Source organism: Puma concolor, chromosome B1 (assembly GCF_028749965.1).
Source record: "Puma concolor isolate L17-30 chromosome B1, mPumCon1.1.hap2, whole genome shotgun sequence".
Classification (NCBI taxonomy): domain Eukaryota; kingdom Metazoa; phylum Chordata; class Mammalia; order Carnivora; family Felidae; genus Puma; species Puma concolor.
In genome coordinates this window covers 7,119,439-7,251,696 of record NC_141670.1, presented here as the reverse complement: position 1 = coordinate 7,251,696, position 132,258 = coordinate 7,119,439, and the positions used below count along the sequence as shown (strand labels likewise).

Sequence of the window (132,258 nt, the reverse complement as noted above, 5' to 3'; positions counted from 1 at the left end):
CCAACAAAGATGTTAATTAATGAGTTAGAGATCAAAGGCCTTTGTGTTAACATGTGTAATCCGAGTGCACAATCACCCTGGGCGTCCATTTCTTTTGTAAAGTGAGGGTATAAATCAGGGCTCTGATGATGGGCAGAATAATGGCCCCCAGAAGATGTTCATGCCTTACTTTGTGGAACTTGTGTAAATGTTTGGTTACAATGAAAGGGGAATTAAAGTTTCAGATGGAACTAAAGTTGATAATTAGATGACCTTAAAATAGGGGGATTATCCTGGATTATCCGGATGGGCCCAGTGTAATGACAAGGGTCCTTATAAGCGGAAAATGGAATGGAGGCAAAAGACAGTCAGAGGGAGATGTAACTAGGGAGGAAGGTCAGAAAGTTGCGATGTGAGAAGGACTGGATCTTCCATTGCTGGCTTGAAAGATGTAAGGAGGGAGCCAGAAGCCAACAAATGCCAGTAGTATTCAGAAGCAGAAGGCAAGGACAGATTCTCCCCTTGAACCTCCAGAAGGAATGTGGTTCTAGTCAACATCTTGATTATTAGTCCAGTGAGACCCATGTTGGACTTCTAACCCACAGAACTCTAAGATCATACGTTTTTTGTTTTAAACCACCTTGTTTATGGTAACTGAGTGTAGCATTACTATGAAACTAATATAGTTCATAAATTACAACCTTAAATTCTAACGATAAGGATGTTTTATGACTTTTCGATTTGGTCACTGAACTGCCACTGCTTGACATACATTCTTTTTTTTTTTTTTTTTCAACGTTTATTTATTTTTGGGACAGAGAGAGACAGAGCATGAACGGGGGAGGGGCAGAGAGAGAGGGGCAGAATCGGAAACAGGCTCCAGGCTCCGAGCCATCAGCCCAGAGCCTGACGCGGAGCTCGAACTCACGGACCGCGAGATCATGACCTGGCTGAAGTCGGACGCTTAACCGACTGCGCCACCCAGGCGCCGCATGCTTGACATACATTCTAAGTGGAGCCCAATGAGAACATGACTTGAATAAGTGCAAATACTAGATAAATACTAGATAAACTAGATCATACTGGCTTAGTATTAAATACTATTAATAATATTCGATACTAGATAAACAGTTAATACTAGATAATACTAGATAAACAGTTTTAAACGGTGCCTTTTTTTGATGAGGATGTTACAACTTTTTTTTAAGACTTATTTGAAAAACAGAACCAAATATAGTTTGTACAAATTAAAATTATAGGCTCTGAAAAAAGAGGACATCTATTTCTATTTCAATCATCAGTGTCGTGGACTGAGTATTCTGAAAAGCCTTCTTCTGAAGCCCTTAGAATCCTTTCTTATTGATTCTATGGTTAATTGTTCACATTTTCTTCAAGTAATTTTAGAGTTTTAATTCTATAGCTTAACTCGCCATCTAAGTGTGATTGGTTGGATTTTGTTTTGGTGTCCTGGAAGTGGTTAGCTAGCTGCTTAAACATCACTTGTTGAAGAGTGTGTCCTTTTTAAGTGATTGCAAAATACAACTTTATCTTTGTATACAATTTACCTATTACTTTGGCCATTTTTGAATTTTTAAAATTATTTTTTTAATGTTTATTAATTTGTTTTGAGAAAGAGAGAAAGCACAGGAAGGAAGGGGCAGAGACAGAGAGGGAGAGAGAATCCCAAGCAGGCTCCATGCTCAGTGCAGAGCCTGACACAGGGCTCAATCCCATGACCCTGAGACCATGACCTGAGCCAAAATCAAGAGTCAGTCACTTGACTGACTGAGCTACCCAGGCACCCCCAAATTCTTAAAATTCTGTTCCTTTGTTATCTCTTTATATTCCCACACAATTCCCATAACATTCTAATTATTTTAGTTTTCAAATACACCAAACTTGCTGGTAAGTGGTAAGTCAGTTTTACTCATTCAGTTTGAACAAAGCAAACAGTAATTAGCAAATCAACAGTAAAGTTGTAGGGTGTAAAATCAAAATACAAAAATTAGTCACGTTTCTATACACTAATAATGAACTATCTGACAGGAAAGTTAGGAAAATAATTCCATTTACAATAGCATAGAAAATAATAAAATAAATAGGCCTGAATTTACCCAAAGAAGTGAAAGACCTGTGCACTGAGATCTATGGAACATAGTGAAAGAAACTGAAGTTGCAAATAAATGGAAAGATGTTCCATGTTCATGGATTGTTCAGAATATTGTTAACACATTCATGCCACTTAGAGCCGACTATAGATTCATTGCAATCCCTATCAAAGTGCCAATGGGATTTTTCACAGAAATAGAAATAAACAACCTTAAAATTTCATGGAACCATGAAAACTTCTGCCTCTCTAATAAGCACCCCAGTGTGCTGATGTGGATGCTGGTCCAGGGACTACCTTTAGTGCCAAGAACGAGGCTTTTCTTCACAAAAAGGCCATTCAGTTGACTTGATGCACATATTTGTTAAGGAAGAAAGGTACATTCTGAGTTTTGTATGCTATGAAATTTTCCAATTAAACCATTTCACTGACTTGTACCCCCAGCAACAAGAGCTGGCGAAACGGGTAGTTGTGTCTGTTTGGGGAATTGAAAAGCACTGAAAGACACCCACTCTTTGCCAGATAAAACAAAGGACACACAGTTCAGTTTGAATTTCAGATAAATAATGAATAATTTTTTTAGTGTAACTGTGTCCTAAATATTGCAGAAGACATATATAGTATAATTTTTACGCTAAAATTATTTATTGTTCATCTAAAATCCATTTTAACTGGGCACCCTACATTTTTAGATACCAGATCTGACAATCCTATCTTTGTCCCACCCTCAAAGCCCACCTGGACACCTAAGATGCCATGGTGGGTTATGAGCATGGATAGCACTCATACAGAGAAGCATCATCAGAGGCGACTAATCAGTTTCCTCAGAACATTTATTTAGATTAGTAATGATGGACCACCCAGTTCCTTAGGCCTGCAGGCAATGTGATCCCAGCTTTCAGCCTTTTCTTAGAATAACTGAGCAACTCTGGGGAAGGAGAACAAGGATTAGGGTGGGGTGTGGGGCAGTGATGAGTGTATAGGAAGGTTACTGAGGGTGAAACTGAGGAATTTGGGGCCAGAGGGGAAGTAAAGAGTGACAGTCATGAAGGAAGACTATGGAATACTTTGGAGTATAACCTCTTGTCAGCCCTTAGCAATATTAAAACATTCATCTGTTCCTTATTAGGCAGCATTCCCACTTAAACTGGGAATTAAAAGCAAATTCTCCCATTAGCACTTGAGTGTTTCAAGCATTGGTGATTTTTATTGCAGCTTGATCCTTGCCCAGACTTTGAAAATTGTTTCTCTTTATTTTAATTACTATACACAGTTTCTACCTGGTGTCAATGCTCTGGAGATAGAGATGAGTTTATGGGACTTTTCTACCCTGAAGGAGGGTGGAATCAGAACTGCCTACTCCACTGTGAAAAACTCCAGCTCACTCATTTCCAAGCTACTCTATAGACCATTTTAATCCCATTCATCAGAGTATGCAATCCTACATTCTAATGCTCAAGAATTTTGAAAAATATGTTAAACCTTTTTATTTGTAGTTTAACAGTCTTCCTGCTTACCCCTCACCCCCTACCCAACAACTGCAAACTGCTCAGTTAATCTCAAATTCCTCAGGCTCCATAGAGTAAATACACTAAATGGTGGGATCTGTGACTCCTTCACAGTTTGGGTGGGTTATATTTGTTTTAAAAAATCAAGCAATTTAGGAGTGCCATGGTGGCTCGGTTGGTTGAGCAACCGACTCTTGATTTCGACTCAGATCATGATCCTAGGGTCGTGGGATTGAGCCCCATGTCGGGCTCTGTGTGATCGTGGAGCCTGCTTGAGATTCTCTCTCTCTCTCTCTCTCTCTCTCTCTCTCTCTCTCTCTCCCTCTCCCTCCCTCTCCCTCTCCCTCTCCCTCTCCCTCTCTCTCTCCCTCTCTCTCCCCACCCCCCACCTCCCTGTGTCTCTCTCTCAAAAAAAAAAAAATTTTGTTTAAAAATCAAGCAATTTAAATGGAAGTCTCTTAGGGAATATCTTGGGCATTTAGTGACATGCCTTGGAACAATGAAATAAATCCTGCTGTACTAAAAAAAAGAAAGAAAGAAAACAAAACAAACAGAAAAAACACCCTAGATGTGATTTGATTTTCTGTTTGCTCTTTCTCAGAACTAGTAGTTTATCTGTTAAATGATCACGATGCTTGGGGAAACAAAACATGTTGTTGTCTAGGAGCTTAAGGGTTTCAAGTGAAATGTTGGGCATGTTGCAATTAAATTATACTTTTTCTTACCAAACATTTTATTAGCAATTGGGTGGTGGTCTTCTGGCAAAAGCTGTTAGAGAAAGCTCGTTGAGTTCCTAGAAAACTTAAGATACATAGTGCTCTGCTGCACAGGAGCCCATGGAGATTAGGAAGCCAAGAGTCTTGTCTGAGGTTTCCGCTTTGAGCTGTGACTGCCTTCTCTGACCCGTCTCCAGGCTGGGCTATCCACAGCATTTCCCTGTACTCCTAAGTCAGGGTGGCAGTCCTTAGGAACCTGGATCTGAAGCCCAGCATGGCCACGTAGCTCTACAATCTTTTTCTCCATTTTCCCATCTGTGAAACGAGCATAGTGTCTACCACATAGAGTCTTTGGAAGGAAAAAAGAAAAAGTTAAATCATAGAAAGCACTTAGAACACTGCCTTCCATACGGTAGGTTTTCTGTCATACTTAGCTAGAATTATTCATCTCATTCTTTGTTTATTATGTTTTTTCCCTCACCTGTTTGCTCCGCCAATGATTTTGGGTGGTTTTCAATAAAATCACAGATGTGAGGGACTAAGAAACAGTTCAGATAGAAACAGGGTGAGGGTTTTTTTTCCCAGTCAGGGATCCTGGGAAGAGCTCATATGATTTTAACTAGAAGCATTCTCGGGAGACTGAAATTAGATCCAGGTAAGCATGGGAAGAACAACATGATTCTCATTTACCCCTCAAATCCATCTGTCTACAAAGTACAATAAATATTTTTGAAACTTCCTATTTCTTTAAAAATTATTTATTCTTGAGAGAGGGCGGGGGAGGGAGAAAGAGAGAGAGTGCAAACAGGGGAGGGACAGAGAGAGAGGGAGACACAGAATCTGAAGCAGACTCCAGGCTCCGAGCTGTCAGCACAGAGCCCGACGTGGGTCTCCAACCCATGAACCGTGAGATCGTGACCTGAGCCAAAGTCAGGCGCTTTACCAACTGAGCCACCCAGGTGCCCCTGAAACTTCCTATTTCTTTTAATACTTACTGTAAGAAAATGATGGCTTTTAATAGAGTTCCTAAATAATGAGTTGGCATATAAAAATACTTTCATTCAGTCTGAGAAGCTCATGAAACCATGGGAGAAATCTAAGCCTTTCTTTTTCTTTAGTGTTTTGACTAAATATGATGGGTGCATATGTGTTTACGACAAACTGGCACAGCTGTTGGAGGTAAAGTTAACAATTACATTTTTTCCTCCCTTGTTGCTTTTTTTTGAATCTTGACCAAAGAACTATGGTTTAGAGATTGTTTTGGACTGCTTCACATAATATGGACATTGTGCTAATGGTTTCTATTAACTGAGTCATGAACCTGTAGCAAGTACTTGGGGTTGTCAACTTACTATATTTATTGATGTTAAATTGTATACATTGTTAGAATTTAAAATACCCATTTCTAATTTATTTTTAGTATTTTACTTTAGGTGGTCAGTTTTTTTAAGTTTATTTATTTATTTTGAGAGAGAGAGAGAGTGCAGAAGGAGAAGAGAGAGAGGGAGGGAGAATCCCAAGCAGGCTCTGCACTGTCAACCTGACGGAGGGCTCGATCCCATGAACCGTGAGATCGTGACCTGAGGCGAAACCAAGAGTTGGACACTCAACTGATTTGAGCCACCCAGGAGCCCCATGGTGGTCAGTTTTGAATCACATTAAGTGTTAGTTTTATGGGAAAAGGAAACTAGATGTGTCTTACTCAGTTTTATGTTTAAATCTCTCAATTCCATTAGCATGCAATCTGAACCTGTTATTTTTCGTATTATTAGAGATTTCCAATTCTTTTACGAAATGCTATGTATTCTGCCAAAACAGCTACAACTTTTCGCTGTCTTGGAAACTCAGAATTGTCAAAAGTGGAAAAAGTCTGGCAGCCACAAGATTCCATTGCTTGTCCTTTCTTGAGAGCAGGAACTGTGACTGGCTGAGTTTGGCCAAGCCTCCTGGATTGAGGGGCAGAGTCTGCTGTGCTGAGCCCGGCTACACCGACAGGTTGCTTCACCCCCACAGCCTCATGGCCCCTATTCTTCATCTCATACTATTTCCCAAATTGTGTGCCCCTTCTGGGTTTAATGAGCATAAGAATTTAAAAGAATATACTCTCCGGGGCGCCGGGCTGGCTCGGTTGAGCATTCGCCTTTGGCTCAGGTCATGATCTCATGGTTCATGAGTTCAAGCTCCACATGGGACTCTCTGCTGTCAGCGCAGAGCCTGATTCAGATCCTCAGTCCCCCTCTCTCCCTCCCCCTCCACCGCTTGTGTGTGCCCGCGTGTGCTCTCTCTCTCTCTCTCTCTCTCACACACACACACACACACACACACACACACACAAATAAAAATAAACAATAAAAAAAATAAGTGTTTCTTCTGTGATAAACTGTGTCATATTTAAAAGCTTTTAAAATTGTTTAGGTTTTCTTGAAAATTTAATAAAATGACAGAGTACCAATTAAATATAACTTAAAAGGAACAGATTGGTTTGAATTATTCAAATCCAATAGGGCCTACGTTAGCCAAAGCTGTTCTTTATTGAATCCTTGTTTGGTTTCGAGTGCATTTGATTTGTAAGGGAAAGAAAGAGATTATAATAACCAAACAGAAATGAAGTATTCATTTCAAAATGCCATTTCTAGAGATTGCTATAAAAAACCAGCTTGTCTTTTCAACCTTTGACATTTATCTCTAGTCTCGCCTTAAACATAACTAGTACTCACATGATACATATGAAGTTCCTCAGTTATAAAGAATATCGTCACAATTATGAATAATCAAACCATTTATACTCATAAGAAAAAAATTCCAGAATGTTCTAGGTACCTTATTATTGAAATATTAGTATCTGATAGTTTGCTATCTCAGGAAATTTCAATGTGACTGAACTAAACCAAACTTGATTTAAACCAAAAAAAAGATTGTGGGCACCTGAGTGGCCCAGTCAGTTGAACATCCGCCTCTCGATTTTGGCTCAGGTCATGATCTCATGGTTCATGGGTTCAAGCCCTGCGTCAGGCTCTGTGCTGACAGTCAGAGCCTGGAGCCTGCTTCGGATTCTGTGTCTCCCTCTCTCTCTGCCCCTCCCCCACTCGTGCTGTGTCTCCTCTCAAAAATAAATAGACATTTAAAAAATCTTAATTATAATATCATGGCAAACGTTTTTAATCCTATATTTTCCAAGCATTGGCTTTATTAAATATGCACAAACCAGCTATTCCCAAATCATATTACATGTAGAAGTAGGGTTAGAGATTGAATCTTTCCAAAATTCACATGTCAAGGTGCTTACCTCCGATACTTTAGAACGCAACTTTATTTGGAAATAGGGTCATTGCAGCTGTAAGTACTTAACAGAGGTCACAGGGTGGGTGTCTATTCCAGTATGACCAGCATATGTCTAAAGAGAAGACGTTTGCACATAGACACACACACACACACACACACACACACACACACACACACACACAAGAATGCCTGATGATGGGAAGGCAAAGATGGGGTGATGCTTCCCCAAGCCAAGAACACCAGAGATGCCAGCAGACCTCCCAGAGCTGAGAGAGATACCTAGAACACATTTTCCCTCACGGCCTCAGAAGGAAGCGTCCCTGCAGGCACCTTGATCTTGGACTTCTAGTCTCCGGAACTGGAAGGCAGTACAGTTCTGTTGCTGAGGTCACTGAGTGTGTGGTACTCTGTTACAGCAGCCTTAGCAAGTGACGACAACTTGTAACTTGGTGGTAACAGGTGTTTCTTAGGGAAATTAAAAAAAGACATTCTAGAGTCACTGCTTCTTTTCTGAAACTTCTTTCTTGGCCTTCAGCACACTCTAGTTTTCTTTTTTCTCAGTAAACTAATTCTCCTCTTTCTCTCCCTGACCCTCCCACAGGGCAGTGCCTCAGAATTTAGTCTCTACTGACTCTGAAGGAATCTGTCAGTGCCCTGTCTTTAAGTTAAGTGCTGTTTCCCAAATGTGTATCTCAACGCTGACCTCACCGCAATTGCAATCCTGAGTACCTGTTGACCCACCTGATTTTCCCAGTTGTGTGTCATTACACATCTGGAGCTAAACTCACCTGACACAGGGTTGCCCATCTGCAGGCCAGTTTTGTCCACGTCATCTCCATCCCCCTGGAGGATGCATTGCTCTGGCCAACGGACCTGAGAGTCAGCCTCGACAGTTCTTCCGGTCACTTCCAATCACTTGGAAAACGTCGCTCCTCGAGCTCCAGAATATATTATAAATCTAGTCCATTTCCACCCCCATTGCACTGTCGCCAGCTTCTGTTGTCTCTCTGAATCAGTTCCATTTCACCACCCTCAGTCTGTTCCTCACCCTGAGGCAAGAGTGGTCTTCTTGGAGCACAGTTGGGCGAGTCCCGTGCCGCCGAAATCCACCCCCACATTTCCCGTGACCGTCAGAATAATATGCAGAGCTCTGACTATGTTCTGTGAAGCCTGATTTCACTTTTCCCCTGCTGAGCTCTCTGTTTCCCACTCAGCCCCTCACCATCTCTATTCCAGCCGCATCAGCTTCTTTTCAGTCTTTATTTTTATTTTTTTTTTTTATTTTTTTTTTAACGTTTTTATTTATTTTTGGGACAGAGACAGAGCATGAACGGGGGAGGGGCAGAGAGAGAGGGAGACACAGAATCGGAAACAGGCTCCAGGCTCCGAGCCGTCAGCCCAGAGCCCGACGCGGGGCTCGAACTCACGGACCGCGAGATCGTGACCTGGCTGAAGTCGGACGCCTAACCGACTGCGCCACCCAGGCGCCCCTCTTTTCAGTCTTTAAACATGGAAGCACCCCAGGACCACTCATGTTCTTCCCCAGACACTTGCGCAGCTCAACCCCTGTCCTGCAGGGCTCACTCACAACAGCTTTTCAGAACCCCTTTCCTGCCAGGGGCTGTAAAGTCACACCCCTCCACTCTTGTCAGCTCAAATTGTGTATGCGTGTGTGTGTATGTGCATGTTGTGTATACGTATATACATATGTATGTGTACATGTGTGTATATGTGTGTGTATATGTGTATATGTATATTATAGGCTTAGTTGGTCATTAGCTTAATGTCTTTCTCTCCCACAAGAATGTAAGAAAGTTCCACATAAGTAGAAAATTGGTATTGTTTGGGGCGCCTGGGTGGCTCAGTCGGTTAAGCATCCAACTTCAACTCAGGTCATGAACTTAGGGTTCATGAGTTCAAGCCCAGTGTCAGGTTCTGTGCTGACAGCTCAGAGCCTGGAACCTGCTTCAGATTCTGTGTCTCCCTCTCTCTCTGCCCCTCCCCTGCTCGTGCTCTGTCTCTCTCTCTCTCTCTCTCTCTCTCAAAAATAAATAAACATTAAAAAAATTTTTGTGATGAAAAAAATAAATTTTAAAAAGAAAATTGTTATTGTTTGCTGCTGAATTTTCTCAGGAGCCAAAAACCTACTTTAAACCTGAGAGATTTAAGATTTGTTTTTTCATGTCAAATAAACAAGCACACAAAAAAACAAAGAAAGATACACAACAGAGCCTGTATGTGGCTGGCAAATCCTAAAATATTTACTATCTGACCTTTTACAGAAACAGTTTTCCAAACTTGGCACCTATTAAGCATTCAACAATAATTTATTATCATAGTAATTTTATTATACATATTTAATATATATAAGAATATATCAGAAACTTTGAGAAGTCCCGAATTAGTTCTAATCTTCTAATGGCTGATTTTTATTGTGACTCTCTCAAGAGCTGGATTTTGCTGTCCTCTGGCTCTCAAATGTGTATCACAGCGTATTTATTTACATCTTTTAGAGCAGTGACATTTGTCAGAAAATAACTCAAGAAATGCTGTTTAAAACATTAAACAGTGTTGAACAGTAGACTGAATGTGATCGACCATGAAGACAGTTCTCCAGAACTCTCGGCACCTAGAAAGAAACTAGCTCCTGGGCTGAGGGGTCCCGGCATATCCCACTCAGCTTTCGGGAGGAGTATCACTCTGAGAAGAACGTTTGGTGTTGCTGATGAAGTCCTTTCTGCCACCGAGTGTATGATCCTTACGGGATCAGAGAATGTGCTCTTTGTGTGCAGGCCAAGCCTGGTAGGAAGTAACCCTATGATTCTGTCTCCAGTGGTCATTGTTTCCTCTCTGGCCAGGCACTAAGAAACTCCCTTTTCTGGCTTGGTCCACATTCCTAATGTGTCACTTTTCAGCCTCCTTGTTCTGCATCAAGTCAGTGACGGCCTTCTCTGGGTCATTAGTGAAGTGCAATAGGCAAGTTTTCATGGGTCATCTATTGTAACAGTAAAACCCAAAAATTATGGCCGCTTGTCTGCTCAGCCCATACCATCCATTGACTCAGCAATTTTTAACAACCCACAGTGTGGCAATCTGCATAGACAAGCGGCAAATAAAACACAGTTCCTGTCCTCAGGATGGTCATAATCTGGAGCAAAGGGAAGACATTTAAAAAACAACAGCAGTAGTGGTTCACAAGCTGCGTGACGAGGTATCCCCGTGCTCCCCAGCCGGTTCCAAGGGTACCATGAAATATTTAAGCAATTCAGTGGAAAGGCAGAAGCTGAGTGTTTGTTGGACACTGCAAGAATGGCTAGTTCAAAGTGCTTCATAGTGTCAACATCAGACCTGGCCAAGGTTCCTTTCAGTGACAGACCTGCTCAATGTGGAGCAGGAAATCTGTGTCCGAGATTTGAAGAGGCTGTTCAGTGCCCAGTAGGCACACATATACATTTAGTCATCAAGGTGGTTATTTAAAAGTTACGTTGAGGTGCCTGGGCACCTCAGTCAGTTAAGCATCCGACTCCACTCAGGTCGTGATCTCACATTTCATGGAACCGAGCCCTGCGTCAGGCTCTGCGCTGACAGTGTGGAGTTTTCTGGGGATTCTCTCTCTCCCTCTCTCTGCCCCTCCCTGGAAAAGGTAGCTCATTGCATTGTTATTGCCAGTTGTTCTAATATTTCACCAAAGTTGTACTTTGTGAAATCTCTCCTTACCTGAGATGCCCTGTCCCACACCCCCAGGCACCAACACTGACACACAAACGCGCACAAACCTTCACACCCCTAGAAGACACCCCCTTATCCAAATGAATTTTGAGTCTCTTCTTTGGTCCCCCCCCCCCCAAAATTTCTGTCTTCTGAGTGGCTTGATGGCAGGTCTGGCCGAGAAGAAAACGTGATCATAAAACGGATTCACTATGAAGAGGAAAGATTTATAGGCCCTCTTATCCCCCCAGGTTACTCAGAGTTTAGAATAGGAGTCCTGTCAACACAACCGAATTTCTAATCTGCAGTCGTGTATTCTCTGTGGAGAAGACTAGGCTGAGAAAATGAGTTCATTTCAGTCAGAGATTTTCCAGTTTGCTCCCACATGGGATTGAGTCTGCCCTTGAGATTGTGTCCTTTCAGCCAACACAGGTTGCTTTTCTTTTGTACATTCCCTTATTATTTCAGGGGAGCTCCTAAAACTTACTCCTTTCATTCTCTTCCCACAGGTGTCATATAGGCAGCTTAGGAATACAGTGTCTCCAGATGATTCACGAGGGAGCTGACAAATTTTGGCTTGTGATTCTTTTAATTCTAAAACTTTTCCTCAATGTGTAGGAACATATTTCTCCAGTGTAACTTTAGTTGTGGAAAGCCATGTCCTAAATTTTCGTTCCTGGCACCTTGCAGATAGAGCTCTTTGAACTCATAAAAAAAATAACGTAACTGTTTCAGGGATTGGAAGGCTAGTTCTAGGATGAAACTGGGAAGGAACTAGATGCCCCGGGGTCTCCACTGCCCCTCCACTTTCTTTTCTCACCACCCACCCACCCCCCAACACCCAGGATGGGTGAGCATTGCCCTCATGATAAATGCGACAACTCCTCTAAGGGCTTTTTATATGCAAATTTATGTGATCCTCCTAACAAGTAATGAAGTAAATGCCATCATTGTCCTTATTTTTCCAGAATAGGATACTGAGGCACCAAAGGGTCATATAACCTACCCACGTCACACAACTGGTAGGAATGGAGCTGAGATTTGAGTGCGGGCAGACTTCAGTATGGTCCAGAGCCCAGGTATCACCGTGCACCAGTTCAGTGCTCTAAAGCTGTGTGATGTGAGTCACTAGCCACATGTGGCTGTTTAAGATTTACTGACATAAAAAGTCATCTTCTCAGTCACTGGCCACTTTTCAAATGCTCTATAACCACATGTGGCTAGTGGACAATGCAGAAATAGAGAATTCCCATCATCATCGGAAGTTCTGGTGGATACTGCTGGCTCTAGAGTGTAGACTCAAGGCTTTCTGATTTAATTCACTGATGTTCTTTAATATTTTACTGATATTCTTTAAGACTCTTTCCAACGCTTATGAAATAATGGAGTAGCTAACTACCAGCATCAGATATACAAGCATATTAGTGAAGGATAATTGCCCATCATTATTACCCCTTCCAGAAAACATATTTGAATTTTAATGAAATTTTAGTATGTTCTCTCTGAAATGACTGATGATCACTTCCTACTCTGCTGGTGCATCTGGCTAGAACTGTGAGTGGGATCCAGTTGTGATGCTACGTCCCTGCTCACACATTTCAAATGATGCCTCAACTGGGTCTAACCGAGACAAAGAGCATAGGCTGTTCCTGTGAGTCCTTCTGAATCGAAGGAGAAGAGACACTCTGAAGTTTCATTAATGTTCCAGTCAGTACACTGTTGACATCATATACTGGCTTCAGTAATGGCTTATTGCATTTTTCTATGGCTAATAATTTCAAATGATATTTTGTATGTGTTTCCAGGTGTGAAACCAAGCGTTACTGTGTGCATAGGCATGTATATGCCTGTGTAATAGGCATTTTAAGTAATAATAAAGAGCTGAAAAGAAACCTTTGAATTCTTTATGTGATCTAAAGACCAGAAAGAACAGAGAACTGAGGCTTTGAGAAAAACCGTTTATCAGAGAAGCTAACCATCCTTCACACCATTAATAAAATAAAATTCTAGATTCCTTTGTCATCTCACTGCCTCCCCCTTGGTATTGTTACTTATTTTAATCGGTGATGTCGTTAGAAAGGATTGTCTAATGCTAATGAAATGTGTGTATTTCAGCTTCATTATCAGTCATGGTGAAACTTTCTTTTAATTTTTTTCTCTGACTTGCTTATTTAATTTCAGTTTGCATAGGAGTAAACAGACATATTTGTTAAACAAATAAAGCTTTGACTATCAGAAAGTAATGGTAATTATAATATAAACTATAACTTTTCGCATATAGTTTCTCCTGAAATGTCAAAGAAATCTTTGTTTTCCCATATATTCTTTTTTTTAAATTTTTAAAAAATTAATTATTTGTTTTGAGAGAGAGAGGCAGAGAGAATCCCAAGTAGGCTCCATGGTGTCAGCACAGACCCCAGTGAGGAGCTTGAACTCCCAGGAGCTGTAAGATCATGCCCCACCCCCACCCCCCCGCCGTATATATTCTTTCAATATTGAATGTATTTTGTGGCATTTTATTCATTTTAAACTAGTAAACTCTGTCTCATATAATAATATACTAACATGACTGTCTGACTACACATGATGGTTTCTTTCCCCTCCAGTGTTTTAGTAACAAGAGAAACTGCTCGTGGCTGGGTTCCGTTGGGTTTCGTCCTGTGTGTCCCACATGCTGTTTGTACTCGATCTCATTCAGTCCTTAACACGAGCCCAGAAGTTAAATTGTTTATTTTGCTCATTTATTGAAGAAGAATTTTAAGGCAAATGAAGGTTAAATAGTTCAGAGTCATGTGACTGATAAGCAAGGGAACCACAGTTTAAATTAAGTATGCCTGACTCCAGAATCTTCCCTCATAGACACAGGGTGTTAGGAGACTGAAGTGTGGCATCCTGTCCACACAGACAGGGAGGAAGGTGGCTTTTGTATGCAACACATTTATGGTCTGTGGACAACTGATATCCACGTGGATAATAGAAACAAAAATCCTAATGAATATTAAGAGGGATAACCCACCTTCCTCTGATTGTCCATAGGCTTTATGGTCAAGAAAAGTCTTCAGAGCCTGGATGGCTCAGTCAGTTATGTGTCTGACACTTGATCTTGGCTCAGATCATGGTCTCAAGGTTTGTGAGTTTGAGCTCCATGTCAGGCTATGCACTGTCAGTGAGGGGCCTGCTTGGGGTTCTCTTTCTCCCTTTCTCTCTGTTTGTGCTCTCTCTCTCTCAAAATAAATAAACGTTAAAAAATGTAAGGGCTGCATGGATGGCTTACCCATGGATGGCTTGGGCTCAGGTCATTTTCTCACGGTTTGTGAGTTTGAGCCCCATGTGGGGCTCTGTGCTAACAGCTCAGAGCCTGGAGCCCGCTTCAGATTCTGTGTCTCCCTCTCTCTCTGCCCCTCCCCCATTCACGCTCTGTCTCTCTCTGTCTCTCAGAAATGAATAAACATTTAAAAAAATTTTTTAATGTATAAAAAAACAGAAATGAAAGCCTTGAAAATTATTTGTGGGGTAATTGTTTCCGTCTTTGTGGAACTCATGTCATGTAACATTCCTGGTCCCTTGCCCTTTAGTTTGTTAGCCATAAAGTAGAAATCATCCAGAATTGTTACTATGGTGGGAATTATTCCAGCCAGAAGATGGAATTATCTGATGTTGAAATCTGGAAAGAACTATCAGGGCCCGCTGAATTCTCAGCTCCTCTGAGCAGACAGCCTACTGGCTGGGAGCACTTGTCCTGTGCCACTCCACCAGCGCTGTCTGGCCAGGCTGGGGAGGCCAGCCTCAGTTCCCTATTGCCTTGGCTGGTGCAGTGTGCCTAATTCCCGGGGGCAGTGCCAGCAAGATCACATGGTTAGGACACCTTCCTCCCCATCACTCAGGGAGGTCTCTATCAGTAATGAGATGGTATTTGTACAGAATCAGGTGGTGTGAGGAAGGTTGATAATCCACTTGAGATAATCAAACACTACCTGCCTGCTATTTCGTATCCTTACTATTTTACATATTTAAATTTCTTAACTTTATCATTCTTTTTTAAATAATTGTTTAAATATTTATTTTTGAGAGAGAAAGAGAGAGAGAGAGACGGGGACGAGGGAGGGGCAGAGAGAGAGGGAGACACAGAATCCGAAGAAGGCTCCAGGCTCTGAGCTGTCAGCACAGAGCCGGACGCAGGGGTCAAACTCACGAACCATGAGATCATGACCTGAGCTGAAGTCGGATGCTTAACCAACTGAGCCACCCAGGCGCCCCTATCTTTATCATTCTTAAGAAATGTTCTATAAATAGCTTTAGGGTATGAGATTCCTCTATCATGAAGTTTGGTCTTATAGCTCCTGAGAGGCTTGCATGTACATCGAGAAGAAGTTCCCCAGGAAGGAGTACATGTGGATTTAGGACATTTATTTCCAGTCAAGGGAGATAAACAAGCCAGGTTAAATAGGGAGCTACAAAACTCATCCCTGTGTTCTGGAGTTCGAAGGGCTTACAGTTTGTTCGCACTAAGGAGATTTTGCTTTGGGAGCCGGTGTTGCGTAGGGATAAAATATCCACCACTTTCTACAACACTTTTTCTCATCATTGCATTCACCAATGGTATCATCTGTGGAGGTGCACCCTCCGTCTCTGCACACCCCTTTCAGAAGAACACACTGTTTCTTCCCCGGGATCATGCCAGGCCTTGCTGCACAGAAAGAGATTGGGTATCATTAAATCAGCATCAGATTAAACCACCATCAAATTATCGTGTTGCACATAAAGCAATACATTTACAGAGGACGGCTTGAGGATAGAAGAGATGATATTACCTATAGGAAAAGCCCAGGCCCTTTGGCAAAAGCGTAGTATCCTTTGGCGGGAGGAGGGCTTCGAGTGCAGGGCTATACATATCCTGGTGTGGGTAGGCTGATTTCTAGAAGCTTGAGAGAGTTGTCCTCGTAGGGGGCAGTGCATTTTGAGATGGATCCATTTGTTGGTGTCACCATGACTAGGGAGGCATCCTTGGTATTTAGTGGGTCAAGTACAAGGTAATTGGATTTCCCACCTCATGAATTGTCCTGCCCCAAATGCCAATAATATCTTCACTAAAAGTATGATTTCAGAGGAAGTATGCATCTCTCAATCTCCACATCTGTGCTGACCACCCCATCCAGGCTTACAACATCCCTGTCCTCTGGAATGTGTTCTCACCTCCAGCACCTTTTATAGAGAGTTTACCAGTCCTACAGCATCCACCTTCCCTAATTCCCCCACTGCAGAGCTATGGAAGAAACACATTTTCTACGTTGCTCAGTGCCCCTTATCTGTAGATACATGAAGAGAATTTCTCTCGAAAGCTGAAATGTATTTTTCCTTAAATATATGTTTTCCTAATTCAGTTGGCCACTGAGAAGTATGTGACTAAGTACGTGCTTCAAGAGAGTAACTTCCTTTAGTCTTAGATCCTTCCTGTAGCCTTTCAGGCACAACTAGGGTTCCTTCTTTCCCCTGTGCACCTGGTGGATGTTACATAAAAGACACACCGTTCATGTTCATTAATAGTCACTAGTCCCTGAACCATCCTGTCAACCCACATGTTGTCTTTACCAACCTGTAACATATTAACCTTAACTGGCTCCTTTGCTGCCTCACTTCTACCTCTTAACTAAGAGTTTGACCTCCTTTTTGGTTTCTCCATTCTGAAGAAAGATAATAGCCAAATAAACCAACACAACTGAATTTTCAGAACCTGTGTGAGACAGGTGTACCTTTGCCACAGGATCCTGTCTGGTGCCAGCTCGTGACACATCCTGTCCTCAGGCTGGGGAGTTGGGCAAAATCTTGTAGTGCTGTGCCTGCTTTGCCTGTTCTGGAGGGTGAAGTGTCTGTCTTTCAGGGAGAGAACCTAAGTTCCCACCAGGTAGCTGTGCGAGGCACTGGCTTGGCTGCCTCATCTATACTGAGCAAAGGCTTGTGCTCAGCTGTGCATCGGTCCTATAGATGGCTACTAGTCTCTCCCACGATAAATTTATTCGTGTGCTTAATGTCACCTGTGGGGACATTTTCAGGTTTTCTAAAGAAGCTAAAGTCTAGAGTTCTTGGAATGGGGAAGGCCACAGTGAGAAGCAGTAGGGTAGTCTTGGCACCCATTATGCTGGAAAGTTCAACTTCCTGACATAGTGTGTGGTGTAGGGTAGTACCGGTCTCTCTTCTTGGCAGGTGCCTCTTGCTTGAATTGAAAGGATCAGAGCAATTCATCCTCCCAGTGATGTGCCCTCCACTAAATATGAAGCTTAATTTCAGAAAGTGTCATCTGAACAGGAAACCAAAGAGTTATAGTCTCCCTTCCAACAATGACTGACATACATTTGTTGCTAGGCACTACTTCAAGTCAAGAAGATAATAGTAAATTACCTGGTTCATAAAGAAGGGAATTTCTCCCTAGATATCGACACTTATTTTCACTTATTGGAACAATAGGGCAATAGAGGAGAATGATCTAGTAGATTTCAGAATTTACATGATATTAATATGTTCAGATGGTTATGTCACATGTAGTGGGAGAAGAGATACATGTTTAATAATTGCTGTTGAGTAAAGAAAATGTAGATATGGTATTCATATGGTATCACAACATAAATTTCCATGGATGAAATGGGGAAAACTCAGAATTGCACTAAAAGAAAAGACCACAGAATGGCACATACTTCTAACCTCAAAAAGGACATGATTTTCTCAGCATGAGAACACATTGAGTCATTAGCTGTTCTCTTTCTTCTGGTGATGGGGGACAGGGTTTCAATGGGGTGGGCTCTTCCTGTAACGTTATCCATTAAGAAATAGATGGGTAGTTTTCTTTTCTGTAGGTAAAATAGAGTTCAAGCTTTCTTCTGCTCCTGTCCAACGTGCTGGTTAAATATTATGTTATTCTCCAGAGTCAGTATAAGAAGAATTCTATAATTTTCTTAATTCTCAGGGGGCTAATGAATCAATTTAACAGTTATGCCATTCTAACCTCTTTATGTCCCTACTCTCAAGAATATGTGTGTGTGTGTGTGTGTGTGTGTAATTTACATACATATATATAAAATACATATATATTCTTTTCTAGGATGTCATGGACTCTTTTTCAGAGTCATATGAAGATATGCTCAAGCAGTGATTATTTAACATTCATTGGACTGTAGGTTGATAAACCCAACATTTTCTTGTTTGGATTATGTAGTTTCTTTGGAGAAATTTCCTTCATGAAGACAGTGACTTTTTTAATTTGATTTTTTTGGTAAATGCCATCAATAAAATTCTTCATGACCTCAGTACTCAATTCTCCTCAAAAGAAAATTTGTGAGTAAAAGTTATTTAGTATTCACTGAATTTCTAAGATTATGAGATCTATTTTAGACACCCAATAGATTCCAGATCCTCAAGAGTCACAGTGGGGATCAAAATTAGGATTTTGAAGAATGTGATATTATTAAACTGCTCAAACAGTTTGGCAATTAACCATCGGTACCAAGAGGCAACATCTAGCCAACTAACAAAGAAATTCCTTTTCTTTGACCAAAAGAGGGTTCTAGGCCTTATTTCATAATGTGGCTAAGAACAGCTCAACTGCAAAAGTAAAGTATCGTGACCTTCCCATGCAACTTCAGTATCCTGTATTCACAAGAGACCTGGCCATTTGAAAATTACTCCCTCCTCTGCAGACTTACGGAATCTTTGTCTCATCCGTCCGCTTGGCATAAGTGATTTGGGAGACACAAGGAGAGGTGATCTGCAGGAAGAACATGTCCTCAAAGGCATACCTCTGAAGGATTCTTGTCATGTTTGTGGGGAGGCTGACTCTGCCCCCGACTCCACCCCCAACTCTGCCCCCAACTCCAAATACCCTCCTATCCTTCACCTTTTCTTTTTTCAAATTGTGGTAAGAACCCTAACGGCCTACCCTCTTAAATTTGTAAGTGCACAATGCAGTGTTGTTATGACAGGCGCAGTGGTGTACCGTTTGTCTCCAGAACTTATTAATCTTGTATCACTGAAACTTTGCACCCACTGAAAGCAACTCCATGCTTCTCCCTTCCCCTGGTTTCTGGCAACCACTGTTCTACTCTCTATTTCTAGAAGCTGGACTATTTTAGATACCTCATATAAGTGGAATCATGCAGTATTTGTCTTCTTTGCTTTATTTCCCTTAGCACGGTGTCCTCCAGGCTTATCACTGAGATTAGTGTTGAAGTAGGGTCTGTTGTGCGCCCTCTCAACCAGACCCACATCTATTATCATTGGCCCCGATGGTTTCTGTCTGTAAATTCCGAGTCCCTCACACCTTCAGTGATGCACTTTCCTCACCACTTTTGCTAAATTTGTCTTACACTTTAGAATTCTACCTTAAGGAGCGCAGATCTTGGTGCCTCGAGTAAGAACTTGCTTTGGGAAGACTCCAGAGGGGCCTTATTCAAATTAAAGATGGAGGCACAAAAGATGGAAGAATTTGGGACAGTACAAGTTCTCAAGTCCAAGGAAGATCATGACCTAGAGAATCCCCATAGAGCTAGAGTAGGCTTATTTACCATTAGATCACAGCAAGTGTAAGATGGAAAAGTTACGAATTTTGATTTCCTGATTCCTTATGATTGTTTTCTATACATTTTCTCTATTTTCACACAGTTGCTGGTGGTTTCTCAGGCTTAATTCATTGTGTTTACCTCAAAAGAGGATTCTCCCAAGATTAGAAAAGAGGGAAGCTGCTATTATTAACTCAAAACTCCTTCTGCAGTGGAACCGGGAAGAGAGACACTGAGGGCAGGACATTGAAATGGTGAAACAAAGGAAAAGTTTGTCAAGGGACTTTTCAGACTTGCAGGCTGCTGAGAACCCATAGATGAGCCCACTCTGGGTGCATAAATTGTGAACCCCCATGTGATTTAGATACCAGTAATTTCTGTTACCCATGTATAACATCTGATTGTCTTGCCTTCCTTGTTCTTAAAATGCCGTCCTACAAACTTAGTGTTTGTGCCAACTTTCACTTGCGCATAATTCCATTCAATGCCTGGCACATTTTCTAGTATAAACCAGTGCTCTCGTACAGAAGCCTTCTTGCAGTTCCTTGGGCGCACTATGTGTTCTTCTACATCAGGGACATTGCACTGGCTTCTTTCTTTACCAGAGGTGTTGACTGCTTAACTAACACTTCTCTTTCTGCTTTGGGCATGCCTCAAGGAAGTCTCTGACATTGCAAACAAGACAATGACCACATGTTATAGGCACTTGTAATACTCTGTTCCTCTCTATTGTCCTTATTAATGTTTATAATTATATATTAATCTGTGTAATCATTTGACAAATATCTGTCTTTTATATCATGGGAAGACACTTTCCTTTGTTTCCCACTATATCCTGTATTTTTGAAATGCACAGTGTTTGTATAGTAAGAGGTGCTCAATAAATATTTGTTACCATTGAATGCAATAAGGTATTCTTTGACCCCACACATATTTTCACTCTCCTATTCCTTCTAACACCTGTTGCCTGCGGTCTATTTTTTTTGACTCTGTAGTATCTATGACTGCCTTGCTTTTGGATGTACTATTGTATTTGTGGGTCTCCAGTCTTGTCATTACTTTCTTACCTTCTCTAAATGTTAGGCCTAGATTTCCTAGAATCCTGTTTTCCCATAAGTTATTTCTTGCCTCTGGTCTAGGACAGGCTTTTTCTCAATTTGCTTCCCGCCCTTGCCATATCCCTTTTTCCACTAGAATGGAGGGTTTTGGCTAAACTCTACTTCAAGGAGATCTATCTCTCATTAACCTTTTTTAAAAAAAGATCCAGCTCATAACATAGGCTATGACTTTGGGAGGAGACAGTGATTTATGCTGAACTGAATTTGGCTCAGGTAGGGGAGAGCAAGCATGAGCAAAACCTGTTCACTTATCAACCACGCAGGCGTAATTCTCTGGTGCCAAATGCTTTCTGCTATCTGAGAACTTATAGCCATTTATCAAATTTTAAGGAACACAGATCAGGAAAATCTAAAGACTACCATTAATAGTCCAATAATAGTGCCACAACATTTATCCCATTTGACACGCCTACCTCAGACACTGAAGGAAAGAATTTGGAGGTAAGTAAAATAAGATGTTTCACAGACATTATGTCTTCCAAAAGAGGAAACATAGGAATCTCGTTAGGCTCCTCAGTATTTAGTTAGGAGATTTTGAGGTAAAAAGCCTGACAGAAATCAGGGTTACTATTTTATAGGCTATCCAAACCTGTAGATTGATGGAAACAACACTGACCCAGGTTAAAGATGGTTCTAGGTGCCATGTTGCTACCGCCTGTGTGACCTCAGTAAAATCATATTCTTTATGTGGAAACAGATTCTGTTATCTGTAAAATTAAAGAATTAGCCATTAAATTGCCTTCTGATTTTAATCCATGATCACTGTGAGATTTTACATTAGATGTCACTACAAGTGTGTCTCCCTCAAGCTGTGTCTTCTTCTGAGAGAATTGAGAACCAAATGAGAGTTACATAAACTCCCTCATTTGGAGAGAGCTGTATGTCAGGTGAATCCCAACATATCCACAGAGTAGGTGAAGGTCAAACAAATGAGTATCGTTGATTATAAAGAATCTTAGAGATGAACCAACAGATAAAGAGAGTTATCCATACCTGATCTGTGTTCAATGACCACAGACATAATTTTGAGAGTTGTGGACATCCTGTCATTAACAGTAGGCAAAGGAATTTTATCAGTTCTTACAAGGATCTGGTTGAACCAGACTGAAGATGACCACATTCCCCCTTTTCCTTTGATTCTACATTTTAATATTCAAACTTCTGAATCATGGGTTCTAAGGATATAATTCATATTCTTCAAATGCTTTCTTCATATTTTGCCTTATGCTTAAAATTTTGCCATTGATGTTTTATTCCACTGTTTATGCTTTTTCCAAATTCCTCTGCTCCCTGTTTTTGTTTTTTCTGTTTGTTTGTTTGTTTTTAATAACTTGGTGCAGTCCTTTTTTTTGTGGAGCTCTGTCTTAGGGACCTAACTTCTCCAATAGGCTCCACATCACTTCCATTCACTGACCAAGTTGAAACCAGTAGTCATTTGTACTCTCCTTTATGGAGATTGGGACCCTGGTAAAGGCTACTTGATTTGTTCGCTAAGGCTTAAGTCACATGTCATAGCTTCTCCTCCTCTGTCTTTATTTGAGCTGCACGTTCTAACCATGAACCTCTTGGATCCCATTTTCTGTTGATGGAAATCGTCATTCCACTTTGTAGTGTTGGCTTCATCAGTTCTAAAGGAGATGATCATGATGGGCTTCTGAATTCCTAAGGCTGTGCATTAGGGTCTGAGTTAAAATGGCCACAATATAATGGAGCATCCCAGTAGACCTCCTAAGATACCAACAGTTATTCACCATCTTACCTTTTGGTATTATAGTCACAAAGAGGAGAAGAACAGAAAGAAGAGAATGGAGTCTCATGGCAGAATGCCCGGTAGAAAGGTGAATGATCAGGGATAGTGGAACACAGGGCCTTTTATTTACTTCTGGGGGACTAAGGTTCCTTGTGGTCAGTGAAGCTTAACAAGTAAGAAAATAAAATAGCTTCCGTTGGAATATTTCCAAACCCTGGAGTCTCTAAATTTGGTGACAAATTAACCTAATGGTAGGAAACCAGATGGTTAACCCTCTACTTTTTCTATGGGCTTTCAAACTCCCCAGAGGTCGGTGCCTCCGGCCAATTGTCTTTTGAAGGGGGCCAAAAGGAAGGTCACATGAGTATAAAGTCTTTATTACCAGAAGTAGTCTGACTTGCAAGGGAACTCGTCTACAGTACACTCTTTTCCACAATAAGGATAAGAGAATTGCCTAAGGATCATTTAAAAATAAAAAAGAAGGGGGTACTTGGGTGGCTCAGTTGGTTGAGCCTCTGACTCTTGACTTCAGCTCAGGTCATGATCTCATGGTTTGTGGGTTTAATTCCTGTGTTGGGCTCTGTGCTGACAGTGTGGAGCCTGCTTGGGATTCTCCTCTCTCTGCCCCTATTCTACTCTCTCTCCCTCTCTTGCTTTCTCTCTCTGTCTCTCTCTCTGTCTCTCTCTGTCTCTGTCTCTGTCTCTCTCTCTCTCTCTCTCTCTCTCTCTCTGTCTCTCTCAAAATAGATTAATAAAAAGAAGAAGCTGTATTTTTAACTTATTCCTGAAAGGAGAGACTAGTGTCACATATGTAAGATATTCTTAATAGTATCTGGAAGGTAAGTAGGCTTAGATCGCACTGAAAACTAACATTTTCTCCTCTATTATTAATCCCTTGTATAACAGCTCCATGTGACAAGGATGGTGAGATCAGAAGAGTTAAAAATCAAACATAAAGATCACACTATTTCTTTGATAACCATTTATTGTCAAAAGATTATATGTGTACAGTTTCCAGTGACCTCCTAACCTCTCATCCTGCCCCACCATATAGAAACAAAATACTGAAAATATGAGAACATGACTTTGGCTAAGAATCAAATGACCTAAAACCAAATCATCTAAAGCTAATTTACCTGCCGATCAATGGCTTAATGATACATGTGTGTGAATTCATTTATGTTTTCATTTGTAAACTTTCATATGTGAGATCAGCTTTTTTGAGAAATATTTTATTTACTTTTATGTCTTCTATTTTGGCTACTTTTGATCATTTTCATGTTTGTTGTGAATGTGTTATTTATTTTTAATAATTGACATTTAACATGCCTCATTTGAAGATGTACAGTGAGTTGATTCAATGCATTTGTATGTTGCGATATGATTGCCACTATAGTGTTAGATAATACTTCCATCAGGTAACACAATTATCATCTTTCTTGTGGTGAGAACAGTTAATATCTAGTCTCTTAGTAACTTTGAAGTTCGTAATACAGTATAACTGACTATAATCACTAACCTGTGCTTTAAATCTCCAAAACATACTTACTAGTTGTTAAGTTTGTACCGTTAAATAACATCTCCTCACTTACCCCAGCCTTCAGCCCCTGGTAACCACCATTGTAGTCTCTGTTTTTATGAGTTCAGCTTATTCATTCATTCATTCATTCATTCATTCATTCATTTGTCATAGACTCTAAGTCTAAAGTTTTCTTTTGGCCAGTAAAAGAGCAGATGCAGGATTAAAGCAAAAGATGGGTAATGTCCGGGAAAAGACAAGAGCCCCGAATAAGGGTCCTTGCCCCATATTTATTCAGATCAGAAGGCTTACACATGTGATAGGTGTGTACAAAGAGATAAAGAAACTAAGAATATTAGTTTGGGGATGTGAGGGAAAAGGGGGGTTTTGAAGATATACAGTGTTTGGGGTTTGGGTCAATATAAAACAAAATCTGGGCACCAGACAGATGGGTAGATGGTTGTTAACAGTAGACAGGAGGTGCCATGTCTGTTTAACTTAGCTAGCCTAGGGTATGAGACAGATAGGGGAATAACCTCAGGGTTAACAAGGCACCTTTTCTTTTGTTAACCATCTCTGCTCTGGGCTGCTTCGCTTGCAGCACAGGGTCCATAGTCCAATTCACCCATTTACCTAACCTGGCCCTATCCTCCTGTGAAAGGAGCTTTTCTGCCATAGTACTGAATTGAGGATGCTTCCACCCTGAACATCTAATCTTGTTTATTTCATATACCTATGTATTGGGCACCTTTGCTCCATTTCTATTTCAGGTCTTTGCCTCTCCCTATCTATTTTGGGGTGCCTTTGCATCTCCCTGTTCCTGACACTTTTGTGCCTCCCTATTCTTGGGCTGTCTTTGCACCCCCTTATACTTGGAGTGCCAATCTGGTTTACCCAAACTCATGTGTGAGCATTTTATGACTTTGCATTTCTTTATGCCTTGTTAACCCATTGGTGGAAACCCAGGGTATTCCTAAGTTTATCCCCTTATTTATTTATTTATTTATATTTTTTCATTTTTTTAATGTTGATTTATTTTTGAGAGAGAAAGAGACAGAGCATGAGCAGGGGAAGGGCAGAGAGAGAGGGAGACACAGAATCTGAAACAGGCTGCAGGCTCTGAGCTATCAGCACAGAGCCTGACATGGGGCTCGGACTCACAGATCGTGAGATTACTACCTGAGCTGAAAGTCAGACGCTTAACTGACTGAGCCACCCAGATGCCTCTCTCTCTCTTTTTTTTTAGTCTTTATTTATTTTTGAGAAAGAAAGAGAGAGAGAGAGTTCAAGCAGGGAAGAGATAGCGAGAGTGGGAGACAGAGAATCCCAGGCAGGTTCCACCCTGCCAGTGCAGAGCCCGTCACAGAGCTCAATCTCATGAACCACGAGATTGTGCCCTGAGCCAAAATCAAGAATCAAAGACTCTACTAAGCCACCCAGTCACCCCACAAATGGCAGGGTTTTCATTTTTCTCATGACTGAATAATATTCCATGTATGTGTATTATACATACAATGTATATATGTCACATTTTCTTTATCTGTTTACTGCTGATGGACATGTAGGTTACTTCTGTATCTTGGCTGTTATGAAAAATGCTGCAATAAACATGGGAGTGGAGATGTCTCTTCATTTCCTTTGGATATACACCCAGAAGTGGGATTACTGGATCATATGTTGTTTCTATTTTTAATTTTTTGAGGAACCTCCACAGTTTCCATAGCAGCTGAACCGTTTTGCATTCTGCCAGCAGTGCACAAGCGCTCTCCTTTTTCTCCACATCTTGGCCAATGCTAGTTATCTCTTGTTTGTTTATTTATTTATTTTGAGAGAGAGAGAGAGAGAGAGAGGACATGAGCAGGGGAGGGACATAGAGGGAGAGAGAATCCCAAGCAGGCTCTGTGCCATCAGCATGGTGCCCCATGTGCAGCTCTAACTGATGAACCATGAGATTATGACCTGAGCCAAAAATCCAGAGATGGACGCTTAAACTACTGAGCCACCCAGATGCCCCTCTTGTCTTCTTGATGACAGCCATTGCCACAGATGATATCTCATTGTGGTTTTGATTTGCATTTCCTGATGATTAGTGATGCTGAGAATCTTTTCAGGTACCTGCTGGCCATTTATATGTCTTCTTTGGAAAAATATCTGTTCAGTTCTTATATTCATGTTTTCAATTCAATTGCTTATTTTTTTGTTATTGAGTTGAATGAGTTCTTTACATATATTTATATGGATGCTTATTAACCCCTTATCTGACGGATGGTTTGCAAATATTTCCCCCCATTCTGTAGGTTGCCTTTTCATTTTGTTGATTATTTCTTTTGCTGTGAAGAGCTTTGTAGTTTTATGTGGTTCCACTCATTGATTTTTGCTTTTGTTGCTTGTACTTTTGGCGTCACATCCAAAAAAGTCACTGCCAAGACAAACGTCAAGGAGCTTTCGCCTGTTTTCTTTCAGGAATTTCACAGCGTCTCATATTGTTTTAAGTCTTTGATCCATTTTGAGTTAATTTTTGAGTGGGAAGATAGATATCTAATTTCATTGTTCTCCATGTGGCTGTCCAGTTTTCCCAACACTATTTGTTGAAGAGACTATCATTTCCCCCTTGAGTGTTCTTGGCTTCCTTCTCAAATATTGGTTGACTTTATATGCAGAGGTTTATTTCTGGACTCTCTATTCTCTTCCATTGGGTCTCTGTGTCTATTTTTTTAAAAATATGTTTTAATGTTTATTTATTTTTGAGGGGGGGAGAGAGAATGAGGTGGGGGGGATGAGAGAGAGGAGGACAGAGGATCTGAACCAGGCTCTGCACTGACAGCAGAAAGCGTGATGTGGGGCTCAAACTCATAAACCATGAGATCATGACCTGAGCTGAAGTTGGGCGCTTAACTGACTAAGCCACCCAGGCGCCCCTCTGTGTCTATTTTTTATGCCAAAAGTTTTCAATTTTTTTTGGTTTTGATGCTGTTGTAAATAGAATCATTTCCTTTTTCAGATAATTTTTTGTTGGTGCATGGAAATGCTACTGACTTTTTTATGTTGACTTTTTATCCTCCAACTTTACTGAATTTGTTAAATAGAACAGTTTTTTGGCAGAGTCTTCAGGATTTTCTGTATATATAATCATGTCATCTGCAAATAGAAATAATTTTACTTGTTCCTTTCCAATTCTGACTGCCTTTTATTTTTTTCTTGCCTGATTGCTGTGGCTAGGGCTTCCAGTACTATGTTGAATATGAGTGGAGAAAGTGGACACCCTTGTCTTGTTCCTGATCTTATGGGGGAAGCTTGCAACCTTTCATCATTGCATATGAGGTTGGCTGTGGGTATGTCATATATTGCCTTTATTATGTTGAGGTACTTTCTCTCTATACCTAATTTGTTAAGAGTTTGGTTTTTTTTTTTTTGTCATGAATGGATATAAAATTTTGACAAATACTTTTTCATCTATTGAGATGATCATATGATTTTTACCTTTCATTCATCTATTAACTTGTGGTATTACATCTATTAGTTTGCATGTCATGAACCATGCCTGCATCCCAGGGAAAGATCCCATGTGACCATGATGGATGATCCTTTTAATGTTCTGCTGAATTCAATTTGCTAGTATTTATTAAAAATGTTTGCATCTATCTTCATCAGGAATATTGTCCTAGAGTCTTCTTTTGTTGTAGTGTTCATTTCTGGCTTTGATATCAGTAATGCTGAGTTTGGGAATATTCCCTCCTCTTCAATTTTTTGGAAGAGAATAGGAAGGATTATCATTAATTCACCTTTAAATGTTTGGTAAAAGTCACCGGTAAAGTCAACTGGTTATGGGTTTTCTTCATTTGATTACTGATCCAATGTCCTTACTAGTAATTACTTTGTTAAGATTTTATATTTCTTCCTGATTCAGTCTTGGTAGGTTATATGTTTCTAAGAATTCATTTGTTTCTTCTATGTTGTCCAATTTTTTTAGATTATAGTTGTCATAGTAGCCTCTATGATTCTTTTTATTTCTGTTTCCAGTTGTAATGTCTTCTCTTTAATTTATAATTTTGTTGATGGGTTCTCTCTCTTTTTCCCTCATTTAGTCTTGCTAAAGCTTTGTCAGTTCTGTTTATCTTTTCAAAGAAGCAACCCTCAGTTTGGTTAATCTTTTCTATTATTTTCCTGTTCTCTGTTTTATTTGTCTGTGGTCTAACCTTTATTGTTTCCTTCCTTCTGCTAACTTTGGGCTTAGTTTGTTGTTCTTTTTTTAGTTCCTCAAGGCATGAAGTTAGATTGTTATGTGAGTTCTTTCTTGTTTATTGCTATGAAATTCCTTCTGAGAAGGAATGTGTGCTTTTGCCACATTCCATAAGTTTTCTTGTGTTGTGTTTCCATTTTGTTTTTATCAAGATATTTTTTTATTTTCCTTTTAATTTCTTCTTTGATCCTTGACTTTTCAGGACAGTATTGTTTAGTTGTTCTGTATTTATCAGTTTTCCTCCTATTACTGATTTCTTGTTTTATACCATTATGGTCAGAGAAGGTAGTTGGTATGTTTTCAGTCTTCTTGAACTTGCCAGTTCTTACTTGTTTTGTGGCCTAAAAAATGGTATGCCAGTAAATGTTCCATGTGCACCCGAGAAGAATGTGTATTCTGCTATTATCAGATAGAATGTTCTGTATATGTCTGTTAGGTCCAAGTGGTCTATAATATTGTTCAAATCCACCATTTCCATATTGATTCTCTGTGTGGATGATCTATCCATTGTTAAGAGTGGGATATCAAAGCTCCAAAGCTATTGTCTTGCTGTTTATTTCTCCTTTTAGTTCGATTAGTTCTTGCTATATGTATTTTGGTGCTTTGATATGGAGTGCTTAAATATTTATAATTTTTATATCTTTTTGACAAACTGACCCATTTATAATTATATAATGACTTTCTTTGTCTTTTTAAACCATTTTTAGTTTAAAGTCTATTATACATTATTAACCGTTTGACTAACCAAAAGAAATCTGAAGAGGATTTTCACTTTTACCAAAAAAAGGCATTCATGTACTAATGTAGGTCTTTCATAAAAGGAAAGTACTATAATGTGACTTTTTAACATTTTTTTAACGTTTATTTATTTTCGAGACAGAGACAGAGCATGAATGGGGAGGGTCAGAGAGAGAAGGAGACACAGAATCTGAAACAGGCTCCAGGCTCTGAGCTGTCAGCACAGAGCCCAATGTGGGGCTCGAACTCACGGACCACGAGATCATGACCTGAGCCAAAGTCGGACGCTTAACCGACTGAGCCACCCAGGTACCCCTGTAATGTGGTTTTTGGCAAAAAGGGGGCTATTCTTTACTTTATGCCACTTTAGCTTATGAAAGCTTTTATAGGAATGCTCTCTTTTTAGATAGTGGGGGGAAACCTGTAACTTATTTAAAATAGACAAATTTCTTGAAATACCTAAACTACCAAGCTTACATAAGAAGTCATAGTTAACACGAGCAGTCCTATATTTATTAAAGAAATCTAATGTGCAATTTAAATCATTTCAGCAAAGAAATTCAAGACCAGATGGTGTCATTGATAAGTGTATTCTTTCAAGCATTGAAAGAATAAATAATACCAATTTTGCAAAAATTGGATGAGAGAAAACTTACCGACTAATTTTGTTTTCTTTTGTTTTATTTTTTGAGGCCATGGTATATTAATCCCAGACAAGACAGAGTCTTTTCAAGAAAATAAAATTTAAAATAGAATACTATCTCTCATGAATTCAAGTGTTATTTATAAAATTTTAGCAAATTTAACCCATTAGCGTATCAAGAGGATAATATAACCAAATGGGGTATTTTCTAGGAATACAAGATTGGTACAACATTCAAAAATTAATATATTTCCACATATCAGTAGACAGAAAAGAGAAAATGTTTGATCGTCTCCACATATACAGTTGACAGCACTAACAGTTGACAATATCAACATCCACTTATGATTAAAACCTCAACAAAATAGTAAATAAATAGGGATTTACCAACCTGTTAACAATGTCTATGAAAAACTTAAAGCAACAATCCTATGTCTGGAGGTCTTATATAGTGTAATAAGGTAAGAAAAATAACTTTATACAGATTAGAAACAAAGAAATAAACTATCTTATTCACAGGTGATGGTGTGTCACTTTCTATGTAGAAAATCTCAAAGCACACCGAAGAGCTACTAGAATAATTAGCGGGTTTAGTAAATTTGCAGGAAACAGTATATAAGTCACTTGTGTTTACTTATGCAAGCAATGGACAGCTGAAAACTGAAACAAAACAAAACACCTCCAAAATTTACAATAGTTTCAACAAACATGAAATAATTAGGGATAAATCTAAAACTATGTATGCAAGATTTGTATCCTGAAAACTACAAAAGATTAAAGTGAGGAATTCTATATGACCTAAATGAATGGTAGGGCATACAGTGTTCATGGAATAGAAGACCGTTTATGGCCAAGATTTCAATTCTCCCCAAATTGATCTATATATACAATATATGCCAACCAAACTCCCAGCATGATCTTACTTTTTTAAGAAATTGATAAGCTGAATATAAAATTTTTTACTGAAATGAAAATGTATACAGTGGCCAAATCTTTGAAAAAGAAAAGGAATATTGGAAGACTTATACTACTTTTAAAACTTACTATATATCTATAATATCAAGATAGTATAGCTTTTATTTTAATTTTTTTTATGTTTATTTTGAGAAAAATAGAGAGACAGACCATGAGCAGGGGAGGGGCAGAGAGACAGGGAGACACAGAATCTGAAGCAGGCTTCAGGCTCTGAGCTGTCAGCACAGAGCCTGACATGGGGATCAAACTCACCAGCCATGAGATCATGACCTGAACTGAATTCAGACACTCACCCAACTGAGCCTCCCAGGTGCCCCGCGATAGTATAGTTTGATGTCAGGATAGACATATAGGTAATAGGACAGAACAGAGTACAGACATAGATCCACAAAAATACAGTCAATTGAAATTTGACAGTGATACTGCTATAGTCTGAATGTTTGTATTCCCCCCCCCCCAACTCATATGTTGAAATCCTAAGGATGCTAAGTGATAATGATGTGGGAAACAAAGGCAAACAAAAAACAATTACATTTCCTTACTGCTTACAGCCTATTGATAAGTCATGAAATAGGCTTCCTCTGGGAGCTCAGTGGCCTTGATGTTGACACTAAGGGCAAAAGGCAGTCTTAGCTTAACATTATCCTTAACACACACATGGGGGTCCACTTTAAACATAGAGAAATTCCTTTGGAAACTTCCTTTATCTCTACTTCCTGAAGATATATGTTACGAAACATCCTCCAGAGTATATGGACCAATGATAGACATCTGAAGGGTCTCATGACTGAGGGTTTACTAACCAGTAATAAATGACCTTTTCCTAACCATAGCTACCCCCCAAAGGGTTCTGGATACCTTATTTCCCAAATTGCTTAGAAGCTTGTGCTGTCCCTAACTCCCTCCCAACTTGAAAGTATACAATCTGTCACCCTTCACAACCCCAGTGCGGCTCTTTCTGTCCATGGGTCCCATTGTTACAGAACCTGGTCTGAATCACCTGGCGGAAGAACCAAGTGGCACCGGAGATCATGGAAGGCAGGAGGTTTATTTCACCCCGGCGGGCTCAGAGGCGATTGCTCTCCAGAGGTCTGAGCCCTGAGCTTAAACAGAGGGGACAATTTATAGTCTGTTATTTCCGCATTAGTAATTTGGTGCATGTGGCAAGCAGGGCAGGAAGAAGAACCCAGAACGAGGGCGGGGGGGGGGGGGGGGGGTCAGTCTTCGGGCGGGGACTGGAATTCCCCTATCAGTCCTGTTGGCCATCTCATAACAATTTTTCCTTATCATCATCCCCATGCTTCTTTAAGAAAGCCACCTTTTTTCACTGAAGACATCTCAAGAATTCTTTCTTGGCTTTTGGCTCCGGACCCCAACATTTCCGCATCAATGATATTAGGAGGTGGGACCTTTGGAGGGTGGTTAGGTCACAAGGCAGGGGCTCGTAGGGGATGAGTGCCATCTCAAGAATCCCCAGAGAGCCTTCTTCCCCCTTCCGTGTGTCAGGATACAGCCAGACGTCAGCAGTCTGCAGTCTGGAGAGGGGAATCACACCAGACCTTGACCATGCTGGCAAATCCATCTTGCATTTCTAGTCTCCTGAACTGTGAGAAATAAACCCCTGTCATTTGTAAGCCAGAATGGCTGTGGTATTTTGTTGCAGCAGCCCAAGCAGATTGGGACAGCAAACGGATACCAAGAAATGGAGGTGCTGCCGTGACACACGCCTGACCGCGTGGAATCGGCTTCAGAACTGGTAACGGGCTGCAGGAGTTTTGAAAACATCCACACTGCCAGGAACAGGGCCTTTAAAAGTGATGCAGATGGAAGGTCAGAAAACAAAGTGGAAGCGTGAGCCTCAGCCTTCTTAGAGGTTACCAAGGAGCCCTGCACCGAAGGGTAGCAGAGACCCACCGCCAAGGCCATCTTTGAGGTCTCCACCGGAAATGAGAAGCGTGTCATCAGACAGTGAAGGAAAGGCCATCCGTGGCAAAGGATGTGGCAGGGTCGTGTTCATGTTCCAGGGTTTTGCAGAGGGCAGTGATGAGGTTTTTGGGTGATAGCGGGGTTTGTGGGGTGCAGAGTCAATGGCCAAGAAAGAATTCTCGAAGACATCTTTGGTGCAAAAAGGTGATTTTATGAAAGCACAGGCACAGGACTCGTGGGCAGAAAGAGCTGCCCGGGACCATGAGGAGAGACTAGTTATATACTATGGAGTCTGGGTGGTAAAGCCCAGGGGAAGTTTCCAGGGAGATTTTCACATGCTAAAGAAGACTCCCAGAATACTGGCGGCCTAGCTATTGTCAAACTAGGGTTGTTTGCCCTGGAGCAAATCATTAGCATTAAGACACAGGGAGCTCCTGGAGAAGCGTTTTTCTCTGGTTTTTCTCTGCCTGCCTCAAGTATTTGTCAGTGGGCTGCAAGGTGTAAGGAAATTTAGTTCTGTCTGCCATATCCTTCTGCCTTTGTTCCCACATTGAAACAGGGTGCTGTCGAAAAAACAAACAAACAAAAAAAACCACCAGACACCGAATAGAAGCGAGACAAGGCCGTGCCAAACCTGATCTCCTGATCTTAAGGAGAAGAGTACAGAGAATGGCCCCGAACAAAGGTAGCAGTGAGCTTATATGGATTTTAGCAAGTGAGAATACATCATTATTTAGTTAACCAATTACAATTTACAACACTTCATGGTAGCCAATTACATTGTGACATAGAGACGTTAGTTTTGGCAGGAACCTATCAATTTAAAGTTCTTTGTCCTAAGAGGGTTTAAAATGACCAATCATAGACACCTAAGATACTGTGGGGCAGTGAGTTCATGACTCTTTACATGTTGGTCTTGCCTAGGCTAGATCTTGGTAGACCGGGTGGGGGAGCATTTGCCACCTAAGTTATCTATTTAGCAAACAGGCGAAGTTACAGAAGCGAGATTGGGCAGTTAGTAATTTCTGATAACCCTAAAAGGGAACTACATAACCTTTTATCTCAATTATTCATGAAAGGTGAGTTTAAACCGAACTCATATACAATAACCTTTCTGATATCTTATAAGTTGACCTATTACAACATCACTATGGTGGGGTGATGTTGGGGCTCCAAGAATCAGAGTCTGTAGGTTTCTGGAGATTAGGCTGTTGATAAGATTGCCTTTTCCTTGTGGTCTACCAAGATATTTGTAAATATATGGAGACCCAGGTCCTGCAGGACTCTGATCTCTGTGAGTTAACCATTTGTTTTTCCCCTTTCCTTTGTTCTTGGGCAGCCAGGAGAGCCTGAGGAGTATCACACACTTCCCACCTGGTGGGGAGAGGGCTGTGTCTGTGGCAGGTCAGCTTGCTTTACTCTCCCTCCTCAGGGAACACTTAGGAGTCATGAAATTGGATATCTGGCTGAGGAAATACCTAAGCAAAGTGTTGAAGGGGTGGCCTGGTTTCTCGTCACTGCTGCTATTAAATGCAAAAAGAGAAATGACTCAAAGACAGAATTGTTAATCAGAGAGGAAGCACAATCTAAACGTTTAGAAACTCTCAGCCTACCCCATTGAAAGGAGAGAGCAAAGGCCGGTTCGGGAGAGAACACATGGGTGTGGCCAGACCAGAGAAGATTAGGAAGGATGGGCCACCTCAGCAAAAGCTACCAGCTATTCCTCAAGACGTGGGTGATTAGTCAGCATCTCCGCAGAAGGCAGGACACCGTCCTATGGAAAATTCACTCCTGAAGGCATTTCGGAGATCACAGCACTGAGCTCCCATCTCTGGCCCAGAGTGCACAGGCCTGGGGGGTGGCATGATTTCTAAGGAGCCATCTGGTGCCTGCTGCCACCTCACATTGGAGGCTCTGCTTCCTGTCCTCAAGCTCCTGGCTCCTCAGCAGCCCCAGGTGCCCCACAGGCCTCAGTGTGGTGGGCACTGTGCCTCGCCAAGCTGTGGGAGCATGGCTGCCTCCACCTAGATTTCAGAGATGCCCTGGAGAGCTGCGGGCAGAAAATGACTGTGAGTGTGGGGCCACCACAGGGATCCCCCAATAGGGTGATGCTTAGTGGAGCCATGGGGGGCATGGCTGTCCCCAAGACTCCAGACTGGTAGAGCAAGCAGTGTGCATTATAGCCCACGGGGCCGGTAGGCATGTGACACCAATGCATGAGAGCCCTTGCACGGGCTGTGCCTGGAGGAGGCACGAAAGTGGGGACACCCAGAGACGTGGGGGCAGGGATGCTTGGAGCCCTAGAGGCCCAAACCCTGCCCTAGTGTGTCTGGAAGGTGGGACCTCCTGTGCCCCAGTGGGTCTGAAGGGTAGAGTGTGGAGCCAAGATTTTTCTCAGCTTGACCCCACCGTGTTGTGCCAGGTGCTGAGAATCCCCACCCCTTTCCCTAGGGCAGTGTGCTGACATGTCAGGAGCTGGGCACAGCTCCACTACTCTCCCTCCCTCCCTGAAGGAGAGGTCTCAGAGTTAATTCACCTTTTACTAAGGCCACATTGTCCAACCAGCTGGTGAGCTCCATGTGCTGGGGGGGGGGGGGGGGGCGGGAGGGGGCACCCAGGGGATCATCGGTGTGAGCACTCAGGCTGGTTGCTGGGGCTCATGAATGGGTGAGCTCCATGTGCTGGGGGGGGGGGGGGCGGGAGGGGGCACCCAGGGGATCATCAGTGTGAGCACTCAGGCTGGTTGCTGGGGCTCATGAATGGGTGAGCTCCATGTGCTGGGGGGGGGGGGGGGCCGGAGGGGGCACCCAGGGGATCATCGGTGTGAGCACTCAGGCTGGTTGCTGGGACTCATGAATGGGCTGGAGAGTGTGATCTGCAGGCTGGTTATTGAGATCCAAGTGTTGGTGGCTGTGAGTCCTGCAACTTCTCCTTGTCCTCATGTGCCCCTGGGTGATGTGTAGATCCCCTCAGCATGCTGGGTGGGTCGAGACATAAACGGACCTGTCAGGCAGTGCCCCAAAGCACTGGGAAGCTGTTGCCCCCTGGACTACCTCCCCTACGAGAGAAAACAGAGGCTGAGGGCATCTCTCTCCATGCTGAGCTCTGCCACCTTGGAGCAGGGGTGACAGGTGACAGGTAAAGCAGAACTCTCCTTACCCTTTTCCATATGGCTGTTGTCACATTTTGTACAACAGTGGCATGCTACAATGTCTCATTGGGGCTCCAGAGCTCTCAGAAAGGTATTTTCATCCATGGCTGATGTTTCAATCAGTGTTTCTGTCGAAAGACAAGATCTGGGACCTCTTGCTCTGCTGTCGTACTTCCTGAACTATTTATAATGATCCCTTATAGTTCAATATTCCTAGTCCAGTATTTAGAGCCTGAACGTACTTGGAAACATGCAACATACACACACCCTCTGTCTCATGGAAGTTAGTCAACATATTGACTTGCTAAGCCAGGTGGGGCATGTTCAACAATCAGAAAGGTTTAGACAGGATGTGGAGGCCTGGTGTAAGTTTAATATCAGAAGAATGTTTCGATTAAAATGATTTAAAACATACCAAGAGACAGAAGATGTTATTACTGTACACGACTAATTAAAAGATACTTATAGGGAGATACTCATGACTTAGGAGATTATTCTTTCATCAGCAAGAGAGAACTAGGTGAAAGGTGGGCCGAATATATCAGTCTGTCCAGCAGCTTTCTGGAGCCGGCCTCCAGGTTTCTTTCCTCAGGACTACAGAGTCTGATCATCTCGCATTGATGGCAGTTGTGATGCGGCCAAAGCCTATTGTTCTTACAAGGTTGTGAACTCTTTCCCGTGTATCTGTAAGGGTTTTATCTTTCTCTCGTAATCCTCCTCCCCCCAAAACTATGACTCCATCTCATTAAGATTCCATCTCATTGGGGCGCCTGGGTGGCGCAGTCGGTTAAGCGTCCGACTTCAGCCAGGTCACGATCTCGCGGTCCGTGAGTTCGAGCCCCGCGTCGGGCTCTGGGCTGATGGCTCGGAGCCTGGAGCCTGTTTCCGATTCTGTGTCTCCCTCTCTCTCTGCCCCTCCCCCATTCATGCTCTGTCTCTCTCTGTCCCAAAAATAAATAAACGTTGAAAAAAAAAAAAAAAAAAAGATTCCATCTCATTAAGTCTCTCGGGTTTTTTCCTTAGTTGTATGAGATGTAATGGTTCTAGGATAAATCAGGGTAACAGGTAGTTTGGGTCGTCTCTAGAATGCCACTTCCGAAGTGTAAATAACGGGTGCCATACTGTTTTAAGTGAATTAAGTCAGATTAAGGGTGTCTTCTAATCTCTTAGGCTGTGGAACACTCACAGGAAATTAGTCTAGTTGAGGAACAAATATTGTGCACCCTATTTGGTGGAGTCTAGGTATGGATAAGTAACATAGGATTATATTGACTTGGCTGAGAGGCTGTTTATCATATCACCCCCCAAAAAGGCCTAGTCTTTGTAAAATAAATGCAACTCAGGTGTGGTGCTTATCCAGTTCATCCCTGAATGGTGGAGAGGAGGGAAGGAGGAAGAGAGAAAGAGAATCAGGGTCTGTCCCTGTTTACACAGTGAACAGATAACCTGTGTTATGTCTCCAATGTTTTAAGGTCAAGTTGGCCATAACGTGAGTCAAGACTATACCAAATGATTGTGGAAAACGTCCACACTCCACCAATGAAAAAACAAAACCAAAGAAGACTTCATAAATACTGCATTAAAGAAGAAAGAAGGGGGGTCCTACTACCAAACCATATCTATTTAGTTATCAAAATTTTCTACATGAGTGAAAAGGAAAACTCCTCCTGAGAATCTGCTTTGAGTTATGTAATTGGGCTGACGTCTTCCGACACTCGGGACAGGAAGGTGAGACCTCATGACACTCGAGATGAAGACGAATTTATAGTCAGAAGGTATGCAGCATCAGGGGGTGCCTGGGTGACTCAGTCAGTTCAGCGTCCGACTTCAGCTCAGGTGATGCTCTCACAGCTCTTGAGTTCGAGTCCCTCATTGGGCTGTGTGCTGACAGCTCAGAGCCTGGAGTCTGCTTCAGATTCTGTGTCTCCCTCTCTCTTTACTCCTCCCCCATTCATGCCCTGTCTTTCTCTCAAAAAATAAACATTTAAAAAAAATTTTTTTTAAGTTATGCAGTATTAGAATGTCTATTTAGAAAGGGATACTGACAGCACACTCTCAAAAGAGGTCACTATATTTTTACAATAAAATGTTTAGGGGGGCGCCTGGGTGGCGCAGTCGGTTAAGCGTCCGACTTCAGCCAGGTCACGATCTCGCGGTCCGTGAGTTCGAGCCCCGTGTCAGGCTCTGGGCTGATGGCTCAGAGCCTGGAGCCTGTTTCCGATTCTGTGTCTCCCTCTCTCTCTGCTCCTCCCCCGTTCATGCTCTGTCTCTCTCTGTCCCAAAAATAAATAAACGTTGAAAAAAAAAAAATTTAAAAAAAAAAAAATGTTTAGGTCCTATGAAAAGGAGTTATTTATCTTAAGGAGTAATAGCTGGAGACTCTAAATGATCATGATGTTTCTTGACAGGAGGGAAGCATAAATGTCTCTTTGTTGGTTGAGGTTTTACCTTTTAGTGTACATAATACACATTTTTGTTGATCTTCAAGCTCTCATTCTCTCTCCTTTCTTGTTTTCATATCCTTCCAATTATCTGCCATATAGTGAAAATCTTTGTGTATTATCCCAAAATGATTTTCTCCTGCCCCATTCCAATTTTCCACCTTTGCCCAAGCCACAGCTCTTCCCACCCCTGTTATTTGCTGTATTTCCTCTGTATTTTGCCTGTGCATTTTCTTTGTAGTCTCTGTGTGTCTAATTACATTTTGTATAACTGTATCTTCAGGTTTTGTTAACCTTTTGGTCTTTTGTGACAAATTCAAAAAACATTTTTGTTACATAAATGGGCTTTCTCACTTAAAATCTTAAAAAAAATTTTTATGTTTATTTTTGAGAGAGAGAGAGAGAGCATGAGCAGGGGAGGGGCAGAGAGAGAGAGAGACAGAGAATCTGAAGCAGGCTCCAGGTTCTGAGCTGTCAGCACAGAGCCCGATGCGGGGCTTGAACCCACGAACCATGAGATCATGACCTGAGCAGAAGTTGGGCGTTCAACCAACTGAGCCACCCAGGCACCCTGGCTTTCTCACTTTTAAAGAGATTGTGTGAATCTGAAGATGAGTCACAAAGAAGTAGTATCTGGAGATTTGAAACCCATATTTATTTGTTTTTATTGACAAGGGATAATAGGAATTGGTAATAAAGCTGGAAGCGTTTATGTATATTCCCGTGTTTTAGATGCAGAAACTTTCCTTCTGATGCTTTCCCTAGTTTCATTTCAACTTATGCTTGAGGGGTGCTTGATAATCTGAATAGATAAGTGGGGTTGGAATTGGAACCAGAATCCACCAAGACCTACAGCACTTCCATCTTCCTTTACAGGCCCCAGTCTGATCCTCTGTGATTTTGCAGATGTCTCTTCTGCAAATGCCAGACAGATTTAGACAATGGTTTTCAGCAGAAGCCATTCCACTTCTTACTGCAGAAGAAGAGAGGCAGTGCAATAATTAGTTCACGAGTGGAGCGTAAGACCCTGAGCCCTGTCACGTGTGAGGGTGGACGTATTCTGGCGGGACCAGTTCTGTGTGCAGAAGAGAAGCTGGACAGAGGACCTATTCAGTTGTCCCATCACCTTCACTGTCCTTTTCTACCCAACAGCCCAAATGTTAACAACCCCCTCCCCCCTTCTCTCATAAATTCCTGGCATTGCTAATTTTTGCTTCAGTAAGAACTTTGGTAAATGTCAAACTGGAACAAGGGGGTGGACAAAAATACATGTCAACATAAAATTGTGAGGAGGCAAAAATTAAGCAAGAGAGTTTATATGGGATCAGAGAATTGCAGTTTGGGGTACACAGATTTGAGTGGCAACTCAGAGAGTGTCCTACTAGGAAGCAAAAGTTCTTAAAGCAAAAAGGTTTTTTTTTTGTTTTAATTTTTTTAATGTTTGTTTATTTTGAGAGAGAGAGAGCATAAGAGAGTGCACAAGTGGGGTAGGGGCAGAGAGAAAGGGAGACAGAGAATCTGAAGCAGGCTCTGCACTGTCAGCACAGAGTTCGATGTGGGGCTCAAACCCACACACTGTGAGATCATGACCTGAGCCAAAATCAAGAGTCAGACGCCCCACTGACTGAGCCACCCGGGTGCACCTAGAGCAAAAAGGTTCTCAAAGCAAAGAGGGAATGCATTATATACGTCGTTCACGAAGAATTTTCTATCGGTGTTGGCAGCAGCAAAGCTGATCTTGACTGAATATGGCTGGTTGCTAAGGCCATCACTAAGCAAAATCTCGTTCTGTAGCCAGGTGTTCGGGCTGAGTCCGTGGAATATTTGCGATTGGCCCAGATCAAAAGTTTATGGCTCCACAGGTGAGGGCGTGCATGCTGCCCACCTCTTAAAGGGCCTCCCGGCTCCATTTTAAAACCCCTTAACATAAGTGACCCCATTTCATTTCCCTTTCACATATATGTTCTAAACACACTGATTCCTTCGTTGTTGCTCCTTTATATGGATCTTCGACAAATATTTGCTGAGCATCTTCCGGTCACCAGATATTTTTCTTTGCACTAGCAACAGAACAGTGACAATGGAAGAAATGTTTCTTATTCTTACAGGACTTAACTTCAGTGAATAAAATCTGACCATGCAAAATTAGGTTGCTAAGCTAATTTAGGAAAGCGGTGTTTAGAACAAAATAATACAGTAACTGACCAGATATCGTCTGGAGGATGCAGTTAATGGAACGGACGGAGAGAGGCTTTCTGAGGATGTTGCATTTGAACTGAGGTCTGAATGATGGGTGTGAAGAAGCCAAGCACGTATTCGTGTGAGGGCATGTTAAGCATACAGAATAGCTAGGTCCCTTCCTTAGTGTATTGGAAAAACAGAAAGACCTGTGTAGGTGGAGCACTATGGAAAAAAAAAAAAAAAAAGGTTTGGTAAGAAATGAGATGAGATAAGACAGACTGAAGATCATGTGTGGTTCACAGGCCAGAGTAAGCTTGCAGGTTCCTGGACCTGATGCAACAGCTGCCTTAAGAATCTGTATGCGCATTCTCCTTTTAAAATGTTGTTTTTTACTTGGGGCACCTGTGTGGCTCAGTTGGTTAAGTGTCCGACTTCAGCTCAGATTATGATCTCACAGTGTGTGAGTTCAAGCCCCTCGTCGGGCTCTGTGCTGATAGCTCAGAGCCTGGAACCTGCTCTGGATTCTGTCTCCCTTTGTCTCTGCTCCTCCCCCACTAACACTCTGTCCCTGTCTCTCTCAAAAATAAATAAACATTAAAAAGAATTTCAAATGTTGTTTTTTTACCATTCCCATCTCCTTCTTTCTCCTATCTGTTTAGCTCGGGGGTGAGGTGAAGTTTCAGGAAAACAGATCGTGTGGATCTGTGGTGGTACTCGTCTATTCTACACACACCAGTTGACTCTAAAAAGCTGAAAATTTGTCATCATGTCCAGGCCATTCTTTTCTCCAGATGACTCACATTAGAGCCAAGTTAATTTAATAGGAAACTCTCTAATGGTAGAGCTGATGACCTGGCAGTACAACCCTCAAAATCACTGTCCAGTAGAAAAGCCACCTAAGGAAGAGGTAGGAGAAGACAGTTAATAGCTCCAATTGGTTTCACCTCTGTATTGAGAATTTGCATAGTGTCAAGGATTTCCCACCCATGATGTAACTGAAGGTCCACTCAATAATGAATAGATCCCATCAAATAAGAATTTTTCAGTTGTCATATTACTTTTATTTATATTTGCCTATTGAGGCCATTCCTAGCTAAGAATGGTAAGACAGTATTTTTAGATTAAAATTTGGTGATAATTTACCTGTTTACTATAGCAGAATGACATACACAATATACCCACTGGATCGAGTAATTTAAATATGTATTTGGGAGGAGAGAATTGAAAAGAAAATCAACATTGATTTCTGATAAACATTATTTTAAAAATAGGAAGAGAAGAATATTACCTTAACCAAATTTCAATTCATCTGAACATAAAAAATATCCATATAGCACTTCATAGTAAAATACTAGCCTTAGTCCCATGAAAATCAGGAGGGAAAGAAGAATGTCCACTGTTGATAGTGTATTGATATGTGGTAGGGGAACAGCCCCTTCCTCAGGAATGTGGTGGAGGCCTTCTCAAAACAAAGGAAGGCAACGTAGCCCAATCAACTCTTATACACGTATCCATAGCTCTGACACAACTCAGTAACTTTGCCTGTGTCCATCCAGACTGTATGTGTGTATGTGACATTCCTCACGACCCTGTGACGTAGACCGCCCAATCAGATAGCGTGTCTGTATGTTACCATGTGCGGGAGACAAAGAAGTAGAAATTGTATAAAAGGCTACACCCCGCTGTATTCGGGGCTCAGCCTTTTGATTCTTAGCCCACTGAGCCTGTGCTAGCACGAATAAAGCTGCTTCCTGGAAGGAAAGGCCTTGGTGTCTCATGAGAATCCTGCTACAAATAGAGTTCTGAAATTTGTGGACAACACCATCAGGGATAAGAGGTCAGTGGTGACTTGAGCATACTGGTTTTGCTCTCCTTCTATTCCTCCCCAGATGCTATTGGAATTATGTGGGTTGCATTTTGAAAGAATCTGTAGGAGTGCCCCAAGGCACAGAGTACCATCAGTACATCAGAAACAGAAGTTCCTGGAAGATGCAGAACAAATATGATGAGATTGAGAGGACGATTCAGGCTTTTGGCCACAGTTGCAAATTAGACACTCTCAAGTGACTGCCGTCGTGAAACAAATGGATCGCAGTATCTCTGAAACACCACTATTCTTGGAAGTGGTAGGCCAGTGTCCTGGACCACTCGCTCCTTCAGGAAAAACAAGTCTTCGAACTGAAGCTTGAGCAGTGGGGCTCTGCACTGGCCGGCTGGCTGGGGTGGGGTTTCTAGAAGGTCGGTACTACTATCAGCAGTGCTGACGGCGGTCCTCACTCCTGGAATAGCAGCAGTGGCAGTTTGTTAAGCCTGCAGCTCCTGCACTGAGAAGATCATGGAGGAGGTTTCATGGTGGTAGCTTTGGATGGTAACAGAGACACATTCTCAACTTAGATCCATAGGATACCGGTGGACTAAGGACAACCAATGACTTCTCCATGACATGATCAGCAAGGTAAGGCACCATGAGCAAAAGTGAATGAAGTAAACAACATATTTGGGCCCTCAAGGACTAAAAGTATTGGCATGACCAATGTGACAAATAATTAAACATCTATGTATCACATTGTTTAAAGAAATAAAACCTACTATCACAAAGCTGTACGAGCAACAAGGAGGTAATATAGATGATAGAATAAGTGGACAGTTTTGAAAAATAGAAACTTCTAGAAGTGAAAAAAAACTTTTTTGAAAAAATAAATGAAGGTATTAATGACCAATTATTAGACACAAGTGACAAGAGAATTAATGAATGAATAGATACATCCAATTTTTTTACCCAGAACTTAGTACTGATACACAAGGTCTCACATTTATTAAATTAAAAGCCGAGACAAGAGAGGAATAAGAGGAGGAAGTCTTAAAGAGATTCTCTGGAAATGATGGAAAAAATACAAATCCACAGATTCAAGATAAAAAAGCACTCCTAACTGATAATATAAAAGAGATTCACATTAAGTTATAAAACAAAACAAATGGTAGATCATAAAAACGTTGGGAAAAAAAGGACAAAACACTTAAAATGAAATTAAGCCTCTGACTCTTAATTTTGGCACAGGTCATGATCTCACGGTTTGTGGTTCGAATCCCACATCAGGCTCTGTACTGACTCGGCTGAGCCTGCTTGGGATTCTTTCTCTCTCTGCTCCTCCCAGGCTCACGCTCACTCTGTTTCTTTCAAAGTAAATAAATAAAAACTTAAAATTAAAAATTAAAATAAAAAAAAATAAATGATAAGCTATGGCAGTAAAGTGAAAGTCAAAGAAGATGGACTGTGAGAAAATACCTGCTGGGATGGAATTGTGTTCTCAGACATGCTTTCTTTCCAGAATAAGGATAACATTTACAGATTCACACATAAAGACTGAAATGACTCACCACCAATATATCTACCTCTAAGGAAGTTCTAGAGGACATGCACTATGAAGAAAGAGTTTAACACAGACAGAAGGTGGCCTCAGAGCCAAGGTAGAATTCTAGTAAATACCATGAAATTGATGACAGTAATAATAATACCCTCCAACATATGAGGTTTGAAAAAGGACAGGAGTGAACTTCTACTTCTGTTTAGGATGTAAAACGTTACAAAAAGAATTGCTCTTTTCCTGAAAAAGAGAGCGAGCTGGATAATTCATAGATCATAGTTTGTTAAAAGCTCAGCCCAGAGCTGAGTGCTCAGAGAAAGCTAATTAACTAAAATCCAAAGTGATAAGGCCCTACTGAAAGGGGAGGGAGTGACATCACCACGGTGGGGGTGTGGGAGAGCCCAGCCTCCGTGCCCCCATGAAGATGAACAGTTAGCTATCTGTGAGCAAAAACCACCCTGGAAGAGCTCTGCTGTGCACTCAAGAAGCCACAGAGCAAGACAGCGAAACAAAACCCTGAGAATAACATACGCGAAGGGAAAGAATGGCATCAGATTACCTGTGCCATCCCATCCCCAAGGTCAGCATGCTCAGCCCCAAGGGGGATGTCCCCATCTAGAAAGAGCCCCCCTATCAGGGAAGGGAAGAGGCAGGTGAGCCACAACTTCCCTAGCCTTTGGGGGGCCTCCTGAAGGAGCTGTTTCAGTTTTACCCCACCCAGCCTGGTAAAGCCGTGATGTGTGGAGGTGGCTAGGAACAGAGGAAAAAAGCAGGGGCTACCATAACCACCACATGCAGCTGGTGACTGCTGTCCCCAGTGACTTGCTCTGCCAGGACCCCAGCAACTTTTGCTGTAGAAGAAACCAGTGGCCAGAAGAAACAGAGCCCTGAAGGTTTCACCGGGTTTTCACCCCACAGAGGTCCTTGGTCACTGATGCCAGCCACTAAGTCCCTTCCTACTCCTTCCCCTGCCCTGCCCTGCCCTCTCCAGAGCTGGGAACCTGCACCAGCATCCAGCCTAGGCCTCTGTGGCTTCTCTAGTGCAAGACCTTAGCGTAGACCCCCACAACTGACCCCCATGCCACGTGTGCACTTTGAGGCTGTGCACTTGCACACCTCTGGTCCGATGCCTGTTTTTGGCCTCCGTTGCTGTGTCCGCTGATGGTGAGATCCTGCAGTCATGAAAATGCACGCCAACAGCCAAGGGCCCCACAGCAGCTTACGGACCTGGATTTGAAAAATTGAAGAGGAGGGGACACTCCCAAACTCAATTGACAAGGCCAGCATTATTCTGACAACAAAGCCAGATAAGGACACTTTAAGAAAACTATAGACCAAGGGCACCTGGGTGGCTCAGTCAGTTGGGTGTCCGACTTTGGCTCAGGTCATGATCTGACAGTTTGTGAGTTCAAGCCCTGCATCGGGCTCTGTGCTGACAGCTCAGAGCCTGGAGCCTACTTCAGATTCTGTGTCTCCCTTTCTCTCTGCCCCTTCCCTGCTCATGCTCTGTCTCTCTCTCTCTGTTTCTCTCTCAAAAATAAATAAACATTAAAAATTTAAAAAAAAACAACTGCAGACCAATATTCTGGATGAAGATAGATACAAACATTCTTAACAAAATACAGACACACTGAATTTAACAGCACATTAATAGGATCATATACCATGATCAAGAATGACTTTTCCTTGGGATGCAAGGATGGCTTAATTGATGCAACTCAATCAATGTGCTATTCCCCATTAATAGAATGAAAGGTAAAAATCATCTGATTATTTCAATAAGTGAGGAAAAAGCATTTGACAAAATTCAATATCTTTTCATGTAAAAACACTCAATAAATTGGGTGTAAAAGTAACATACCTAAACATAATAAAGGTCAAATATGACAAACCCACAGCTAACATCATACTCAGTGGTAGAAGTCTGAAGTCTTTCCCTCTAGATCAGAAAACAAGCAAGGGTTTCCACTGTCAATACTCCTATTCAACATAAGTACTGGAAATCCTTGCTAGAGCAATCAGGCAAGAAAAAGAAAAAAAATGGGTCCAAATTGGAAATGAAGAAGTAAAATTGTCTCTGTTTGCAGATGACATGATATATATATGATCTATATAATTAACTAAAAATGGATTAAAGACTTCAGTGTAAGACCCAAAGTTGTAAAAGTCCTAGAAGAAAACAGGAAAAAATTTGCCTTGACTTTGGTCGTGGCAGTGGTTATTTGGATGACACCAAAAGCACAAGCCACAAAAGCAAACATAAACAAGTGGGACATTAGCAAACAGAAAAGTTCCTGCACTGCTAAAGAAATATTCAACAAAATGAAAAGACAGACTACAGAATGTGAGAAAATTTTTGCGAATCATGTATTTCATAAGGGATTAATATCCAAAATATATAAGGAAGGCACATAACAACTCAAAAGCAAAAAAAGAAACCCCTCAAGTAATCCAATTAAAATATGGCAGAGGACCTGAATAGACATCTTCCCAGAGTAGACTACCAAATAGCCAGCAAGAACATGAAAATGTGCTCAACATCACTCATCATCAGAGATATGCCAATCAAAACCACAATGAGATGTCACCTCATACCTGTTAGAATAGCTATCATCAAAAAGACAAGAGATAGTAAGCACTGGTGAGGAAGTGGAGAAGACATGGCACACTGGTACATGTTGGTGGGAATGTAAATTGGTGTAACCACTCTTCAAACAATTAAAAAGAGAACTACCATATGATCCAGCAGTCTCACTTTTGAGTGAAGGAGATGAAATTACTGTCTTGAAGAGATATCTGCATTCTTATGTGGATCAAAGCATTATTCAATTCACAATAGCCAAGACATGGAAACAATCTAAGAGCCCATCAATGGATGATGGATGATGGATGAGAAATCTGTTGTGTATATAAATATGGAATATGATTCAGCCAGACAAAAAAGAAATCCTGCCATTCATGACAACATGGATGGACCTTGATGGCATTATGCTGTGTAAAATTAGAGAAGGACAAATACTGTATGATCTAACTTATATATGAAATCTAATGTCAATCTCATAGAAACAGACTGTGGAATTGTGGCTGAGAGGTGGAGAAACGGGAAGATCTTGGTCAAAGTGTACAAACTCTAAATTATAAGATGAATTAAGTTCTGGGGATGTAATATACAGCATGGTGACTATAGTTAACAATTCTATATTGTATACTTGAAAGTTGTTAGGAGAGTAGAGATTTAATGTTCTCATGGGAACAACAACAAAATGGTAATTATGTGAGGTAAAGGACATTACCCTACTGTGTGTGGTAAACGTTTCACAATATTAACGTGTATCAAATCATCACATTGTTCATCTTAAACTCACACAATGTTATATGTCATTGACATCTCGGTAAATCTGGAAAAATTAAAAATTAAAAGAAGTAAAAGGGAGGGGGCCCACATGTGTTTTTATGTGTGGATGCACGGAAAGAGGAATCAGCCCCTTCAGGAGATAAAAAGGAAACAGATGAACTTCAAACAAATGTTTAAGGTCTGAGTGTGGGCTTTTGTAGCATTATAGTATCACTGGGTCCCAGATATATCAGACTCACTCTTTTGTCATGCCCTTCCATTGAGTGTTTTTTAGAAAATTGGGTGGAGAGCAACAGGTCTGTGACCTGTTGGAGGGACAGGCACGTAGGGGCTACTGAAATTTGAACCTGAGCAGAATTGTGAAGTCTCACCCTAAGGCAGAGACTTTGTCCCTGAGGCAAAGTCTTGCCCTGCCTTGTACAAGGCAGCAGCTGTGTGAAACTGTAGAGGATGTGGAGAAGGTAAGAGAATTCCTTCACAGGTACACAAGTAGAGAGTCTAATGCAGTCTGATGCATGGCAGGGCAGGGATGCCAAGGGAGATTCTGGAGACACTCTGACCTTTCACTGAGTATGGAGCAGCTTCTGTCCAAGGCTGGACATAGACAGGAGCCCTGAGGGGGACCTCCTAAGGTGCCCATGTGGAGGCCTACTGAGGGTGGAGGGGATGCATCAGAGCCAAGAGTAGGTCCATGGAGTGCCAGCTACGGCACCCTGTAATGGGGGAAAACTGTATGGAGGGAAATCAGGAATTCAGATTTGGGTATGTTACCTTTGAAATTAAACCAGAGATAGAAATTATGCCATTGGATATTTGTTACAAGTCTGGAGTTGAGAAGAGAAGTCCAAGAGGAGAATTTAAAAGGATGGGACTAGCCCCAAGGAGTAGATGGGGAGAGGGAAGAGAAGAGGCCCAGGAACTGAGAGCTGGGTCTCCCCAATATGGCGAACACTGGGACAAGAGGTAGGTAAGGAAATGGAGGAGGCAGGTCCAGGAAGGCAGGCTGTGAATCAGGTGAATGCACTACCCCGGAAGCCAACTGAAGAAAGTATATGATGAAAGAGTGAGCGACCATCTGTTTTAAATGCTGATGATTGGCCAAGTAAGGTCACAACAGTTGGTGACCATTAGATCCAGCAATGTGGGGACCCTTGGTGACCAGCAAGCACAGCTCAAGTAGCAGGGAGAGGGTCGGGAGAATGTCTGCTTAGAATATACTTAGGGATTCGAGAAGAAGGACTGGAGGTGGAAAATGTGGATGACTATCTTGAGGTGCTTTACTACCAAATGGAGCAAAGAAAGAGGGTGCTAGCTGGCATTGGAAGAAGAGGAAAAAAAAGTTTGTTGTTGTTTTTTTTTTAAAGAACAGCATGCTTGTATGCTAACGGTAACAATCCAGCAGAAATAAAATTGATGATATGAACATGAGGGAAGAATGGCCACTAGGGACTGGTTTCTTTTTTTTTTTTTTTTAATTTTTTTTTTCAACGTTTATTTATTTTTGGGACAGAGTGAGACAGAGCATGAATGGGGGAGGGGCAGAGAGAGAGGGGGACACAGAATCGGAAACAGGCTCCAGGCTCTGAGCCATCAGCCCAGAGCCTGACGCGGGGCTCGAACTCACGGACCGCGAGATCGTGACCTGGCTGAAGTCGGACGTTTAACCGGCTGCGCCACCCAGGCGCCCCATAGGGACTGGTTTCTAAATGCACAGGAGGGAATGGGACCCAGTGTGCAAATTCATCCTACCCTTTCCTTTTCTCTGGCTGTCTGGGGCATCTGCTGTGATTTCAGCCTGTTCAATCCTGAGGTGGTTATTTTAAGTATGTCTCATTTTTTCTTGATCAGTGTCCCCAGATTATTAGCCTTTAAAACACCAACTTTTTGTTTTGGTGATTCTTTTACCTATTTGTGTCTCTTTCATGTGTTTCTCTAAATTCTAACTTACCTTCATGTAGCTTATTTCAGTGTAATTTACTTGCTAATTTTCATATTGATGTTTCCTTTGATGCGTGCTTTTTGTAGAAGTATATTTCTGCATTTCCAAATATTTAATTTTTGTTAATGATTTCTGGCTTAAACAAATTAGGTTCAAAGAAGTTGTTCCCCAATTTTGCAAAATTTTACTATTTTATTTTTTTCCAGCTTTCCTGAGATAGAACTGACATATAACATCGTGTAAGTTAGAAATGTATAATGGTGATTTAATATGCTAATAATTTAGATTTTTTAAAATTTTGATGCTTGCTTTATGTTTGAGTGTATAGTCATTTTTATAAATTCTTTGGCTGAACTAAAAAATGTGTATTCTGTAGTCGGATGTAGTGCTTTCAGATTCTTTCTGAGAAACCCGAGGGAAGGATCGGTTCCATCTCATTGGTTTGTAGATGGCCATCTTCTCATTATGTCTTCACACTGTGTTCCTTCTGTATGTGCCTGTGTCCAAACTTCCTCCTCTTTTAAGGACGCCGGTCATATTGGCTTAGGTCCCACCCTAATGACTTCATTTTAACTTAATCACTACTGTAAAACCCCAGTCTCCAAATATGCTCACATTCTGAGGTACCAAGACTTAGGATTTAACATACGCATTTTTAGGGGTGCCTGGGTGGCTCAGTTGGTTAAGTGTCCAACTCTTGCTTTTGGCTCAGGTCATGATCTCATGGTTCGTGGGATCATTCCCTGCGTCGGGCTCTGCACTGACAGCGTGGAGCCTGCTTAGGATTCTCTGTCTCCCTCTCTCTCTGCCCCTTCCCCACTCACATGTTCTCTCTCTCTCTTTCTCTCTCTCAAAACAAACAAACAAAGAAACAAACAAACACCAGGGGCTCCTGGGTGGCTCAATCAGTTAAGCATTCAACTTTGGCTCAGGACATGATCTCACAGTTTGTGAGTTCAAGCCTCATCTGGGGCTCTGTGCAGACAGTCTGTGGAGGCTGGAGTCTGCTTCCAGTTCTGTGTCTCCCTCTCTCTGCCCCTCCCCCTCTTGCTTGCGTGTGCATGCTCTCTCTCATAAATAAACATTAAAAAAAAACCTTAAAAGATGCATTTTTGGAGGGACACAGTTCAGCTCATAACACTCTCCTTTTCTTTCTAACCTTTATGAATGCTTACATTGTAGGTGTTTTTGTTTGTTTTTTGTTTTAGTTTAGTACCATGTAGTTGAGTTTATTTTTAAAATAAGCACTGACCATCTTCGATTTGAAATAGAAAAGTAACCTGTTTGCATTTTAGTGTCATCACTGATATATTTGAGTTTATTTCTACCATCTTTTCTGTTTGCCTAGTCTCTGTTCCTTTTCTCTCACTCAATTTCTCTTTTCTACTGGATTGTTTGTAAGCATCACATTTTTTTATTAGTTTGGAAATTAAACCTTTGTCCCCATTCTTAGAGTAGTTCTCATAGAATTAAAACTTATATTCTTGGAGTGCCTGGGTGGCTCAGTTAGTTAAGCAACTGACTCATCATTTCAGCTCAGGTCATGATCTCATCGTTTGTGAGGTGAGCATAGAGCCTGGGCATGGAGCCTGCTTAAGATTGTCTCTCTCTCTGCCCCTCTCCCCTGCTTGCTCACTCTGTCCCTCTCAATAATTAAAAAAAAAAAAAAAAAAAATATATATATATATATATATATATATATATATATGGTCTTAATATAGCAAAGTCTAAATTTAATCAAAATATTTAACCTTAAACAATACAATGACTTTACAGCTTTGTCATCATCATTGAACTCCTCCCAATTATTTACTTTTGTTGTCAACTATTTCAATTCTACCACTGTTTTTAATTCCTACCACTTTCAAACACTTAATGGGTTTCTAAATTTGTTCACCCCAGTTTGAGAAGAGTATATTTTCACCTAGTAAAGCTGAGGATTCATATTATAAGATTCCATTCTATCCCTAAGATGGTGCCCCAGGGAACCAAGACATATGTGAGAGAATTTTAATAGTAAGATTATTTATAATAGCCAGCAACTAGGAAAAAAAAGAAGAAATTTCCATCAAGATTGCAATAGTTAAGTGTGTCATTACTGTTGTGTCAACTGCAAATAAGAATAGTCAAGTGTTTTTCATTTCTAGTTCTTCTACTTCATTCATTTTCTTGTCTTATTGATTTGTCATTGTACTTTATAATAATTATGAGCATCTGTATATAGACAGGCCATTACCTATTTAGCTGTGTTTTGATTGATGGAAATCAGGTATGGGATCTCCAATCTTTTGTTTTTATAGATAAAGTTGTGATGATTAACATTATACACATGCTGCTTTCATATAGATGATACATATATATATATACATATATACATATATATACATATATACATATGTATATACATATATATACATATGTATATACATATATACATATACATATGTATATATATGTATATACATATATATGTGTGTGTGTATATATATATATATATATATATATATATATATATATATAGGATATATTCCCATGGGAATGGATTGCTGGGTCTAAAGCATTTAAAAATTTTGTTGCCTGTTCATCTTTCATCATGTAAAAAAATGTTTAGATTCCAGTACTGTTCACTTTTCATTACTTCTGTTTTTGAATGAGATGAGTTTTTCCCAGACCTAAAGCTTTGTGTGGCATTATGTGCCAGGAATTAATTTGTGTTAACTCTTACTTTTATTCAGACCAATAGAGATAAGCAAGTATAATGTTATTCACAATACAGTGTCTCTCTTACCCTTCCAGATTCACCTATAGATTATGTATTGCATATATATAGCTTTTTTACACCATTCTTGGTTTAATCTGAATTATCTGTTTGTCAAGTCCACTATTGGCCCCTGGGATGCTCCCACTAATAGCCCGTGAATTCTGTTTTTGTTTTGCTAAGGAATGTTTTTGAGTTTGTTCTTAGGGTGTGCCCTTACCTTCTAGAAGTGTTCTTTGCTGGAACCTCATAAGAAATGGAGACATATGCCTCTTTTTCTCACATTCCATCTATATCCTAGTTTACTTGAAGATGCTATTTTCAATTCTTTTTCTCACTCATGTTGTTTTTTGGTGATTTCTAAACAAAAATGGTGGGAATGCTGAAAGTCCTTTTATAGGCTCCATTTATTAGAATGTTTGTCTTACACTCTCTCAGGAACCTCCAGAAGGTCTTATATTTATTCTTAGAAGAATAAACTATCCTCAGTTTCCAGGTTATCTTCAATTTCTTCATTAGTTTTATAGATACTTCCCTTTAAAGGACTGGAAAATGACAAGATGGATCACAACTCTTGTTAGCTTTATGTGAAATAAGAAAAAAAAAAAACTATCCACACTCTTTTTCTTGCTTATTCAGTATTTACTTATTATTATTTATTGAGCATGTACATTTGACCAGACACTATATAGTTCATTCCTGATTGAACTGCTAGCATGAACCACATTTTCTTCTAGATAAGAGTTCATTTTCTTACCAATCAATTTGACACTCAAAATACTAGTTTTTGGGTTACTCTGAAGGACTCCAGAGCTGTAGGCAAAGGGAAGAAAGAGACTGGCACAGTGTCACAAATAGGGGACTGAGGTTTGTGGGCAACGAAAATGGTGAAAGCATCCCAGCTTCCACATATGTATATTTCCATGAAAACTTATGACCTCCCCATTTCCTTCACCCCCAGCTCTTGGGAACCACCAGTCTACTCAGTGCTTCCATGAGTTTAACTTTTTAGATTCTACATATAAGTGAGATCGGGCAGCATTTGTCTTTCTGTGTCTCACTTCTGTCATTTGGCATCACGTCCTCAGGTTCCTCCATGGTATTGAAAATGTATGGATAAATCTTCATGCTGTACACCTTAAATATATAAATCTACACTTGTCAATCATACCTCAAGAAAGCTGGGAAAAATTTGTAAAAATAGCCTTGATGACCTTATTTTAGTTCCAGCTTTACCAAATCTTCGGGTGGCATGTGATTTCTTGAAAGTCTTGTTGCTGTTAGTTGACATGCTTTGATGTTCACCAGCTCAATATTTTAAATTCACTGACAGGCTCCTAGCAACTTTTCTCCATTTGCTCAGTGTGTGTGGTGTTTTTTCTGGTTGTTTCAATGGTATTCTCTTCCTTTCTCTTCTCCGATTCTGTCTTATTCTCTCATGTCCTTACTTCCATTTTCTTATCTTCTCTATTTTGTCTTCTCTCTCATGCTACTGGCTTCCCCTAAGCATTACCACATACTTCTGAAGATTTAGACACATATTACAGAACAGTGACATGACTCATGCAGGGATTTCACATCTGAATATCAGGCCCATGTCTTCAAGGTTATATGCTTCTACCTGGAAGATGCCTAGGCTCCTAAAATTCAAGATGTTGAATCTGGTCCTCATTCTGTCCTTGTCTGAGCCTCAAAAATGAAGACACATGAAAACATCCTCCTCACTGTATTTTCTTTCTGGATTAACACCCTTTGACTTTATCCAGGAACCCAAGAATTATCATTCCAGAGCATTCATTTATTCATTAACTATAATCAATGATAGCTTTTTCACGTTCCCTTCACATGTCCCGTCTCTTCATCCAGAGTTATTGCTCATTTGTATTCTCTTACAGGTAAAGTCCCATGATCATTCCCTTTTAGGCTGCCCCTTCCTGTTCATCTTCTTCATTTCTTAAAGAGATGTTTCTAAGGGTAAATGAGTCTGTCCATTCCATTATCAGAGCCACACAGTACATGGCAAGCCCCTCCTGCCCCAGCACGTGGCGCTCTGTAGGCTGCCTCTGATTCTCTTTGCCAGCCTTCAGGCACAGTCATTTTGCCTCAACATCCCTGCGTGCTGAACCTGTAATACACTGTGACCATCACATCTTGGTGTCTTTACTCATATCCATTCATGTGTCTGAAGCCCCCTGCAGTCCTCAAATTCACTTTGCAAATCATCTTTCATTTGCAAGCATATACAATCGTGATTTCTTGTTAAATCAATGTGGGCTTTTTTTGTACTTTGACTAATCTCACAAAAATAATTCCTTCCCTTACTGTCTAACCTCATGTTCCGAAACATCTATGCTTTAACTTTTCACTTATTTTGTAATAATTTTTTTTACATTTTTATTTATTTTTGAGAGACAGAGCACAAGTGGGGGAGGAGCAGAGGGAGAATGAGACACAGAATCAGAAGCAGGTTCCAGGCTCTGAGCTGTAAGCACAGACCCCAATGCAGAGCTCAAACTCACAAACTGTGAGATCATGACCTGAGCCGAAGTCAGGCGCTTAACCGACTGAGCCACCCAGGCGCCCCATGGATGCACTCTTCTTGATTCAGGCTATCCTTAGAGTTGTCAACAAATTTAGCAAAGGATAAAAAGAGCAGCGTGTGGACAACATGGGAGATTAACATTGGAAACTCCATCAAAGCAGGAAATATGTCCCTATTTTTGTCACAGTATAGTTCCTCAGTGGACACAATAGTCCACTTGATATATTACTACCTAAAATGAAATTTAGAACAGTGCCTGGCAGTTAGTATATCCTAAACAAATCCTCCTTTAATGTCAGAAGAAAGTATTTCCAAGTGCAAACATACTGATTATTTTGTCTGATATGTGTTTTCTTTTTTTTTTTTAAACATTTATTTATTTATTTTTGAGACAGAGAGAGACAGAGCATGAAGGCGGGAGGGTCAGAGAGAGAGGGAGACACAGAATCTGAAACAGGCTCCAGGCTCTGAGCTGTCAGCACAGAGCCTGACACAGGGCTCGAACTCACAGACCGTGAGATCATGACCTGAGCTGAAGTCGTCCGCTTAACCGACTGAGCCACCCAGGTGCCCCTGATATGTGTTTTCTTAACATGCTTGGTCCAATTGATAGCAGCTCATCTTGTATGACATACAAATTATTTAAACTCTTTCCACATAGTTGATTATCAGCCTCTGCAACTCTGACATATTCTTTTCAGATGCATGTATGAATACTTAAATTATAGAATTGTGAAGTATTTCTTTTTTTTTTTTTTTTTTTTTTAAATTTTTTTTTTCAACGTTTATTTATTTTTGGGACAGAGAGAGACAGAGCATGAACGGGCGAGGGGCAGAGAGAGAGGGAGACACAGAATCGGAAACAGGCTCCAGGCTCTGAGCCATCAGCCCAGAGCCCGACGCGGGGCTCGAACTCACGGACCGCAAGATCGTGACCTGGCTGAAGTCGGACGCTTAACCGACTGCGCCACCCAGGCGCCCCAAATTGTGAAGTATTTCTATGGACCTCAGTCATCTCATCTGAAAATGATGAGTTTGAACCTGATAACCTAAAAAAAAATTTTTTAATGTTTTATTTTTGAGAGAGAGACAGAGAGAGCAAGCACGAGTGACAGAGGGGCAGAGAGGAGGGAGACACAGAATCCGAAGCAGGCTCCAGGCTCCGAGCTGTCAGCACAGAGACTGACACAGGGCTCGAACCCATGAACCACAAGATCATGACCTGAGCCGAAGCTGGATCCTTAACCGACAGAGCCACCCAGCCGCCCCTGAACCTGATTGATAACTTTTAATTTCCATCTTAGCATTAAGGATTTATGATAGCAGAGCATCTCCTTTGGCGTTACTGCCTCCATTTCCCAGCTCGACCATTTCTTCCACACAGCTTGTGGATGAGCCCTCCAAAGGACATGCTACTCCTACTTGCTTCATTTTGGGGACCAGATAAATGCTTTGGCACCTATATGCTTTGGCGGATATATGCTTTGGCAGACCAGTATTCGGTCTTCTCAGTAACCCTTCCCTGGGGACTGTAATCCTCTTTCTAAAACCCTATTCTGGGTCTATGCCATTTATGCAGAATGACCCTGTGGCCGGTTTGGCTGGGATAGTTCTAATTTCTGTCTGCTCTTGTGATACAGTTATAACAGTGCTCCATTTACGTTATTTTCCAAAAGTGTCTGTTTTGGATGAGAAAAAAAAAAAAAAAGACATAAGATCAACCTAACCCTACTTTTACAACTATGAACATACCTCTCCCATAATGAGAACTGTGTATCATTACTTCATTTTGACTCCGAATTCTTTTGGGAGCCAAATAACTTACATGACAGATTCCCCCAAGAAACACCCTTAGCACTAGATCTCATTGATGGGATTCCATCCTTCTCTTCCTCTGACCTCATGAGTAGATCTAATGGTAGATGCCTCTGAAATCCAATCCTTTTAGATCTGCCTGTCTATGAATCAATTGTCATGCCTCACCAGGGCGTCCTAAGTACAGAGTAAGGATAAACAGAATGTGACTGCATCAGGCAAAGGAATTGTCTCTTTCCTATTTCACCGCATTATAATCATACTAACGAAGCTGTTGATATCAGGTTTATGAATCTTGTCTGACCTGCCAGATGGCTTTCTAGATAGCAGAGCTGAGCAATTAGCCACCGCCTTACCTGGGGATAAGAGTGTCAAAAAGAGGAGTGTGAAGAGAAACACATGGAGTCTCATGGCTGAACGACCAGTGGAGAAAAGAGGCATCGACATGCTTAGAGCCTGGGGTTGCTGAGCCGGGCAGATCCTTGGCTATTTATGATGCTTCCTGGGCCTGTGGTTTGTTCTTGGTTAGTAGAGCCTAACAAAAAGGGAATAAGTCAGGCTCCCACAGGAAATCTCCAGGGCCAAAGTACCCAAAGGTGGTGATAACTCATGGACGAGAAAGCAGAAGGTCATACTGTCCATTTCCCACACACTGAGGACATCCTCATTGTCAGCTCTGTTCTCCAGTAGGCTCCATGCATGCATGCATGTACAATCATCGATCATGCCTTATGTATCTGTGATGCATCAGGCCGTACAGCAAAACCCAGGGCTACACCAAATCCATCACAATCAGATAATGGGAGATGGAAAGTTAAGTGAGTGTGGGCAGTAGTCTAGGTAAAGGACACAACCCAGAAGAGACGGTGGTTATTTTATATAAATCAATAGTATTAGTTTCTACCAAAGGGTAGGAGAGGGGAGGGGTAACGAGAATGTCAGGAAAGGCTTCGTAACAAAGGTGATACGGAGCATGCTTCAAAAGAGTTCCGTGTTTCATCTTTACAGCAACACTGTTATGTTGAAAGCATAATCCAAACTCTTTTTATATGTTATATCCTTTTAACTTGATTTTTAGTATGTATTTAAGTATTTGTATTCTAATTAAAACCTGGAATTGAATCTAGAAAACACGGAAAAGCTTAAAAACATTAAACTGCTTGGAATTCCACTACTGAAATTCAATCATAGTTTAAGATTTTAGGAAATTTCTCCCAGTATAGGTATCCTTTGCTATCTTGGCAGAATAATCACTATGATAATTGTACTTCATTTTAAACTACATTGCACTCTGTAGATAAAAATCTACTTTGTTGGATACTATGATTTTCAGCTCCTCTGATGGTGCCCAGTGACCCCTGCCTCCTTTTCTTCATGCCTTTGTGCAATCTCCTTTCCTCAGAGGAGGCTGGACATGGGAATAGGGTACCGCAGAATGGATGGGATATTACTTTCTAGATTGGGTTACATTTTTTCCATCTTGGTTACCCTCTCTAACCCTTATTCTGGCTTATTCAGTTGCTCTGAGTAAAGCGGCTGCCATATTCTGAGCTGCCTTATGAAAAGACCCTTGTGGCAAGGGACTGATGATGCTAGCGATTAGCTAATGAAGACCTGGGCCCTGTCAACAATGACACAGGTGAGCTTGGATGCAGATTCCTCCCATGCACTCACAGTCCATCCTCCGGGTGAACCCCCAATCCGGGCCAAAAGCTGGACTGTGGGTGCATGGGGGCCTCATCAGAGCCCTTGAGCCAGAGGCACTCACCTGAGCCTCACCACATAAATTGTTTACATAGTAAATTCTTGTTTTTTCAGGCTTCTAAGTTTGGGGTAATATGTTGTGCGACAATCGATAGCTAATAATACAACAGTGCATCTGTCCTCTGGCAAAAATGCTTTCATAGGGCATGAGTTCAGGTGCGAGGATGCCATACGTGTCACAGTTGTGTTTTAGGTCTTTTCCAGCCACGCGTTAAAGAGGGGGACGTATAAAAATATGTAAAATCGCCACGCAAATGACCCTATCAACCTTGTGTACAATTAGGCATCTGAGTGTGTGTGTGTGTGTGTGTGTGTGTGTGTGTGAGAGAGAGAGAGAGAGAGAGAGAGAGAGAGAGAGAGCGATGGGATGGGAGAGAGAATAAAGAAATACCATGAGGAAAAAATGATTGGTTCAGGAGTATTCCCTGTGATAAACAAGCATTGCTGTTTCTTTTTCAACTTTATGTTCTTTGTTGAAAGAAGGAAGAGCAATGAATACTCCATGATAAAACTGTAAGAGACATTTTAGATCCTGCTGAAAAAAAAATCATTGCTATTGGTAATAACCATAATGAGGAGGTGAGCAGAGACAATGACAGTGGTCAGTTACAAAGTCCATTTCATGTCACCAGGAGCTCTATAATCACAGGGAAAGAAAGCACACAAATACCCATTTACAGCTTTTGCTTCTTTGTTTCTTCTCTTTGCTTCATTCAGAGATTCAGACAGATCAGCACTTATGGCCAACTGATTCTGAGCCAGCAAGAGCTGTGAGTGCCAAATCCACCACATTTTTGGATTTGAACCTGGCGAATCTCACACATTTTCTGGTTCCCTCCCAGTGTGGCCATTTCACTTTTGCTCGACTCCCCCTCCCTTAATCCAACCATGACTACTGTCTCACCCCCCTTCTCCCACTACCAAACCTCACTGAGCCACTGACTATTTAAAAATATTGTCTTGTTTATTTTTTATCTTGCTAAATATTATTTTCATTCGTTCTGTACCTTTACTGCACTGTTTTATTCTTCATTTACACCCCAGCACATATTGATTGCGGTGTAGAAGGAAACACAATTCCTGTAAGATTTTGTTGTGTTCTGTTACATATATGGACCTACCAGTGTGTCATATGTTAAATAATGAGGAAATTGACGTTTTGAGTGCTTGAAATTGTACAAAAACCCTTGGCGGATGTTTAAGTAGATATCGAAGAGGATTTTAGTGATGCTCTTCTGCTAGTGGAGAAGCAAGAAACACGAAAATTATGTTTCATTGGATACACTGCAGAGCACAGTCACCGTCAGAATTGTTATCACATTCAGTTGAATAACATTTTACACTTTACATTATTTTACATCATAATCCGGTATAGTATGTAGAAATGTTGGCTTCTCTGCTAGGTAAATCAGTATAAGGAAGATTTTCATTATCATTTCCTTTCTGGTTATTAAGAAGGTTTTTAAATTATTTTATGCTTTCTTACCTTAGTGTTCATTTCGTTATTAAATTCCAGTTACACTGCATGATGATCAAATGTACTTGTCCGTGCTATTTTCACTTAGAATGATTGGGGATCTTGGGTCAGTTCTCCTTTATGTTCTGTAGAAAGAGAAATTGAGGGGCGCCCCGTTGGCTCAGTCAGTTGAGTGTACCACTCTTGATTTCAGTTCGGGTCGTGATCTCAGTTTGTGAGTTCCAGCCCCACATCGGGCTCTGCGCTGACAGCGTGGGGCCTGCATGGGATTCTCTCTCTCTCTGCCTCTCTCTGCTGCACCTCCCCAGCTTGCTGTCTCCCTCTCTCTCTCTCTCTCTCTCTCTCTCTCTCTCTTTCTCTCTCTCTCTCAACGTAAATAAACTTTAAAAAAGAAAAGAGAAATTAAATTATATCTCACATTGATAACGCTTAGAGTTGAACGTATGTTTTCTAGATTTTACTTTACAAACTGTTGTCTTAGATCCTCTATAGTCTTAATGTATTTTTCACCTGCTTGATCTATCAATTGTCTGTGATGAAATACAGCCTTCATTACGCTTTGTCTCTTTATCCGTTAGGCACCTAGACCTGTCTGACAGATTTAGAGGATGACGAGTACGTAGCAGCAGCAACAGAAGGGCACAACTAGTAGCCGTGACAGCAGGACTTATAGGAGCCGGGATTCAGGTGACTGGAATGTACCAGTATTTTGAACAAATTTAAAACCAGATTGGTTGCACAGGTAAAGAAGGGCTCAAGGGAGGGCTGAGGTTACCCAGAGATGATGGCAGGCAGCAGGTGCTACCCCGCAAGGGGACACCAAAATGGAAGCAACCAAGAGCCTGCAGAGGGGTCTCCCAGCTCTCCAGCTCCTGAGGAAGGACATGCCGCCCAGATGTCGTGGGCATCCTTGGAGCTCTGAGAAGAGACTTCTCTTCCTATGGAAAGGGGACAGGAACTAGCTGTTGCTGGTGTCTCTGTGTGGGCACGACAAGGTTGGCTCTGGCCGTGCCCTAACAAGGGGGACACTGCAGCTGATTGGTTAAGGAAGCTCTTCCCCTCTTCTCCAGGCTCCAGCCCCCTCCCCCTCCCCAGGGCCTGATGTTTGTTGTGACTCAACTGGAAGCCAGTCAGCAAAGGAGCCTGGGAGGCGTAGTTTGCCAGCCGCTGTCCCAGCGTCACCGGAGCACTCTGGGACACAGTGGTGCCACCGCAGAGACAGCATTCCACATTTTGAATAGGGATAATTTCCTCTGACGTGCAGATGTTTTAAGTGATTATGTTGTACGCTCATTTATAATTGCTTGGATGGCTTTTTAAGTCATCTAGGGAAACAGAGTTCCACGGCATCATGCAAAAGATTAAGCATGGAACGGGGAGTGAATTAATCAGATTTGTTTGGACAATCAGACCTGATTCTGGTTGGGCCAGGAATTTGGTAGGCTTAGGAAACAATGGAGAAGTGAAAGCAAGGGACAAACAGTCTGTAAGAAAAACTATGTTAATAATGACGCTGGAGTGTCCAAAAATTTCTTTCCTATGCTGCGTTAAAGGCTATGCCTTTAATTCAGAAGAATAGATGTGGGAGTGGGTTGGTGCCTCATACCTACTTACAGGTGATCTGGGGTCTCCTAGGGAGGCCAGGACATGCTCTTGAGGCAAGACATTGATCTTCTTCTGGTTCTTCTCATTGCCTCAAAGCCTATAGCAGTTTTTCAACCTCAGCACTGTCGACATTTGGGGACAGATAATTCTTATTTCTCTGTCTTCAAGGTCATCCCTGTCCACCGTAGGGTGTTTAGTATCATCCCTGGCCACCGGCCATTAGACGCCAGTAGCGCCTTTCTCATGGTCAGAACTACAGTGTCTCCAGACATCGCCAGTTCTGTGCTGGGGCCAAACCTTGTCCTGTCGGGACTTCTGGTTTACAACATCTAAATCCTCATGCAAGGTCTGTTTTTCTCTGGCTGTTTGGACCAATTCTTAGGGCTGAGGCTTGGCTCTAGCATTATCAGGGTACAGCTGACTTTGAAAGAACCTAGGAAAAATTAAGGTTACATGAATGTATCCGGAGTGGGGTCACACGGGATTCTTTGCTATCCAGTTATCAGTGCACAAGGCTTTATACTTTGGACTGTGAGAGAGAATGAGGTGGGTTCTCTGCATGACCGGACCTCCTCCGGGTTGTTGTCTGCCCCTGTAGTTGAGCCAGGCCTCAAGAATCCAGGGAAGTTATGGGGATAGAAGCTGTGGTTACTCTGGAGGACCATGTTCTAGGTGGACAAATAAAACAGATTCTTATAAATGAATGCTATCGTGGCACTGCTGCTTAATGAAAAGGAGGCACAAGTTATTAGAGTTATGTAAAGGGAACAGAAAAACTCTAAGACAGAAAGACAGATGATATTCGGTCTGTTGTATTTTAAGTCAGAATTATTGGGCTATCCCTTATATGCAGTAAAATTTTATTCATTAAAATTTAGTGTACATTTCTTTCTTTTTTAAGTTTATTTATTTATTTTTATTTGTTTGTTTTAATTTTTGTTTTTTGAGAGAGAGAGAGAGAGAGAGAGAGAGAGAGAGACAGACAGAGTGCAACAGGGGAAGGGGTGTAGAGAGAGAGAGACACAGAATCCAAAGCAGGCTCCAGGCTCCAAACTGTCAGCACAAAGCCTGATGTGGGGCTCGAAGTCATGAACTGTGAGATCATGACCTGTGCCATGCTTGGATGCTTAACTGACTGAAACACTCAGGTGCCCCTATTTATCTTTTTTTAGTAATCTCTGCACTCAACATGGGACTCAAACTCATGACCCCGAGATCAGGAGTCACATGCTTTTCTGACTGAGCCAGCCAGGCACCCTGAAATTCAGTGTACATTTCTATGAGTTTTGAAAAATGCATGTAGTCGTGTAACCAGCATCACAATCATGCATTGGATGGCCCCCATACCTTTCTTCCTCTCTTTGTGCAGTCAACAGCTCAGGCCTCCAGCCCTTGACCACCACTTATCTTTCTGTCCATATGGTTTTGCCTTTTCTTCTTTCTTAAGTTTTGGTAGTTTCTTTAAAGTTTCTTTAAAGGAATTTACCCTTTTCCACCAAAGTTGTTGAATTTAATGACATAAAGCTATGCCAAATAAGACCTTCTTATTGATCCAAGATTTGTTCCTTTCTTTTATTACTGATGTTGGTCATTTGTGTTTAGTTTCTCCCTTGACTTTCTCTCAGGTCAGCACATAAGGGGTTTGTACATTTTATTGATCTTTCCAGTGAACCAACTTTTGATTTCATCTTTGATTTCTGTTTAATACATTTTTCTTATTATCCTTATTACTCTCCTGTCTTTCTCATTTTAGATTTTCTCTTCTTTGGCAATGTGAACATATGGATACTACAATGTATTTCAAAATGCTAATTTAGCTTTATTCCACACATTCTGATATGATATGCTTTCTTTTTTACTCAGTTCAAAATGCTTACTCATTTTTATTCAGAGTGCATTGTTTAATTTCCAAATATATGGGAATTTCCCCAATACTGAATATTGGTTTCTACTTTACTTTTGTTAGGGTTGCAGAACATACTTTGTATGATTCCGATAATTTTGTTTATCAAGACTTGTTTTGTGGTTTATATTGGTAAGTGCACACTTAAAAAGAATGTTTGGGGCACCTGGGTGGCTCAGTTGGTTGGGTGTCCAACTCTTGATTTCGGCTCAAGTCATGATCTCATGGTTTGTGAGATGGAGTCCCTTGTCGGGCTTTGTGCTGATGGCATAAAGCCTGCTTGGGATTCTCTCACCTTCTGTCTCTGCCCGTCCCCTACTCACATGCACTCTCTTTCTCTGTCTCCCAAAATTAAATAAACAAACTTAAAAAGAATGTTTATTCTGTGGTTGTGTGAAGTTTTTAAATAATATTAGTTAGATTAAGTTGGTGGTCATCTTATTCAGATCTTTGATATGCTTACTGAATGTAAGTCCTCTCGTGTTACTGATAACTGAAAAAGAAAAATTTTATTGAGATATAATTGATACATAACATTATATTCGCTTCAGGTGTACCACATAATGATTCAATATATGTCTGTATTGTGAAGTGATCACCACAGTAAGTCTTATTAACATCTGTCAGCACACACAGTTATAAATGTTTCCTTGTGATGAGAACTTTTAAGTTTTACTCTTTTAGCAACTTCCAAACGTGTAGTATTATTAACTATAGTCGAGTGCTGTACATGATACCCTGAGGGCTTATTTATTTTATAACTGGGGGTTCACACCTTTTGACCCCCTTCGTCCATTTCACCACACATCCCCCGACCCCTGCCTCTGGCAACTGCCAGTCTTTCCCTATATCAATGAGTTTGTTGTGTTTTTTTTTTTCTTTGAATTACACATATAAGTAAACTCAGATGGCATCTGTCTTGCTGTGTCTTTCTGAATTTTTTCACTTCGTGTATGTAATGCCATCAGGATCCATCCATGTTGTCATAAATGGCAGGGTCCCCTTATTTTCGTGGCTGAGTAATATTCCATTGTGTCTGTGTGTGTATGACATTGCCTTCATCCATCCATCCCTGGAACCTGTGAATATGTCACCTCACATGGCAAAGGAGGTTGCACTGGAAGTTGGAACTGAAGATCCCAGTCGGCTGATCTTAAAATAGGGAGATTACCTTAAATTATCTAGGTGGGCCCAATTTAATGACAAGCCTCCTTCAAAAAGGGAAGAGAGAGGCTGCAGGTTAGTTTTGAGTGTTAGGATGTGAGAAGGATTAAAGCCCGGTGTTGGCTTTAAAGATGGGTGAAGCATAATGGCCCATGATACACAGGGACATTCCACCATTGCTGCCCTAACCACGGAGGAAGGGAGCCATAGAGCTTCCAGAAGGGAACTCAGCCCTGCCGATACCTTGATTTTACCCCATTGAGATCCACGTCCATGGATCTCTGTTAGATTCTGACCGACAGAGCTGTCAGATAATGAATTGTTTTTGCTTTAACAAAACAACGATCTGTGGTAATTTGTTAGAGCAGGAAGAGGGAGCAATGCAGTGGCTTACAGGATGGAAGGAAAGCTGAATGGCCATGCCCAGTGAAAATGGGAACTTGAGAAATTCCATGGATCTCAGCCGGAAACACATGGACAGGCCAGAGCGCTACCTCTGGAAAGAATGTAGAAGAGGTTGTCTCGTATCTGGGTGCTGCTCTGTCTGGGGAAATTTCCTGTACGTTGCCTCTTTGTCAGGGAAGAGATGCCATGAGGCTGCATGGAAGGAGGTAACGCATTTTGCCAGTGGAAAGGGGAGCGGTGCCCCCAGATGCTGGGTTCGGGGGCAGCAGTGCCTGGCAAAAGATAGGTATGATCACAGCTCCCCCACCCAACCCTGGTCACTTAACTAGAAGCTTGTCCACACCCGACAGAAAGATGGGGACCAAACAGTGATGGAGTGCAAATGTACAAGATGAACTTTTGGAGTTGGTCTTGTGCTTGCTGGTTTTGCTTTATTATTTATTGAGGACTCCATAAGAATCCCCGTGAGAAGACAGAAAGAGAGAGAGAGAGAGAGAACACAGAAGAGAGAATAAAACGTCAAAAGAAACACAAAGCTTCAAAAAGAATTCATCTTTCCTTGGGTGTTGTAGGCTCGATGAAGGGCTCATTCCCCACGGGCAGGCAGCATGTTAGGCCATTTAAACATTGCCCAGCATGGACTTCTTTTTCAAGGCAAAATTCCTGGCAGGAGCCATTTGGGTGCTCACAGATCTTGAATTTGCCCCTGGCTGTGCAGAAAGGAGGGTTACTATAACTATTTATAAGACTCCCTGAATTAAAAACAAATTTTTTTTTTACTACTTATTTATTTTTGAGAGAGGGGGAGGGGGGCAGAGAGATAGGGAGACACGGCTCCAAGCTCCGAGCTTTTAGTACAGAGCTCAGCTCGGGACCCGAACCCATAAACTGCAAGATCATGACCTGAGCTGAAGCCCGGATGCCACCCAGGCACCCCAAAGGCATTTTTCTTACTTTTTTAAATTGTTCTTTGCTAGTGAATCTTGTAGATTGCACAATGTCATATCTAGCTTTTTGCTTTCAAAACAGAAGCTAGAGTCACCATGCACATCAAAGAGGATCTGGTCTGCTTAGTCAACTTCCAGGTGAGGAAATGAGGCCAAGGGAAAAAGAAGCACCTTGGCCAAGCTCGATGATTGGGTGAGGGCGGGAGCGGGACAGAGGTGAAACTGTGTTCTCAGCCCCGTTGTATTTCCCCTTCATGCTTCCACTCGGTATCCCCCTCCCTTCCCCTGGCTTCCCAAGGAAAAGCTTCAGTCCCGCTGCAAATGACCCCTGACGGCAGCAGGAGAGATCCCAGTGCACCCAGCACAGGTATCAGAGACGGGTTTGCCTCTGCTTTTCTAAACACAACACTGCTTTCCTTTCTTTTGGTTGAGTGACTGAAAACAAAACAAAAAAGAATTAGTTTTCAAAATTTGGAAGCTGTAAGACTTCATTTCCTATCTTCCGTGCAACCCATCTGGCTAGTGAGGATGGCCGCTTAGTAAGTACCAATCAGACGGGTCTGTGGCAATGCCACGTGGACATTTTCAGCTGAAGTTCCCAGCTCTGTGTGCTCCTGAGTTAATGTCCTCGGATATGGCTTCACCTCTCACCAGGTCCGGGAGTCCGAGAAAGGAGGCAGGACAGTGGAGCCCTGGCGGGGAGGAGGTGAAGACCAAGCCTTGAGTGACAGTTAGCTCCCTCCTGCAGCCTGGGGGAGGCCCTCACTTTTTTTTTTTCAATATATGAAGTTTATTGTCAAATTGGTTTCCATACAACACCCAGTGCTCATCCCAAAAGCTGCCCTCCTCAATAGCCATCACCCACCCTCCCCGCCCTCCCACCCCCCATCAACCCTCAGTTTGTTCTCAGTTTTTAAGAGTCTCTTATGCTGAGGCCCTCACTTTTCACAGCCTTGACTTTTCCTCTATAAAATACAAACGAGAGACTAGAGCATCGAGACCTTGTCAATGACAGTGAATGATTTTATGGTATCTGCACCTGTCATACATAGCTTCTCTGCTCATTGTAACAAGGATAAATGCTCTTTTGTTTTGGTAAGAAAATACTTCTGCATCGTTTAAAAGAATACTTATTCTGGGGCACCTGGGTGGCTCAGGTCATGATCTCGCAGTTTGTGAGTTTGAGCCCCACCCCACGTCGGGCTCTGTGCTGACAGCTCAGAGCCTGGAGCCTGCTTCAGATTCTGTGTCTCCCTCTCTCTTTGCCTCCCCCTCTGTCTTAAAGATAAACATTTAAAATAAATAAATAAAAGAATACTTATTCTTCCCTTTAAATAAGAGAAACATTTTCAAGTTAAGTCATAATGAGCTCAGCCAGGCTTTTACATATTAGCTCTTCACAGTGGGATGGAGTAGCTTGACCCCAGACCCAGAGGTATGATTCCAGACTGTTGTTCACGCCAAACCCTCGTGCGTGTGGAACGGTGGATATACTTCACACACGTGCACACACACAGATTATTACTAAGGGCAAGATGCAATGAAAGCCCTGGAGAGGCAGCCTCAGACACTCCCAGTACCATACTGCTGCCGTGATTTTCCATCCAAAGCCTGCTTCTGCGGGGCGGAGGGCCTGAAGCATCCCAACCTTGTGTTGCCTTGGGCTTTTGTCACTCTTTTGGTCATGCCTTATTCCTCTCCCACCTCTCACTTAGGGAAGCTCTCCTTCATCCTGTGCCACAGCTCTGTTTTGGGGCTTGGTGACTCTCTCCTGGGCTCTACAGCCACCAAAGTGACTGGCCTGTGACTTCTTGGGAATCAGGGGCCATCATATCTTCCGTGGCATGCCTGCTTCCTGGTAAGGGCCTCCCCTACTGTGGGAGCCTGACAATATCTGATAAACTGGACCAGCTTCCCACCCCCAGCCTCTGCGCACCCGAATCTCGCCCCTGCTGCTTCCTCCAGAGTAGCTCTTCTGGAACCAAGTTGCAGCCACTTTATAAGCCGTACCCTCCCCACCAACCTAAAGTACTGTCTATCTGTTCGCAGTAAGCAGTCCCTTAAAACCCAGGCTTTGCTGGGAAAGTCAGGATTCACCGAGACTAGGCGTGCCTCCCATTATATTTCCTGGTGGAAATTTTGGGAAGCATTCTTTTGCAAACAACATAAAACGCAAGAGTCAACAGTTCCCTGACGAATAAGAGGACGGCCCAGCTCCTCTTATCTGTGCCTGTTTTCCTATCCCTTCCGGATCCTCGAGGCCCCGAATTGTCAGGAGCAGATGACAAGACATTCCATTTGATGGAGAGCACTACGTTGCTCGTGCCTCCTTGGAGCTACAGGTCCCGAGTTTTAGGGAATTTAATGATCCATTTTGGGTATCTGGCCACTTCCTTGGGTGAAAGCGAGGAGTGCCCACCCAATTACATGTCTGTGCAGGGCGCCTCACACCCGTGACCCATGTTTGCACGCTGAATGCAGGAAGATACACTCCACTGGGGTGTCGTTGCTGATGCCTGTGTTTAAGTTCAACTTTGTAAGACTAGATGTCGGAAAGGGGGGGAAAAACTAGGGGTTGGGGTGGAGCCTCCAGGGACAGAGTCAAGCACAGGACACCAGCAGCACGAAGGAGCAAAGGACTGGACATTTCTTAGATCAGAGTAAGCCTTTCGAGGAGACCCCCTGGTTCGTCCCTCTGCCGGGGCCCCTACAGCTCTGGTGGGGCTCTTACGCCAGTACCTTGGAATACCCTGGACTTTTGCTGCAGGTAGGTAGAGGACCTTGGAAACCAACAATTATTAGAAGAATGCCCCATTTGGGGGGTGATGGCGATTTTGCTCCAAGTACTGGATCCCCATAAGGTCTCAGGCACTCGACTCTTACCAAGACTTCAGCAAAGTTTCTTTTGTTACCTGGTAGAACTTGGCTCATGGACAATGGTAAAGAGGAGGGCTGGAGAGAGGACAAAGCTTGGCTTCATTTCCGAGAGGCAGAGAGGACTTCCGTCTGCGGCTCTCCAGCACTGGCAGAATGTCTTTGTCTGGATGATAAGCACCCTTCTGTACCTCATTAGGGATATTCATGGACCCAGGTGTTCTACGCATACACAATTGCCTTCAAGGGAAGACTGGGGATCCTTGTTCGGTCGGACACTCAGTTCAGTAGGAGGACGTGGGTGCACCGTTTGATCAGAAAAGCTTATTAAATGGGGACAGAAGCTCCAAACACCTTGGTGGCAGATCAGAGTGTAGGAACAGAGCCATCTATATCAAGTTACAAGGAGAAACCAGTCGGGTTAGTTAGTGACTAGACATTTTGTCGGTGAATGCTGCCCAGGCTTTCCTAATAATAACCACCGCGCTCGCTCCTGGTCTGAATGCCCTCGGTGCCCTGCTCCTGGGACGGTGCTTACCACCCCGTGTGTTAGTCTGCTTAACACACGCATACTTCCCCCACGAAGGTGTGGGCTTCTTACTTGTGGGGATCACACTTTGCTCCTTGAAGCGTGAATCACATGGTCATTTACTTTCAAACGCTCCTCGTGAAATGGAACAATGCGGGGCAGTGACATGCCACTGAACGCAGAGACACAAGGTCTGGATGGAGGTGCTGGATCTCCAGACCTGCTACTGACTAGGCGTATGGACGTTGGCAGGAAGATTGTCTTCCTCGGATGTCCACAGCGCCCGTACAGATCTGGATCTGTTGAATCCACATCGGGGGTCTCTTAATCATTATTGTGTGTGCGACTAACAGGGAAAGTTGCTGTTTAATGTGGACGTGTAGATGCACTCTCAACATTTTCAGTGTGGTAGGGTGGGGTGGAGCCTGGAAGTCTGCTTGAACAAGGCTCCCCGGTAATTACTCTGAAATTTATTCTGGAATACTCATTGGAAGGTGTCAACTTGAATATTCTCAAAGCTTCTTTGTAGCTCCAATATCAGAAAATCCTAAGTTCGCGTGTCTTAGGATAAACCTCATGTTTGGGTTTTGTGATTGACAACAGTGCAGGACCAGAGCCCTTCACCCTCCGCTCAGTATTCTTCTCCTGAAGAGGTCCATGCACGGGTCTCTGTACTCACACATGCCCGCTGACAGCTACCCTCTCCCTCCTGTGGCTCACGTGTACAACCGTGGAACACAGGGAGTGGTGCAGTCTTAGGACTCTGACTCCAACCCACCCCATATGCGTGCCTCGTCATTCACGTAGAGGAGGATGTACCATGATCGCTACCTCCTTAGTTTAATATAACTGTAACTATAAATTCATTAGTATTTCTGTCACTTTGTTCATTATCATGATAGTTCTGATTGTTATTCACCATTAATTTTTATTAATTATTACCATTCTTACTGTGGGTCATTTTTGTGGGGTTATGCAACACTGAAGAGAGGCTGACTGTTGATTAAGGCTGCATGATTTACTGAAGATGATTTCAGACACGCACATGCCAGCTGCAACCTCACTCTCACTCCACTGCCTGGGTGTCCTTGCACTTCCAGAGCCTCTGGAAAAATGTAGCAATACCCCTGAGGACCCAGCAACCACGTTTGCTGTCCTGTCTCCTTGTCACATCCAAGTCAGCACTAAATGCTCTAAGCTAACTCTGGGGCACAGGATCTGCTCCTGCAGGCGTGGACGAGTCACGAATGGCATCCATGGCATTCCCAAGACTCTTCTGTAGGCAGACAGGGTGTCCAGGGGGAGCACTCTTGATCTGCTGAACCCCTAAAAATTTGCAAGTCCCCTCACGATGCCAGCACCTCTTGTTCTGGCATCGATGACCCAGGAAGATCTATCACAAAATTTTCTTCTAAGTCTATTCAGGGTCCTGGGAACTGCCCTGTTGTCCTGGGAAGGACGGACAGGGTGTCTATACCGGCATGTGCCGCCTTAGAATTTGATGTCTGCTCAGAGCCCAGAAACTGCCATTGCCACACCCGAAGAGTGTCCTAGGCCTTTCTGAACCTCTGGAAATTGTCTAAGTACCTTCAGGTGTCTTGGAAATGCAGCTATTGCCCTGGAAGGCACAGAGATGATGACCCTCTGGCCTGAGCAAGGACGGCCTTCATGAAGTAGGTCAGGGCATCCTTGAACTACTTGTGTTGGTCTGTCGCCCCCTGCTGGTCCAGGAACAGCATTGAGGACACCTTCCCACAGCCCCCTGCAGTTGCCCTGCCCGGCCTCCCCCAAACAAGTCCCCCAGGGTTCTGTGGGGAAGAGCTGTTGGAAGGGCATCCAGGCAGCGAGAGCTGAGGCAATGCTGGGACCTAACGTAGGTATAGTCAGGGCCTCTATGTGCAGAGGGTGGGTCTGGCTCCTGCCTTCCCTGCTTGGAGCCCAGCCCCGTCATCCAGAAGGCAGAATCTGAAACCCGGTGGGTGTGCAGTGATGGGCAGGCCCAGGACTGAAGTCCCTCTGTTTTCCTCAGGACACCCCTCTGAACTTTGTGCACGGAGCTCCCAAGTTCACTCACATCCTTCTCCTCGGCTCTCTCTTTTCCTCTGCTGCTACTTTCTGCCTTAATTTTTTTTCTTTGTTCAGACCTTGGACTCTGGCCTCAAACTATCCCATGAGGCCAGAAACTGGTCCCTTGCCATTCATACAGGGGAGTCTGTACTCTCACCTCCCATTACCTTAGGTTTATTGTTCTTGTCATTAGTAGTGGTGGTGTTATTATAATCATTATGTTGATTATCATTTCATTTTCATTGTTAGTCATTATTATTCTTACGAGTATTTTCTTAGTAACAGTATTCATCTATTTTTTCTTATTGATTATGACTTTTTTAAGTTTATTTATTTATTTTGAGAGGGAGGAGGGGCAGAGAGAGAGGAAAGAGCGAGAATCCCAAGCAGGTTCTGCACTGTCATTGCAGACGTGGGGCTCAAACTCATGAACCATGACATCATGACCTGAGCTGAAGTCAGATGCTTAACTGACTGAGCCACCCAGGCGCCCCATGGGTTATAATTTTGTAGTCAACTTATAGGACACTGAGGGCTTCCTGTAGGACTTAGAAAACCCCGAAGTCACTCAGGCAGGCAGGCGGACATTCCTGTGCCTTCCAGCGTGGTAACAGGATTTCTGGGGCCACTGAATGGACTAGGAATGCTTCCAGGAGCTTGGGTAGTCTTTGGGTGCCCTTGTGACACCTCAGTTGAGGCGGCTGTGTGTCTGTGTGTCTGTAGGGGACCCTTGTAGTTGTGTCTGGCAGCCAGATGCCCTTCCTGAATAGAGAAGCTATATGCCATGCTGTAAGATAGAATCACAATTATAATCGGTAATAACAATAATAATCGGTCATAATAAAAACCGATGCGTATCAGCAATCATGATGATAAGCATGTGATACTGACACTCATACCTATTGATTATATTGACAATAATAGTAAACCTATGGACTTGAGACACAGAGGAGAGATTTCCCTTAGTGAATGTAGGTACAGATACTGGGCCTCATGAGGTAGTTTGGAGTCCCAGGAGGCAGAGGTGACCAGCCAGAAAGAGAAGAAAATCAGCTGGAAGTAGGCGTGTGCAAACACGGGGAACCCGAAAGGAACCCCAAGCCCTGAGCATCCAGGCCAGCCAACACCCAGCAGCTTTGGGGAGAGGAGACAGCCGGCTGATGGGGCAGGGCCCCGTCCCAAGAAGGCAGGGCTCCAGACCTACATACGGCGCCCAGAAGCATGGACTCTGACAAACAATAAGCCCCTAGCATTGTGTCGTCCCAAACCATCTGGCTGCCCTTCTGCTGTCTGCTCTTCCGTGGCCCTCTATGGCTGGGACATCTGGGTACTTGTATCTCCTCCAAAGGCTGCTGGAGGGGTTGTCACCCTCCATTCTCCCCTACCTGCAGCAGTGAGACAAACAAAACCAGTGGTTCCCGGCTTTGCTAGAAGATTCTGTGTTTGCTCCAACAGGCCAGTCACCTGCTCAGTGCATTTTTGTATAGCTCCAGCCATCCCTGGACACCTGAGGAGACTTAGAAAATTTCCAGAAGCTCGGGAATTCTGGAAAGCACTCTGTGAGCATCCTTTGCCTGTGGCAGTGGATCCATGGGCTCCTGAACAGTCTTAAAATTTTTTCGGAGGCTCTGGTGAACACATGGGCCCGTTCCAGTTACAAAGGAGTGTTTCCTGGGCCCTGAGTTGATTCCCCCTGGGATCTCAGTTGGGTAACAGAAACTGTTCACGACCCATCCCTGCTGGCATAAGGGGCTTGTGGACCTGAGTTTATTTAGAGAAATTTTAGGTGGCCCAGTTGATGCAAGGAAGCCTTCTCTAGGGGCTTCAGGTCTGCCTATAGAGTTGCTGGCATGTGGACGATGTGTCTAATATTTTCCAGAGCCTAAGATAAGACGAGGGTGTCCTTTCCAAGTCCCCCCCCCCCTGCTGGTATGGACAGGTCCTTGCATCCAGAAGGAACCTGGAATATTTCAGGGGGCCCATCCTTTGAATTGGCACCAGACAAGACAGTACAGGAGCCCCGTGGTGCTGGGTGTATGTACGTCTTCGGGTTACTCTTCTAATCATCTGCAGTAGCCTGGACAGCTTTCACAAACTGATCACAGGGATGATCCTAATGACTAATACACAAGTATTAGTACACTAATACACTAATACACAAGTATTAGTCATTTCAATGAAGATATTGTTAACGTAAAGAGACGGAGATTGAGCATATATTTCTTTGAGTATCTGACAACGTACTGATTGATATAGGGCCCCGTGGTGTAGTTTGGAGGCAGAGTCCTAGGACCGCGCCATGAAATGTGGTCCTGGGAGGGCAAAGAAGGGCAGTAGCAGGGAAAAGGCAACAAGCCACATGAGGCCACGCGTGAAAGCGAGGCCTCGCGCGCCACTCTGGGACGCATTACTGCCGGGCATTGATGAGGGACACTGGTCCAGATCCTGCCTGCCACAGGCCACTCAGAGGCTTTCATAGTTTTGCCACATGGATGGCGGGGCAGCGCTCCAGTGAGAAAGCAGTACCAGCCCCACATCGCCCCCTCCAGGTCTCAGAAGCTCTACTTACAAGGGACATCAAGCCCCCAGCGCTCCATCAGCTCTCACCCCCGTGGCTAGCCTGCTGCCATCTGGTTTTCCCCGGCCCCATTATGGTGAAGGTATCTCCATACCAGTATTCACCAAAGCCTGGGGAGGGCATCATCCTGTACTTCTCCACCAGCAGGGGCAAAACAGGCCAGCACCCATGGTTCTGGAGCCTCCCTAGAGGACTTAGAGAATTCTGAGGTTGCTCAGACGGGCAGGAAGCCCTCTCTGAGGCTTGCAGTGGATCTCCAGCCTTACACACCTGAGGGTACTTAGAAAACTTCCAGAGGCTCATGCAGTCCTAGGACACCCTTTGTGCAAATCAAATGCGTACAGTGGTGGCTCCTTGAAGTCAGAAATGAACTTAGGAAAACCTGGGGAGTCTCTAGAGGAAGGAGAAGAACTCTACTGCCATTCCAGAGAGAAAGGAACAGTTTTGTTGCCTGAAGGACACTCCTGCATCCAAGTTCTTGAGTTGGAGGAGCACGTGGAAGAAACAGAAACCAGACGACTGTGCCTTGGACCAGTGGAAATTCCTCCCGAACAATCCCGGCCAAAGCCTGAATCCAACCTCAGGAAAACCGAATTCCCCCTGCCTTCCAATGTTGTCATGATTCACTAGTCGAATACAGCACGGGAAATCCTGAACGGAAAAACCACCTGCTCAACCATGCAGGTATTGTACAGGTGGCAATGCACGTTGGCAAGTCCCGCGTTGGGAGGAGCTCCAGGGGTAACAAGAAGAATAACAGGTCTCCAGATGTATCCCAGTCATCTCTGTCCAAGTGTTGACACACGAGCATATGTACGCTCGCACACACACAGTTACTCGTGGATGAGGAGGTGAAGACAGAAGGTTTGTGGTTGTGCCCACAGGTAGCGGCGACAATATTCCAGGTGAGCTCATACACAGGACGTATTTTGTGACGTGGCTTGTGGTTGTCTAGGCAGGCGGGGCGCTGTCTTTCTGCACATGTTCATGGACATCGCATGCAGCATGCATAAGTGTTTACTGGGTATTGGGCTGTAGGTCTTCACGGCAGAATTTCTGGAGAGGAGCGGGTCTTACTTCTGGGTCTGAGGATTTTCCAGTTGTGGTGTGTGGAAAGTCAGCTGATGATGGATGGGGGGGCACTTCCATTTTTGTAATACGTGACCCATGTTCAGGGACCTGGAAGAACTGCATTGGGAATGGATTTGCCTGATGCGTGGGTAGGTTTTTCTTTTCACCTATTTACTACTGGTATTTAGTGTTGTCAAAGTAAGTTCAGTTTTTGGCAGGTTGTCAAAATAAGTTCAATGGTGCGTTCTCAAGGAGCAGTGGGATGTGCCATCTACATAGCTTCGGGCATGTTGATCACACATTTTGTGGTTCATCTGGTGGATATATGGGGTAAGCGTGTGCATCTGGGACCGCAGGTGTGTGTGCACGTTGCCTGGCCTTGGTCAGGTTTGGGATTCATTTAATTTGGGATTAAATACATTCAAAAATGTGTTTGTGCTCTATAGAAAGATGATATTTGAATTCATAGACCTTTGTGGTTAGAGAGAGTGCAGGTAAATGGTTTACTTAAAAATAAGGAGCAAGTGATCCTCTGCCTTAATGTTGGAGGTTTTTATGGAGATGTAAATGAGTCAGGAATAATTTTTCCTATGTTCTAGGCTACGTGGTATTAATATCTTATAAAGTTGTCCCAATTGCCACTTCCCACAGAAACGTTATCTGCCACCTTTCATTAGATGAATAGCAAAGATGATTACTGAGAGCTCCCCCCACCCCCACATACACACCCGCCATCCCTGCAGGTGCCTGTGCTGTGAGGTGTGTCCTGAGGGACCAGGCACATTGTCCTGGCTGCAGTGACCCAGGGAGGCCATTTCTGGCCCTCCAGGGCCACTAGACTTTTCCACCTACATTTGTGGATGTAGGAACTGCTCTTGTCCTCCTGAAAAGGCTGGAGATGGTGAACTCTTGGGGCCAGGAGCTTCCTCAGAGTTGTCTGCATCAGCTTAGAGTCCAGAATCTGACATTTCTGACAACTGAGATCCAGTAACAGTGTTTTCGGCCCAACTTGACACTCTGGAAATATTCTGGATCCCTGTTGGAGAGCTGGAAAGGTGTGTGATGCCCTCGAAGGCAGCTTGGCGACCCGCCCTCCCAGGGAAACTGCAGAATTTCCTGAGTCCTTCAGGAAACCCATGGACCTCTCACACGTGCCTGTTTCGCCCCCTGCGACACACTGAGATGCATGAACGCAGACATCTGGGATTTCCAGGCTGGAGAGGATCAGGAGACAAGCAGCCAGACATTAAGGTAGCAGTAATGCTTGGAATTGGAGTCTGTGCGAAAATGCCGGAGCGTGATGGTGTGGGCATCCTGGTCCTTAATTTCTGTTCACATTAACAACGACATTTGCCCGGCAATACCCATGGCTACAATTCTATTGGAAGGGACATGGAACTTTACAAATATCAGCTAACAAGGGCTAGAAGAGAAAAATCCAGTGCATCTACACAAATAAATAGTAAACCTTGGTGAGCTTTAATGAACCAGAGCTACATGGACCCACAGGGAGATTTTTCAGGAACAATTGTTTGAGTCAGAAGGTAAGGTGCAGAGTGAAACACAAAGCGTATTAACAGGGGCGCCTGGGTGGCTCAGTCAGTTAAGCGTCCAACTTCCACTCAGGTCACTATCTCATGGTTCGTGACTTTGAGCCCCAGATCGGGCGCTCGGCTGTCAGCACAGATCCTGCTTTGGATCCTCTGTCCCCCTTTTTCTCTGCACCTCCTCCACTTGTGCACGCTCTCTCTCTCTCACTTTAAAAAATAAACATTAGGGGCGCCTGCGTGGCACAGTCGGTTAAGCGTCCGACTTCAGCCAGGTCACGATCTCGCGGTCCGTGAGTTCGAGCCCCGCGTCGGGCTCTGGGCTGATGGCTCGGAGCCTGGAGCCTGTTTCCGATTCTGTGTCTCCCTCTCTCTCTGCCCCTCCCCCGTTCATGCTCTGTCTCTCTCTGTCCCAAAGATAAATAAAAAACGTTGAAAAAAAATTTTTTTTAAATAAACATTAAAAAAAGAAAGTGTATAACAAATGTAATGTTTTTACTTACATAAAATATATGTTGTTAAAAGTTTACACACGTGTATATTAACATTTTTCAATGCTTATAAATGGTGAACAATTACTGTATATTATTTCCAGAGAATTTGATCACATGTGATTGGATCCCATAATTATATTATATGGAAGTGAGTTAAGCAGGCTCCAAAAGGTAGAATCCTGTGTATAAGAATATCTTATAAGTTATGATAAATCTTTCCAAATTGTCCATCAAAACACATTAGTCATCAAACCGCTTCAAAACAGCATTAACTGTGTACAATTCCCCAAAACAGTATATACAAGAGTTTGCTTCTAATTAGTTAACAAAAGACAATATTAAGAACTTTTACATTTTCCAGTTTGGTAGAGAAACTGTATCAAGTTAATATTATAATATCTGTTTTCCCAACCAGCACTGAGGCTGTTTGCTTTTCATACCAAAATGATCGTTCATATTTCTTTAACTGTTAAATTTAATGTTTTATGTCCCATGACTTTTTATTTGGTTCATTTCTTTTCAATTTGATTGAGAGGAAATCCTAGTATATATTGTATACATGGCATCTTCTCCTACAGCATCCAAGCAGGTGGATGTGCCTGCGCACAAGGAAGAAATCTGTTCTAGAAGCCATTCTCATAAGTCGGCTGCATGAGATCCCCTGCCCTATGGTGTCTCCCCTGAAATGACCTGAACTGACTTCCTCACCTCATGGAAAGAATAAAATACAGGTAAGGAATGTCACTGAAACCCCCCCAGCCATGTTCCAAATACTTTAGCCAGGACCCCTCCCTCATTGTCAAGGTAGCAGACGGCAGGCCGGATGTCGGCTCTCAGGATGTTCCCCAGGCTGCCATTCCTCAGTCCCCAGGAACAAGCCAAGTATCCTTGAAATGAACTCACATCCCATCCCACATCCTGCTGCACATAAATTGGGCCAGGACTGCAGACTCAGCATCAAAGCACCAGGTGAGAGATCTGCCCAGATCCCCATCCATCCAGACTTGACAGAATCCCTCAAATAAATGGAGTCCCTGCCCCTTCCAGACCTTCAGTGGAGTATGATCTGGGAGGGCTTTACAGACTCTCCAGTATCCCTTCAACAGAAATGGATTTAGACCCAAAGACCACAAGGACACTTGCCCAAATGCCAACCCCTGACCTCCAGGCTCTCCTTGGGAGACCTCACCTAAATACTGTCCAGGCCTGCACTGTGCCCCGTCCTCCACTGTCCAGCTGTGTTCCAGGCCAGTTCCTCCAAACAGGCTTCCTGAGATTAGACAATGAACAGTGGAGCCTCAGGTTCACAACAGCTCCCTCATTCCAGCCTCCTGAGAAGCCAGCCCCTCATGGTCAGAGTCCTCACGTCTTAAAGAGTTCTGAGGAACGCTGTCCCTATATCCTGGCATATCCACGTGCGGCACCTTTTGGTCAACTCTGCCTCTGAGCAGAGTGACCAGGGGTGACAGAGGAGACAGCCTCCAGCCTCAGGTGTTGTGGAAGGGACTGTTGGATTGAGTAGGGAGGGATGCAGGGAACACCTAAATACCTCCCAGAGAGTCCTATCCTTCCTCCTCTTCGTAGAAGGGAACCAAATGATGGTCCCACCCTCCGTTGGTTTGTTGGTTCACAACCTCAGGAGTTCCTGGGTAAAATTTGAAGCTGGCCTCCACACATGGAGGTCAGGGAAAGACCGAAGAAAAGAGAAAACCACTCCAGATTGGTAGGTTACAGTTTTAATAAGCAAAGGGAACTTACATGCAAGGCATGACTTGGGCAGCTGCAAAATGAATCAATCTGAATACCAGCCACCAGGATCTTTGTATAGAGGCCTTAAAGGGGTTCAGTCACATTTACCATTGGATGGTCTCAGCATGTTGCACTCTCAAAGCTGCATCCTTGAAATGGTTTCTAGTATGGGCACAGTGGGCAGAACATACATTCCAAGGACGGGGAAGGAGCGAGGAGCTTTCTACAGCCTGGGTCATGTCCTCTCAGTGACCTCCTCCAACACCCTCATGACCTCACCTAACCCTAATTACCTCCAAGAGACCCCATCTGTAAACATCATCACACTGGAGGGCAGGGCTTCAACATAATGAGTTTGGGGAAGAGGGACACAGTTCAGTCCATAGTACCATGTCACTGGTTGAATGTTCTAGAGCCCAAGTTAGTGGAAAAACCATGTGGTTGCTGAAGAGAGTGGAACTGGGGCATGGGGCTCTCCTAGGGAGACCTTGGGCACACGTGCAGGGTTTCAGATGGAAACTCTGCTCGTACATGTGCCAGGTGGGGCAGAGATTGGTTCTGTGAGGGGCACAGGCCAGTCAGTGTCCTGTGCCCATGCATGGCCAATGTCACTGGGCATCACTGAGTGTCCACAAATCAGGTGAAGACTCAGCCATCAGAGTGTGCTCCTCAGCGACCCCTACACCAAACGATGCTGACTCTAGCTCTCTCTGACCACCCTGACCAGAGGAGATATGCAGGCATTTAATGAGGAACTGCAATGTGACATCAGTGTTTGGGTGAGCCGAGCCTCACATCCAGAACAGACGCAAACACCCTAAAAGGAACCCATAAAACTTGACTATGCTCTCTGGAATCCTGACACTCTTAAGACAATTCCAGAGCCAACCTTCATTCTTTCCTCCATCGGCTAAAGTCTTTCTTCCTCCATAAATACCAGAATGAAATGATCCCTGACTGAGCAGGCATTCATACTTTCTCAGGAAGAGAGCTCCTTCAAAGAGTGACTGTGAACTTCCCTCAGGAGTATGCGGGCATCCTGATCCCTTCTCTGAGGACTCCGAACAGAGACATGGCACTTAAGATGAGAACCTGGTGTCTGTGGGTGAGTCTGTGTTGCCCTGTGTGTGAGGACCTGCCCTGGAAATGACTTGAGATCCCCCGGGACACAGAGCTCTGGGGCCTCTAAAATGTGTAACTGAGTCTGGATGTCAAGGTCAGCAGCCCATGGATTTTCATCACAAACTCACTGTTTGTGTTCTTCATCCCCCACTTTCTACCTCTGGGTTGTTCTCTTCACTTTTAACATGGCATGCTGAGAGTATTAATATACACATCCACACATGAACATATTTTCATCATGAAAGCAATGAGACAAATGGTATTTGAGCATTCCAAAGGCCTCAGCAGAACCTCAGGACAAAAGGCTAACAAATGTCTCAACACTGGGGGGCACCATATTCAGACTTCACACATTACACCCCCTCGTGTGCTCACATCCCCACGCGGGAATCAGATTCTCCAAGCTTAAGCTCCTTCATTCCACCACCCTAGAGCCAACAGAACAACTGCTCCATTCCACAGGAGCTCCCTACTTTGACTCATAGCACGTCTCTGCTCTCAGCTGGAGGCTTCCAGATGTTAGGACATTCAGGGTACTTGATGGGCAAATGTACTAGAACCAGAGGCATCCCCAGGAGGGAAGGCATCATCATCCCTGGGTTGATGTGGGCACAGGCACCGCTACACATGCATTCCAGTCTACAGGGGCCACATACCCACCAGGCCATCAGAGTGACCCTCATCAAAATTCTATCCTACAGTCATTATGATTACATAGGGCAGTGTTTCTAAGGAATGCCTGGAAAATGGTTTTTCACTGTAATAATAATATAATGAAAACAGAAATAGAAGAAATTATTTCAATTCAGTCTCATTTCTTTTCTTTTCACTCCTCAGCTTTCATCGGATCTAATTCCCAGCCAGGGAAAGAGATTCAGAGGTGTGGGAAGACCTTGGTTTACTAAGACACCATCTTACGGGCTCAGCTTTTCATAAGGAGCTTCCAAATAATACACATCGACATGTGCACCCAAGAAAAATCACTTCAGTCGATGTATGGCCTCCCAAAGCACTCCATATAAAGCAGAACCCAGAGGATTTGATGGAGGAGGTGGCTTGGAGGCTGGATGGCTTCCACTGGTGGAACTGTATCACTTGACTTCCATGTAAAGAGAGAGGGGGATAAAGAAAGACTAAATGGGGGAGAGGTTCATGTACCGGGATTCCTTGATCCCTTCTTAATCTGTGCCCAGCTCCTCACAGGTATGAGAGGAGGGAGGTGAGTTCAGATTAAGTAATCTCTGCCCTGGAGACCAGGAGGGATCGTGGGTAGGGCTCCCCCAACTCGCTCCATATGAACTCCACAGTGTTTACTGTTGCCCTGCCTGAGAACGTTATCTTCCAGAATTTAAACCCATTTGAGCCCAAATATTTAATATTAAAAAAATGTAAAACTAGAGAAATAGGTGTTACGAGAAAACCAGAAAGGTTCTTCTCTGGAAATAATCTTTGAGAAATCCTGCAGCCTGAATAGTTGGGATTTAGTCTTGCCAAATTCCCTCTAGCATGAACGTCAGAATTCACAAAGGAAACAGATGAAGATTTTCACTCACACACTTTCCATTAGGATTTATTAAGGGTATAAATGAGGCAACTAAACTTTGAAAATCCAGTTTCACTATGCTTTTTGGTGTTGTCAAAAAAGAGACGTTTCAGTGAGATGTATACAGAAATAATGAAAAATTAATACTTGCCCATACTCGACACAAAACATTGGGAGACAGAAAAAAAACACAGATTTAAAAAACCCTCATTTTTCAAAATTAAAAATGCTCTTTCGAGTAGTACCTCCGGAATAAAGAAAAATGTGAAATTACAACAGATTCAGGAAATACTAACTCCGGCAACTTGCAGAATGGCCTGCACATCAATCAGTCTTAAAGGTATGTGAATTTATCAACCTCAAGCCCTGCGCAGTAACACGAGGGCCTCAGCCGAGCATCCTCACGGCCCAATCCTGGGCCCGTGTGTCCCTCTGCCTCCCCGCGAACAGGGAGGAGAAATATTAGAAATGTTAGCTACCCTCCGCGGTGGTCCGGCTAAACCCCTGGGTTCGCACAAGTGAATTCGGCGTTCACACTCGTTCTACCGGAAAGGAAACCACAATTTGATAGGCGGAGCCGCAGACGCCCCTGTCCCGCCCACGCCGCCGCAGGGGTGTCCCCGCAATCCGAGCGCCTCTCGCGGTCCGCGGGACTCTGGCACGCACGAAGGGTTATTTAAGCCGTTCTCACGCTGTTGCGAAGGAAACAACTCCGCATTCGGTATTACCGGCGCGCCAACGCTAAGCTTTTACCTTAGCGTATCTGAGTCATTTAACGTGGCGTAGGGTGGGCAGCCCGGCGCCAGAGGCCACCCCGCCACCTGGAGGCTAACGCCGGGACCCAAGCTCCGGGCGGAAGAACTTGCAGAACGGAAACGCCCTGGGGGCGGGGCGGAGGCTTGCATAAGCCACACCCAAGCCCTTCCTTCCAGACCCCGCCCCGTCCGAGGTCCCCGTTTCCGGCCGACCCGGATGCAGATTTCCTAAACGGAAGGGCTCTTTTCCCGGTGCGGGTTTCAGCGTTTCTAGTTGCAGCTGGCACGTTGATGGTCTGGGTGTTGCGGCCTCCACACCCGGAGTCCGGGCCCTCGCTAACTTGACAGTCCCCGCATCCGCCAGCCCCGCCCGCGGGGAGCCCGGCCTGGTCGGAAGACGTTGTGCTGCTGCACTGGATCCGCGTCTGTTTCCGGTAAACTGCCTCCCAGGCCGTTTCGCCCGCTTTTCTGCCTCCGTTCTTTTCACCGTCTCTCCCTGGCCCCCGCGGGTGTCAAGGCCCCACTGGCGAGGTGCATTCTCGCCCTTCGCGGTACCGAGGGGGCAGCACCACGACGCCCTGCTGTCCGGATCCTGCAGACCCCAGCCCCCTCCTGAGTTCCTCTCTCCCTTCTCGCGTCTTTCTGGGGCCGGCCCTGCTGGTCCTTGGGCTCTCCACAGTCAGTTCCTCAGGGAGGCCCTGAGTCCCTTGCTGGGGCTTTCACCTGCCCCTGTCCTGTGGCACCCCTTGTTCTGTCCCGTCCCATCCTGCTGGCTGTGCCTATCAGGTATTGTTTACATTCCCGATGAGCCACCACAAAGCGTGCTTCTGGACAGGGGCATCTTCATTCTGTTCCTGTGAATGTGAAGGTGGGGCCGGGGGATAGGGGAAAGAGAGAGACCAGGGAGAAGCAGGGAGCTACAGCCAAAGAGAGTGATGAGAAAAAGCAGCTGTGAAATTGAGGAGAGGGAAGTGGGTCCGATGGGCTTTGAAAGACCAAATAAGAGTGAGAGCGTGACATGAGCTAGAAGCAGTGGAATAAATGAAAGTGGCAAAAAAAGGATCAGCAGAGAGATGGAAAAGAGCAGAAGGGAGAGGAGTCGAGCAACAGTAGCAATGGGGGCAAAAGAAGGGTAGATCCCAAATTCATTAGAATTTTGTTTTTAATTCCCAACGTATATTCCCTCTTAAATATGTCAGAGTCAGATGATGAGGTCTTAATGGTTTTATAGTCTGTTATTATATGTTGAAAGTATTCTTTGGTGCTTAGTAAATAACTGTACACTATTTCCGTGTGCCCTTGATTAAGGATATTGGCAATTTTTTATATTAACAGTCAAAACCTAGTTTAACCAATTAGTCTAATATTCCACATCTTCTCTTTCTTCTTATGTGATCTTTTAACCTAGTGGGCTGTGAACTAGTTCCCAGTCAAGTGTGTATCTATTTCCTTTGTCCTTTCTCTGGAAATGACCAAGGATGGGTTGGATTGTTGTGGGACTTTGTTGAAAGGTAGCCCATCTGTTCATAATTGGATAAATTACTCAGCTGCTTCTATTGACCTTCTTCCATGGTTTTCAGTGCTACTAATTAGGTCTTCTTAATTACCTATTTTTTGGTAGTTTAATCTGATGTTCTGGAAAAGAGGAATTAAATACTTGAGATAGTGATTAAAACCATGAAAGAGAAGCAGCTCTTGCTCAGGTGTATGATATGTGATCTGTAAATTTTAGGGGTAGGGGTGAAAAGTGCAAGCCTTACCACTGTCCCATCCAGGCCATGTCTTTCCTGTGAGGAGAGTTCCGCTTTGCTGGCCTCTCCTACCGAGCCCTTCACCTGCCCCAGTACACATGCAGGGAGTCACGGGGCAGTTTGATGGGAAAGGGCCCAGGCTTTTTTTTTGTCTTTTCTTTTTTTAAGTTTATTTATTGTGAGATAGCACATGAGCCCGTGTGAACAGGGGAGAGGCAGAGAGAGAGGGATAGAGAGAATCCCAAACAGGTTCCACGTGCTGTCAGTGCAGATCCCACACGGGGCTCCATCCTCCAAACCTCAAGATCATGACCTGAGCTGAAATCAAGAGTTGGACGCCAGACCCACTGAGCCAGCCAGGCGCCCCCGGACCTAGGCTCTTTTAGCCAAATAGAGAACAAAAGCATCTCTCCAAGGAGGAGGAAGGAGGAGGTGCTTTGCTCTGTGAAGGGAGCCTGTAGAAGGAATTAGAGTGCTCTTTGGGGAGTTAGGGGTCCTGGAATGGGGGAGAGTTTGAGAAGCTCTGACCCTGTGCTCAGCAGGTATTAGCAGAGACCAGGGTCTTTGTCTTCAAGGGACCGTCAGTCCAGTGCGTAGACTCACCACTGCCGCGGACCGTGTGGGCTTCACTGGGATAGGAGAGTGTTCTGAAGAAATGAGCAGAAAAGCCCGACTGTTGATCTTCACGGAGGAGCATAATCCTGCTGAATTTCAGTGTGCAGCGGAGGACTGGCTTTGCCACAGAGTGAATGCCTTCTCCTGGGTGTGTGTCTGCAGTGCAGGGAGGGGCCGTGCTGTTTCGAAGCCCCGAAAGCCATCGCCACGCTCAGGAGTGAGGGAGTGACTTTCAAGACGGATCTTGGCTGAGAAAGAAGTTTTTCATGTGTTCTTTTTTAATTCCTGACCTGAGGAATCATGTGAAATCATGACCTGAGCCAAAATCAGGAGGTCACTTGACCAGTGAGCCACCCAGGTGCCCCTGCTTTCTTTTTTTAATTCAAGATTTTTAATCCAATCAAGATCGGAAGATACTGCAACGTTTAAGTTCTGGGAGGATCAAATAAAGAGGAATAGTGGAAGTTATTATTATTTTATAAGTAATAACATAAAATTCATGATATGGCAGGAAATAACAGGACCCAAACATAAAGTTGGAGGTAAAGAACCTAGCTAAGATTAAAAGTTATTCCTCACCTTTTACGGAGAAGATGGCATAAACACCAGGTACGACTGCAGGAATACTTTACAATTTAACAGTTGAGGGGCACCTGTGCGGCTCAGTTGGTTACGCGTCCAACTTCGGTTCAGGTCATGATCTCGCGGTTTGTGGGTTCGAGCCCCACGTCGGGCTCTGTACTGACAGGTCAGAGCCTGGAGCCTGCTTCAGATTCTGTGTCTCCTTATCTCTCTCCCCCTCCCCAGCTCACACTCTGTCTTTGTCTCTCTCTCTCTCTCTCTCTCTCCCTCTCTCCCTCTCTCCCCCTCTCCCTCTCCCCCTCTCCCTCTCTCCCTCCCTCCCTCCCTCCCTCCCTCTCCCTCTCTCTCTTTCTCCTTCCCTCTCTCTCTCCCTCCCTCTCTCCCTCCCTCTCTCTCTCCCTCCCTCCCTCTCTCTCTCCCTCCCCCCTCTCAAAAATAAACATTAAAAAAATAATAAAATAAGATGAGCAGTTGAAAGCATCTACCTCCAAAATTACCTACCTTATTTGTGAAATAAGTTACCAACCATCTGATGAATGAAAGAGGAAGGACAAGTCTATGGAAATTCATCTGTCATAGCTAAATTTTGAAATAGCATTTATTTTGCATGGGAGTTGGAATTTACATGCAAGACCTAACACGATTGCCAGGTATTTTTGAGAAATGACCAAAATGACCTGAGATACAGTTGTGTATTTACTGTGCTGTCTACTGGAATTATTTCATTGTGAGAGGCAGAAATTTTCAGCCAAAAGATTTTCTCTGCAGACATAGAGATTGCACTTAAATGTATAATTCAGTTGTGAATGAGATGGCGGTGAAAGTATTTACTGCGTTGTGCTCTATATTAATATTTTATTTATTTTCCCATTAGCCAAAAGATAAAGTATAAGGCTGGCTTCCCATTTTAATTATAAATTAATAAATTCTTAACATGTTCTTGAAAGCCCCCTAACACTCTCCTCCTCCACCCTAGTAACATAGTTTATGTATGCTGCATCATAATATATTTGCAGATTTTCATATTTATTCGGCTTTCATCTTATCTTCAAGCCCAGATTTCCCCCAGGGAGTTTGAGGTTTGTGTCCATGGAATCCCAGGGTGTCTGCTTCCCTCCTGTATCTGTCTTTAGACATTTGTTGTATCAAAGCAGCATCTTAAATCTGAATTTTACTGTTAGCAGTAATCAGTCCCCCATTCTCATGTTCTGTTTTTGACTATTTGTGTCCCTTTTCCATTTTTGTCTTTAATCTGTTTCATTATTTTGACTGCCTACTCCAAGGTTTTAGAGCTGTGCTATCCAATAAAGTGACCACTAGTGACATGTGCTTATTAAATTTAGATTAGGGGCGCCTGGGTGGCGCAGTCGGTTAAGCGTCCGACTTCAGCCAGGTCACGATCTCGCGGTCTGTGAGTTCGAGCCCCGCGTCAGGCTCTGGGCTGATGGCTTGGAGCCTGTTTCCGATTCCGTGTCTCCCTCTCTCTCTGCCCCTCCCCCGTTCATGCTCTGTCTCTCTCTGTCCCAAAAATAAATAAACGTTGAAAAAAAAAAAAAAATTTAGATTAATTACAATTAAATAACTAAACTTAAGACCCTCAGTAATGCTAGCCAGATTTCAGGTGTTCTTTTTTTTTTTTTAAGTTTTAAAATTTTTTCAAAAGTTTATTTACTTTTGAGAGAGCATGAGTGAAGGAAGGGCAGAGAGAGAGGGAGACACAGAATCCGAAGCAGGCTCCAGGCTCTGAGCTGTCAGCACAGACCCCAATGCGGGGCTCCAACCTGCGAACCGCAAGGGCATGACCTGAGCCAGAGTTGGATGCTTATGTAACTGAGCCCCCCCCAGGCGCCCCAGATTTTAGGTGCCCTTTAATGACATGGATCTGATTGCTGCTGTGTGGATAATGTAGGTAACAGAGCATTTCCTTCATCACAGCAAGTTCCACCGAACTTCTTGTTCTACATCTTATGTTTTTACTGGACTTTTTTGGCTTATAAGTAATTTCTTTTCTGCTTCTCCCTATTCCCTTTAATGGGTTTCCTCAAGTAGTTTTTTCATTTTATTTCTTTTCTTGAGGTAGGTGCTTATATCATTTATTTAATCTTTAATTAATTAAATAGTTAAGATAAAATTTTCTGTGAATATTGCTTTAGTTTGTTCCATTGGTACATTTATATATGTATAGGGACATTGCAGGTTCCTTTTTTTTTTTAATGCGAGGTTTTCCTCCATCCTTGTCACAAGCCCTTTGTATTCAGGGACCGTTGTGCACTGTAAAGGGAGATCTTCTCTTTGGGAGTGTGATGCTTTCATATATGAAATTCTAGAATAATTATAAATTTCATTCTATTTTCACCTTTTCTGAACAGCTTTGGATGTACTGGATGTTAAAAATTATGAAAGGTTGGATTTTGATTTGTGATCAAATGAGCTGATAGGTTTTTCCATTTACAGTATTAATTTGAAAGATACAGTTGTTCTAGTTTTATACTTCTTCATACTTAAAGCTATTTTCCTGTACTCTGTGCCTTTGCTTTCCAATCTGTGTATTGCTAGAAGGTTAGAGGCAAGAAGGCAAGACTCTCTTGGTTAACCTGTAAACTGCTGTCTCCCCAGCACCTGGAATAGCTTGGCCCATAACTGGTCTTGGGATTTGAGGGAGCTCGCTTAATAATATCATTTCTTCAGACTGCACTTCGGAAAGAAAAGGAAACACAGGTGAATGGGAATAGATACCAGTCATTTTTTTGGCACATCTGTTGGAGAACCTGGTTTTGGAATGGAGAAAACAAATGTTGCACCCCAGACCTAAGCAGCTGTGTTCAGATAGCCTGGGAAGGACTGGGAAATCTTAATGGTTAGTTAGCAGTGCTCTAAAAAATAGTGAGGTGATACTGAGGATGCAGAAGGCCTTCTTCCCAGTGACCCTTTAAGAGATCTCGAGGGAGGGGCTGAGCTGTGTAATCACCCATCCTAAAGTCATCAAAGACGTGTCACTATTCCTGGTTGGGTGGGAAGTTGGTTAGTATAGTGTTGTGTGAATGAATGGATAACTTGGAACTGTTAAATAGGTTTTATTGGTTCTAAAGTTGGCTTATATAGCTATATTATTTATTTATTTATTTATTTATTTATTTGTTTGTTTGTTTGTTTATATTCATTTTTGAGAGACAGAGAGAGACAGAGTGTGAGCAGGGGAAGGGCAGAGAGGGAGACACAGAATCCGAAGCAGGCTCCAGGCTCTGAGCTGTCAGCACAGGGCCTGACCCGGGGCTCGAACTTGTGAACTGCGAGATCATGACCTGAGCCGAAATCCGGAGTCGGAGGCTTAACCGACTGAGCCACCCAGCTGTTCCCGTCCACGAATCTTTCTGAAATCCATCTCTTGTGATAGTTGAGGAAGAGTTTACTTGGTTATAAGGTTAAAGGTCACAGTTGGTTCCCCACTTTGTTCAGTGAATGTCCTTTTATACCTCACTTGAGTTTTTACTATGATCCTCAAATCATTCTTTGTCTATGAATTACAGACTCTATGGGGATGGGGGCACTTTTGTTTTGTATTGCTGTATATATGTTTTTCCAAACAGTGCATTTTCACGCACGAATTGCTTTTTTGTATGTTTTAATACTTCTTTATTGAAATAATTCATAAAATTATTTTTTGTCATATTATTTCATTTGTTATCTTTACCACTAACATGGGTTTTCTAGGTTGTGGGCTTGTATTTCACAGCTTTCAATGATTTTTTATTTAATCCTTTTACCTTTTGCTCATTTTAAGCCTGTCTTTGACATTAATGAGTGACTTTTCAGCAGTGTGTCTGTTCCTTTCTCTTCTCTCCCAATGTGGTCTCTTTTAAATGATTTTTTAATTTTATTTTTGAAAGTTTTGGAGTTTTGCCAAGTCATTTCCTTCTTCCCTTGTCTTGTAATCTCTTTCATCCTAATTCTGCTTTGAAGTCCTATTTTTAAGGTTTCTAATGATTTGTTGTCTATCCATTACTAAAATTATTGGATAGCTTCTAAAGATGTTTTGCTCCAAGCCACGGGATTCTTTGAATATTAATATTCAATTACTTTTTCACTCCTGCCTCTTTCTTTTTAATAGCTACTGTGTTGGTTACTTTTTTCATGTCATTTTTATGAAGTTGAATTCTTAAACCCAATGAATTCATGGCGGTAGTTTGCAGAAAAGTAAATGTCGGGGTTGTGCTATAGGAGGACCTCTTCCTGGCTCAAAATAATGACTGTTTAACACAGGACATTTGGAAAGTTTGTGGGACCTAGTTGGGAGTTTTCATAATATAAGAAATAATGAGCTACTGAGCTGCTTTTTATTTATGGTTCTTATTCATTCATGTCCCTCTTTGATGCCTACCACTTGGAAACACAGACAAAGCACAGTGATACGTAGGTAAAATTTTCCTTCCTACTCATAGGACTTTCCTGTTCCTATGTGTAGGGATTCCCTGGATATCCCTAGATTTCCTTTGAATAAAAATTCTAAAGGTAGAACATAATTTTACATTTCAATCTAAATTTGTCTTGAAGGCAAAATCTAACATAATCCCACGGCCAGTGCGTTACTAGTTTCCTGAGATCTTCCTTCTCTCTCCTTGGACTCTCCCATATGCTCTGGATAACTCAGTTGGTAAACCATATTTATAGAGAATCTTTTGGGCATTGTGAAGTGTCCTGGATATTGGCTACCTTTCTCCAGTTATCAGATGCTTGCATTAATACAGAGTTTCTCTTCCAGATCTGAATCAAAGTTCTGTCCTCTCCACTGGGTGACTCATAGGAAAACAAGAGGATACAGTACCCAGAATCCAGCTGTCACCTCCCCAGAAATTTAAACACTTCTCCAGTTCCTCAGACCCTTCAACTCACCCCAGAAGGCAAAAGATTCAATTTCTCCATCATAGTACATGCATACAACGGGCAGAGAGCACAGCTTGGTAATCACCTTGGCATTGCCTATCTCTGTGATGCTGAAGACATTCTCATCTCTGTGCATTACAGAAGAGATTCACATTTCCAGGTGTGGACCAGTGTGCAGGGGAGGGGTGTTCCCACTGTTCTGAAGGGCAGGTACCTTGAAGCTCAAGAGAGGTACTCAGAAGGGTATAGAGTCTCAGTCCAAGTGCCCTAAAAGGGAAAATATTGGTATAAAAAGCTTAGGGCAGAGTTGGAACAGGATATCCAACCACTTTCTGGCCTCGTAGCCGTGGAGAAGGACAGCAAGGGACCGGGGTGAAACTGGGGCTCTTGTCAGTCTTGGAGATGAATGCCAGTTTTCTTCCTCTGCAGAGTTGCTAAGCTTTGGAAGATGCTAGTGGAGCATTCTGCACTATGGAGACATGTACGTGACACCTTACAGGGTACGTATGGACTCTGGGAAAATGCTTGAGGGGATCCGCTTTATGTGGATGGCAGCTGGGATGGCAGTTCTTACACAAAACCCATCTTGGGCCCTCCAGAGACTGTATATATGATGGCTCAGTGGAGCTTTGATACTGTCCAAGAGCCCTGAACAGCAGTCATTCCACTTTTTTTTTTTTAATCTTTATTTATTTTCAAGAGAGAGACCAACAGTGTGCAAGTGGGGGAGGAACAGAGAGAGAGGGAGACACAGAATCCGAACTAAACTCTAGTTGCGTGTCGCATACTTGAGGAAACTCCCAGTCACCAAACTTCCCCAATTCCTGGCAAGTCTAGAACTGCACCACTCTAAAATGTCCAAGTCCAAGTCATGGATCTTTGAGGAAAGTGACTTCTCTTCACTATTCTTCCAACACAACTTTGGCCTGGACCCTGTTCCTGTCTTCATGACAGGTAGGTGGTGACCTGGTCCAGGCTGACGGCTCTGCATTTCGTGGGAGTAGTGGACATTTCCTTGAGTGTCAGGAAAGGGGCTCATGATGGCCCTCTCTGAGGTTGATGGGTTCCACCACCTAAAACTGGTGAACTTCTCAGCAGATGGATTCCTACAGGCAGTAGTCTGTATCTTCAGAAGCTTTAGAAACTCAGTAGGAGGAGAGCGAATGGTCTCACGAGCCAAGTATTGTCTCCACTAGAAAGGATGGATTGACTGCAGCCGCTGGAGCCACATATTCCTCCCACCACTGAAGCCTTGCCCTCTACTTGACACATGTGTGGTGGCCTCAGGCCCAGACCCCAAATCTTCAAGCTCCTGGAAGTCCATGCCCCATGTCAGAAGGGAGGATGCCAAGGCTTTTCCACAGGAAGTTCTGCGCTACTCTGGTCCCCTTTAGTTCCAGCCCAACCTTATCCCGAAGGGTGGAAGTGATGCCACAAAAGGACTCGGTCCCATTTCTCACCACCCTTACTTACAAACCATATGCCCTTTTTATCCTTTCTCTTCCTGCAAGTGGTTATCCATCTGGGGTTCCTATTTTTCTGAGACATTTGAAACCGTGAGGACATAACTCATAAACTGTGGTCAGGCAATAGGCTTTTGAGCCAGATAAATATGAGCAAATAGTTGAGTAAATTGTATGCTGTATGGTTTTTGTCAGGTCATGTGAATCCTCTGCAAGCTGGCTTTCTAAGAGGAAAAGTGAAGATCATAATGGCAAACTTATAGGGTCTGAATAAATGGCAAGATTATAAGTAAATACCCGTCACCTAATATGTGATCAATATTGATGATGTATTTGGGCAGCTAGCTTCTTAGATCTTCCATGACTTCTCCATAGACTTCGTACAGAGCAGGGCTAGAAGATGTCACTGAGTTTAAGAGAATCAGTGGTCCTGGAATGGACACACCTCTGCTGGAATGGAGTCTGGGCTAGGGACCACAGCGCTAACCATGATTATCTTTGGGGATGTGGGTTTGGGGGTTATAGAAATTTTGAAGATTTTGAAATGTTTATTTTTCATATTAAACACTTTTTAAAAAGTGTGTGTTTTAGGAATGGTAAAAAGCATGTTACTTTTAAAGTAATGTTACCAATTTTAAGTAAAATATGCAAGATTTTATATGGCAGATGACAGAGGAAAGTAGTATTCTCTCAAGATGATGCTCATGGAGGCAAGAAGCCACATTCTGTGGTCTTGTTGGAAAGGGAAACATACAGGTCAGTGGCCTCTGGAGGGTAGTAGTTAACTGACTCTCTGAAACAGACAAAGCACTGATTTATACCATTTGCTGGTTTCCTTGTATACCGTGGCAAAATTCAAGCTAACAAAGGCTTTCCATCCAGTTTCCAAACCTCTGAATATTTTATAAGCAACTCTTAGGAGCCAGTCCATGCCAGATCAAGCATAACCGCCAGAGGCATTGAAGGAATATATAAAAGAAAATTAGTAACTCTCCTTTGTTGCCCCAGGGTAGGAGTATAATGGTGGAATTGAGAAGAACAATCTCACTAGGATGCTGTGGCTTATGTTTTAAGGAAGCCAGTTAGAGTAGCTCCTCTTACCTCTGAGCCAGTGACCTCTTGAATGGACCTAGCTTTTTGTAGTTGGGAAGAATAGAGTCCAGAAACATAAGCCCACTCCCTTACAAAACCAGCCCTGTCACAACTGTCACAACCGTTCTATTTGTTTGAAAAGGGAGGAGCTGCAAGGGTCTTGAGTGCTGCTGTAGGTGGAGCTCAGTGACGGTGAATGAACGAAGTTCCATGATTCCACACAATCAGGACCCAAGGGAAAACCGTGGTTGTGAATGACTTTCTTTCTGCAGTATTCGTATCATTCCTCTTTGAGGGTTAAATAGATCCGGCATTGATTAAATCTTGGTGGAGTTCTGGGATGCTGCCAAGGCTGACGCCCCAGGACAGAAATCCAAAGCTTAAGTGGTCCAGCCTCTTCAACTCTTACGACATTCTACGAGAAGTTATTTTAACTTTCAGTCACTAGGTGTGAAGGATGTAAGCTGCTTTGGACAGATCTATGTTCCATAGCTTGAAATTTCCCTAATGCATAAAGAAGGTGTTTGGGGATGGGTGGATGGTAGTCCAAATCAAACTTCTATGTTAACTATAAGTCAACACTATGGTCATTTTAAATTCAGAAAAGCGAGGTTACTGGATGGACTGGTCTAAGGAAGACTAATCCATCTATTTCTGGACTTAGTTACAGAAATAGGAAACAATAGGAAAAATATATCCTAAACCCAGACAATGTCATTACCTAATCTCAAAGGAAAAATGAGCTCCAGTACCATGCCAGAGCAGAAGGGGGCTTTTTATATACTCAAAACTCCAGGAATTTTCAAAAGGAGGAGCTGTCAAAGGGAAATGTAATAAAAGTGCCAAAAGTGAAAAGAGAGTTGAGTGGGCACTTGACTACCTCAAAGCCTTTCCAGTGCAGCTTGGAAGTAGGTGCCTGGAAGTGATGAGTTGAGTGGATAGTTGACATTTCTTGGATAAGTTGGCTTCTCTTTGCATCCATTTACTTCATCTATGAAGTAGGAATAGTACGGGGACCTGGCTGTCATTTAAGTCCAAAGCTGCTGATTCTGTGAGACTCCCTAAGGATGCATTCGGCACCCTTTTTTATTACCATGTTTCTGCCATGTGCTTTGTCACACCTGTGCCATAGTTCCCTCATAATGATGTGAATCATAACACTTTAATATTTTTTGAGTTTGATTCAGCACATTTAAAGTTCACAGATTCTTGCCTGGTGTGTATTAAAGCTCCAGTTAAGATTTACTTACTGATAAGCTTCCCAAGATGGCAAATAAAGGTCATTTGCCCCAGAAATTTTATTTAGAAAAGTGTATACGTGTTGATGAGAAAGAATTGATCTAGTAATCCAACAGAGTGATCCAAGTGACTTGAATTATCTGGAATATGGAAGGGCAGTTGTTCTTGATTTTTTTTTTTTTTTTTAATTTAAACTTTAGTTGACTTATAGTGCAATATTGGTTTCAGGAGAATTCAGTGATTCATCACTTACCTGTAACACCCAGTGCTCAGCACAAGCACCCTGCTTAATACCCATCTGTTTGTTCTCATTAGGTGTCTGTTATTGTTGGTTTCTCTCTCTTCTCCAGCCCCCCACATATGTTCTGTGTTTTGTTTCTTAAATTCCACATATGAGCAAAATCATACGGTATTTGTCTTTCACTGATTGACTTATTTCCCTTACCATAATATGTTCTAGCTCCACCCACATCATTGCAAATGGCAAGATTTCATTCTTTTTGATGCCTGAGTTAAAGTCCATGGCATATATGTACCAGCTCGTCTTTATCCATTCATCAGTCGATGGACCTTTGGGCTCTTTCCATACTTTGGCTATTATCAGTAGTGCTGCTATAACCAATGGGGTGCATATACCCTTTCGAATCCATATTTTTGTATCCTTGGGGTAAATACCTAAGAGTGCAATTGCTGGATCATAGGGTAGTTCTGTTTTTAGTTTGTTAGGGAACCTCAATACTGTTCTCCAGAGTGGCTGCACCAGTTTGCATTCCCACCAACAGTGCAAGAAGGTTCCCCTTTCTCCACATCCTCACCAACGACACTTGTTGGTTCTTCTGACAGGTGGGAGGGGGTATCCAATCATGGTTTTGATTTGTATTTCCCTGATGATAACTGATGTTGAACATCTTTTCATGTGTCTGTTAGCCATCTGGGTGTCTTCTTTAGAAAAGCATCTATTCATATGTCTTCTTCCCATTTACTGGCTTGTTTTTTGGGTGTTGAGTTTGGTAAGTTCTTTATAGATTTTGGATACTAACCCTTTATCAGATGTGTCATTTGCAAATGTCTCCTTCCATTCTGTAGACTGCCTTTTAGTTTTTTTGATTGTTTCCTTTGCTGTGCAGGTTTTTATCTTGATGAAGTCCCAATAGTCCATTTTTGCTTTTGTTTCCCTTCCCTTTGGTGACGTGTCTAGTAAGAAGTTGCTCTGGCCCAGGGCAGAGAACTTGCTTCATGCGTTCTCCTCTAGGATTTTGATAGTTTCCTGTCTCACATTTAGATCTTTCATCCATTTTGAATTTATTTTTGTGTGTGGTGTAAGAAATTGGTCCAGTTTCATTGTTCTGCATGTTGCCATCCAGTTTTCCCAACACCATTTGTTGAAGAGGCTTTTTTCTATTGGATATTCTTTCCTGCTTTGTGGAAGATGAGTTGACTGTACAGTTGTGGGTCCATTTCTGGATTTTCTATTCTGTTCCATTGATCTATGTATCTGTTGTTGTGCCAGTACCATAATACCTTGATGACTGCAGCTTTGTAATACAGCTTGAAATCTGAAATCGTGATGCCTCCAGTTTTGTTTTTCTTTTTCAGGATTGTTTTTGCTATTCAGGGTCTTTGGTGGTTCCATACAAATTTTAGGACTGTTTGTTCTATCTCTGCAAAAACTTCTAGTGGTATTTTGATAGGGCTAGCATTAAATGTGTAGATTGCTTTGGATAGGATGGACATTCTGACACTGTTTGTTCTTCCAATCCGTGAGCATGGAATGGTTTTCCATTTATTGTGTCCTATTCAGTTTCTTTCATGAGTGTTCTACAGTTTTCTGAGTATGGATCTTTCCCTCTTTAATTAGGTTTATTCCCAGGTATCTTACTGGTTTTGGTGCAGTTGCAAATGGGATCGATTCCTTGATTTATTTTTCTGCTACTTCATTATTGATGTATAGAAATACAACAGATTTTATATTTACAACATTGATTTTATATCCTGTGACTTTGCTGAATTCATGTATTAGTTGTAGCAATTTTTGGTGGAGTGTTTTGGGTTTTCTCTGTAGAGTATCATGTTGCCTGCAAATAGTGAAAGCTTGACTTCTTCCTTGCCGATTTAGATGCAGGTTTTTTTGGTTTGGTGTCTGATTGCTGAGGCTGAGACTTCCAGTAGTATGTTAAATAGTAATGGTGAGAGTGGATATCCTTGTCTTGTTCCAGACCATAGGGGAAAGGCTCTCTCACTTTCTCCCCACTGAGGATGATATTAGCAGTGGGTCATTCATAAATGGCCTTTATGACATTCACATATGTTCCATCTGTCCCTGCTCTGTTGAGCGTTTTTATCAAGAATTGATGCTATATTTTGTCCATTCTTTTTCTGCATCCATTGACAGGATCATATGGTTCTTTTTTTTTTTTTAATGTAGTATATCGTGTTGATTGATTTGCAAATATTGAACCAGCCCTGTAGCTCAAGAATAAATCCCATTGATAATGGGATCAATGGGTGAATAATTCTATTAGTATACTGTTGAATTTATTTTGCTAGTACCTTGTTGAGGAATTTTGCATCCATGTTCATCAGGGATATTGGCCTGTAATTCTCCTTTTTAGTGGGGTCTTTGGTTTTATAATCAAGGTAATGTTGGCTTTGTAGACTAAGTTTGGAAGTTTTCTTCTATTTCTGTTTTTTGGAACAGTTTGAGAATAGGTATAACTATTCTTTAAATTGTTTGGTAGAATTCTCCTGGGAAGCCGTCTGTCTGGCCCAGGACTCTTGGTGGTTGGAAGATTTTTGATTACTGATTCAATTTCTTTGCTGGTTATGGGTCTGTTCAAATTTTCTATTTCTTCCGGTTTCAATTTGGTAGTTTGTGAGTTTCTAGGAATTTGTCCATTTCTTCCAGATTGCCAAGTTGGCATATAATTTTTTATAGTATTCTCATGATTATTTGTATTTCCCTGGTGTTGGTTGTGATCACTCCTCTTTCATTTGGGTCCTCTCTCTTTTTGATAAGTCTGGCTAGGGGGTTCAGTTTTGTTTATTCTTTCAAAGAACCAGCATTTAGTTTCATTGATGTGTTCTGTTTTTTTGTTTTTTTCCCTATATTGTTTATTTCTGCTCTAATCTTTATTATTATCCTTCTTCTAATGGCTTTAGGTTTTATTTGCTCTTCCTCTTCTAGGTCCTTTAGATGTAAGGTTATGTTGTATATTTGGATCCTTTTTTCTTGAAATAGGCCTGAATTGCAATATACTTCCCACTTAGGACTGCCTTTTGCTGCATCCCAAAGGTTTTGGACCCTTGTCTTTTCATTTTCACGTGCTTCCTTGTATTTTTTTTTATTTCTTCTTTAATTTCCTGGTTAACCCATTTTTTCTTTAGTAGGATGTTCTTTATTAACCTCCATGTATTTGAGGGCTTTCCAAATTTTTTCTTGTGTTTGACTTCAAGTTTCATAGCATTGTGATCTGAAAATATGCATACTTTGATCGTGATCTTTTTGTGCTTGTTGAAGGCTGATTTGTGACCCAGTATGTGCCATGTGAACATGTTCCATGTGCACTAGAAAAGAAGGTGTATTCTGCTCTAGGATGAAATGATTCGAATGTATCTGTTAAGTCCTTCTGGTCCAGTGTATCATTCAAAGCTATTGTTTCCTTGTTGATTTTCTGCTTAGATTTGTCCATTGCCATACGTGGGGTGTTAAAGTCTCCTATTATTATATTATCATCAATGAGTTTCTTTATATTTGTTAGTAATTGATTTATATATTAGGGTGCTCTCAATTTGGGGGCCTAAACACTCAAACTGTTAGATCTTCTTGATGGATAGACTCCTTAATAATAATACAATGCCTTTCTTCATTTCTTGTTACAGTCTTTGTTTTAAAATCTAGTTTGTCTAATAGAAGTATGGCTACTGATGTCCATTAACATGATAGATGGTTCTCCATCCCCTCACTTTCAATCTTCAGGTGACTTTAGTCTCTTGTAGGCAGCATATAGATGGGATCTTTTTTTTTTTTTTTTTTTTTTACCCATTCTGCTACCGTATGTCTTTTGATGGGAGCACTTAGTTGATTTACATTCAGAGTGATTATTGAAGTGTATGACTTTAGTGCCATTGTGTTACCTGTAGAGTTGGTGTTTCTGGTGATGTTCTCTGGTCCTTTGTAGTCTTTGTTGCTTTGGTCTTTTTTTTTTCTTTTTCCCTCCAAAGAGTTCCCTTTAAAATTTCTTGCAGGGCTAGTTTAGTGGTCACATACTCCTTTAGTTTTTGTTTGGGAAACTCTTTATCTCTCCTCCTATTTTGAATGACAGCCTAACTAAAAGAATTCTTGGTTGCATATTTGCCCCATTCAGTACATTGAACATTTCCTTCCACTCCTTTCTGGCCTGCCATGTTTTTGTGGACAGATATGCTGCAAATCTGATCTGTCTTCCCTTGTAGGCTAAGGACTTTTTTTTTCCCTTGCTGGTTTCATGATTCTTATCTTTGTGTTTGTGATTTTTGACTTGACTTTTATGACTTGGCGACGATTGGCTTTTGTTGAATCTAATGGGAGTTCTCTGTGCTTTTTGGATTTTGATATCTGTGTCCTTCCCCAGATTATGGAAGTTTTCAGCTATAATTTGTTCAAAGAAACTTCCTACCCTTCTTTCTCTCTCTTCATCTTCTGGGACTCTTATGATGCGAATACATTTTTAATAAGTCACTGAGTTCCCGAAATCTGCCTTTGTGGTCCATGACCTTTTTTACCCTCTTCTTTTCAGCTTCATTATTTTCCATAATTTTATCTTCTGTATCACTGATTTGCTCCTCTGCTTTGTCTATCCTCATTTTTATGGCCTCCATTTGGGATTGTATTTCGGTTACAGCATTTTTAGTTTTGGCATGACTAGATTTTAGTTCTTTTATCTCTGCAGTAAGGTATTCTCTAGTGTCTTCTATGCTTTTTTCAAGCACAGCTAATATCCTTATAATTGTTGTTTTAAATTCTAGTTCAGACAATTTACTTATATATGCATTGATTAAAATATCTGGCTGTCCTTTCTTCCTGGGAATGTCACAGACCTCCGAAACGTAGGAATGTGCACTCCACTGTTTCTGGAAAACTGGTGGTGTTGTAACCCTGTCCTTTTTCCTTGTCTGAAGTTTTGGGGAGTAATTTTCTTGAGCAGTCCCTTGGGTGTTTTCCCTCTTACACACACCCCCCCCTTTTTCTCTCCCTCTCCCTCCTCTCCCTACTCCCACTGAGACCAGGGCTCCTTTCCCTGGGGAGCACCTGCAGCTCTTTTCTCCCACGAATTCTATGCAGTTCCTTCCTTCCATGGGTCATTTTTCTGGTTTTTAGATGTGCATGTTTGTTCTCTGAGAGTTATGATTGATTTCTTGGGTGTTCAGAATGATTTGATATTTATCTAGCTGTGTTCCAGGGAGGATGCGTGCTTAGGGCCTCCCCACTCCTCCACCATTTTACTCCATCAATTTCTGTATTTTCTTAAGACAATAGATTTTTGAACTCCGAAGGTATTATCGTAACAGCAGTATTGGCGCAGTGATTTTTATTTATTGAAAATAAGATAATAGCAAGAACAAAATTCACATCTACTTAATTTGATCAGGGAAATTTGCTTTTCACAGAAATAACAGGCACAAAAGAAAAGTATAAATGCTGATGTATGTTTTAAAACAATTTTACGATGGGGCGCCTGGGTGGCGCAGTCGGTTAAGCGTCCGACTTCAGCCAGGTCACGATCTCGCGGTCCGTGAGTTCGAGCCCCGCATCAGGCTCTGGGCTGATGGCTCAGAGCCTGGAGCCTGTTTCACATTCTGTGTCTCCCTCTCTCTCTGCCCCTCCCCCGTTCATGCTCTGTCTCTCTCTGTCCCAAAAATAAATAAACGTTGAAAAAAAAAAAATTTAAAACAATTTTACGAAACCAAATTTAAAAGTTGTATTTTTGGGGCACCTGGGTGGCGCAGTCGGTTAAGCGTCCGACTTCAGCTAGGTCACGATCTCACGGTCCATGAGTTCGAGCCCCGTGTCAGGCTCTGGGCTGATGGCTCAGAGCCTGGAGCCTGTTTCTGATTCTGTGTCTCCCTCTCTCTCTGCCCCTCCCCCATTCATGCTCTGTCTCTCTCTGTCCCAAAAAATAAATAAACGTTGAAAAAAAAAATTTTTTTTTAAAAAGTTGTATTTTTATTGAGCTCTCTAGAGAATGTTCAAGCATTTATATGTACTTGTCCGTAGCAAATGCTTTCTGGATGAAAAGTCATCGCTATGTAATAATATTTTACTTAAATCTTTCTGTATCTAAAAACAAAGCCCAGGAATTTCCATGGTAAAACACTTAGGAGAATCTGCTGTTTACCCAGCATTCGCTCTACAGCTGTCCCAGATAGAACTGCCTCATCATATGCACACAGGCACCTGCACAGACTATGGACATGGGGGTCTCCAGTTTAATACTGCAGTATGGCAGGACTGTCTACAGACATGGACGGCAGATAATTCATCAGCCGGTGCCTAAGTGAGATACCTCCCCCCATCTCCCAGCCACTTTCTGAGGACCAGTTGGACACCAGCCCTGGGCCAGCCCTGTGGATCCCAGGAAGACCTTCGACCTTAAGTCTCTTCAGCTATTTCTTGTGGAGGTTGATACTGAAGTCAGTTTGCAAACCAAGCTGTGAATTAGAGGAGGAAAAAACCCCCACAAATTCCCCAAAGAGGACTTGCCATCAGCGCGGGGGGGGGGGGGGGGGGGGTGGTATTCCACTGGGACGTAAGACCCCAGGATCCTGAGCCTGCGCTCTGGAGTGGAGCCTTCGTCGTCCATAAATTAGTCCCATCCCTTTGCGTTTCGTTTGAAGGCTAAAAGTGTTGTTTCTGGTAGAAGGGCAGAAGGCGAGAATAGTGCCGCCAAAGCACTAAGGTTTGGTCCTGTGTTGATAGATCTAAAACAGAAGGCTTTGTTTATATGAATTGTTCTCTCACTACTTTAACATGCATCGTATCTCTCCATATCCCATACAGTTTATGGGGACCCGGGGACAATAATGAGCCCAGCCAAGTGTTTTTGCTGTCCTCAGCTCACACAGCTCTGAGAAGGAGACAGTCAAGGTGGCAGTTGCAGGGAGGTGTCCTAAATGCCCTCCTGGGATAATGGGGAGGTTTGGCACCAACATTAGACTGAATGTTGAGGGAAGGGGATCCCATCTCCCAAAGGGGTATGATATGTAATCAGATTCTTAAAGGGGAAGTTCAAGAATGCCAAGTGGGGGATGGGAAGGAAGTTCTAGTAAAAGGGCTGTGCACGGGTGAGACAGTAAAGCCAGCTGGCCTGTGGCCCATGAATGAGACAAGTGCCTGTGAGGCAGATGATTTCAGTTCAACCAGGGATGAGTGAGTGATGAATCTGGCCGTGTCTGATGGTGACCTGAATCCATATTAAGAATCTGTCTTTAGCTTATTGGCCACTGTGTCACATTTTCAGGGTTCTACTCCTACATCAGGATCCCTGGTGTACTTGTCAAAATGCAGACTCCCACTGTCCACCCCAGACCAAAGGGAAGACTGTGACTGGTGTTAGGAGCCCCATAAGTTTGGTGCTCATGTTGGGCTATTGTCTTCCTCACTGCTGCACTGTGGCTATTTAATTTTTTTTAATTGTGCTCAGAAGGTGGTATCATGGCATTGTCAGCACTTTGTAGAATATAAGGTAGCTTGTTTCTTTACTGCTTCCTCTGTGTTAACAGTTCGGTGTTATTTACTGGGCTCTATGTCTATAGAAGATCAGTCTGTCTGGAAGACCATGAAAAAAGACAAATACACGTGGGAGACGCCAGATGTAAAAACATGGGCTCAGGGAGCTGTGGACAGTGGTTCACATTTGGATCCAAAACCCTCCGTGCCCTGTACTCCTGCCTACTTAGCTGCAGCTGGTCTTTACTGCTCCCGTTACAAGTAATTACAGCAGTGATTCAGTGTGAAAACGTTACACTCATTAACCCATTTTTACCTCTCAATAGTCCTATGAGGGAGTAAAGGCCATCTCAATTTAACCATCACCCAGCATGTGGGGGAGCCTGGCTGGGGCCCCAGCGGGCTGAGACCAGAGCCTTGGCCCTTGACCTCTGAACAGTTTGGCTCCAGCAGGACCTGGTTCGACGTTCTTTTGGCCTTAGGACACTAGCTTTTCATGGTGATGATAATGCCAGTGATACTGATGACAAAGATGAAAACGACAATTTTTTCTAAATCAAATGGTTGTATTTAAAATGTATATTGCATGATTTTTCTTCAAAAACAATCTGTTCTTTTGGATCTCGAGATTTCCGTGTATTTTAAGATATGTCCTACTTCTTTGAAACTTATTTTCAAAAACAAAGCACATCCTATTTATAGTAAAATAAGTAATGAAGCTACGTTATTTATTCTAGAAAGCCTTAATACTTTGAAGCTTGTAGGGTTTTACAGTTGTTAGGCATCAATCAACTGAATCTGATGAAGAGACCTATGCTGATTTGTTTTTCTATTTCCTGACAGTAAAATATACACACTCTAGGTAGCCAAATATATATTTTAAGCTCAAATGTTTCATTTATCTGGAGTCACCAGGATGCTCACAGCCTGAGAGATGTCACATGATGAGTCCTCTTGAAAATAAAGAGCAGCATACAGCTCTCACTTTAGCTTCTCTCCAGTGTTGCCTGTAACAACCCAAATCCACAAGATGGATGAAGATTGCTTTTGAGACCTTTAGAAGGATGACAAGTTAAACTATGTAATCTGTTGGTGAAACAGACAACTATATCAGTGAAACACAACAGGGAGCCCAGAAGTATACCCACACAAATACAGTCAATTGATATTTGACAAAGAAATATAATGGAGAAAAAAAGCATTTTCAACAGTGAGAGGGCAGGTAATAACTGAAATTCATATACCAAAAAAAAAAAAAATCTAGACACAGACATTATACTCCTAAAAAATTATCTCAAAATATTAACATCTAAATATAAAACACAAGACTATACAACTCCCAAAGGAAAAAAATCAAGGTGACCTTGAGTTTGGCAATGACATTTTGGCTACAACATCAAAGGCATGATCCATGAAAGAACTGATAAGTTGAACTTGATTAAAATTAAATACTTTTGCTTCAATACTGAAGAAAATGAGAAGACAGAGCCACAAGCTGGGAGAAAATATTTCCAAAACACACATCTGATAAAGGACTTAACCATAATATAAGATATTCCTAAAACTCAACAATAAGAAAATGACCAACTCCATTCAAAAATTGGCAAAAGTGGGGTGCCTGGGTGGCTCAGTCAGTTAAGCATCCGATTTCAGCTCAGTTCATGATCTCACGGCTCTTGAGTTTGAGTCCCATATCAGGCTCTGTGCTGACAGCTCAGATACTGGAGCTGCTTCAGATTCTGTGTCTCTCTCTCTCTGACCTTCCCCCCCAGTTGCTCTCTGTCTCTCTCTCAAAATAAATAAACGTTAAAAAGGGGGGGGGGGGGATCAAAAGATCTGAACAGCCATCTCACCAAAGAAGATAGGAAATAAGCATATGAAAGTATGCTCAACATCATGTCATTAGGGAAATACAAATTAAAATAAAAACGAGAGTACCACTGCATGCCATTAGAATTCTAGGGGAAAATCCAAAATACCAACACCACCAAATGCTGGTAAAGATACACAGCAACAGGAACTCTCCTTCATTGCTGGTAGGAATGCAAACTGGTACAGCTGCTTTGGAAGATAGTGGGAGTTTTGTTTTTTTTTTTTTTTTTACAAAACTAAACAAACTCTTACCATGTGATCCAGCAGTCATGTTTCTTGTTTATCCAAATGAGTTGGAATACGTAGGTCCACACAAAAACCTACACGTGGTTGTTTTAGAACGGCTTTATTTGTAATTGCCAAAACTTGGAAGGAACTAAGTTCCTTCCTTCAGTAGGTGATGGATAACTAAACCGTAGTATAGCCAAACTGTAGAAATTATTCAGTGGTAAAAAGAAATGAGCTTTTAAGCCAGTGAAAATGGAGGTTTAAATGCCTGTTACTAAGTAAAAGAAACCAATCTGAAAAAGACATACTGTATGATCCCAACTATATGTCATTCTGGAAAAGGTAAAACTATGAAGACAGTAAAACAATCAGTGGTGGCCAGGGATTGGGTGGTGGGCAGGGATAAATAGGCACAGTACAGGATTTTTAGGCCAGTGAAAATCTGATGATACTGTAACAGTGGATACATGTCATTGTATATTTTTCAAAACCAGTAGAATTTACAACACCAAGAGTGAACGCTAGTATAAAACTAAGGACTTTGGGTGATGATGATGTATCACTGTAGGTTCATCAGTTGTGACAAATGTAGCACCCTGGTGGTATATTGATAGTGGGGAAGGCCATTCTTTTGTGGGGAGAGGAGGTATATGGGAACTGTCTGTATCTTACGCTCAGTTTGCAGTGAACCTAACATGAGTCTAAAAAGGGTTAGAAACAAAAAAAAGCATCATCTTTTTTTCCTTAACTGCATCTATATGATTTACCTAATTAGAAAAAAAGGCATGCCTCAATTAGATTTATATTGACTGTCATCCAGACTGGCCAGGGTATGTCTTTTGGTTACGTTACTGATGACGTTGTCAACTGCTTATAAAGACGGATCACCATCGAAAGAGTGATCTGTCTAGAACTAGAAAGAAACTCTGAGGGTCTTTGTGTGGTGGCTGCATCCTCAAAGAGTTGGCTTTGTTAGCTTTTCCATCTGTTTGGGTCTGGGGAAGTACTGGAGAGAATTTATACCAGAAAAGACTGACTCCCGTACTTCAGAGAGGAATTTATAATCAGAAAATGATCGTTTATCTGACCACAGGCATTTGGGGGGAGGTTTCCTTACTGTGGGCGTAGAATTTCTCTGTCTTCATAATTCAGATGTAACGATCAGAGGGGGACTTGCCTAACTCTACCATTCATAGGTGCATTTTTCCGCAATTAGACCATTGAGAGGACAGCATAAGTAAATACATAACAACAATTTCATGAGTGACCTGAAAGGGCAGTAGTTCTGTTTAAGTCAAGGCGGAGGGCAAGGGAGAGGCTTACTCTGGTTGGAGTTTAGTGAAAGTGTCTCTGTATAATTGAGATGCAGACTGACACTGGAGGAGGAGTATGGGGCAGGACGTTCGTTGATGGAGGTGGAAGTGAAGAATGACACCAGTGGCCAGTTTAGAAATAATAGCAGTGTGTTTGTCGGATGGATGAAGGCATTTACAATACCAACACTCAGATGGAGCCATTAGCTAAGATTCAGACAGAAGAGGAATACATTTGATGTTTCGAGCGGTGGAGTTACTGTCCTGGGAAATATTTCATTTTAGGTGTATGGGTGTATGTACGTTTGCAGGCAGAGGTGATCATTCAGAAATGGAATCCAGACAAGAAATTGGTTACTTTCAATTTAGGGACAGCAACAGAAAAAATGTGGAGCAGTTGAAGAAATGCGTGAGCCTACCAGGACATGGTATAAAAGGTGAGCAGGAGCTCACGTGAAGTCTCGAGACATTCCGACAGGATTGAGGAATTCTTTGCAGAGGACATGCGAGAAGGACCGATTGTAGAGGAGACTTAAAGGGTCAGGTAACGGCAGCAAGATGTTCAGAAAAGGAGGTCAGGATTTAACTCCTCCTCATTTCCATGTAAGGATTTATTTATGGAGACAGTGATATTAACAACGTGTACTTACAAAGTAATCATTGGTGGTCTTTGTAAGTCGGAGGGGACGACGTGAGTGAGGGACGCCAGCACTTCCGGTTCAGCTCTGAAGGGAGGATGGAAGGCCAGGGGCTGGAGAGAAAATCCGTCCAGAGGAGATTTTTGCTTCAAGTTACGAGAGAGATAATGAGCGTCAGTGAGGAGATAGGTGATTGTGGAGAGATGGACACGTTTTGGGGAAAGGAGACTTCATAATATAGTTCTGAACAAAACAGGAGAAAGGAATTCAGTTGGACACACTGGACTTAGAGGCAACAGGACTTCAATTCGATGGAAAAAAATAACCAGTGGACATGAATGTAGGACTTGTGGGGAAAACTGAGGCAGAATGTCACTGTATGTAAATTCATCTCTATTATAGGTTGAATTTTGTGTTCCCAAAAGTCAAATGTGGAAGTCCCAACCCTAAGAATGTATTTGGAGATTGGGCCTCACAAGTGGTAACTAAGGGAAAATGAGGTGAGTGGGGCGGGCTCGGAGTCTGTTTGACTGGTGTCTTTGCAAGAAGAGGGACTGACGTCACCGATGTGTGCCAAGCAAGAGTGTGGAGACACAGGGAGAGGACGGCTGTGAGCACGCTGGGTGGGGAGGCCTTGGTCTCGTGCAGCGGCCAGATTCATGAGAAAATACACTTCTGTTGTTTAAGCCCCTCGGTTGGCGGTACTGTGTTACAGCAGCCTGAGCAAACGAACACAGTATTGTAGTAGGAAAGAATCCTGTCTTTTGAAAGGGGAGAACGTGTAGATTGAAGAGCCTGCAGATTTGAAGTATTTATGGAGCGTGGAAGAATGATTCACTTCTCCAAGGTAGAGATGCCAGACACATTTGAAAAGCCCTAGGAGTGGTGGTGCTGGTGTTAGGCAGGGATCGGCTTCTTTGCCACGTGGGTCACATTTGGCCACAGAAAAGGCAGGCGCACGGAAGTCACCTGCTGCCGGTTCCCGCGCACAGAGACCTGAGTGTGGGGTGTGTTTCTTGAAAAAGTAGGAAGAGGACGTTGTAGTAACAGCGGAGGGCTTCTCCTTAAGTCAGAACCGACATGATTTTCCAGGTTAAACCCAGGCATGGGGTGTGATTCTTAAGGAATTTGAGCATGGGAGACAGGCAGAGCAAGATTAAAATACAGAAAGTGTTTCGAACCTCTTCTCTTCAGGTCTTTTGTTAAATTAGTAAATCAATTAAAATCACCAGTTTATTGTGAGGATTAAATAAGTGGATCATGTAAATATCCAAGCAGAGTCACATTTGATACAAATTTCCTTTTTTTCCCTCTTTTTCTGGACCCCAGGTACAAATGGGTGAGTTATCCTGTTTTTGCTTATGACACATTGTCGTCATTTTCCCACGAGATACATTTAATTATTATTGGTATTTTAGGGGAGAATTTACAGTTTATAAATGGCTTTCTCTGTCTTTCACACGCATTTGTGTCTATACGTAAATGTGCATGTATGTGTACGTGTGTGTGTGTGTGTGATGTAGGATAGTACGGCTAATGAAGATCCATATAGAATCGGATTTCAAGGCCTTGTGCTACCGCTTAGCTAAAATAATCAAAGAGTAGCTAGATATCCTCCTGAACCGCAGCCGTTCCAAGTTACCTGAGTGACCTGGAGGGTTGGGACAGCACATAACAGGAACGCTCTGACTCCTACAGTCCTCCTTTCTGATGCAGGGGAACAGAATGAGTGCCACTGATCTCTCCAAACGGGTAAGTCCTTGAGTTGAGTAATCCTATCATAAACTTAGTTTTTTGACATCCACATCGGGGGCGGGGGGGGGGGGGGGGGCAGATCGCAGAGGTGGAGTTGAGGGAGAGCAGAAAGGCAATGTGGCTCCAGAAGGTTGCCATGGATGCTGGACAACCACTGCTTGTGTAGGAGAATAGGGAAATCTGAGAAAGTCGAGTATTTACCTCCAGATGGAAATCAAACTCGACACGCGGCCGAAGTCCAGGATCCCCACGCTCTGGAGTCACAGAGGGAACTGAAGAACTCTGGATGCCGTGGGCTGATTGCCGTATACACTCAATACTTTCAGTGGTCTTATCCTGAGACATCTATATTTGTATTTTTTTTGGGGGGGGGGGGTGTTTTTTTAGCAACTGTAGTCAGTCTTCTTAACTCTAGACCACGGTAGAGGAGGCGAGTCCTCTGCATTTCTTGTAGAGCGCGCTGCAGGTTGGTGGGGCTGGGTGGGGAGTGTCACATCCAGGTGAAGGTTTGGGGCTTCATGACAGTTTGGACTGGACATTATGTGCAGGACTGCATCTCATGGCTTCTTTCTCCGTCCTCAGCTTTGCCTGCTTAGTGCTTGGACTGCCAGTGAGCGAGGACCCAGAGAAAGACACCTGCATCTGGGTTATTGACAATGCAGCCACTGGTGAGTGGGGATCGCCTCTTTCCGCTTACACCCTTGTGCCATCTGACGGGCGGGATTTTCCCATTGGCACGCATATTCCAGGTGCAGTCAGGAAGTATTCAGGGATTCGAGCTCCGGTGAAATCTCCCCAGGACTCTGGGATGGTTCTAATGGGTCAGGAACTCCTCAGTAACTAATAACCTTTCTGCCTCACACTAGTTTACTCTCGCCTCCATTAAGCTTATGTATTTACAGAAAAGAAGAAAGCAGTTTTTTCTCTAACTTAGTCCATATCCTTACCGGGAAATGATTCACTCACTAATCACGCTGTTTGCTATAATGGTCCTTTGTAAAGGGTTGTGATGAAGAGATGAGCCAGGAGGGCAACACTGTAGTCCAATAGGGAGGTGGGTTCTGACAGTCCAGTGTTACAGGTCCTGGTTGGGGTCTTTGGGTGTGAAAGGAGCACGAGAAAAGTTTAGGCCAGAAAAGGCATGAAGGGTCACTCATTCTGTCCAGTTTTAAAGTTCTGATAGAGTGTATTTGTACTTTTGGAAACTTCTTAAGAAGAGAACTCACTTTTCACTATCATTCATGTTCCCAGTCACACATTTTGCCTTACTGTAATTAATTAACGTTTTAAGAAAATATTTCTTAGCTGCAATTAGTGTACAGGGAGTATTACTTCCGTAACTGTGGCTGTATACTCAGGACAAGGGAGCAGAGTACAATTTAAGATCCTGCAGAAACTTTTTAAGAATTAAATAAACCAAAACCAGTCAAGAGACTTCTGTTATCCTTTAGCAGAAGCACCAGATAGGAGACGGTGATAACTGTGTCTGAGGTCCCAGAGAAGATGGGGATTGGGAGACCTCGTGGCACAGGACCGGTCAGGCCAGGACTGTCCCCCAGCACAGCCGTCTCAGAGGTCCCTGGCTTTGCTGCTGAGCCTTCTGACCTTGTCCTTTATTATGAACATCTGCGTCCCATAGAGATGAGCAAGACGACACTATTTTTACCAAGTTCTTTATGAAACCTGTTCATTTTTGAAGAATGCTACAGACGGTTTCAAGGTTCTTGGGACAATGTAAGGAGTAATAGGCAAATGGCTTACATTTAATACGTTTACTTAGATAGGAAGAACTTCGTACATTAGTTTATCAGGTCTTTCAGTACTCGTAACAGTTTATTAAATGTTTACCTATGGGAATGGCGTCATGGTTTAAAGAGACAAGTCACGGTTATTGTTTGCCTTACAGTGAGTCGGTAAAGTTACTTGAAATTACCAGAAAGTGAGTTTTAGTTATTAATTTTCAAGTGCCACATATCAGAAACCATCATTACCAGTTTTTATTTTAGACTTTGTCTTTATTTTACGTATTTACTTTTGTAAGTAGGCTTCACACCCAGTGTGGGGCTTGAACTCAACAATCCAGAGGTCAAAGAGTCACCTGCTGTACTGACTGAGCCAGCCAGGAGCCCCTAGAAATACCAGTTGTTGTTGTTTTTTTTAAAGTTCCAGGTAATATTATGTCACGCTTCACGTGATACCCCCTTATAAAGAAGTTTTATTGCTTCAGACTGGATGTATCTCTGTGATGAATCTGAAAGGCAGCTGCCCATTCGGTACGGAGAATGAGCTGACGGAACCCCACGTTCAGTTTGATCTTTCGACACACCCGGCGCCTCCGCCCCCTTCCTCAGAGCTGTCAGCTCAACCCTCCTACTCTGGACGCCTGTTGGGAGTGCTCGGTCTAAACCGGAATATCCATGATGTTTCAGGAATCAGTGACATTTGAAGATGTAGCTGTAGACTTCACCCAGGAAGAGTGGGCCCTGCTGGACGCATCCCAGAGAAAGCTGTTCAGAGATGTGATGCTGGAAAATATACGTCATCTGGTCTCCCTGGGTGAGTCTGCCAGTACGTGTGTATCGGTATGCATGTATACGTATACAGATGGGTGGGTCAGGAGGTAGTCAGTCCATCCGTCCACAGGAATCTGGAATAGCTTCGACGTACCCACTCCACATTCTTCCCTGAATCTTTCATAGACCTTCCTGGAAAAATAAGTTATTTCTTTGTATTTTGCTCCATCTAGTTTGTCACCCCACTAGAATGTAATCTTAGCCACAATTTAATGTCTTTGTTGCTACTCAGTCTCTAACACAAAGAGAACTGGGAACTCAGTATTTCTGAATGTAGAAATAAGCTGATTAAACATTTTCTAAATAATTATTCTGCTCTAGTCACTGTGGCAAGAGTTGAAAGCAGACTAATGAAAACAATAGAACTTGGTTATTCTTGTAGAGCTTATGTTTGTTGGTGTCTGTTTGAAAATAATATTCAACCCACACTGGAGATATTCAGCGTGTAATGTGGACTGTTTGGCGTTCTTTGAGCTTGGGCACAGACATCAGCATCCAGAGGTCTTCACTGTTGTGAACACAGTCTGGATGTCAGTGTTCTTTTCTATTCAAGTGGTGCCTGGGGTGAACTTCAGTGTTGTCCTTGTCCTTCCTCAGTAGCCTGTCCTGGACTTGATGATAATTACTAGCTTCGGGGAAGGAGAGGACTTTTATCAGCACAGAATTCAAAATCCATGTACCTTTTTTCAATGACCAGGGTACCAACATTGCCAGTCAGATGTGATTTTCCAGCTGGAGCAGGGAGAAGAGCTGTGGGCTGAAGGAAGCGGATCTCTCCAAAGCCAGGGTCCAGGTGAGCCGCAGGGACCTGTGCTTAGTAGGCGACGTGCCTGCTCAGTAGGGAGCATGTTCCTGGAAATGCCGGCTGAAGGTCTTGTCCAGTGAGGGATGCTTCCTAAAATGCGAGGAAGGACACTGGGGTAGAATTCTTCAGTTACCATTATTCCTCGCATGTGACAGGCACGGTTCATGTTTCCTCCTGCCACTGTCTTTTTTTGGCTTTAGGGAGAGCATATTCATGTGCTTATCGCAGTTAAATTTTCCCGCAGTAACTCACACTGCCTACCCAACTTCTCTCCCTTAGAATTTTTTTATAATTCAATTTGAAATCTTCACTTGCCAATTACTTAGTATTCCTGGAGTATTCCTTCCCTTGATTTATTTGCCCCCATCAAAGTCCCATGGGTCTTGGTGCTTTTCAACATTTTCATTCCCCTAATGCCATTCGAAATATTTGTGTTTTTTTCAATTGTTTTAGGTGGGGAAAGTGCCCTTAAAGAACAAGACATGATAGCCCCACAGCGTATCAGCAGCAAGGACACGTCTACGGTCACGCCAGAGGTGAGTTCCAGGGGTAGTCACCCAGCTCACTCAAAGACCTGGAAATAGGATGTTAGTAATTGAGCACAATAGCCTAATTTACATTAAATTGGGATTAAGCCTTTTTTTTTTTGAGCAAAAGGTTTAATGAATCTGAGCTCAAATCCATAACCTGAGATCTTTAAGAAAAGGTTTTTAAACATGGATCAAAAGTTCATAAACACTGATCGTATGCCTAGTCTTTGAAACATGTTAAGGTCTCCAAAATCAGGTAATAAGCTCTGCGGTTGGGATGCTACAAAAGGGGTTACTCCCCTGCATACATGAAGATTTTCCATCATGTGTATGCAAGTAATACTGAATTTTGATTGGAGACCATCACTGAATGATTTCTATTCCTATAGAGAAGGGAACGTATGGACATAGACAAAGCTTTACCAACCTTCCACCTCTTTCCCCAAAGCAGAAGTCTCCTTCGCCAGAGGATCCCTTTGAATGCAGTGACTTGGAAGAAGATTTCACTCGCAGCTTCATGGTGACTCGGCGTCTGCTGACTCCCACAGAAAAGACCCCCTGTGTCAGTAAACAGTGTCAAAAATCGGTTAGTGAGTCGTACCTTAATCAACACAAGCACCTTCACACTAGAGGTAAATCATGTGAGTGCCATCTGTGTGGGAAAGCCTTTAGCAATTGCTCCAGCCTGAGGAGACACGAGATGACTCACACCGGAGAGAAGCCCTACGAATGCCGTCTCTGTGGGAATGCCTTCATTCAAAGCTCTGACCTTAGAAAACACAATCTGACTCACACTGGAGAGAAACCGTACGAGTGTCACCTGTGTGGGAAAGCCTTCAGCCAGTCCTCCAACCTCAGACAGCACGAGAGAACGCACACGGGGGAGCAACCGTACGAGTGCCACCTCTGTGGGAAAGCCTTCAGTAAATGCTCTGCCCTCAGACGGCACGAGAGAACGCACACTGGGGAGAAACCGTACGAGTGCCACCTCTGTGGGAAAGCCTTCAGTCAGTGTTCTGCCCTGAGACGACACGAGGGCACCCACAACGGAGAGAAAATTAGGAATGCCTTCGGCAAATGTCCTGACCTCACATGACCCGCGTGGCACGACTGTCACGAAGGCGGGCACCACGTCCACCACAGCGGTTAACACTGAAACGCACCACAGGACTCGCACGTCGTTCGGTCTCATTCGTCGGACTCACGCAAACTTCTCTGGGAGAAATCCGCCGTGTGCCGTCCACGCGGCAAGACCTTCGGTCAGTGCTCCGACCACAGGCGACACGAGCGCACTCACTCTGTAAATGCGAGGAAGGGACAGGTTTGCGGCCACGGCACCTCCGCGCGGGAGAAGCCCGAGGTCGGTAATCACCGTGCACGCCGCTCAGCGGGCACCGGGCCTGCGCCCAAGAAAGCTCAGTGAGGTCTGAGTAGACGCTCGCCCCAGATGGAAGAGGGAGAACGCTCTTGAGGAACACCAAAAGTCACACCGCGGTGAAGACTCACGGGAACCCCTTGGCTCACAGAGAAGCCCCGTGGCGCATGTGAGGACACAGACCCTACAGAGCAGTGTCACCAGCAGAGGAGAATCCAGTGGTCACTCACTTCTTAGCCAACGTTAAAGTTCTTACCCTAAGGAGACATCAGTCGTGAAACCAAAGTGGAGGTAACTTCAGCTAGATTTCACATCAGAAAACTAAGTCGGGGGACAAAAACCTCTAAGAGAGCCTTTTGACGTAGAATTTAGCAAATATTTCAGGATTTTGAGAAAATAACTATTCATGGGGAAAATGTGGCATGTAAGTGCAAAATAGTAAGGTGATCCGGGAATACTGAATGCAGAAGTTTGTAAGAAATTAAATTTTTTCAATAGATTATTACTTGTAAATATTTAAACAATAAACCCTGTTGCTGAAAAATCTAATGTTGGTGAAGTTCTAGTTTTCTCTGTGCGGTTGTAAACGGGCTCCAGCCTGCGCTCCTCGGTACGTGGGTGAGACTCAGCAGGACTCCGTGTCTCCCCCTTTCTCCAGCAGTTTCTTCCACACAGATCAGGTCCGCTCTTTCCAACGTGTCACCGTCAGCTGCCTCCTGCGCCCTGGTGGCACACAGCAGGGACGCTCAGCCCGGCCCGGCAGGACCCTACTGGACATTAGTGTAAGCTGCAGGGCTGTCTCCTGCCTGTGCCCCTAGGCGATCACATGGGGCCAGGGAAACAGGCAGTGGTCTTTCCAGACCAACGACATTCCTTGGAGTTTTTCCACGAAGCTTCTTTGGGGGTAGGAGTTCATCCCACAACCATACCTAACATCTGCTCAAATGAGTCCTGAGTTATGTGCCTACCTGCGCTCCAGAGCCACGGCCGTGCACCCCCAAGCAGTCCTGCAAAGAAAACTAGTACCATAAAATCCCCTAACCTGTCAGACATCACAGAAGACTTTGGCATAAATGTACTCTTCTCCAAACAAAATGAAAGTTCTCACAGGGGCCGTCTCCCCAGCTTTGGTCCCAGGCCCTGGAAATGCTCTGCCCTTCAACAAACCCTAATACTGGACCTAAACCTCAAGGGGGGATGTTCTCTTCCCAAGCTGCCACAATCCTAAAATCTTAGCCTGGGACCAATTAAATGAGCACATCTCTGGGTGGAACTGATCGTTAAAAAAAATTTGAGAGACAGGGAGAGAGGCAGCATGAGCGGGGGAAGAGCAGAGAGAGAGGGAGGGAGACACAGAATCCAAAGCAGGCTCCAGGCTCCGGGCTGTCAGAATAGAACCTGATGCGGGGCTCAAACTCACAAACCATGAGATCGTGACTTGAGCCAAAGTCAGACGCCCAACCAGTGGAGCCACCCGGGCGCCCCAGATCATTTTTAAAAATTACCCACCAGTGATTTTACCCTGCAGCCAGGGTGAGTCGTGTGAGGACAATAAGCAATCAATGTCCAACATCTTGGCACCCAGGCTGGAGAGGCAGGTCTGTGATCAGGCAGGGACACAGGGAGGTATGAAGGGGACCAATTAGTGATTAGAAATTCAGACCCTGGAGACACACCTCATGGGTTTTAATTTCCACTGTCACAGCCAGTGAGATCTTGTTACTGAACCTGTGACTCATCAGTTCTAAGGCAGAACTAAGCTTACTGCTTTCATCTTCAGACTTACTGAAAAGACTGAGAACTCGGTTCTACATACACCAAGTTGTTATTACAGGTAATAGGTATTTTGTATTTGCCAGTGACACTGCATAAGCAGAGATGTGAATTTACCCCTCTGCCCTATTTTTATATTGAAGTATTTCATAACCATTCTTAAAAATATAAACAGGTGGTATTATATTCATCTGTTTATAACAATATGTACCTTATCCCCATGCTGCAGTTGATTTTTGCTATAATCCTGAGCCCCAACTAAATTTGAGACCATTTCTGGTGGCTCAGCTGGGAATCACACACCCTCTGCCCGTGTGTCTCCAGGAAGGAAGGGATCCTTCCTGGTGCCTCCTGGGGGTGGGGCCTGTGCTAGAGTTGGGACCCCTTCTGAGAGGATCTCATGTTCCAAGGGGCTTTATCTCCACCGACCTATGGGTGGAAGTGTGCTGGGCCGCTGTACTGAGATCAAGGGACTTCAGGGCAGATAAAGGAAAATCTATGACTACAAGGTGATGGAGTGACACAACTAGCTTTGTCTGGGTGGCACGTTGACAACTTGCTGTAAGGGGAAGTCCCTCACAAGTTGACTCCTTCCAGAGGAAAACAGCGTGGGGCCACCACCCAGAAGGGGAGGCTGGCAACAGAGCTCCGGGCGGGGCGGGGCGGGGGGAGAGCCATCTTCGCGTCCAGATGAAGTCTCGTTCGCACACAGGGAGTCCCCGGGTCACATCTACTGGGGGCTAGCAGCGCTGAGAGGATTGGACGGTCCACGGTTTACCTTTATGGCTAGTGGCTAGCAGGTGCAATGTCAGTATGCACAGCACGCAGGCTCTGAATGGTTACAAATCTGCTAATCCGAGCTGTTTACAACAATTGGGTGTAAAAATGCGAGTTTGGCACTGGTGGGTTTTTAAGCTCATGGGCCTGGTCTGCTGCAAAGAAGTAAAAAATACGGAGACCATCTTTGGCTCATTTATAAACGAGGTGATAATTTCAACTGATTTTTCTTCGTGTTCACTGGTTATTTCTTTTGCCTGCTCAAATCCAGGGTTGGAGCCTTTCGTCATTGTACTCTTCGGAATTGTGCTCTTCGGCTCCAGAACTTCTATTTGATTCCGTCCTATAACTTCTGTCTCCTTATTGAAACTCCCAACTTGGTGAAATAACGTTCTTCTGGTTTCCTTCAATCCTTTGAGCCTCACGGAGACACCTGTTCTGAAGCTTCTGTCCAGCACGTGCACGGTCTGTGCTTCCTCAGAGACCGCATCTGTCCGATCTTCTTTTCCCCAGGGTGGGGTATACCTTCTGATTTCTTCACGTGACTCATAATTTTTTGCCGAATACTGGATATTTTGAATATTAGAATTGGTCCTCAGAAATCAGATTCTCCTACTGTCCCAGGGTCTGTTGTTATGTCGCTTGTTCAGTGATTTTCTCAACTCTTTGTAACGGCTATTCGGCGTGTGTGGCCCTGAAGTCTGTTCCGTCAGCTCAGGGGTCACCTCGTGACTTGAGACCGATCTCCTTCAACAACCGCGGCCAAAACACCCCGGTGCAGCGCCAGTCACGGCAGACTGACTCTGTAGGCGCTCTCCTCCAGGGCTCGGGCAGGACGTCGGCCCTGTCCCACCCTTCGCTGCACCTGCTCCAGTGCTGACGGTGGACTCGCGTGGTGCCCTCACACGTTTTCCCAGCACGTGTCCAACCGCAGGCATCAGCGTGGCCTTCAGATGCCGAGGCGCTCGGCAGGCTTATCTCCCAGCTTCCTCCCTCGGGGACTCCCTGGTCCGCCTGCCTCCCGCCCCTGTGCTCAATCCCTGCAAGTGCAGCTAGTAGATTTCAATGAGATGCTCTTGACATTGCCAGCCAGGAGGGTCCTTCAGCCCCCAGAAAGTTCTAAGGCCGTCGCAAAAGGAGAGCCCGTCCCTCCTGGAGCCCCCAGACGGGTCCGAACGCACAACTACGATTCCCTGAGAACGACGTTTGCGTTGCCCTGGCAACAGAAGGCTGCGTCGGGAACGTGGGCCACTCACGGCTGCCACAAAGCTGGGGAGTGTGGCACAGTAGGTGGGCAAGTTAGAACATCACACTGCTGTTTTACTGAAATCAAATAGCTTTCGTTCTTCACGAAGCATCCCCCCAATTATTTGAACTATCAATACCTCATTCTCCGACTTAATTTTGCAATTTTTGTTTTCCTAGTCCAGTTCTGTTTCCCCTGGCATTTGAAGATTTTAACTTACCTCTACTCTCTAAAAAATCTTACTAACATTAGGTAAATATGTAGAAGGAATGTTATCTGTTGTGTCCAAATTCCGAATAACCAACAATTTATCCTCAAGGATTCAGTTTCATTTTATTACTTCCTGAAGACCCCAACTAACTGCCTTGTGTTTAGAGACAACACACATCATCATGGTATAACATATTTAAATACCCCTACCTTTATTTTCTAGACACACTACAACATAAAAAGTTATTAGTGTGCGTTTCTCTGGGGAAAGCTTAATCTATGGCCTATAAGAAAGAATTATGGGAAATACCCTGCTACCGCGGTTTTGGATTTTTGTTTTTTGTTTTCCCAGGACAAAAATTTAGTAGAACCCTAAACCTACTCCATATTTTAGTGACCTCCATTTCCAAAACTAGAATACAAACTCCCAGAGGAACTTAACATTGTTTTCTCCTGGTATATTTTACTAACACCCAGCAGGAGAACTCAATTCAAGACTCAGAGCTTTGGCAAGGCTGTTTTCCACATTACACAAATATTCTTGTGGTAAATACCTTTCAAACACTGCTCACATGTCACTCCATAAAGCCGGTCTTAATTCTATCAGCCCAAGTTAGGTCCTGGACCCTGAGACCTTTCACAATACTTGGCTTTCATGTCTCTGGTACAGGTTTTATTTCAGTGTATCACTTCTCTGGAGATTCTCCTTGAGTGTTCATTTATTCATCAAAACCGTGTACATGAAACATACCAGGCATTGGTCTGAGAGCTCAGGATGCAGAGATGAACACAGAATTATTTCTGACTTCAGAGTCGGGTGGGTGTTATATCCAGATCTTAGCTTGAGAAGCAGCAGTACAAGGCAGAGGTTACAGGAACATATTTAGAACCAGACATTGTCTGAAGACCACGTCTACCATTTAGGAGCTGTGGGGCTTTGAGTAAATCATTTAACCATTTACTAATTGTGGATAATATTTCATAGGATTTTTTGAGAACAGAATGAGTTAAATCATGTAACGCATTTACAAACATGGCTGGTCTAGAAGAACTCCATGAATATATATTTTTAAAAATTGAGATGTTTCCTTGGAAAGCTTTCTTAAATGTCTCCACATTGTTCAAAATACCACGCTAATACCATGCTAAAGCAACACATTATGCTAATTATAAATTTCTATGCAACTAATCACTGTAGTATGGTATTCTGAACATACACATTTGATACATGTCACTAATTTGATCGATACCATTAATCTGTGAAGGAAGCACCCTGACTGCATTTGGCTTGATCCTCAATCTTGCGTGTTTGTCAAGTAGTCTTCAAACCCATGAGAACATCCCACCTGCTCATCGATTTCACACACAAAAAATGGGGACCTTTTGTTTGTACACTATTGAAAAAGACTACCCTACTTAAGTGCACAGAATAAATTTTGCATACAAATAATGAGCTGAGCAGAGCACAGATCTCCCATAACCATGGGGTGTGGGGAGACAGGGTGGTAACAGCTTCCACCCTTTCATACACCTGCCAGAATTGCTCCGTTGTCATGGCTCATGCCAGGTAGGCTTTTATTTTTTTTTTTTTTTATTTTTTTTTTTTTTTTTTTTTTTTAAATTTTTTTTTTTCAACGTTTTTTTTTATTTATTTTTGGAACAGAGAGAGACAAAGCATGAACGGGGGAGGGGCAGAGAGAGAGGGAGACCCAGAATCGGAAACAGGCTCCAGGCTCCGAGCCATCAGCCCAGAGCCCGACGCGGGGCTCGAACTCACGGACCGCGAGATCGTGACCTGGCTGAAGTCGGACGCTTAACCGACTGTGCCACCCAGGCGCCCCGTTAGGCTTTTATATCAAAACCATCTTTCCTTAACTTCTTCATAATAAGAACATTTCCAGCTTTTCTTTCATATCAGTAAAGTCAATAAACTATTTTGACTGTTGATATTTTATGATTTTAGGAATATACCTTATAATCTAGTATATTGTTCATAATGAATGACTTCTGTTGCAGAATGGAAAAGCATGAAATGTATTTTGCTTCCTGTGTCCTTTTTTTTTTTATATCTTTTTAATGTTTGATTATTTTTGAGAGAGACAGACAGACAGACAGACAGACAGTGTGAGTGGAGGAGGGGCAGAATCGGAAGCAGGCTCCAGGCTCTGAGCTGGCAGCACTGAGCCTGAGGCAGGGCTCCAACCCATGCACTTTGAGATCATGACCTGAACTGAAGTCGGACACTCAACTGACTGAGTCACCCAGGTGCCCGTGCTTCACATGTTCTTAACAGTATTTGAGGCCTACTGTGATTTCCTCATTAGAAATTCCATTTGAATTTTGTTAAACATAACAGGCAAATCTTTTTGCCTACTTAATAGTAGCTTGTAAGGCCAACTATAGTTACAACCATTTCTAGGGTTGGGCCTCCAATAACGATATGAGGTATTTCTTTCCCCCCCAAAAATAACAGCATCTGAAAGCTTTTACAAAATAGTCTGCCATTTTTACTTTTTGTTACTCTACAAACCACCATCTACGAAACTCAGATGAAATGTTTTTAAAACTCTCCTGTTTGGGTAAGCACTACAAAAAGCTATCAGATCTTCATGGTGCTACATTCTGTTTCCACTCTTACAAACCTTAACAAGTTTCTTAGTTGGATAGTTGGATAGATTTGTGCTAAAAGTGTGTATGGAAACACACAAGAACAAGAATCCTTTGGAGTAAGGAAGCCAATTACAGTGAATCAATTCACCATTAGAAGTGCTATGAAATCAGCCTTTGGAAATGTTGAGACAAGATATGACAGAGAATTTTAAAATCTGAATGCTGACCCTCTTAGAAAAGCTATTTTTAGAGAGTAAGACACATAAACTCAACCATACCAGAACCACACACACACACAAACATATGCAATACACAATCATATATTAGTTCTATTTACCCATCTATGTCAAAATTCTTCCAAATTAAAAAAATAGAGAATATGACTAGTACACTGTCGATTACGAGTTATTAATAGTAGGAATAATCAAACATGTAAGTAAGTGTTAGAAAATTATAACAGTGTTTTTAATAAACTTTTAATTTTGGAATAGATTGCATTCAGAATAAATTTACAGAAAATTTGCAAAAATATAAAGATATTTCCCGTATACCTAAGACCCAGTTCCCTCTCTTACCATCTTGCACCGCTATGCCATTTTTGACTCAATTTATGAATTAATATGTCATCAACTAAAGTCGATACGTCATTCCGACTTCTGTAGGTTTATCTTTACTGTTCAGACTCCCATCTAGTATACCACATCATATTTATTCATCATGTCTCCTTAGGATCCTCTTGGCTATGACATTTTCTTAGACTTTGGTTTTTGATGACTTTGACAGTCTTTAGAACTACCATTCAGGTTTATCTGATTTTTTCCCCCATGATTAGAATGTCTGTGGTTTTTGGTATTGAGAGGAGGATAACAGAGGTAAATAGCCATTTTGATTACTTCTTTATCAAGGCTCTATGCTTTCAAAATGACTTAATAGTGCTGTCAGATTTCTCCACTGTGAATTTACTTGTTTTCCCGTCCTTACTATTCATACTCTTTGGAAGGAAGTCACTGTATACAGCCCACATTTAAGGAATGGGGAGTTATGTTCCACCTCCTCGAAGAACAAAGTTATGAATCAGTTACTTTTGTTTTTTTTCTCTTGGTATGAGTACTATCTATTCTTTCCCATTCATGTATACACATCAATTCATATCTATAGATTTTATACTTTGAATCAGAATTCAATTCTACTTTATTTTGTCGTCCAAAGTATTTCAACTTTGGCATTAGGAGATCTTTAATTTGGCTCTTGTTTTCCTTTCACTTAACCTCATCTTTATTTTTTGTTTTCTTAACTAACTTCCTTTTTAGAAACTCAAGGTTCTTCAGGATTGTCTGTACATTTCCTGCCCAGTCCTAATATCAGCCATTTCTCTGAGGAGCCCTGGTTCATCCTATTGGAGACCAGTATTAAACCCAGGTTCTAGAGCTAAATGTGCGTGTTGCTACGGAGTGCCATTGCTTCTTGACCCTCTCAGTGGACAGTGCAAGGAACTGTGTGTGTGCACGCGCTAACCTACGAATATACACCCAACTATAAATATTGTTTATGAAAGCCATCTGTATCTGTGCTAAGCTAAGCACTAGTTCATAGTGATGTATCCAACATGGATTATTCCAACCTCCTTTCCATGCTTATCTCTAACTTCCTACCCTAAAAGTGAGGTACCTGGCTCCTGCTATCCGCCATCCTTTTTTAATTGTTAAATTCCAGTTCATGTGTATAGTGGTTTCAGAACTGTTAACTAGTACCTCCCTGGGAAAGAACTTTATCAAGTTGAGTACACCGTTTATGTAACAATTCCTTTTGGTTTTGGTCTTACAGACTCCACTCATTCCAAGTTACTTAGGCCAGCCCCACCCTTCCTCCACCTACAGCCTCTTTGTTTCATACTTTTTAGTAAATTCATTGTGTAACATTCTTATTCCATCTTGGGATTAAGCTAGTTCCCTAAGGATTATTTTCAAATTTAAACTCATTAAGATTCACCATTTTGGCTGTAAAATCGTAAGGGATTTGACAAATGCATAGGGGCAGGTAATCACCATTAAAGAGTCATTTAGAACGTTTCACTTATTCAATCTTCTCCTTTCATAGATCCCGGGAATCTACTCATCCATTTAGCATTTCTATAGTTTTGCATCTTCTCCAAGATCATACATAAAGAGATAATACAGTAATGGTCATTTTCAGACTGGCTTCTTCTACAGAGAAATATGCATGTAACCTTCATCCATGTCTTCATATGGCTTCATACTTCATTGTTTTTTCATCACTGGATACTATTCCATTTCACGGTTGTACGTTTTGGTTATATATTCACCCACTGAAGGACGTGTCGGCTCCTTCCAGTTTGGGGCCATGATGATAAAGTTGCTATAAATATTGGTGTGCTGTTATGGTGTGGGTATAAAGTTTTCAGTCCAGATGGATAAATATCTGGAAATACAATTATTATGAGACGAGACCATGTTTGCATTGTAAGAAACCTGCCAGACTGTCTTCTAAAGTATCTGTGTCACATTCCTTCCCACCACAGGTCCTCGTGGTTCCTCAGGCTGGTCAGCAGAATGTTTTGTGAATTTTTCTAAATTTTAGCATCATCTTAATGTGCAGTAGTAAGTGGTAACTCACTTAATGTTATTTTCCCTAAAAGTGAGTCGTGTTGAGGATGTTTCTGTATATTAATTTGCTATCTAAATTCTGTATTGGTATCTCTCCTCAGAACTCTACTCATTTTTATTTTTTAAATTTTCTTCTTTTTAGGTGTTATGAGTCTTTACCATATTTTCCATACAAATCCTTTCTTCTGGTATCTGTTATGCAAAGATCTCCTTGTCTGCAGAAGCCTTTCCATTCTCTTAGCAGAATCTTCTGCAGAGTAATATTGTAATTTTGATGAAACTTGCCATTATCGATGTTTCTCTTTCATGAATCATGCTTTTGGTGTTGTATACAAAAACTTAACCTCTAGGCCCAAGTTCAAGTAGGTATTTTCTTATTCCAGAATTTTTTAAGTTTGCATTTTGCTTTTAAGTTTATGTAAGTTCCAGCGTGTGGTGGGTTTTCTGTTCATTTCTCCACGCAGCGGAACAGTCGCTGCAGCTGTTACTGAAAAGAATCCCCCCGCCCCCGCCCCCCCCCCCCCCCCCCCCGCACCGCTGTGCTCCGAAGGCCAAGCTCGGGTGACTATATTTGAATGGGTCTATTTTCAGGCCCTCAATTCTGTTCCGTTTACCTATGGGTCTGTTCTGTCGCCAATGTCGTTCTCTAATCGCAATGGCCCTTTGGGTTAATTTTTGGAATGAGCGGAAGGGGGTGAGGAATCTTTGACTTTTTCTCCCTAAGTGTGCAAGCTATTCTAACGTTGGAAACGGTTTTAAAAATCTACAACTTACCGGGATTCTGATTCAGATGGCATTGAATCTACTGACAAATTTGGGGAGATGTGTCATGTTAACAATACTGTATTTGCCTATCATGAACATGCTTTGTGAAGACTCTCTCTGAGGGGCACCTGGGTGGCCTGGACAGTTAAGTGACGCTTGATTTCGGCTCAGGTCATCGAGGTCACAGCAGGGCGCCTGCTAGGGATTCTCAGCCTCCCTCTCCGCCCCTCCCCCGCCCGTGCTCTCTGTTTCTCTCTCAAAATAAATAGATAAAAAAATTTTTTTAAACACTCTCTTTTATATCCTTTCACGGTGTTTCCGTTTTCGGCATGCAAATTTGTATTCATTTTGTTATATTTGAGATCTAAGCATTTCACTTATTTGTGCCGTGGAGTCTGAATACACAATTGTCAGCAAATTTAAAATTCCTTGACAAAATAAAAGACGTTGCACCCGCCTGAGGAAAATTTTCTCCACGACCCACAAGAACCCGGAGGGCAAAACGACCAAAACTGCGTCATTACTGGGCACGCGGTCACCACACTGGGGGGAACCCAGAGCCTCCTTCCGTCTCTTCCAACAGGAGCTGACTTACTCCCTTGTTACGTAGCTGATAACCTCACGTACTTAATAATCCAAAGGCAGGCCCTGCTTACACTGGAGGCCAATCAAGATGAATGTCATCATGGCTCCCTTCTTTAACAAGGGCTCTTCCATCCAATTAAGCAAATCATTTAGATACGGCCTTTATCTCAGCACAGATTTAAGCCATTATTTACACTGAAAACCGTGGTATCAGGTTTACGGCACCTACTTTGTACACTCCCCGTATCTTTCCCCTGTGCTTTAATGTGTAGGACACACGAGGGGTTAAAACGTTTACACCTTGCACCAGGCACCTCGGGCGCTCACCCCCAGCGAAGGCGGCAGGGTCCTCGTCCCGCCTGGGGGGTCGCGGGGCTGCGCGACCCCTCCCCACCGTGCACGTGTGCACCCCGGAGCCGCACCAGGGCCCCTACATCCCCCGAAACAATCCCGAATCCCTGCACCTGCCCACAGCATGCTGTCACTTCCACCCAAAGGCCCTGGATGAACGGGCACGCCCGGAAAATACGTCCTGGTTAAAGCCTCCACGCCGGACGGGGCGGATAAACAAGGAGCTTCTCTCTCGCTATTTAAGAGAAACATCCCGCAACAGCCCCCTCCCACCAGTGCGGCCGCACAGAGACGTCACTCACGGCAGATACCGTCCCTCGTAGTCCCTGGTGTCGCCTAGTCCATCGCCCCCCGAGGGAACACGTCCCCGGTCTAGCATCTAGGGCAGGGGCGCGATGCGCAGATGCGCATGCGTTCCATGCGGGCCAGAGGCAGCGGGTCGGTGCGCCCCCTGCCGGCCTTCAGGGGGCAGCGCAGGAAGCTCTGCGCTCATTGGATGGACAACAGCACCCCTGGTGATCATTGGTTATTGGTTACCTAAACGCAATCGGCTATTCCCTGTCACTTATGCAGGTGTTCACACTAGAGCCCAGATGGTGAAGAATAAACCGGTACTGCTTTCCCAGTAGAGAAGCTGCCTTATCACAGCATACACACCTGACTCGCATCAATGCTACATTGCGGCGCCACAGGGGTCAGAAGCTGCCTTTTTTGTGTGTCCAAAAGCAACTTTGACGAAGTAGAATGGAGTGATTCATTGGCTTTACTTCTATTATTGTTGCACTTGTGGCATATTTATGTTATTATTATACACTATATATTACATCTGATTTTTTTCATGTCCTCCTATGCCACAAATTGAATAAACTGCTATGGACTGTATTACTGAGAATGTCTACAATTTATGATAAACCCTCTTCCTCTCCTGCTTGTCCTGATTTTTATTCCACCACCATTAGCCCCTAAATCATAAAAGATTCAAGGAAGCTCCAAAGCGTCACACACATTCTCTGCCTGTCCTCACTCAAGTTCCCCTCCCCACAACGCGCTGTCTCCTTCACTGAGTCCCTGGGCGGGGCCTGCGGCTCCCCTGTGCTCTGAGGGGTCCTAGTTCCCCCCAGGACCTCAGGTTGACAGCCTCAGCCCCTGACAGCCAAACTATCAGCTCCCTGGAGCCCAAACGCAAGGGTTTTGGCGCCACCTGCTGGCCATCGCGTATCCAACAAGTGCGGATGCTAGTGTGGTCTTCCTAAAACTGAAAATAATCACGGTATTAGTAAAGCCTGTTAAAAACCCAAAACAAATGGGCAACAGCCTTGAAAAGTCCATGAGCAGACAACACCACGTTAGTGAAGCATGCTGAACTTACTTTACCTGATTTTTAATTTGGTCTGGTTATATCTTGTTTTTGCCTATGGAAATCACAAGATCTAAACTATTTCCTCAAGTTGATATGTGGTAACGAGCAACCAATTCCCATTATTTTAAAAAATGTAGTAGCACAATGTATCGCTATGAATCATAAACAGCCAGTGTCTCCCCACTACATAGTGTGCTTTATAACAACATACCCCTGTGCCTCCTCCTAGGTTGCATGCATGTAGTGCTCTTGGATCACAGAGTGAATATTTAGTGTGTGCGCAGAAAACTTGCTTATTACAACTCAAGGATTCATTGATTCTAGTTCTATTATTACTTCATTATGCATATATCTATGCATTATTTTATATATTATTATATTAAAGTCACATAAGACCTTTTTATCACTCTCTCCTTTGTCTCCTGATAGGATGCACTGACATTGGCGATAATTTTTACAGAATGTTTGTAATTAAATCCAGATCTTCTCTCCCTCTCCTCTCTGTCCTTGTATTTTCCCCTCCCCCCCCCAGCCAATGAGCCCATGAAATGCTATTCCCCTCCAAAGCACCATGCTCATCATCCTGTCACTTTCTTCACTCAACACCCCCTCCCCAGAATGTGGTGACTCCTTCAGTGAGCCCCTGGGAGGGGCCAACATGTCCCCTGGGCTCTATAGGGTCCTGGTTCCCCACAGATCCCCAGGCACTCTGAAATCAGCAATCCGGAGCCAATACGAAGGGTCTTGGGGCCACCTGCTGGCTTTGGTGGGTGCATCAGGTGTGAATGCACCCATTTCTCCCAACAGTGATAACAACCACGGTAGGAGTAATGTCTGTTACAGTCAAAAGCAACCGAAGACTAGTGTTGAAAGTTCCCGAGCAACAGCACCAGTTTAGTCAAATAAGCAAAGCTCATTTGCCATATTTTCCAATACCAACCGACCCTGGGTCTTGGCTTTTTCTGCTTCTGGAAATTGTAATGAAAACATAGTGTTTCTCAAGGTTCAAATGAAGGATCGAGTAACCAGTTCCACATCGCTGAACATTCTTATAACCAGTCACTGTGCAGAAGAAACAGTCATTCTTCTCCCCGAATATAAGCTGGTTTGTGACAATATATCCCTGAACCCATCCCATGTTTGGAGTACTTCAGGCTCAGAAAGTTTTTGCGTGTGTCCTGAATTTTCACCAAGTACTATTCAACAGTTTATTGGTGGTACTTCAGTATTGCTTAACTTTTCACATATATATAATTTTTACTGTATACTCTATTAAAGCTACATAACATGGGTTCTTTTTATTACTCCTTTGTCACCTGCTCAGATGCATTGTTATGTGCCCTTATTTTTATAGACTCTTTGCAGCTTATGATAAATCCTTTTTTCACCTCCTCCTTGTCTTGGTTTTTATTCCTACACGACTGGTTCATGAGCTCATGGGAAATGCTATTTGATTCCTAAGAATCATGCATCTTCTGAGCCTTTCCTCACACAACCTCTTCTCCCCAATGTAGTGCCTCCTTCACTGAGTCCCTGAGAGGGGCCAGGGGGTCTGACAGTGGCTGTGATCAGCTTCCTGGAACCAAAACCCCGGGACAGGTACTTAGCGCCACCTGGTGTCCGTGGGAGATGTAGCCGGTCATCCTCTTCATATGATAATAATGACAGTAGTATTAAAGTCTGTTAAAATCTAAAAGAAATGGAGCCCAGCTTTGAAAATTCTCTGAGCAGGGAAAACAAATTTAGTAAAACAAGCACATCTTAAATTTGGCTATTTTCTGAGACTCACTGGTTCTGTGTCATATTTTGTGTGTCCTCTGTAAATCACAAGCAAAACTTGAACTGGTTCCCAAGGTTAACTGGCTTCCAAATAGCCAGGAAGCAATTCTTTATGATTAGAGAGTTCTAATATTATTACCAATCACTGTGAAGAATAAACTTTCACTGCTTTCCCGGTATACAAGCTACTTTTTTTCTTTCTTACAAGCTACTTTATAACAATACAGTCCTGAGCCTCATCCCATATGTGGTGTGAGTCTTCCTGGGTCATAAGTCATGCACTGTTTTTAGTGTGTGCGCAATAAACTTTTACTAAGTACTATTCAGTTATTCATTGCATTTACTTCTGTTACTGATACACTTGACATATATACATATTATTTAATACACTAGTATATTAAAGGTATATAACATGGTTTTTTTTAATAACTCTAATTTGTCACCTAAGATGCATTTTATTTTTATAGAATCTATTTTATAGAATTTTATTTTTATAGAATCTCTGCAATTTAATAAACATAAATCCACCACCCCTCCTCTAGCCCATGAACCTATGGGAAATGGTATCCCACTCCAAACAATCATGCTCTTTCTGTGCTTTTGTTTTACTCAGTCTCCCCTCCCAGAATGTGGTGACTCCTTCACTGAGTCCGTGTGAGGGGCCAGCAGCCCCTGTTTTATCGTGGGGTCCTAGCTCCCCCCAGACCCTCAGGTACCAGTGTCTGGTGGCAGTTCTGATTCCTCTGCTTTTTGGAGAGGAAACGACGGGGTCATAGCACCACCTAATGGACATTGGGGGAGGCGCGCAGCGGATGTGAAGGCTTCTTTGTTCACTTACTTGTTCATTCTTTTGTTTATTATAATAATGATGATACTATTAAAGCCTGTTAAAGTCAAGACAAATGGAGGCAGCGTAAAAAATTCCCTAAGCTGAGAAATTCAGTTTAGTGGGATAAGCAAACCATCATTTAGCTTAGTTTGTAAGACAGATTCGGACTGAGTCATTTTCTTTTTCATGTGTCTGGAAATCAAAAAGCAAAACTAAAACGGTTTCCCAAAGTTGATATGAGATAACCGCAAAGAAATTCCCTACCATTAAAAAAAATTTTAATAGTATACCTAGTCACTGTGGAGAATGAGCAGTCACTGTCTTCTCATTATATAACCTAGTTTGTAACAATCTATTCCTAAGCCTCATTCCCTATTTGGTTTCTATGCTCTTGGGTCCCAAACTGTCTTTTTGGCGTCTGCACAATGAACTTTGTCAAATTACTACACTGATTCGTTGACTTTCCTTTTCCTTCTCTTATTTATTGCTGAACTTTTGATAAATAAAATGTAATAGAATTATATGGAAGGTACATAATATGGCTTTTTATCACTATCTTTTGTCACCTAAGATGCATAGTTACAGGCTGTTCTTTTAATAGAATCTTTACAATTTATGATAAATCCTTTCCCCTCTCCTTGTCCTGATCTGTATTCCCCCACTCCCAGCTCATGGGCCCATCAGAAATGCTTTTCCACTTCAAAACATCATGCTCCTTCTGTGTCTTTCCTCACGCAACCTCCCTTCACCAGAATGTGGTGCGTCCTTCACTGAGACCCTGGGCGGGGCCAACGGCTCCCCTGTGCTCTGAGGGGTCCTAGTTCCTCCCAGAGCCTCAGGTCTCTGATCAGAAACTTGGAGCCCAAACCACAGGGTCTTAGCGCCACCTGGTGGCCATGGGGGATGCATCAAGGGGGGATGCTTGCGTCCACGTTCCTCTTGGTTAAAGAAATGGGGGCGAGAGAGAAGGGAGGGCACAGCAGAGACCTAAATGAAGTGTGGAGACTAGAAGCAGAGCGGGGAGACCACAGGAACCTTCCCGCGGCCATGTGTGGGGTCTCCAGTTACTGAGAGATTACTGAAAGAACTCGGAGACGTTCCTTATTTCAGGAAACCTCAACAAAACCAACAAAACAGAAAATACTAACCTTTCACACATCAAAAACCTTTTACAAATTACTAAAATAACTCGATAATGAATTTTTTCAAATCACCTAAAACGGCCTTTACCAGAGTGCACTTTTGCCCAACATTAACACTTACCGCTCTCAAGGAGAGGAGGAGGCAGCCAGAGCAAGCCCTTGGCCCACCAAGGGGAGGAAAATTGGGGCTGAGTCTTGTTCTGCTGGGCCATTTGTTAAAATAGATGCGAATCTGGAGACACCGTGGCCAGTGCTGTGGGTCTTCCTGAGCCTTGACAATCTTTGCTGTCATCACGGCGCACATCTGGCTAGATCTGGTTTATATCCAGACACTATAACCTTCTCTCCAACGTCACGTCACTATTGAATTCCTTAAAGCATTTTGAAAGCCTGCTTTCCACTTTTTCAGAAATTGTTATTGGAACTGAAACACTTGATAGATTTTCACAAACTGAATCCACTGCACTGGCAGCCAGACTAAGCGGGAGTCATGACCAGTACCTGCCACTCAACCCCTGCGCACGTGGTCAGTCTTCATCATCCCAAAGGTAGCCTTTCCCACCACTTCTGACGGCATGGATTCATTTTTGTCCTTAAAAGCTTGAATTTACAGATCATGTGTCCTTTTGTGTCTGGCTAAGTCTGTTAAATTTGTTCTAATCATTGGCTGATTTGTAGGTCACTAATTCACATTGCTGATTATTCTGTTTAATGACTATTCAATATTTACTTACCTATTCTGTGTTAACGGGCATGATGTGAATATTGTAGGGGTTAACTAATGAAGGTGCTGCTGTGAACATTCTTGTCCGTGACTTTTGGAGACCATATATGGAAGACTTTTTGTTGCAGTTGAACCACGAATAGATACGTTAAATCGTAGGACGCGCTTATGTGGATCTTTAAACTTCCAAACCACTTGCCCAGATTGTCCCAAGGCACACATCCTGGGTCATTTGAGAGCTCCAACACTTAAGCCAAACAAAATTGACCAAATTTTCTGTTTTCTGTCACTCGAGTTAGAATACACACCCTTCCCAGCTGTCTGGAGACGGACATAAACCATGACGTTGGAGCTGGGCTGTGAGTCGGGGCTGCAGTAGCGGGGTTTCTGACCTTGACCGTGGAAAGGGGAGCTCACACTTTCTCAGATTGCCCCACACCTTTGTCACAAACAATAGACATCCTGTGTCCATTTGTCCTTCAACTTGTAGGTCAGTCTTTTCTTTTTTTCTTTAAAGAATTGTGGTAAAATACGTATAAAGATTTACCATTTTAACGATTTTTGAGTATATAATTCAGTGGCATTAAGTACATTCACATTGTTGGACAACCATCACCACTATCCAAAATTCAGAATGTTTTCAGCATCCCAAACTCCCCGATAACTCCTTCCCCAGCCCCCAGTTACTTCTACTTTCTGTCTCTTTGGATTTGATCACTACATGTACCTCACGTAAGTGGAATCCCACGGTATTTGTCCTTCTGGATTGGCTGAAATCACTTGGCACAGTGATTTCAAGGTCTATCCCTGTTGTAATTTAATCTATGTCAGAATTGCATTTTTTTCAGGCTGCACCTCTATACCACGTTTTGTCTATCCATTCGTCTGTTGACGGACATTTGGGGTTGTTTCTACCTTTTGATTGCAAATGATGCTGAGTATCTCACCCCCCCCCCCCCCCCCGCTTTCAACGATTTGGGCTACCTAGTAGAGGGTTTGCTGGCTTGTATGGTTAATTCTGTGTTTAACCTTTTGAGGACCTGCTGAGTTGTTTTCCACTGTAGAAATTTTATACCATTTACACCCCTGTGGGCAATGCACAGGGATTGTGGCTTCTTCATATCCTTGACAACATTATTACTTTGTAAACAGCCATCCTAACGGGTCACGTGGCATCTCATGGTCATTTCCATTTCATCAGTCCTTCCTGCCTAGTGATGTTGAACATTTTTCACAGGCTTGTTGGCCAACTGAAGGTCTTCTTTGGAGAAATGTCTATTCAATCCTTTGCCTAATGACTAATGGGGGTCATTTGTTTCCGTCTGTTACTTTTTAAATTTGAGAAATAATCCACGGTGACTTTCACGCAGGATTTTAAACGGTACCTATATACCGGCATCCTTCCCCGTGTCCCGCCCTCACACGGCCTCTGGGGTGAAGCCCTTGCTCAGGAAGCCGCACTCAGGCTGCCGCACTTCCCTCCTCCCGCAGACACCAGGCCTGCGTCCGCGCTCCACTTGCCCAAATGTCCTTCCCTTCTCGTCCTTCTCCTTGCTCATCTTCACCCAACTAATTCTAGTCATGCTTTAAGATTCAGCTCAGGGCCATTTCTCCAATCCTCCTCCCAAGCAGGCCAGGCTGACCCTGGTGGCGCTCCCGCATTTACCCCACTCGGCCGAGGTCTCTGCATCTGACCCTTGAGACAGAGCTCCCGGGGTCTGTCTCCCTCCCCGGACGCCATCTGTCGTGGAGAGGGCGCGCCTTTGTCATCCGCCTGCGGCAATACCTGGCACGGAAGAAGAGCTCAGTGTTTGCCTAACAGAACTCGACTCTTGATTCATAGAAACTGCTACCAGAAAGGCTATTTTGTCAGGAACGCGTGGCAGTACCTGTTTCACTGCACCCTCGCCTGCGCTGGGAATTACAGTATTTGCAGCCAGGCCTGGGGGCGGGGCTCGGGGCAGCAGAGCCCAAGGAGCGATGGCCCAAGTGGGACTTGGGAACCAGGGCTGGGGCGCAGGACAGAGGAGGATGCTTTGGTGCTGGGGGGACAAAGCTGCGCCCCGGCTGAGGGTGGAGCAGGCGCAGCTCCAGGCCCCGTACGTGGTGAGGCACTGTCTTGCCCCAAGAGCACAGCAATGACCAGAGCCCCCGGGGGCAGGTCTGTGCAGCGACCACTCTGTCAGCTGGCTCACCTTTGGCGCAGACTGTGGGAGACCTCGGCAGCAAAGGCTAATAATGCGCCCCGAGGTGAGGTTGTCCTCCTTTCCCTTTCCAGTGGGCTGAGGCTCATCTGACGGACCGGACGCCGAGCTGCTCTGGACCGGGGACGGAGCTACACTGATAAAATGCTTCCCGGATCTTCTTATGGCCGTCCTTGGGTTTTGAACTCTGCAAGGTTGTTGCTGCTGCTCTGTCATAATCCAAAGCTTTCCCAGAGCTATTTTTGCCAGTTTGTCGTTGTTTATTGTTTTTGTGGGAGAGATGAGCATTGGGCCCTCCTACCCCTCCACCTTGCAGATGTCACCCCTCAGGTTTTCCTTTCTAGAGTTATTTTTTCTCACACTCAGAGATGGGCATGGTCATGTAAGAAGTTAAATCTAGTCTTCTCATCTCCAAAAGGAAAACAGAATTTCGAAGAAAACAGTTCCCCAATCTTGCCATCTATAATGTTACAATGATTTTCAGAGGCAGCTGAAATTTTCAGGGCCCATCACGATGAACTTGTGTCTCGGTTTCAGTGCGTGTTACTGGGGGACTGTCCACAAGAAAGGAAAACCACCCTTGGAGCTGTCGCCGCTTTAAACATCTCTGTAAAATGTGCTTAGTTTACCAAGAAAAGGTCCAAGCCGACCGGCCAGCTTCAGAGCCGTGGCCACCTTGGGAGCCCCGACCGCCTGAGAGGTGCCTGTCTCCTCTCCCAGAGGTCAGACCCTCTTCCCTCAGCACTGTAGCTAAGGCCTTAGGGGAACAGGCGGTGGGACACCCTTGAAGACACGAGCTCATCTGTCACAGGTTAGGAATATTAACTGAACAGATTATCTGCACTCTTGTATGCTCATTACTGTGCATCTGTGACCATCCCTGTCACCTCGCTCCGGGTCCTCAGATGACCCACGGGAACCAAGTTTCTTTACCCCACTGGTGTCTCGTGACACTATAGTTGCACA

The 132,258-nt window shown here is 43.1% G+C and overlaps 4 protein-coding genes across 7 annotated transcripts; 1 reads left to right on the top strand and 3 right to left on the bottom strand.

Moving 5' to 3' along the window:
• Positions 1–15,805: 15,805 nt before the first annotated feature.
• On the bottom strand, positions 15,806–22,781 carry LOC112870062 (beta-defensin 130B-like). The gene is made up of 2 exons (XM_025933144.1): positions 22,724–22,781; positions 15,806–15,987 (listed from the first exon to the last, which is right to left on the bottom strand). Exons 1-2 carry the CDS (start codon positions 22,779–22,781, stop codon positions 15,806–15,808), a joined length of 240 nt encoding a protein of 79 aa, XP_025788929.1.
• A 16,333-nt stretch (positions 22,782–39,114) lies between these two features.
• Positions 39,115–56,847, bottom strand: LOC112869938 (beta-defensin 109). The gene is made up of 2 exons (XM_025932992.2): positions 56,659–56,847; positions 39,115–39,320 (listed from the first exon to the last, which is right to left on the bottom strand). The coding sequence occupies exons 1-2, from the start codon at positions 56,747–56,749 to the stop codon at positions 39,115–39,117; spliced, it is 297 nt and encodes a 98-aa protein (XP_025788777.1). The 5' UTR covers positions 56,750–56,847.
• Positions 56,848–65,096: 8,249 nt separating this feature from the next.
• DEFB108B (defensin beta 108B) lies at positions 65,097–68,653 on the bottom strand. Its single transcript, XM_025932993.2, is given in 3 exon segments — positions 65,097–65,330; positions 68,480–68,499; positions 68,501–68,653. Coding segments are annotated over 3 exon segments (318 nt in total). The 5' UTR covers positions 68,638–68,653; the 3' UTR covers positions 65,097–65,169.
• Positions 68,654–82,104: 13,451 nt separating this feature from the next.
• LOC112869941 (zinc finger protein 705A-like) lies at positions 82,105–112,862 on the top strand. Of its 4 annotated transcripts, none has more exons than XM_086703115.1 (8): positions 82,105–84,410; positions 89,604–89,885; positions 90,155–90,225; positions 107,613–107,698; positions 109,460–109,586; positions 110,301–110,396; positions 110,862–110,944; positions 111,387–112,862. In XM_086703115.1, the coding sequence occupies exons 4-8, from the start codon at positions 107,687–107,689 to the stop codon at positions 112,032–112,034; spliced, it is 966 nt and encodes a 321-aa protein (XP_086559241.1). In that variant the 5' UTR covers positions 82,105–84,410; positions 89,604–89,885; positions 90,155–90,225; positions 107,613–107,686; the 3' UTR covers positions 112,035–112,862. The 4 variants fall into 4 exon arrangements, with proteins under 4 accessions (XP_086559241.1, XP_086559239.1, XP_086559240.1 ...); XM_086703113.1 differs by lacking the exon at positions 82,105–84,410 and adding an exon at positions 84,429–84,521; XM_086703114.1 differs by lacking the exon at positions 82,105–84,410 and adding an exon at positions 84,546–84,871.
• Positions 112,863–132,258: the final 19,396 nt, after the last annotated feature.

Excerpts from the sequence above, each read along its gene's own strand:
- LOC112869938 (XM_025932992.2), bottom strand. The coding sequence starts at position 56,749 with ATGTCGATGCCTCTTTTCTCCACTGGTCGTTCAGCCATGAGACTCCAT. Across the intron at positions 39,321-56,658 it reads TTTGACACTCTTATCCCCAG|TAAGAAGTGGAATGGCTTCT; the intron begins GTAAGGCGGTGG and ends CTTCTTCTGCAG.
- LOC112870062 (XM_025933144.1), bottom strand. The coding sequence starts at position 22,781 with ATGAGACTCCATTCTCTTCTTTCTGTTCTTCTCCTCTTTGTGACTATA. Across the intron at positions 15,988-22,723 it reads TGTGACTATAATACCAAAAG|CAAGGCCTGGCATGATCCCG; the intron begins GTAAGATGGTGA and ends CTTTCTGTGCAG.
- LOC112869941 (XM_086703115.1), top strand. Across the intron at positions 110,397-110,861 it reads TCTCCAAAGCCAGGGTCCAG|GTGGGGAAAGTGCCCTTAAA; the intron begins GTGAGCCGCAGG and ends CAATTGTTTTAG. Across the intron at positions 110,945-111,386 it reads CGTCTACGGTCACGCCAGAG|CAGAAGTCTCCTTCGCCAGA; the intron begins GTGAGTTCCAGG and ends CTTTCCCCAAAG.